The sequence below is a fragment of the Ictalurus furcatus genome, chromosome 3, assembly GCF_023375685.1.
Source record: "Ictalurus furcatus strain D&B chromosome 3, Billie_1.0, whole genome shotgun sequence".
In the NCBI taxonomy this organism is placed as follows: domain Eukaryota; kingdom Metazoa; phylum Chordata; class Actinopteri; order Siluriformes; family Ictaluridae; genus Ictalurus; species Ictalurus furcatus.
In genome coordinates this window covers 30,298,681-30,437,891 of record NC_071257.1, presented here as the reverse complement: position 1 = coordinate 30,437,891, position 139,211 = coordinate 30,298,681, and the positions used below count along the sequence as shown (strand labels likewise).

The 139,211-nt window shown below is 40.4% G+C and overlaps 4 protein-coding genes across 9 annotated transcripts in view; 3 read left to right on the top strand and 1 right to left on the bottom strand.

Annotated features, from left to right (window-relative positions):
* Nucleotides 1-31,018: 31,018 nt before the first annotated feature.
* Nucleotides 31,019-33,021, top strand: LOC128605746 (broad substrate specificity ATP-binding cassette transporter ABCG2-like). The gene is made up of 3 exons (XM_053621460.1): nucleotides 31,019-31,194; nucleotides 32,271-32,422; nucleotides 32,842-33,021. Exons 1-3 carry the CDS (start codon nucleotides 31,019-31,021, stop codon nucleotides 33,015-33,017), a joined length of 504 nt encoding a protein of 167 aa, XP_053477435.1. The 3' UTR covers nucleotides 33,018-33,021.
* A 13,914-nt stretch (nucleotides 33,022-46,935) lies between these two features.
* pkd2 (polycystic kidney disease 2) lies at nucleotides 46,936-62,485 on the bottom strand. Of its 3 annotated transcripts, none has more exons than XM_053621984.1 (15): nucleotides 61,459-62,485; nucleotides 59,871-59,984; nucleotides 57,940-58,073; nucleotides 56,460-56,710; nucleotides 54,651-54,875; nucleotides 54,039-54,267; nucleotides 53,221-53,391; nucleotides 52,946-53,127; nucleotides 52,079-52,199; nucleotides 50,529-50,627; nucleotides 50,275-50,396; nucleotides 50,063-50,180; nucleotides 49,500-49,726; nucleotides 49,082-49,229; nucleotides 46,936-48,846 (listed from the first exon to the last, which is right to left on the bottom strand). In XM_053621984.1, the coding sequence occupies exons 1-15, from the start codon at nucleotides 61,862-61,864 to the stop codon at nucleotides 48,619-48,621; spliced, it is 2,775 nt and encodes a 924-aa protein (XP_053477959.1). In that variant the 5' UTR covers nucleotides 61,865-62,485; the 3' UTR covers nucleotides 46,936-48,618. The 3 variants fall into 3 exon arrangements, with proteins under 3 accessions (XP_053477959.1, XP_053477960.1, XP_053477961.1); XM_053621985.1 differs by having other exon boundaries at nucleotides 49,500-49,663; nucleotides 61,459-62,483; XM_053621986.1 differs by having other exon boundaries at nucleotides 49,500-49,660; nucleotides 61,459-62,483.
* Nucleotides 62,486-62,624: 139 nt separating this feature from the next.
* On the top strand, nucleotides 62,625-100,170 carry papss1 (3'-phosphoadenosine 5'-phosphosulfate synthase 1). 4 transcript variants are annotated; one of them, XM_053621988.1, is made up of 14 exons: nucleotides 62,626-63,552; nucleotides 63,908-64,079; nucleotides 65,928-66,116; nucleotides 70,567-70,681; nucleotides 71,195-71,430; nucleotides 74,120-74,258; nucleotides 75,493-75,611; nucleotides 76,114-76,227; nucleotides 79,633-79,744; nucleotides 83,158-83,363; nucleotides 88,101-88,236; nucleotides 89,075-89,343; nucleotides 90,563-90,792; nucleotides 97,698-100,170. In XM_053621988.1, the coding sequence occupies exons 4-14, from the start codon at nucleotides 70,570-70,572 to the stop codon at nucleotides 97,834-97,836; spliced, it is 1,812 nt and encodes a 603-aa protein (XP_053477963.1). In that variant the 5' UTR covers nucleotides 62,626-63,552; nucleotides 63,908-64,079; nucleotides 65,928-66,116; nucleotides 70,567-70,569; the 3' UTR covers nucleotides 97,837-100,170. The 4 variants fall into 4 exon arrangements, with proteins under 4 accessions (XP_053477965.1, XP_053477963.1, XP_053477964.1 ...); XM_053621990.1 differs by lacking the exon at nucleotides 65,928-66,116 and having other exon boundaries at nucleotides 62,625-63,552; XM_053621989.1 differs by lacking the exons at nucleotides 62,626-63,552; nucleotides 63,908-64,079 and adding an exon at nucleotides 64,664-64,824.
* Nucleotides 100,171-132,920: 32,750 nt separating this feature from the next.
* The window catches only part of dkk2 (dickkopf WNT signaling pathway inhibitor 2), a 13,895-nt gene continuing 7,604 nt past the window's right edge, over nucleotides 132,921-139,211 (top strand). Inside the window, exon 1 of the mRNA XM_053621983.1 lies at nucleotides 132,921-133,900. Coding sequence (XP_053477958.1) covers nucleotides 133,673-133,900 — 228 coding nt within the window. The 5' untranslated portion in view covers nucleotides 132,921-133,672. The remainder of the gene's footprint in view (nucleotides 133,901-139,211) is intronic.

The following is a 139,211-nucleotide window of genomic DNA, read 5'->3' as shown; positions in this document are numbered from 1 at the left end:
AGGCTACACTGTTACTATCCTATAGACTATTGCGTCTTAGCTGCTGAAATAACGTGTATATTGTTTATTTGTTTTTACTTGACTAAGCAGATGCAATTTAGGAGGGTGCATCTTGTACTTGAAAATACAATAATATTCTGTTTAAATATTTTACTACTTGTCCTGATTTGCATTTTGTAATAGCACAACATCTCCTGATGAAGAAGCCTTTCAGTGCAGACCACAGCTTTTTATGATTATTATAGTAACTTTTTTGAATGATTGCCCGTTTGGACTCGCTAGTGGCCATGACTTCATTATCTCATTCCCACGCGCACGTAGTCCGTATCTTAGCCGTCCTCCTCGCACGGGCGGAAGAGCGTCCTTTTATACTCTTCCGCCGTCGCCTGAGTGATGGAATTTCCCAATCGCCGGCCGGTGTAGCGTCGACGGTCCCGCCTCACCGTGACGGTCCTTCCGGCTGATGGTGTGTTTGGCACGAGGCTGTCCGCTTCGTGCCTGCGCGGCAGTCGGGGAAGGAGCGACTTTCTTATTATGCGCGCCGGCTGTCAGTCCGTCGCGACAATATATATATATTTAGGCATACAATAAAAGTTAATAAACAAATTAGGAAGAAATGACTTGTACACTGCTGCTGCGGATATTAAGTCAAACCATTTTGTTCAAACTTCAGCATGACCCATAGAGAAGCAGAAACTTATGGCACCTTATGAATACCATGTGAAGGATTAAGTTGACTCGTCACTTACAGTTACAAGGACATGTCCTTGTGCAGGATCACCTTCGCACCAGCATCGATCCCCTCTTCTCCCATTTCAACGTATAAGAAAAGGCAAAAAGTAATATAAGATATATAAGAATATATTTATAAAATATAACACATTATGAGGAAGAAACATAAAATATTGTTTAACAAGGTCTGCCATTCAGCCCTCTTAACTGTAAGAGCATTATCAGTATTGTACAGCAGTTGGGGACAGTAGTTAGCTTTCAGATGTCAGATATAAAACAACTTTTTGAGTCACAGTGCCAAACTACTGGTATTATATTTTGATCCTTCTTTTTCAGCATGAAGGACTGGCATTTGTTTAATAGACAGATGGTACAGCCATATACTTGGTCAGAGGATTTAGGAATTCCTTTGAGAAAGGTTCATTGTTTTTGTTCTTTTATCATAGCTTCAGTTTGTATACTTACTTTGGTTAGTGACTTAAACTTAAACACCGTCTTTAAAAAAGGTTTTTTCACCCTTAAAATAACCTGGTTAGAAGGTAGGATATGTAATACATATTTTCATTTTCTTCAGACATACTGTCACTTCAGTCTCCACAACGAATAACACCGATGGTTTTGACCTTTCTTTCAGTAAAAGAGAACAACGACATCATACAGCCTTGAAGGACTGTAGAAATGTTTTACACATCACAATGTTTTTCTCAACAACGTAGCCAATAAATAGTTCAATTATTTCACAAACCTCAGTCTGTTCATTTCTTGACAGAAGGATTACACATAGATCATACACATAGGGAGCTACACATGCATAACATGTCCAAAATTCTAATACATCTACCACATTCAGTCACCAGGTCTAGTATTTTCTGATAGATTAGTTACACAAACTGATAATTACCACAGAAGTAATTTGATGTTTAATCCAAAACTGACCAGCTACCTTCTGCCAAAACACAGTCTGAGCTGGACAGACTAACCAACTGATTAGTTACTTTTCAGTTTGCTTATTATGTTACTAAACCGATCAATACATGTTTTAGATTGCTCAAGAAGCACACCAGAAAAGCGCTCAATCTCTTGTTAGGAGATCGTGAGTTGGAATTCAGAATCTGTGGCCAGGTGCCCAAGAGAGTACAGTTGGATGGTGTCAATCAGAAGGGCACTAGTCAGTCAGTCATGGGCATCTGTGAGCTCATGTATGCAGAAGAGGGCGGATAGCGCTTTCCTCCTCCGAATGTGTTGCACTGCCCTGTGACGCAGCAGTTCAGAAGGAAGCTTGGAGGAAGCATGTGTTAGTGTTACACCTTCCCCGGGTTGTAGCTGTTCTATGGTAGAGAAGAGCTGGCTAGTGACTGCGAATTGGACAAGACCAAATTAGGTAGAAAGGACGGGGGGGGGGTGACGACTGATGATGAAGGATCAGTATCAGAACGTTCAAACTTCAAAAGTGTTTCCTTTCTACAAATACATAACAGCCGGCACAGATGGTCTACCAGTGTTTTGGCAACTGGTAACTTTTCAGACCAAGCTTGTTTGTTATATGTCTTCGTGTTTTTCCTCCATTTTACTGTTCCTGCTTCCTCTCAGAGCCCTCGGTACTAAACATACGTCCGCTCTATACATTTAATGCACAGTCTAACTGGTAGAGAGAGTGTTTAATGCAGTGCTCAATCTCAATCCCTTTCGATTTTAACTGATTGTTTTAGATCAGGGGGAAATGTGCAGGAATCAACTCATCGTCCTGTTGTGGATAAAAATGACATGAAATAAACACGAGGGAGACCTAGTATGAGTAATATGTAATTTTATTGAAAATTCACAGGACTGGTGGGTGTGTAATCCTGAGGAGAGCGGTAGGGGTAAGAAAATGGGGTGCGTCCTGGGGACATGGGATAGCTAGCAAGGGTGAAATAAGGAGAATACTGAGAGTATGGCGGACTGACAGGTGAGAAGAGGAAAGAATGGTCAGAGCCCAGATCAGAGAAGGTGACATCATCCTCAGACTGAAAGCTGGAGGGAGGGTCAGGCAGAGGGTCTGTTTGTGTAGAGGTGTTAATACACACATTCGCGGGGTGGATTCTGTGGATTCTGTATCTGAGGGGGGGGGGAACCCCGCATTTCCATTTCCAGAGGGGGTGCTGCGAAGAACGTCAAGTAGCACCATGATGTCAGCAGTGAGATGCGCGAGCTGATAGTGAGAGTTCAGATCCAAATCCAGCCCCTCCAGTAAAGGAGAGAAGGAAAAATGACGACGGGCACCTAGACACACAGAAGCGGTATTAGGCGGATATTTATGAATTGGATTCACACTTTAAGATCTTTAAGAGTAACACACTATGGTTTATTAGTCACAGAGAAATATAAGAGCTGAGGAGTGCAGGCTGAGAAACACACACACTCTCGTACAGTCAAGGGCAGGCGTGCAGACATAACACACACACACACACACACAGAGGCCTGTGCCGCCAGAAGGAAAGCAGAACATTATAACTTTATAAGAATAATAAAAGGATATATAAGAAAATTAATAAAAGAAATAAAATAAATGAACACTATAACTTATAAATAATAAATAATAAAAGGAGTATTAAGATATTATAAGGATAATATAATGATATTATGAAGTATGGAGTAGAGTAAAACACTTGCAAGCAGTATAACCATATATGAAACAGAAAGGTAGAGCAAATAAATTATAAACCAGAAATACAGAAAAATGTGAAAGAAACTTACTCATAATATACTTGGAAGTGGGGAAGAGTCTTGTCTCACAGGAAAAAGTCAGGAGTAATACAGACGAAGGCCTTAATTTTTAAGAGAAAACCGACAGGAGCCATTTATAAGGGTAGCTGCGTCAAGTTGCCCCCCCCCACCCCCCCGCGAGATAATAGTGAGACCAAGGTCTCTCTAAGTTGTTTTCTCTCTCTCCCACTTTCAATCCTCTTACAAAACATAATGGTAAATTTGATAAGCCTCTTTCAAAACATCATGGTAAATTTGATAAGCCTTTTCTTAAACATCATGGTAATGTAGATGAGCTCTTTTTAACCCTATTGGTATTGATATCATAGTCATTCTAAAATATATTGGTTATTTACTGTGTAAATACAGTATAATTAATGGAGCTTGAACTCCAGGTGTCAGATCACTTCTGAGAATTCTCATCGGTGAGGATCTCGTGTGGTGGAACGGAACCAATAAATCTGGAACCTTGCTTCTTCTCACTCACGGCTGGTGTCTTATTTTTCTATCTCCAACTGGGTTTGCAGATGTGAGTATTTGCTTCTATGTTGAATTTTTAAGTGTCTTCAGGTAATAGGCTAAATTTGAGCCAGCAGTCCCTACAAGTGATGTATCACTCTGTCATCGTTATCATCACTCCATGCTCTGTTGAAATAAAATGTGAACATTTGAAGAAAAGTGTAAGACAGTCACTGTGCCTTTTACTGTCTCTGTTTTGTAAGAAACATTAATCATCTGTGTCTAATAAAATGAAATATTCAGTGAAATCTTGCTTCACGTGGTATTAATGACCTCAAAACTCGACGTCAGAGGTTATTTAATCAGTTTCATAGCTTCCTGTGAGAGAGACATGAAAATGAAGATTATGTGGTTCCTTCCTCCTGAACTTTATTTACAGTCCGTTAACTGGTCGTATGTGTACATTAAGCAAGAATGGACCACGCCAATAACTCGCACTCGCATGTCGCAAGTCTTCAGACATTCCAACCCATTCTTAAACTGTCAGCTGTGATGATGATGATGATGATGATGATGACGACGCCAGGATAATGAAGAAGAAACTGTGATTACAGGTTCCAGGTGTGTACAACTTTTTCTCCTGTAACTTGATATTTCTAGATGTCTCTAGATGGAGATTAATTTTTGAGATTTATGAAGGGGGACAAAACTGATATACACACTCAGGATTGCTTTTATTACTGATCATTTGTAGACTTTGACTTTTTTTTTTATTATATTTGTTACATAAGCATAACTTGTGAAATCTGTATAATTAATAATTACTGTATATCTATATGGGTCAAAGACTAAAATATCTATTGTTGTATATAAAATATACATGAAATAAACATGAGGGAGACCTAGTATGAGTAATATGTAATTTTATTCAGAATTCACTGGGCTAGTGGACTATAAGAACAGATGTTCACCTAAGACACAACACACAGATAACCAGGGGGATAACAATACATGTATTTGATTAGTGCGGCAGGCCTCAGAGCGTAGGTGGAGTACGTCTGCACGCAGGCAGAAGGTCAACACACAAGAGACATACACACACACTGGATTGGTGTGTATGCAGAAAACAGAAATTAATCTGTTTCATATTCTGTTTCATATTCTGTTTCATGAAAAACTATTATAGGGTAATGTACATGCAAGCACTATAAAAAAAAAAAAAACGAAAAAAAAAGAAATGTAGAACGAACATAAAACTTACTCATAATGTAGAGATGGTGTGTTTGAAAGTGTCCTTTTTCAAGGAAAATCCAGTCAGGAGGCGACACAAACAAGGTCAGGTTATTTTTAAAGAGTGAAACAAGGCAAAATATATTTTGGAGCCAAGCTGCACCTGTGAGATAAGGGTTAACATACATAATGTTCCAGGACAGGTAACTCTAAACATATTGGTCTCTGGTTCATCCTGACCATAAGAAAACCGTATAAATAGAAGAGCTTCAGCTCTGGTTTTTTTAGATCACCCTTGGGACATCTCAACTGTGTGATCTCATGCAACAATAAACTTGGACCCTTGCCTCTCACTCACGGGCCCGGTGTCTTACTTTCGTCCTTCAACTGGTTAATGTATGTGAGTATCTGTTTCTATGTTAAATATTAATTGTTTGGGTAACAGGCAAATTTTGATACAACACTATTTTTGGTACAAAGATTAATTTTGTACTTTTATTCTGACATCCTTTGGAGAAATAATGTTAGACTGGTAATGCAGATCATTATTCTGATATTATTTTGCTTTGGAGAACTTATTATTTCTACCGTTAATGCAGATTTTACCATATAAATTTTATATTTAATATAGATTTTTTTTCCTTTAATAGCATCTTAATCTTAGGCCAGTGGTGGCTCAGCGATTAAGGCTCTGGGGTTTGAACCCCCAACCTGTTCAAGCCCCAGAGCCTTAATCGTTGAGCCACCACTGCTGGCCACAATTGGGCCCTTGAGCAAGGCCCTTAACCCTATCTGCTCCAGAGGTTCATTATCATGGCTGACCCTGTGCTCATTGTGCTGTAATGTATATGTGACAAATAAAGCCTTCTTAATGAGATGGCAGGAAAACAGGAGCGGCATGATATTTATACACATTAATAGTTTCCTACAAAGTTAACAGATTTAAAAAGTATGTGGAGCCATTTGATCGTTCTTGCTTTTTATTTATTTATTTTTATTTATTTTTTCTCTCTACACTCTACACTCTAAAATGATACAAATAATTTTTTTTTAATTTAAATCATTTTAATAATATGAATAATTTCATTCGGGTACTTTAACACTGTTGAGAGATAGCTAGACAGATTGTGTAATTGGGGTGTAACAATGTGGTCTGTAATGGTAATAATTTTTGACCATTTTCTTTAAAAAAAAAAAACAACTAAAATAAACTTTAAAAAATAAAACAACTGTATTTTCATAATTTTATTGACTTTTTTTCTCACTTAAAAAAGATACAGTTGCAATCAAAATGATTTAACCCCCATTGCAAATCAGGTTTATTGTCAAAATTTACATACTTTCAGCTGTTTGCAATGAACAGATCAAAGAAAAGCAATTGAAATAGTTCAACACAAGTTGCTTGAGCTGTAACACATGAAATACCTGAACTGGCTAGGGGTAGAAAATACATGAAATACCTGGACAGAGCAGAAAATACATGAAATACCTGAACTGGTTAGGGGCAGAAAATTCATCAAATACCTAGATAGAGCTGAAAAAGGAAGCTATTAACGGCTGCAAGCAGATTTCTTAGAAGGCAGGTTGTGAAAAACCTTCGAGTAACTGCAAAAGACCTGCAGCGAGACTTAGTGGCAACAGTACTGAGGTTTCAGTGAGCACAGTAAGGCGTGCATTATACATAATATATTATTATTATTATTATTATTATTATTATTATTATTAAACAAAAATAAAATAGCTGAATAATTAAATATTTTACTTATTTTATACAACATTTATGCAAAGGAATATTAAATAATGAAAAAAAAGGTAATTGCAGTGGTACAAAGTGGGCTTGTGATGGTAACTTGCATATGTCAAAAGCAGAGTACATGCTGCTCACCTCCAAATAGAAGAATGACGTCAATCTCTTCCAATCGTCATTAATACTGATGAGAATCAACATTGTTTAATGTGGAATGCTGTTTGCGGTTTGCAGGAGCGACCTGAGATTAGCTGAAGTGTTCACAGATCATAGCAAGAAACACTAAAGGAAGGTGATTTATTCGATTTATTCTCCTCAATTATAAATTAACTATCATTTGTTAGTCATATGGAAGACATATGACATCAGGAACGACCTTGTCTTTAACCTTTATCTCTCCTCTTTTAATTCAGATGTGTTCTTTTATATCTGTTGGGTCTGTGATTATATTTTTATTCGTTTTAGCATCACTCCACTGGCTATGAAATATTATTTACTAGTTATTACAATCTCTTAATAACATGAAGCCTTCATACGTCTCTGAATGCCTGATCATCTATGTTCCAAATCATGTGCTAATTATCTCTAGTGTTCCATGTAGGAAACATTAAAAAGAGTGATGAAACAGCATTTTGTTTGTGCAGATGTGGAAGATGTGGAACGTTATCATTGAATTGTCAGAACATATTTATTCATTTCAGCTTTTAACTAGTTTTTAGTTTATTTTCCTTACTTTTACTGGCACATTACATTTACCTTTATGTTTATATATTATTTGAATTATTGCACTTGTATTCTTTTTTTTTTTACACATTTTTATAATAATTTTATCATTTATATAATTCGTATAACATATAATTTAGTTTAGTCTTTTTTCTGTGAAATTAATTAATTGATTGATTGAATGATTTCAGTGTTATATTTTATTACTAGTTCTTATAGTTATCAGCCTGTTTGACTGGTCATTTGAATTGAATGAGTTTAATGAAAACCTTGATAACTCAAAAAAACTACAACGTGCACCTATTGTGTTCAGGAATAAAACACGCCATCATTCCAACAAATTACTGTGGCACACATTTGAATAATAATCTTTTTCTGTTGATGATCTCTCTGTGTCTGGACGGTGTCATTAGTCTTGTTTGAATCGTCTTAATATGCACGGCATGGTAGAATTTGAGTTGCTTATGCAAACTGAATGTAGCACGCAATAGGTCAAGAGAGATGCTACATCACGTACTGGTGGACGGTGTTATTTTTAATGATATTGCATCTTTGAAATATTGGCAATGAAATATTTTCAATTCAATTTGTCATAGAAATTTCCACTTCCCATTGGATTACATGTAAAAGATGCCTTGATGGTTGGAAAATTGTGAATAAAGTGTGGAAGCAGCTTAACTAATGTTCTGATAATGTTTGTTGTTAGCTGCGAAAGAAATGTGGCGTGACGACAGTTCAAAACCAAAGGCCGAATTAACAGAAAAATAGGAAGTCAGGAAAAATAGTAATTGAGGCGATCTGAATGATCAGAGGATACAAGACATGTTGGAAGGCATTATGAAGTTAATCAGGGGGTACAAACTTCTAACATCATTTATTTTTTCCCTCTTATTATGGATCTTAAAATCCCACCTCCCTTGTGTGTGGAGTTTGTATGTTCTCCCGGTGTTTCATGGGTTTCCTACCCCAGTCCAAAGACATGCATTGTAGGCTGGTTGGCATTTCCAAATCGTCCATAGTGTTCTTGATTGTGTGTGCGATTGTGCCCTGCGATGGGTTAGCACCCCATCCAGGGTGTCCCCCGCCTTCTGCCCCAACTCCCCAAGGATAGGCTCCATGCACCATTTGACCATTTTTTGTTACCTGTAATAATGAAGAAACCTCCATGAAACCTAACTCTAAATATCTTCTAAAGTAAATTGCTTTAAAGTCTTTTTCAGTTTGTCCTAAGGGTGTGCAAACTTTTGCACTCTGAGGAACTAAGTCTCTATGATCTATTATCATGCTTGATTATCATATCCGTTAACACTACCTTTTTTTAAACTATATATATATATATTTATGCAGAGTGAAAGCCTCATGAGATGGAGGCTCAAGAGAATCATATCCGCATTCACGTGACTGAGGACGTGGGCCATGTGAATGGGACGTCTAGACAAAGAGTCATCACCAAAGATCCGGTCGCACGGCAGCACGGAGCCACTGTGAGCTTCCACAACATCCAGTACAGTGTGACGATAAAGAGTAGCTCCTGTAAGAAGAAGAACGTCACTAAGGACATCTTGGTGGACCTGAAGTGAGTCTAATCTCATGCTCATCTCATTTAGACTGAGTAGTAGTAATAATAATAATAATGCATGTAATAGAAAGTGTGACTGAGCATTCATTACACTACACACAATAATGTAAACACAAAGGTGTGCTGTCACTCCACACCTTAAACAAGCAGGTGAAAAGCCATTGCTGTTCTGCCCTGGTTAGGTAACGTGTTTACACCACAGTACAGAGGAAAACACATGACCTGTCACAGCCGATCTGATCTCTGTGTGATGCTGCACTCTGCCCACATCTGATTAGATCGACTCCAGTTGACATACGATTGGCATTTCTTTAACTATTAAGAGAACATCTTTCATCTGGAAGAAGATACTACAGCAGTACAGCTCCAGTTTTATCCTCACAACTGTATACAGTTCAATCCTGAGCTCAGTTTAATGTCTGTGAGGAGTATCAATTGATTGTTATTCCATGTCAGCATTGGTTTACTCTGGGCTCTTCAATTTCCTCCCACCTTCCTACAGTCAGTAATTGTACACCTACAACATGATTTACATAGTAGGTTTACCTAATAAAGCTGGAATAAACACCACACTATACGGCCAAAAGTTTGTGGACACCTCACTATTACACCCATATGTGCTTGTTGAACATCCCAGTCCAGATTTAGTCTCCACTTTGCCGTTATAATAAGCTCCGCTCTTCTGGGAAGGCTTTCCACTAGATTGTGGAGAGTAGCTGTGGGGATCTGTGTTCATTCAGCTACAAGACCATTAGTGAGGTCAGGTACTGATGTTGGGATGTTGAGGAGGTCTAATGTGCAGTTGGTATTCTAGTTCATGCCAAAGGTGTTGTGGGGTTGAAGGTCAGGGTTCTGTGCAGACCCCTTGAGTTCTTCTACTCCAATCTTGGCAAACTATGTCTTCATGGAGCTCGCTTTGTGCACAGGGGTGTTGTCATGCTGGACAGGTTTGGGCATCTTAGAGATCAGTAAAATGAAATTATAATGCTTCAGCATACAAAGACATTCTACACAATTGGGTGCTTCAAAGTTCGTGGCAACAGTTTGGGGAAGACCCACATATGGGTGTGATGGTCACAAACCTTTAGCCATCATCCAGTCAACTCTTCCTTTCAGTCCCTCGTTCACGTTTTAATATCAAAGGTACTAAGAGCGTAACTTTTAACGAGAGTGACTGGAAAAAGTTGCGAAAATGGTGCAAGGATTTTGACTACATTGTTAGAATGGACTTCTTTTCCCCCGATGCATACAGACATAACCAAAATTGTGTGTTATCAAACACACTCCGTCCCTGGAAAAAATTCAAGGTATCGCTGAAGCCATCGTGTGTGAATGGTGAGACGAGCCTCACATCAAAACCATGCTGAACGAGGTCAAGGAGAAAACCAAAGGCATTTTCAACGAGCAGGTGTACGAAGACATTGTGGACTACTGGACCTTTCACTCATCTCTGGAACCCGCTGACCACCGCATACATGGGAAACTTCAAAACACGCCACGTCTATTCTGACTGAGAGAAAAGCCTGAAGCCAAACAAAAAAAATGCTGAAGACATTCATAAATAACGTGTGTCCTTAACACATTTGTGTGTATCAAGTTTTATCTTACATGTATTGCTCAAACGTTTGAATGTAAAACTAATCATGTGTCTACACTCGCGTTTGATCATTCTTGTCTTGATACTCGAAACGACTGAACGACTGACGAAGAATATATATTATACACCATCAGAACCTTGTTCATATGGTGGCGTTGAGAGTTTGCAAAGAGCTATTGTTGAGAAAATAGGTAATAGGTAAAAGAGCTAACGATAGTGAGATAAAAAACTGGTTAGCAGAGCAGGATGCGTACAGGCTACATAAACCAGTATCTACAAAGTTTAAAAGAAACAAGGTTTTTGTAAAGAACATTGATGAACAATGGCAAGCTGATTTAGTCGATATGAGCAACCTGTCAGAGAGTAATGACAACGCAAAATTTATGATCACGTTTATAGATATTTTAACCAAATATGCTTGGGTACGTGTTTTATGAAACAAGACCAGACTCGAGGTAACTAAAGCCTTTGATTCCATTCTAAAGGAAGGTAGAGTCTGCAAAAAACTACAAACTGACCAAGGGAAGGAGTTTTTTAACAAAAAATTTCAAACATTAATGAAAAAACATGACATTGTTCACTTTTCTATGGGTACAGGGAAAAAAGCATCGGTGTGTGAAAGGTTCAACAGAACGCTAAAGACCAGGATGTGGAGATTACCGCTTTTAACATGAAAAAATACACCGACATAGTCCAGGATTTGATTCAAGCGTACAATCACAATTACCATTCCAGCATCAAAATGAAACCCGCCGAGGTCAACAAAGCCAATTCCTTCAGCGTATTTAAAACCCTCTACGGACTGTTCTCACCTAAATTAAAAAAAACTAAAATTCAAGTTTAAAGTCGGTGATATCGGTAGAATTTCCCGTTTAAAAAGACAGTTTGAAAAAGGATAGAAGCAAAACTTTACAGATGAATATTTTACAATCTCCGAACAGATACAGAGAGATCCCCCGGTATATAAATTACAAGACTATGATGGTGAAAAAATTGAGGGAACATTGTATGAACCCGAGTTACAAAAGATCATTATCGGGAAGGACAAGACATTTAAAACTGAGAAAATCTTGTCTGAAAAGACCCGAAACTGGAAAAAAGTTTGCCTGGTGAAATGTGTGGGGTGACCCGATAAATTTAAATCCTGGGTTCCGGTCGAAGACGTAGTTAAAATAACAAAAGGATCGTCGTGAACAAAGCTGAAATCTATATTCATTAAACCATGGAAGAGTGTGGATTCTTTGTGACCCTTCCAAGCAATGCGTCGTTGGATTTTTACCCTAATAATAAGATCGCGCATTACACTACTAAATTCGTCAAACCAATCGATTTGAACAGAATATGGGAAGTCTCGCTCGCAGAGGTTCAATATATCCAGAGTTGGTACTCATTAACAGAGGAAGACTGTCCGTGTCATATTATCCAGAGGGATGGAAAGAAAACACAAAACAGTTACTGTAATACCACTCAAAGATTTTGTAAAAGTATCGAAGAACTGGTTAGTGAAATCAACAAAAACATGAAGAAATTGGAACTTGGAATAGAGATAACCCTATAACCCTATGAAAAATAAAATACACATCGTGTCCCCAAAACATTCTGTGTTCAAAACTATTGGAAAATTAGCATATATGCTCAGTATGAACCCCGGTGTTCCGATAACGACCCGAGAACCAGACGCGCCTAACCCCGCTGATATAAACACAGGCTTTTACACGATGTATGTATATACAGACGTTATCGAGTATCAACGAGTTGGTGACAGTTTTGCCCCGTTACTGAGATGCGTACATATAATGGGTGAAAACAACAAAGTCGTCACAATTACTTATGATAAGCTGCATTACGTACCTCTCACCAAGAACCACATTACTGATATAGTAATCGAAGTCCAAACGGATCAGAACAAGCCTATACCTTTTAGTTATGGGAAATTTATAGCTAAACTACACTTTAGACCCGCTAAACATTCGTTCCGTATGTAAAATGATGTATAGGGGCTACGTTCATCTGCAGACCTACGTGGATTATTATGTCCACCAGGCTGGAAATGGCCTTCCGGGGTTTCAAGGCGCTCCCCACCATGTATGGGTCGGGGCTAGAAGGTCTGTTCAAGGGTAGAATTTTTAGAATGGCGGTTCCTTTCCTCAAAAGGGGATTTGCTATTGCAAAACCTCATTTAAAAACAGCGACTAAAGGTTTCGTAAGCGACGTAGTGAGCAATATTATGAGCAAGACACAAAATCAAGACGGGTCGGGCCTTGCATTGATTGCACATAAAAAATCTAAAAGGCTCCCAGGGTGTCGACACGTGATTCCAAATAAAAGACGTAAGGTTGTTAAACTCAAGACCAGTGTGAAAAAGACAGAGCAGAGAGGCAACAGGCATCCTTCCATCTCTCACAAGGGAAAGCGGCTGAACATTTTCTAACATCATGGCTTTCTTACACAGTCTATCCTCAGAGTGTACCAAGACAGAATTGGATATTTTCACATTACCTTATGCCCAAACGAATATCGAAAAGTACACTTATGTCGAAATACCTCCACTTTCCGCTCTTACGGACAACAGGCCCCTGGAGTTCTACGTGGCTGGAAACGGGGAGGATTACCTCGACTTGAACAACATTTTTTAAATCTGGCCTGTAAAATCGTGAACCCCGACAGTTCCAATATAGCTAACCATGCAAAGGTTGGGGTCGTTAACTATCCCGTAGCCCCACTTTTTTCACAAGTGGATGTCATGCTCGGGGATCGTCTTAATTCTCAATCTAGCAGTACATACCCATACCGCACTACCTTTGAAAGTCTTGTCAACTATGGAAAAGATAGTTTGGAAACTATATTCTGGAAACACAATTTTGCACCGGGCTATTCTACAAAGACACAGCTGGGCATATGGACGCCACAGACCCAGACGGCCGAAACGAAGGTCTCAAAAAAAGGGCCAGTTTCAGTGCTGAAAGCAACACCTTTGACCTGATTGGACACATTCACTCGGATATATTTTTTCAGGATAAACTTTTACTGAACGGTATCGATTTGAGGATTAAAATGATTTGCAACAAAGCTGAATTCTGCTTGATGAAGGAAGGAAATGCAAATTTCATTCTGAAAATACTCAATGCTTCTCTGTTTGTGAAGAAAGTAGCCGTCTCACCGTCTGTAAAAATCGGTCATGGGCAAGCACTTCTCAGTGCCACAGCCAAGTACCCGATCAAAAGAGTCTGTTTGAAGACCTTCAGTCTAGCTACAGGGAGCCGCATTTGTCCACAAGAGAACCTTTTCTTCGGCCCTTTACCTAAAACCATCAACTTTGGGATGGTAGACAACGATGTCTTCAGCCGGTCGTACAATAAAAACCCTTTTAATTTTAAACATTACGATGCAGAGTTCATCGCGCTCTATGTAGACGGTACTCAATATCCTGCAAAACCGTTTCAGCCTGTTTTTCAGTCCGGTAATGTGGTCCGTGAATTCCATTCTTTAATTTTAGGATCAGGAAAGCAGCTGAAAGATCAGGCTTTGTCAATAAACAGAGAAGAGTACCTGAAAGGCTATACTTTACTCACATTCAACCTGAATCCTGACGACGATTGTGGGCAACATTTGTCATTAATAAAGTCTGGAAATATGTAGAGTTTCGCCTTATCATTATCGTTCAGATCAGTCCTTAATAAAATACCTCATATTGCATTGTCCAAGTTGTTTTCGACAGTCTTTCTTAAGCTTTCCTTCTCTGCTGAGATGTTTCTTAATTTATCGAGCTGATGTTGAGGGACTAAATACATTTTCTCTGTGGTCTCCATGTTAATTGTTGCGGGATGCAATTAAGCTGCTTATAAAAGGAATGGCTACACTGAGCAAAGGCAGAAGAAATCCTCCGGATTGATTAATATCTTTCCATTTTCTTTCTAAGGACACTCTTTTATCCGCAGTTGTCTAGCGATTTGTTCGGTTTCAAAATAATTTTTTTCACGATTCAAAAGTTGGGTAACGGACAAGGCGAAACACATTTTGTCTCTGTTGTGAAAAATGTATAGATGCTTCATTTTCTTCTGTATGGTTTCTGAATTGAATACATGGCCTATTTTCCTTCTAATTCCACCACCCCGAGGTGGCCGGATGATTTGGACGACCATTTCAAGGGTATTATCAGTAAAAATTTCGCATTTACTCTGAACTGCATTTTCGAGCATGGTCAGAAAAGAATGTAAATCGATGACACCATTGTCTAATTGAACGTGTGATGAAACATTGATCGTATCACCTCTGATTTCAACGGTGACGAAATCCTCAGCAGAAATTAAATTGTTAGTGTTACGACACAGCGAAATCGGCGCGGCAGCTCACAAAGTGTAGTGCCGCCCAGGGACGTGGCGGAGGAGGACTACACTTCCCAGTCATACCCGCGCTCGAGTTCGCCGGAGTTCTGATTACGAACACCTGTACACACCTAAGGTTATATAAGGGCCTCCCTAGCATGAGCCGCTTGCGAAATAACCGCTCAGCAGCCTCGTCTCTGTTTGATTACCAAGCCGGTTTCATTATAAGTGTTTTCCCTGGTGCTCGATTTCACGCTCGTCCCTCACTACGCTTTTGCCTACGTCCCTGATATACAGCTTACCTGCTCGGTCCCGAGTCGATTCTCGTCCTGTGTTCAATCACACGCCATCTCTCCGCTCGCCCGCGCTTGTCTCCGTCAGCGCTTCACACGTAGCGGTGTACCGGGATGAGATATCCGCGTTGCGTGCCGAAGTCTCGCGACTGAGCGTTTCCGCATCCACCAACGCCACGCCCCCGGCCCTCGCGTCACCACCGCCGACCGCCCCAGCGCATGTTCAGCCGACACCAGCTGCGCACATTCCAGCGCCGGCTGTTCACACTCCTGCCCCGGCTGTTCATGCTCCTGCGCCGCCGGCACGAGAGATACGCTGGGGAGCCGGAGCGATGCAAGGGCTTCATGTTACAATGTGCGCTGTTCTTCGAGAGTCACCCAGAGATGCCTGAGGTCCGTAAGTTGACCCATTTTATGGAATTACTCTCCGGAACAGCCTTGGCGTGGGCCACGGCTGAGTGGGAGCGACGAGGGAGTGTCAGACCCTCGTTAGATGACTTCCTTGCCCGGTTCCAGCGCGCCTTTGATCATTCTCCTGATGGCTGGGAGACTGGTGATGAGCTCATGCAACTCAAACAGGGCTCTCGTACTGCAAGAGAGTATGCGCTAGAGTTTCGCACTATCTCTGCCCGAAGTGGCTGGAACGAACCAGCCCTTAAGACCGCGTTCCGCCGTGGCCTCGATCCGGAGTTACTGCATGAGTTGGCCTGTCGGGGTGAACAGCTAACTTTTGATGACCTCGTGGATCTGACCATAAGGCTGGACCGTCTGCGCCGTACCAACCGTTCCATATCACACGGTTTACTGCCAGCTGAGCCGGGCGCAGCAAGCGAACCCATGCAGCTCGGAAGGGCACGGTCCCGCGAGGAGGAGAGGGAGAGAAGACACAATGAGTTCCGGTGCTTCTACTGCGGTGAGGACACCCACGCCGTCCGCCAATGCCCGCACAGGAGGCGCCGAGGGAACGGGGGGCGCACTGACAACCCACCTTGTCATGCCCGGGTGAGTCCTAACCAGTCTTGTAGGTCTCACGTATTTTCTGTACCTGTTGTCATAGAACATTCAGGCCGTTCTTTTGTTCTTTCAGCACTCATCGACTCCGGAGCGGCGGAGAACTTCATAGATGAGAAGACGGCGCAGGAGCTCGGCCTTCCCATACGTCCCCTCCTCCATCCTCGTGAGCTCCAATCCATTGATGGGTCGCCTATAGGGGGAGGCGTAATATCTCACAGCACACACCCTGTCTGCCTTCAAGTTAGCGCTCTTCACCACGAAACTCTGGTCCTTTACCTCACGGTCTCCACCAGACACCCCGTTATACTCGGACTCCCCTGGCTGGAACTGCACAACCCCCAAATCTCCTGGACTGACAAGCAACTCACCCAATGGTCCCCGTATTGCTTGCAGAATTGTTTGAGGGGCCCCACGGTCCCTTTGGCCACCACAACTGTGGAGAGTCCCCTGTCGCCTGCCTCAGTTAAAATTCCCCCCAAGTACCACGACCTCCTTGAGGTGTTCAGCAAGGAGAAGGCCAGTTGTCTCCCACCTCACAGGTCCTACGACTGTGCCATTGACCTCCTCCCCGGGGCCAGCCTACCTCGGGGCCGTGTTTACCCGCTCTCCCAAGCGGAGCAGCTGGCCATGGAGGAGTACATTCAGGACTCTCTCCGGCAGGGGTACATCCGACCGTCCACATCCCCTGCGTCTGCCGGGTTCTTCTTTGTGGAGAAGAAAGGAGGGGGCCTCCAACCATGCATTGATTATCGGGCCCTCAACCAAGTGACCGTTAAGTACCAATATCCGCTGCCTCTCATCCCCTCAGCCTTGGAACAGTTACGGTCCGCCACCCTCTTCACTAAGCTGGACCTCCGCAGCACTTATAACTTAATTCGTATTAGGGAGGGGGACGAGTGGAAAACGGCCTTCAGCACCACGTCTGGACATTATGAGTACCTGGTCATGCCGTATGGGCACGCTAATGCCCCCTCCGTGTTCCAGAACTTGATCAACGACGCTCTGAGGGACATGCTAGGAAAGTACGTCATCGCCTACATTGACGACATCCTGATTTATTCGACCTCCCTGGAGGAACATGTCCAGCATGTCCGGCACGTATTGCAACGCCTCCTGCAGTACCAGCTGTATGTAAAGGCCGAGAAGTGCGAATTCCACCAGCACACAATCTCTTTCCTGGGGTATATCATTAGCCCAAGGGGAGTTGCCATGGACCAGCGTAAGATTCGAGCGGTCGTGGTGTGGCCCTTGAAGAGTGGAGACACTGGTTGGAGGGGGCAGTACACCCATTTGTTATCTTCACGGACCATAAGAATTTGGAATATCTACGAACCGCCAAACGGCTCACTCCTCGCCAAGCCCGCCGGTCCTTATTCTTCTCCAGGTTCCAGTTCACCCTGTCTTACCGACCTGGTTCAAAGAATACAAAGGCCGACACCCTGTCTCGCATTTATGCCCCAGAGCGGCCGACAGAGCAAGAAAGTTACATTGTGCCTCCCTCCTGCATAGTGGGCGCCTTGGAGTGGCCCCTAGCACAGAACTTAGCCCGTATTCCCAGCGCAAGAATCCCAGCAGCCTGTCCTCCTGACAAGCAGTTCGTGCCCAAGCGGTACCGTCTTGAACTCATCACCTGGGCCCACACGACTTTGGCCACGGGCCACCCGGGGGCCCGCCGCACTTACCAACTGCTTGCGGAGAAGTACTGGTGGCCCAACATGCCCAGAGAGGTTCAGCGCATCGTATCCTCGTGTTCCTCTTGCGCTCAGTCCAAAGGCCCATGTGCGCGCCCGGCTGGGAAGTTGGTGCCCTTACCCATACCTGAACGTCCGTGGTCCCATCTGGCCCTCGATTTCATAACCGACCTGCCAAAGTCGCAGGGGAACTCCGCGATACTGGTGGTCGTAGATCGGTTCTCGAAGTCCCTGCGCTTAATTCCATTACCAGCCATCCCATCTGCCTTCACCACAGCGGAACTCCTGTTTCAACACGTCTTTCGCTACTTTGGCATCCCCGAGGAGATTGTGACTGATAGGGGGCCACAGTTCACATCGCGGGTTTGGGCCAGCTTTATGAGGAAGATGGGGGTCGCCATTAATCTCACGTCCGGTTACCACCCGCAGGCCAACGGACAGGCAGAATGGGCCAACCAGGAAGTCATACGGTTCCTTCGGACTTACTGCTCTGCCAACCCAGGGGACTGGAGTCAGTACCTTCCATGGGCGGAATACGCCCAGAACTCGCTACGGCATTCCGCCACCCAGCTCACCCCGTTCCAGTGTGTCTTGGGTTACCAACCGCCATTATTCCCCTGGAACGCGTCCCACACGGACTCGCCAGCAGTGGATGAGTGGTTCCGCCGAAGTGAACAGGTCTGGGAACGTGCCCATCAACAGCTGGTGCACGCATCCCACATCGCTAAATGAAAGGCCGACCGGCGCCGGAGGGCTCACCCTAATTATCGACCCGGTGACCGGGTGTGGCTCGCCACAAGAGATCTGAGACCCCTCACAGGCGCAAAACTTCAACCGAAGTATATCGGGCCCTTCCGAATACCGAGGCAAATTAACGAACTCACGTATCGTCTGGACCTTCCGAGACACAGTCGCATCGCCCCGTCTTTCCACGTCTCACTTCTCAAACCGGTGATCTCAGGCCCCTTGGCCACAGCGGTGCCGGAGGATTCCCCACCGGAACCGTTGGAGATAGAAGGCCGCCCAGCCTACCGCATCCGCGACATTCTAGACTCCAGACGGAGGAGAGGGGGACTTCAGTATCTGGTAGACTGGGAGGGGTATGGACCAGAGGAACAGTGCTGGGTCCCAGCCCGAGACATTCTGGACGCAGGCCTGCGTAAGGACTTCCACACGGCTCATCCAGACAAACCGGCCCCCCGGAGGGGGGGAGGCCTCGGAGAACTTCGGCTCCCGGAGTGAGCCCTTTGGGGGGGGCTCTGTTACGACACGGCGAAATCGGCGCGGCAGCTCACAAAGTGTAGTGCCGCCCAGGGACGTGGCGGAGGAGGACTACACTTCCCAGTCATACCCGCGCTCGAGTTCGCCGGAGTTCTGATTACGAACACCTGTACACACCTAAGGTTATATAAGGGCCTCCCTAGCATGAGCCGCTTGCGAAATAACCGCTCAGCAGCCTCGTCTCTGTTTGATTACCAAGCCGGTTTCATTATAAGTGTTTTCCCTGGTGCTCGATTTCACGCTCGTCCCTCACTACGCTTTTGCCTACGTCCCTGATATACAGCTTACCTGCTCGGTCCCGAGTCGATTCTCGTCCTGTGTTCAGTCACACGCCATCTCTCCGCTCGCCCGCGTTTGTCTCCGTCAGCGCTTCGTAACAGTTAGCAATTTCAATCATACTGTTTAAAATCTCTAAAACATAATTATAAAAATCTGCAAAGCTGTCGACATTAGCGATCAAAGAAAAATTCACTCTTCTCCTAATCTCAGTGTTGTTGAATCTTTCACGATTAATTATTCTAATATTAGGATCCAACCCATCCCCATCTTGCGAACCTTGGATATTAGGATCTAGCCCCCCATCATCTTGCTCAACTTGGATATCGGGCGATTGCATGTTTTCCATTTGAGAATCTTGGATATCAGGTGATTGCATGTTTTCCATTGGATGGTTGTACTCATTGTCACGAATCGTGACGGAGCAGAGATAGGACGGATGCAAGTGCTGGATGAACAGTTGTTTATTTGAAAGAGAGACAAGCAGACAAATCCAAAACGTGATCCAAAACGTAATCCGCAAACATGCAAGAGGTCAGGCGATTGGCAAACAGGCATACACGGGGCAAGGCTGGAATCTAGGTCGTGGTCACGGAAAACAGGGTCGATAAACAAAACAAGAAACAAACTATGACAAGGGACTGGAAGCGGATAATCCAGCGCGAACTAACTTTAAACATGGAACGTGACTATGACTATGACTACGATACGAACTAAACTAATACTAAACATGGAACGTGACGATGATTACGATACGAACTAAACTAACTCTATAACATTAATCTTCCGCGTTGTGTGCTGGGAGGCGCGCGGTATATATGCGGACATAATCAGCGTCTAAACTGCTAGCAGCTGAGAGCAATACAGACCCACGTGAAATCCCAGCCAATGACAGAACAGGGAGGAGACATGACAGAAACATAAACAAAACACACGTGTCCAGATGTCATTACGGTCAACAACGGAAAAGCAGGTGCTCGCGCATTCGCGCTTAGAGCACGCTGCTTCAAGGGGGAATCATGACAGAACCCCCCCCCCCAAAGGCACTCCTCCCGGAGTGCCATGAGTCATCCCATTTAATTGGCGGACCCGGCCCCCTGGACTGAATGTCCCAGGCAGAGCCAGGAAACTGCACGGTGTTCTTGGCGGCGCAGGGAAGCGGAGCGACGTCCTCGGCGGAGCATGAAGGCAGAGCGACATCCACAGCCGGGCAGGCAGGCTGAGCGAAGTCCTCGGCGGAGCATGAAAGCGGAGCGACAACCCCAGCTGAACTGGAAGGCAGAGCGAAGTCCCCTGTAAGGCCAGGGAGAGGAGCGTGGGTCTCCGTGCGGCCAGGGAGAGGAGCGTGGGTCTCCGTGCGGCCAGGGAGAGGAGCGTGGGTCTCCTCGAAGCAGTAGGGGGGAACGACGTTTGCCATGGAGCCGGAAGGCTGAGCGACGTCCACAGCTGAACAGGAAGACTGAGCGATGACCTCAGCTGAACAGGAAGACTGAGCGACGACCTCATCTGAACAAGGAGGCTGAGCGACGACCTCAGCTGAACAGGGGGGCCGAGCGACGACCTCAGCTGAACAGGGGGGCCGAGCGATGACCTCAGCTGAACAGGCGGGCCGAGCGACGACCACAGCTGAACAGGGAGGCCGAGTGACGTCCACAGCTGAACAGGGAGGCTGAGGCTCTGAGGTCACCAGGTGAACCTTGGGCATGGGCGGAGCTTGGCTGGCCATGTCAGCAGACTCGGGCGCGGGCGGAGCTTGGCTGGCCGTGTCAGCAGACTGTGGCGTGGGCGGAGCTTGGCTGGCCGTGTCAGCAGACTGTGGCGCAGGCGGAGCTTGGCTGTGCGTGTCAGCAGACTGTGGCGCGAGCGGAACTTGGCTGTGCGTGTCAGCAGACTGGGGCGCGAGCGGAACTTGGCTGTGCGTGTCAGCAGACTGGGGCGCGAGCGGAACTTGGCTGTGCGTGTCAGCAGACTGGGGCGCGAGCGGAACTTGGCTGTGCGTGTCAGCAGACTGGGGCGCGAGCGGAACTTGGCTGTGCGTGTCAGCAGACTGGGGCGCGAGCGGAACTTGGCTGTGCGTGTCAGCAGACTGGGGCGCGAGCCGAACTTGGCTGTGCGTGTCAGCAGACTGGGGCGCGAGCCGAACTTGGCTGTGCGTGTCAGCAGACTGGGGCGTGAGCAGAACTTGGCTGTGCGTGTCAGTAGTCTTGGGCGTGGGCTGAACTTGGGCGACCGGGTCGGTAGACTTGGGCGTGAGCAGCATTTGGTCATTAGGCTGAGATATTAGCAGAGCTTGGTCAACTGGATCAGCAGGCTTGGACATGAGCTCAGGGACGTGAGACTTGGCTTGGACCTCAGGGACGGGAGGCTTGGCTTGGACCTCAGGGACGGGAGGCTTGGCTTGGACCTCAGGGACGGGAGGCTTGGCTCGGACGTCAGAGACTGGAGACTTGGCTCGGACGTCAGGGACTGGAGACTTGGCTCGGACGTCAGGGACTGGAGGCTTGGCTCGGACGTCAGGGACTGGAGGCTTGACTTGGACCTCAGGGACTGGAGGCTTGACTTGGACCTCAGGGACTGGAGGCTTGACTTGGATCTCAGGGACTTGAGACTTGACTTGGATCTCAGGGACTTGAGACTTGACTTGGGCTTCAGAGCCTGGAGGCTTGACTTGGGCTTCAGAGCCTGGAGGCTTGACTTGGGCTTGGACCTTAGGGACTTGAGACTTGACTTCGATTTCAGAGTTGAGCTCTGCATGAAGTTGCCTGTAGTAGTGGGTAAACGGCAGGGCAGGTTCGCCTGCCAGACTTATCCCCCTGAGAAGTTGTTCTAGCTCGTCCTTCGCCTCCGGACTCCCGAATCGCATCATGAATTCCCCCACAAACTGCTCTACACTGTCCAGGTTCCTACAATGCTTATCCAGTTTGAGCTGCACCCATTGACGGGCCGGTCCAAAGAACCGGGACCACATGAATCGGAGCCCGTGCTTCTCCTCTGGCTTAGGGTCTGACAGGCTGGAGAAATAGAATTGACAATCTACCAGGAAATATTCTGGGGCACCAAAAAATCCGTCAAATGGATCAGGAAGCTCCATAAATGTCCATTGTGGGAAGTGGACTGAGTCCATAGCGGGGACGGTTGGCGTCGACTTCCGGGTTCTGCGTCTCCTCCGTTCTCCTGCTGCATCCATGTTTCGGCGGAAGATTCTGTCACGAATCGTGACGGAGCAGAGATAGGACAGATGCAAGTGCTGGATGAACAGTTGTTTATTTGAAAGAGAGACAGGCAGACAAATCCAAAACGTGATCCAAAACGTAATCCGCAAACATGCAAGAGGTCAGGCGATTGGCAAACAGGCATACACGGGGCAAGGCTGGAATCTAGGTCATGGTCACGGAAAACAGGGTCGATAAACAAAACAAGAAACGAACTATGACGAGGGACTGGAAGCGGATAATCCAGCGCAAACTAACTTTAAACATGGAACGTGACTGTGACTATGACTATGACTACGATACGAACTAAACTAATGCTAAACATAGAACGTGACGATGACTACGATACGAACTAAACTAATTCTATAAAATAATCTTCCGCGTTGTGTGCTGGGAGGTGCGCGGTATATATGCGGACATAATCAGCGTCTAAACTGCTAGCAGCTGAGAGCAATACAGACCCACGTGAAATCCCAGCCAATGACAGAACAGGGAGGAGACATGACAGAAACATAAACAAAACACACGTGTCCAGATGTCATTACGGTCAACAACGGAAAAGCAGGTGCTCGCGCATTCGCGCTTAGAGCACGCTGCTTCAAGGGGGAATCATGACACTCATTATCGTTTTCCGAATTTTGTGGAACATTGGCGGGGTTTTTGATTAAGTTAACTAGACTGTCATTTATCCACATAAGACTTTGATTAAGCTCGTATATCATATCATGAGAAGATAACGGTCTAGGTTCCTGAGCGATTTCTGGAGTTGAGCCAAATATTGTGATCGGGAGATAATGCCATATTTTCATTGAGGTGATTCACAGCATCTATTAAACAAGGATTTATCTGCATAGATTGTCTTTGTTCATTTAGGTTATTTTGTAACTCTAACAGACATTGATTTAATTAGAAAAATATGTCGTGTGACGTCACCGGCGTGCTTGATACAGTTTGACTGGAATTTCGGCGGGGATTTTCATTTTGAGTATTGCTCTGGTCTGGCGATCTTAAATTTTCATTCAACTGATTGACTATATCGATTAGATCAGGGTTTAATTGTACTGAATGATCGTGTTCATTTAGGTTATTTTGTAACTCTAGCAGACATTGATTTAATTCAGTAAATATATTGTTTGGCGTCACCGGTGTGTTTGATAAGTTGCAATTTGGACTCTGATTAGGTCTCTCACTAACAACCTGGTGTGACGGAATTAAACTTTCATTCAGTCGGTTGATTGCTTCAGTTAAACATGGGTTCAGGGTTGTGTACGGATCACGATGTAACAGACTATTTGAAGAACGCTGGTTTCCATCATAACAGAAATCATTGGGTACTGGAGTATTTTCGCTTCTCATTTTTTTAGTCTCTGTATCCAAACTGCATTTCGGTCGTTTCTGCGCCATATCTATCATACAATTTTCTAATCAACTTTATGTTCACTGTGAGGCAACTATTCAAATATTCAAATGTGTGTACAGTAAAGGAACAAATTCCATACCTCGACCAGATTCAAATGTATTATCAAGCTGTCCAAAGTTTTCCAATAAAGCAGTCTTTGCTTGGAAGAATTCTCGCCACGCTGTGCAGATTCGAGGTCGTGTTGTATGTCAGCTTCCGAGTTTAATTCCTCTTGATCTTCTATTGCATCACTTGTATCTATAAGTCACAGAACATTTTTTTTTTTTTGGTTTGTTTTTTATTTTTGTGCGGGGTAAATAGAATGTAAAATATATGTCAACTCACCTGAAATATCTCCGTCATAAGCACTGATAGTCATGATGCCCTCAACTTCTGAATATGACACAAACAAAGTTATAATTACGTATGAAAGACTTTACAGCATGAAACATTCATGATTTTATGTTATGACTTACGTGTGGAGCTCAGATTCAAAAGGTCTTGAGCGGTTGTTTCGGGAATCTGATCATCAGAAATATTCAAAACGCTGTTGTCTAAAAACAGTAAAGCAAACAAAATATACTATTAGTAACTTAACAGTCCCCCTTTTAGCTCGCTACACAGATCTAAGAGACAAATTTTAATTACCTACTAGAAATGCATTCGTTTGATACAAACAAAAAAATATATACGTATGAAAGACTTTACAGCATGAAACATTCATAATTTAATGTTAAGACTTAAGAGTAGAGCTCAGATTCAAAAGGCCTCGATCAGATGTCTCGGAAAATTCATCATCAGAAATAATTGCAACACTGTTGTCTAAAAAAGAGTAAAGCAAATAAAACATACTTTTAATAACTTAACAATTCCCTTTTAGCTCACTACACAGATCTAAGAGACAAATTTTAATTACCTATACACTAGAATCAGATGAGCAGTTCGGTCTTGCACTGTAATATAAGTGTATTGAAGAATAAATTTTAGATATAATATCGTACCAGATTACATAATGACCAGATAAGGATGATGATTGTTGTACTCAGAAAGATCAGTTTTAGGGTTATATCAATATCAGATGGATAATTACATAAACATTCTATTTCAATTCATAATTATTTTAATTGTTTAAAATACATCTTCTTACCTGCTGAGAAATCCATGGTGTCTGGAAGTTTTGAAGGATAGAGTCTGGAAATTCTTTCAACTCTTTGCCGATTGTCCAACTAACGGAGTGCTCGCTTTTATATACAGGGTCGTATGTGTGTGTGTGTGTATGTATGTGTGTGTATGTGTATGTTTGCATGTACGTATGTGTATGTATGAACCTGAACTGGATTTAAAGTTTACTACTGATATGTATCTTTAACTTCATCTGTCCAGATAATGACATTGGTGATGACCTTTTTGACCAAGGCTTGTCAAAATCAATGATTAATCTATAGCTAAGAACGTGCAACAATAATTATCTTTAACTTCGTCTGTCCAGATGGGTGATTACCTTTTTGACCTAGGTCTGACTGATGAGTGTTAGCCTAAACAGGAGATATTTGTGGGAATGCAAATTCCTTTTAAATAATGTGAAAAAACTCATGTGGGTCAGTAGCACAGCTCCCAATATTGAATCTTTTCATGCTCTAAAATTTTTTTCTAATCTTCCCAAAAAAAGAGTGAGCTTTTTTTGGGGCATTAGGACAAGCATCAGCCATGTTGTAAGCTCACACACGATGTTCGAAGTACAGAGTATTTTAAACCTAGAGGGTGGGTGAGTCCTTCTTCTTCTTCTTCTTCTTCTATAAACTTATGGTGTTTATACCGACACCTACCGGATGGAGGAAATTTAATTTCGTTTGTTCTGATTGGTCAGGGGTGTGTGTGTGTGTGTGCGTGTGTGTGTGTGTGTGTGTGTGATATTTTTGGTTGGAAGTGTATGGAAATTCATTATTTATTATTTCATCATCCTTATGTGTGTGTGTGTGTGTGTGTGTGTGTGTGTGTGTGTGTGTGTGTGTGTGACCATACTATGTATGAATACATTCTATGTGAAAGAACTTGTGTGTTTGTGTGTGCGGGAATGCATCAGTTTAAAGTTTACTACTGATAATAATCAATTAGCTATGGCCTAAATATTTAAACAGGTGTCTTTTGTTCTGATTAGTTAGGGATATCTTCTGTGTGTGTGTGTGTGTGTGTGTGTGCGCACCGGAACCAGATTTAAAGTTTACAGCTGATATGTATTTTTAACTACGTCTGTCCATTGACGTTGGTGATGACCTTTTTGACCAAAACCTGTCAAAAAAATATGATTAATCTATAGAAACTAATGTGCAACAATAGATATCATTAACTACGTCTGTCAAAAATACGGTTACAATATATACAAACTATCTCTCTCTTCCAGGCTCTGGAATAGTCTCCCTTTTCATATTCGATCTTCCCCCTGTATTGCTATGTTCACTTCTGTTCTATGACCCACTTCTATTCGATATCTTTTAATTCAATCTTAGGGTGTAGAATTTTCATTTGTCCATTGGTATTTGATACTATTAAATATTTGTTTATAAATCTGTTTTGTACTACTTGTACAGCACTTTAGTTTCAACTTCTGTTGTTTTTAAATGTGCTTTATAAATAAATAAACTAACTAAACCATATAGTGTATAAGGCAGTTTTCTCATACTGTATACAGTATGTCATACAAAGTGGCTTCAAGGACAAACTTGACTCCATAAAACTAAAAATGTAACTTCAAATTTGACATGTTCCTGATAAAAATGATCCTGGCACTAGACCAAATTCCTCTAAAATGAGTGAATGACTGTGATCTGTTTCTCCACAGCGGAATTATGAAACCTGGTTTAAATGCCATTTTAGGCCCTACAGGATGTGGCAAATCTTCGTGAGTACCAATATGACTCTCTCTTTCAAGTTCAGCTGAAATTACGTTCTTGAAATGGAAAAATTGTCCCTAGAAGTTTGATTTATTCCAACTAAGATCACAAACTTTAGCTATTTATATGCAATTGAGGGCAAACATTTGCATCCCCATGTTTTTATATTTAGAAAAGGTAATATGTAACTTGAATTCCAGTTATAAAGTTTGGTCATATAGGTTATCAGAAAATATTTATATTACGTTTAGAAAGGGAAATATATATACAAATACATATATATATATATATATATATATATATATATATATATATATATATATATATATATATATAAAAATCCATATCTTGACACACACTATTTGGTCATTTGTCTTTAAATGACATTTACTATAAATGACATTATTTTATCTGTTTTATTTTTCCTTAAATTTATACAAACCTTTGTACTGGACTGTATACTCTATAAAGCCCCTTCATCCTACTCCAGAGCTGATATTGTTCAAAAATGTGTTTTATTTGAAACGTACTGTATGTGGTGATCATTTCTGCCATCTCATTTTCAGGTTTTTGGATGTGCTTGCAGCAAGGAAGGACCCCTCGGGTCTTTCTGGTGAAGTCCTGATCGATGGAGCTCCACAGCCATCCAATTTCAAATGTCTCTCGGGCTATGTTGTAATGGTACAACAACACACATGAGCTTCACTGGAAAAAAGAAAAGAGGAAATAGTTTAAAATGAGTTGAATTTATCGAACATTTCTCATTGTGAGGTTACAATAAAACAAATCTAAGATAATTAAGCCAGTTTTTACTTGCCTAGAAAATTTCACGGTTGAAACGGTCTTAATGTATTTGGTAGTTTATTTAGCTTCTTTCTAAAAAATAAATGAGTTGAAATTAGTCAAAATATCTAGAAATAGTCTAGATAAGTCAAGACAACTTTATTTATAAAGCACATTTAAAACACTACAAGGGCTGCCAAAGTGCTGTACAACAGAATTAATAACTCTACAAATGATTCCATAGGGATAAGACCGAATAACATTAACCAACACAATAAGACAAGATAAAAGTTAATAAACCCACAAAATCAAGAGAATGGTCTAATACTAATACAATCTTATAAAGAAAGGCCCAGTGTGGGTGCAGTTTTTCATTCTAATCAAGCAGAAGCCACACCTGAGTCCATTGAAAGTCAAGCGCTGATTAAACAGGTGGAATCAGGTGTGGCTCCTGCTTGAGTGGAATGAAAACTGAACAGTTTTGCAGTTTGGACACCCCTGGTCTAAAAAAATTAGGTAGCTGTGGATCAGGTGGTAGAGCGGGTTGTTCACTAATCGTAGGGTTGGTGGTTCAACTCCTGGCCCATATGAGTCCACATGCCAAAGTGTCCTTGGGCAAGACAATGAACCCCAAGTTGCTCCCGATGGCAAGTTAGCACCTTGCATGGCAGCTCTGCTACCATTGGTGCGCTTTGGAACTGCTAAGGTTAAAAAAAGTGATATATAAGTGTAGACCATTTACCAAAATAAGATTAAAATAGAATAAAACATTAAAAGAGAATAAAATAATCTTCTGTTAACAGGCTTGGGGGTAACAGAATACATGTAACGGCGTTATGTAATCAGGATACAAAAAACTGGCAAACTGTAATGTGTGAAAGTTATGTCAAAGACAAAGTAATCAGATTACAGGTGCATTTTGTAAAAAATGAGAACACGATCAGGATAAAAAAAAATAATTCATTTAAAACCAAAGAAATGAATCTTTTGACATAACACAATATAGACAGCTGCTTGATTATAGTTCTGGTTCTCTTTTGCCAACCGTGGCTCACGTGAGCAACCTCCCGGAGCAAATGAATTTTACGCAAAGTTAATCTGGTAGAAATGAACACAAATTGTTCTCTGAAATGCTTTTGTTAGGGTGAACTTACGTCCTCTTTTTCCCGGACATGTCTCTTTTCTGACCTTAAAAAAATCGTCCTGCCGGGATTTCTAGATTTGAGAAAATGTCTGAGATTCAGATTTAGTTTCATTATGATGTGCTTATGGTCTAATATTGCATCATGTATGTGCATGTTTGCATTGCTTTAACCCCTCTCTGTAATTCCCGCCTTCTCGCACACCAATCGGTCAATTATAAAAGGCTTACAGCAACATTGCCCAAATTCCTGCCACTCAGCCATTAGCGTAGTCTCAGTGAATGCTCGAAGGTGAAGCGCTGTTGTGTACGGTGTCAAATAGTTCAGCAAACGCCAGCTGTCCTGAGTCGAAACAATGCCCATGGCCATATAAGGTCATTTTTAATTTCATGTTATCACATTGCTTCATATCACATGGTCATTCAAATGTGTAAATGATGGTAGAAGGTACACTCACGGCATCTGATATTTTATTTTATTCCATGGACATTCAAAAGAATGTAGGAAAAAAAGTAATATGTGGGCAGAGTGAAAACTATTTTATATATATATATATATATATATATATATATATATATATATATATATATATATATATATGTGACGCTAACCGTGTGTATTTTTCAGTGTATTAAAGCCTGCATTCATAGTAACACTGTTTTGAACACTAAGACCCCCCCCCCCCCCATGTTTTTAATCTCTAAAGTAAACTCTAAATAAAAGTATTTTAGATCGTATTGCTTTTCTCTTGACTTTATTTAAATATGTGACCTCAAAGTAATCCAAAAATATTCAGATTACATTACTTTCATATTGGATTAAATTACTGATTACATTTTTTATGAAGTAATTTACAACTGTAACGGAATACATTTTTACAGTGACCCTCCCAACCCTATCTGTTAAATAATAAAATAATCAACAATGGCAAATATTTCCATTAACATCACATCCCAAAGCATTTTATTCCTCTTATACAACAGCACCAATATTGTATTCATTTTAAAAGAACGTCATGTTGAATTTTTTTTTTTTTTTATCAGTTTATAGTTGTGTTTAATGTTATGGAATGTCCATGAAACAAGTTAATTCCTGTTATCATTTACGTTCTATCAGTTATAATCAGTCGTTCCATCAACAGCCTCTCTCTTTCTCTCTGCAAACTTGCTGCCGCAAAAATACAACAATCCCTTTGTAAGATGTTACTATAGAAACAACAACTTATTAGAATGAGCGCGTTAATTTTAACCTGTGATTTACCTTACAGCCAGAACGACTGCCACAGTTGCTCTTATAGAAAATTAGTCAATACCTTCTGACCAATCCGATTCAAGAGTTCTGTGGTATAATGAGAAATTCCAGATAGATTAGACTATATTCCAAGGTATTTTCACATGCTAAGGTATATTTTTGCTGTACTTTGAGGATGAGTGTTATTGTTACTGTATGTGACCTTTGTTGATTGTGTGGATAGGATGACGTGGTGATGGGCACTCTGACCGTGCGAGAGAATCTGTGTTTCTCGGCTGCACTTCGTCTTTCATCCACTGTAAAACAGAAAGAAAAGGAAGACAGAGTTAATCGTCTCATTTCTGAGTTAGGCCTCAGTAAAGTGGCAGACAGAAGGGTACTTGCACACATGCAAACAGACACCTGCACTTTACATCTAGCCACGCTCAACAGAACTGTGCAAATAGCATGGAAATGAATCAGGCTAATTGTTTTTTGTTGTTGTTAATCTATACACTAAAACAAGCACATTCTTGTAAAGCTTTAAAAAACTCTTTAAATGTAGAGGTTAGCCTGAAAGTATCTAAAACATATATATAACAAATATATATATATATATAGTATCCTATATATATATATTGCACTGCATGCATTGTGATTTACAATATCATGCTTTTGGTCATTCAGGTGGGCACTGAGCTGATTCGCGGCATCTCTGGTGGTGAACGAAAGAGGACCAGCATTGGCATGGAGATGATCATTGACCCCTCTGTACTGTTCCTGGATGAACCCACTACAGGCCTGGATGCCAGCACCGCCAACTCTGTTCTACTGCTGCTTAAACGGTCAGTGGTCATGCTGCTTCTCCTTGCTGCAAAGAGAAAACAAGGCCACCTGCCAGAAACACAGTAGAATAATAAACATCTTTAGGTTCACTGTAATCCTACGTTCTCTGTTTCGTGATTGATTTGTTAGTGTTTTATACCACAGCACTACTCAATTCTCAATTTTGATTCTATAACTGCAATGCTGACTTTAGTTCAGGCTGCAAGGCAAATCACATAGTATATTAATCCATTCGCTCCAATACATTATCGTTTCTATATTAACAACAGTATCTCAAAACAATGTTGAGGCCTACAGCTTGAAAGGTTCTGCATTTGGTCAAATTGCCACAAGTTGCTTGTAATGATGAAGGAAATTTATTCTAAATGATGTAACGTCACGTAAATAATACCTTGAGGCCAGTTGTCTACACAGTTGGCAGCTAAATTCTCAGTATTTATTTTGAAGTTATGACACAAAGTATTTAGAGTTGTGCTTTTTCTGTGTAGATTCTTAATAATTTTTTATTATTATTATTTTAGTCCAGTTAACATAATCGTAAATAGTGAAAATGATTCAGGTTTTATACTTTGTAGCTGCTATTTTTTTTTATGTTGTAATTCGTGTTGACAATTCTATTTTAAACACATACAGTGTCTCACAAAAGTGAGTACACCCCTCAAATTTTTGTAAATATTTGATTATATCTTTTCATGTGACAACACTGAAGAAATGACACTTTGCTACAATGTAAAGTAGTGAGTGTACAGCTTGTGTAACAGTGTAAATTTGCTGTCCCCTCAAAATAACTCAACACACAGCCATTAATGTTTAAACAGCTGGCAACAAAAGTGAGTACACCCCTAAGTGAAAATGTCCTTAGGTGTATCCTGTATCAATTATACTTTGGATAAAACATTGTTAAATTTGCACAAAAAAATGCCAAATTGCTGTGGTATAAAGATGAATAAAACATTGTTGACATGTTGTTATAGGAAAAAAATCACAATAATGCTGCTAAGTTGGATAATTAACACCTAATTAAGTGTTGTTTGATTAGTTATGCGGGTAGTGTTTAATGTTTTCCTGTCTTCAGAATGGCCAATAATGGACATACCATTATCATGTCCATCCACCAGCCACGCTACTCCATCTACCAGCTCTTTGACAACCTCACACTGCTGGTCAGTGGCAAACAAGTCTACCATGGACCGGCCCACAATGCACTGGACTACTTCGCCAACATTGGTACACTCAGAAATACACATGCCCGCAAAACACATGGAGTATATAAACTAATAAGGGGTCAATCAATTAGCACTAGTAAGGGGGACAATATCATAACTATACGGCAGTCTGGGAAAGCCATTCACATGGTGAAATTTTGCCATTTTCTACTATGAACAGTTCTGAAATATGATAAAATTGCACTTAAAAGTCCATTTGGAAAGATTAGTCCATTTTTTTTTTCAAGATTAGCTCTCTGATGGTTAACACACATATGGTTAACACACACACATACACACAAACCCCACCCATGCTTCCAAATCTCTGCCCCCAAATTATCTACAATCACCTGTAGAGTGTCTATAAAATGAATAATGATACTCTTACAGTATACATGGAGCCTCCCATTTATGATGTTTTCTTTTGATATTGTGTTCCAGGTTATAAATGTGAAACCCATAACAACCCAGCAGATTTCTTCCTGGATGTCATTAATGGAGACTCCATAGCTGTGTCTATGGCCAAGCTGCAGACTACAGAAGGTATTCATTTACATTTCTCAGATGCTTTTCCCCAGTGTGACCTTGCATCTACAGAAAACAACACTATTGGATAGCTTGTTTCGGGGCACAGCACCAATAGCCAGGAGTTTAAATCATATACAAAACCCATGACATCTTGAATTTTAGCCAAATTTGCCTGTGGCCTACCACCACCATTTTCACTTTCACACTCTTCATTGCTTTAATGTCAGGTTCTGGAATCCTTTGGAAGTGATCAAAGACAGAATTAATCCCAAATGCTTGATTTAATTAGATTATTGATTATTGTGAAAGGCTTTTCAATTCCTAGCCATAGCTAAGGCTTGTGTAACTGTCACTATTTTCAAATATGTAGAGTTTTGGAACTATAAGATAGTGTATTGTAATAATCTGACTGTTTGTAATGGTGGGCCAGTGCTTGTACGTGGATTAACCATAGGCCTCTGTGATATCTAGTAATTTGCTTTGCATAAACGTGCAAATTTATGATTAGCATTTATATAACATCATTATTCCAGTGCTGTTCATGTATAGGTATAGTGAGAGGACTATTCTTCATTTTGCATCTTCCATCCAGTGTTGCCAACTTAGTGACTTTGTCATAAATGTGGTGACCATTTAGATCCCTTTAGCATAGTTATTTTGCCTAACAACAAATATGGTGACTTTTGAGCACACTTTAGCTATAGTAAAACCTAACTGACTTGCACTTGTCTGAGCCAATGTTCCCAATGACCAATCACTGATCACCATCGTTCCCAATGACCAATCACTGATCACCATCGTTCCCAATGACCGATCACTAATCACCATCGTTCCCAATGACCAATCACTTATCACGATCGTTCCCAACGACCAATCACTGACCACCATCAAATCCCAATGACCAATCACTCATCTTCCTGGCAATATTTATAAATAAAAGTAATAACCACTGCTTCTTTTTATCTGCAGTCTTGATAGAAATTCTAATATTTTATGAATATATAAATAGTTTCTTGTGCCATGACCAAAGGCTTCTTTTTTGGTATAATCTTTTCATTTCTATTTGGATCATTCTCTACTATATTCTGTTCTGTCCTCAAAGTCTTTTGAAAATCTTCCTCCTTCATATAACACATTTTGATATTTAAATGATCATGACAAAAAAAAAAAAACACGTCATCATCAGGTGACTTCTAGCAACTTTGGAGAATGCCTTGGCTAATTTCCCCTGAAAAGAATTGGCATCTGAAGTTTTGTGAATCTTGATTTCTCACTTCATGTGTAGATATTCCTGAGTAAATATGACCCTCTCAGTGAGTCAGACTGGATTACTTGTACATTTAGTAGCAAATATATCTTCTAAAATCCTGCATGATCCTGTGATGCAGATATAGAACTTGAAGAGCCTGGAAGCACAAGGCAGAGCATTGAAGAGCATCTGGTGGAGGAATACAAGAAAAGCAGCTATGCTCAGGAAACCAAGGCTGAACTGGAGCGTATCATGAGGGGCAAAGAGTACAGCACCAAACCCAAGTCCCGCACAATCACCTACAACTGCGGTTTCTTCCACCAGCTAAACTGGGTCGTGAAGAGAGCTTTCCAGAACCTGATACTGAACCCTCAGTCTTCCATTGCACAGGTTTGGGCATTCATGATGTGGCTAATTGCTAAAAGTAGGTTTATGATGTTGCACACTAGGGGCCATATGTAGAGTTTTTAAATTAAGTCCAAAAGCTACATCAATATTTACATTTACAGAAATGTAGTCTGGGTACTGGGTACATACATATACATGCTTAAGTTGATTTTCTGGGCTCCCCATTCAGATAACCCATGTGTGTCAAGTCAATGTGGTGAGATTTTCAAAAGCATCTAGACCACCACTTTTAAACACAAGCACTAGCCTTTAGGCCTGAGAAAAAAATCAAGCATAGAAGAAGGACTGAAGAAGCACATAATGTTCTATTTTTTTCTCTCTTTGCTGTGGAATATAATTCATGTAGCACAAAATTAAAAATAAAACAAAAAAACCCCAAATAAAATGATATATGAATGAGAAGATTTTAAGCACTGAAATCTAATAGGACTCTAGTATATTGCCAATATATTGCTGCATGAATAGTCTCAGTACAGATTCTTTATGCTTTTTAAATTATTATGTATGATAGATTTTTTTTGCACTTTTATTAAGAAATTTAACAAAATAAATCAGTTCATAAACATCCTGATCAGGTCTTTACAAGAATGGCCTCTTATGTTGCATAAGCACATTTAAAAATTGACCTCAGTTCCTGGTATTGCAATCTCATTTAAATTCAAAGTAACAGATTAATCTGTTTTGGTACAAACATGGAAACTTTATCCATCAGAGATATTTATTACATATTCTCTTTTACCAGCGACATTCCTAGCATCTTAAACCCATTCAGTCCGCATACCCTTTTCTTCCATACAGGGACATTACATGCTCATTAGCTGCCAAATGCACCACTGAAACCTCACTTTAAGAATTATTAACATTTAACCAGCCCCAACTAATTAAGGCTAATACCCCAAGCTAAGGGGCAAGCTAAGCTAAGTGGATTGCCTCGTTCTTGCCTGAAGTGATACGATGAGTGAGAGTGGGAGGAAGAATAGCTGGAGAAAAGCTAGACAGGGCTGGCCCGCTTATCACCTGACTGTGTGGCTCCCACATACAGAGAAGAATGCCTATTTGCTCAATTAGCTTAGCCTTTCACACTGCAAATGCTTTTGTGCCACCAAGTCACCTGTCAGCATCTATACTTATTTAGGAGATTACTGCTCCAAACTCAGGTCTCACAGCCTTATTCTCACACTGTCATATTATATACTAGTCCTAATGTACAGGGATTTACTATTCTCACACTGTGAAACATACCTTATAAGAATAAAAATGTGCATATATATATATATATATATATATATATATATATATATATATATATATATATATATATATATATATATATATGTATATATACACCTCAAACCTATTCTACATACTTGCCTGATTTTCCTGTGAGTTGAATAGTGAAGCTTGACATTGACCCTTGTGCACACCCTACAGTTTGCAGTGACCACCTTCTTGGCATTCACTGTTGGCGCCATTTACTTTGGAGTGAAATACGACCAAAGTGGCATACAGAACAGGTAAGTGAGGTCATGCTGACACCTACAGTGCATCAGGAAAGTATGCACAGCGCCGCACTTTTTCCACATTTTGTTATGTTACAGCCTTATTCCACAATGGATTAAATTAATTATTTTCAGAAACATTTCTGCAGCATTGAAGGTCCCAATGAGCACAGTGGCCTCCATCATCCGTAAATGGAAGAAGTTTGGAACCAGCAGGAGTCTTCCTAGAGCTGGCCGCACGGCCAGATTGAGCGATCGGGGGAGAAGGGCCTTAGTCAGGGATGTGACAAAAAACCCGATGGTCACTCTGTGTCTCTGTGGAGAGAGGAGAACCTTCCAGAAGAACAACCATCTCTGCAGCACTCCAATTATAAGGCCTGTATGGTAGAGTGGCCAGACGGAAGCCACAGCTGAAGGACTGAAGGATCCACCTGAAGGACTCTCAGACCATGAGAAACAAAATTCTCTGGTCTGATGAAACAAAGATTGAACTCTTTGGCCTGAATGGCAAGCGTCATGTCTGAAGGAAACCAGGCACCAGTCATCACCTGGCCAATACCATCCCTACAGTAAAGCATGGTGGTGGAAGCATAAGGCTTTGCGGATGTTTTTCAGTGGCAGGAACTGGGAGACTAGTCAGGATCGAGGGAAAGATGAATGCAGCAATGTACAGAGACATCCTTGATGAAAACCTGCTCCAGAGCGCTCTGGACCTCAGACTGAGGTGAAGGTTCATTCACACACACACTCACACACCAATGGTAGCAGAGCTGCCATGCAAGGCACTAACTTGCCATGGGGAGCAACTTGGGGTTCAGTGTCTTGCCCAAGGACACTTCGGCATGTGTAGTCATGTGGGCTGGGAAATGAACCACCAACCCTATGATTAGTGGACAACCCGTTCTACCAACTGAGCCACAGCCACCAACTTAACCGGTTGTAATGCCAAATACCAAGGAATAATCCATGCATTGTCATCCTTCATGCTGTGGATCCTCTGAAGGTCATCACCCATTCAATGATCTTCTCGTGGTGGGCTGGGTCCAGTTTCAGCCATCGCTTTGAGTCTAACAGTCTCGGGCGAAGATAAAGGAGTGGACCCCCTTCCTCCAGCGTCGTGGAGTGAAAGCACCGGCAGTGTCCCTCCAGAGACCCATTTGAACCCTGCTCTCTGGACTGTCAGATAATCCAGCTGGCACTCGGGCGGCAGTCTGTGTGCTGCCAGCTGGGTTTCTCCCATCAGAAGGGCTTTAATCAGAAGCCCCTTCACTTCTTGGCCAACCACAGGCCGAGGCAGTGGCCTTGAATGTGTCCAGGTATGCATCTGCATCATTTGAGTTTGAGAACTTAACGACAGGCTTGCAGGAAAGGGTGAAGAAACATTTCAGGGCAGTTTAATCTGCAACCTACTTGTTCATTATTTGGGTGAACATGTCTTGATGTTTCCGTTGCAGTTTGACAAGAGCCTGATGTTGCTGCTCCTGCGTTTGGGCCAATGACTGCACTATTTGTGCGAAAACTCTGCTCCATTTCGCATCTGTTGTGGTCTGAGTAGCTTTTGGTTTTCGGAACTAGTATTGCAGTGACTAAGGAATTGCTACTCAGGAATCCAGCAGACTCGGGGTGATTGCACACGTGAGCTTTTATTTGAGTGCATGCTTTGGCACTATACTTCAGAAACAGGAACAAAAAGAAAGCAAAAGAAAGAAGAAAGTAAATGGTGCTTTGGTCCACTGAAACTTGAATCTTATCTGCTTCCAGTGCTATGGAATTACCTCATCATACTCATGAACAAAACTGACAGAGAGAGCGAGAGTGATAAATAGCCTTATGTCGGGTAAATAGCACTGACACCTCACAGCTCTGAGGACCCAGGTTCGATCCTGAGCTTGGTTTTCTCTCTGTGTATTAGCGTGTCATGCTGGAGTGTTCCTGGCATAGGTGTTAAATCAGAATAACAAAACCTGACTTGACTGAACTGCACCTCCAATACTTCCTGCAGTGATTAGCAGACATGTAGCATACATTTTAGACTTTGTTTGTATCTCCATTACGATCTACCTGTACATGAACAGCTGCATGCAAGTTAGGCTGTGCCAGGTACTGTAACTTTAAATTGTACACAAGATAAGCTAAAAGAGACCCACGTGAAGTTCTAGCACCTTATCTAGGTCTTTATCATTGATGATGCTGATGTAACTTATGGAGACTCCAGCCCTTTATGGTTCACATATATTTCATGTACTGTGTTTGAAATAACTACATGACCGACATACACCTGCTGAGCACTTTATTAGGAACACTATACTGATAGTAGGTAGGGCCTCCATTTTGCTCTCAAAACAGCCTCAATTATTCATGGCATGGATTCCACAAGATGTTGGAAACATTCCTTGTTGAGATGTTGAGATGATTGCATCACACAATTTCTGCAGATTTTTCAGGTGCATTTTCATGCTGTGACTCTCCCATTCTACCACATTCCCAAAAGTGTTGTATTGGCTTCAGATCTGGTGAATGGGGAGGCCTCTGAAGAACACTGAACTCATTGTCATGTTCATGAAACCACTTTGAGACTTTTGTTGTATGATACGCAGCACTATCATGCTGGAAGTAGCAATTAGAAGATGGGTAAATTGTGGCCATGAATGGGGTGCACATGGTCAGCAACAATACTCAAATAGGCTGTAGCATTCAAGCGATGATTGATTGCTTGGTATTAACGGGCACAAAGTGTGCCAAGAAAACATTCCCCACACCATTACACCACATCCACCAGTCTGGACTGTTGACACATGGCATGTTGGGTCCAGGGATTCATGCTGGTGGCACTATATCCTGACCCTATCATCTGTGTTCCTCAGAAAAAATCAAGACTCATCAGACCAGGCTACTGTCCAGGTTTGGTGAGCCTGTACCCACTGCAACCTCAGCTTTCTGTTCTTGGTTGACAGTGTAACTAGACATGGTCTTCTGCTGTTGTAGACCATCCGCCTCAAGTTTTTGTGTTGTGCATTCTGAGATGCTTTTCTGCTCACCACAATTGTACAGAGTAGTTATCTGAATTACTGTAGCCTTTCTGTCAGCTCAAACCAGTCTGGCCATTCTCCGTTGACCCTCTCTCATCAACAAGGTGTTTCCGTCCTTTCCGTTTTTTCTTTATTACACCATTCTGAGTAAACTCTAGAGACTCTAGAGATCAGCAGTTATATAAATACTCAAACCAGCCTGTCTGGCACAAACAATCGTGTTGGCCGGTATCTGCATGATTTGATGCACTGAACTGCTGCCACATGATTGGCTGATTAGATAATTGCATGAATGACTAGGTGAACAGGTGTTCCTAATAAAGTGCACATGCATTATATGCCAGTAATAAGATAAACATATCTGTGTAATTATGTGAGGTTTTGCTTTACAGGTTCGGGGCTCTGTTCTTTATCGTGAGAAATCAGTGTTTCAGTACACTGTCAGCTGCTGAGATTTTCAACACTGAAAGGAAGCTCTTCATGTACGTACGACGCTCACCATACTTTCGGGTGCATTTCTGTAACTGTGTTTGCATCTTTCAGCTATCATTTATCTAACCGAGATACAATCCTGCCATTCTTCCATTCCTTCCTTCAGACATGAATACACCAGCGGCTACTACAGCATGTCTGTATACTTCCTGTCTAAGATCCTGTCTGACATAATCACTCTGCGCACGATTCCTGCTGTAGTCTTCACCTGTATCATCTACTTTATGATTGGTGAGAAATAGAGCTGGTGCATAATATCGTTAGATTGTGATGTTGGTCGCTTTTTAAATGCAGAACCCATATTATTGAATGTCTTCTGACAGCGGCATTGTGTGTGTGTGTGTGTGTGTGTGTGTGTGTGTGTGTGTGTGTGTAGGATTCAAGCTCACACCAGCAGCATTCTTCATATTCCTGTTCACAGTGATTCTAGTGGTGTACACAGCCACAGCTATGACCATAGCCGTCTCTGTTCGTCAGTCTGATGTGGCCGTCACAAACATGCTCCAGAACCTGGCCTTTGTCTTTATGATGGTAAGTTGGTCTAGTTTAAGAAGGTTTACAAAGTGTAAAGGTGTGTGCCAGATATTTAATTTTAATACAGACTTATGAAACTGTTTATGCAGAAAAAGTATTACTGAGCCAGAATAATCAAACTTTTTTTACTCACTTGCATAAGCACTTTATTTTATCCGTTTAGTTGGCACGTGGGGCGGGGGGCATGGTGGCTTAGTGGTTAGCACGTTTGCTTCGCAGCTCCAGGGTTGGGCTTCGATTCCTGCCTCTGCCCTGTGCATGCAGAGCTTGCGTGTTCTCCCTGTGCTTCGGGGGTTTCCTCCAGGTACTCCGGTTTCCTTCCCCAGTCCAAAAATATGCGTTGTAGGCCGATTGGCATCTCTAAATTGTCTGCAGTCTGTGAATGTGTGTGCGATTGTGCCCTGCACTGGGTGTCCCCCCCTGCCTTGTTCCCCAAGTCCCCTGGGATAGGCTCCAGGCTCCCCGCGACCCTGTGTAGGATAAGCGGTATAGAAAATGGATGGATGGATAGTTGGCATGTTTGTTACATCTTTTATTTGGCTCTTCCTTCACTAAGAGCTTTTTGCATAGAGCAGTTGTCTAACTGTAAGAAATTGGTTATTTGTAGATCTTCTCAGGTCTGCTGGTGAATCTGGAAACCGTCATGGCCTGGCTCGCCTGGCTTAAGTACTTGAGCATCCTGCATTACGGACTCACGGTAACAATCGCTCACAACCTAACATACAGAGAACATTTATATACAGCAGAAATCAATGCTACATATTTACCTTCACTGCGTCACACTGGTGCTAGTGTCAGCTTCATATGCTCCGCCCCCTGGGGTTCAAAGTAAATTATATCTATTGTACACTTTTCTGGCCACACACTTCAGGATCTTGCAGGCTGCAATCTGATTGGCTGTTCTCACTTGCATGTACAGGATATGCACTTCCATTTCACAATAAAACCCCTATTTCCTACTCAAACAATTTCAAACACTACATTTGTCTATAATCACATATTTGTCATTAGACAGCTTCAGGTCGATCTAAATTCCTACCAAATCTAGACTTTAATAGATGGGACAGCGAGAATGAAACGCGTACAGGTACAAGCAAAAGTCTGTGGGTAGTCATCAACTATGTCAGTCAGATTGCCTCTTCCTGTGAAAGTAGGCGTTTTATGGACACATTTATTGATGAAATGTACCAGACTCTCTAGGAAAGCTACACTTACGATGACAAATGCGTAGTTTAAAAACATCTACTAGCATACCTAACATACTTCAGTCTTTATTTTCTAATCGTCATTTGCCAGAATGTTCTTTCAAAATATATGTTCAAAGACAGAAATGTTGGACCTTTGCATTAAGACGTGCAGCATGATGATTGTGGTGTGTCTCAACAGGCTTTGGAGATTGTCGAGTTTGTGGGACTGAAATTCTGTGGGAATCTCTCTGATGAACTAATATCCAACACCACTCAGGGAATCATGTATATAAACTACACACACACACACACACACACACACACACTTGCTCAGTACTTAAAGCCAGTTTCCATGTGACTGAGTGCTGTAATAGCCTTTGAAATATGAATGTTGCACCACCCACTGGCTGAGATTTGTCAGCTTCGACATGTCCAGACAAACAAAAATTTATTCACATCCACCAGTAGCACCGCCTTATTTTACAGCATCAATAGTTTGTGCACCGAGATGATTGTAACGTTGTGATCATGTCCAAGCAGAACACAACACTGGCACTCCTAGATCCCAGGATAAAAGTATTTTTAATCATATTAATACCTTTAATAATAAGTCATGGGAATACACACGTTTCCCCTTCTCTGATTACAGCCACCCCCTCATGTATGGCTTATGACTGTGACTGTGGCTGTGACTGGACAGTGATTGCATTTCAGTGCAGCACAACTCTGTCATGCTGATTAAACTGAAATGCAATGCAACTGGGAATTACAGTCACTTCTGACTCAGATTTCGTGTTTATTTCTTAAAAAAAAAAAAAAGCAACCCTCTTCTGATTGTATTTCACTTAATGCGAGACATAATGTGACGTAAGGTTTTGTTTTTCAGCGTGACACGAATGTAATATACTGTAATAATGTTAAAACTACTTTCCCCCTAATCAAATAATTGGACATTTATACTGCTTCCATGTTATATACACTACCGGTCAAAATATTGTAGACACTCGATGGAAATGTTTCTCGTGATCATAAAATCCTTTTGATCTGAAGGTGTACGATTAAATGTGTGAAATCGGTGTTGTAGACAAAAATATAATCCTTCTGACGTATTAATTTCTTTCGTTAGAAAACTAACGTTTTATTTGCAAATTTTTTTTTTTAAATGGACGACTCGGAGAGAAATATTCCGAAAAGCAGCCGATAAAAGTCCAGCGTAGGTGGGAACTCCTTTAATACTGTTTAAAAAGCATCTCAGGGAAATTCCTCAAGAAATCGACTGAGAAAATGCTAAAAATACATTTCTGGAAATTCTAGGCAAAAAGGGCATCTACTTTGAAGATGCTAAAATCTAAATTATTTTGATTTATTTTGGATTTTTTTGTCACAACATAATTCCCATAATTCCATTTGGGTTACTCCAGAGTTTTGATGACTTTATTATTATTATAAAATGTGGGGGGAAAAAAATAAAAAATACAGAATGAGTGTGTCTAAACTTTTGACCGCAACTGTACGTTTTTAATGAAATCCTTCTTGAAAATGTAAGCAAAATTATGAACATGGGGAAAAAATTATAATTTTTTCCTCAGCTGCACAGGTGAGCAACATCTCCAGGCCCAAGGAATCGACTACTCTACATGGGGATTATGGCAGAACCACATAGTCCTGATAATTATGACCATCATATTCCTCATCATCACCTACATCAAGCTGAGGTTCATGCGCAAGTTCTGCTGAGTGCTGAGACGCTTGTCCTGTTGACTTGTCTTTCCTGCAGATTCGCTGCATTCTTTTCTTTTCGGCGGGATTTTTGAAGATTTCAGGAGTAACAAGAACACTTGTTCCCATGTTGAGGTCTACAGCTTGAAAGGTTCTGCATTTGGTCAAATTGCCACAAGTTGATTGTAATGATGAAGGATATTTATTGTAAATGATGTAACGACACGTAAATAATACCATGTGGCCAGTTGTCTACACAGTTAGCAGCTAAATTCTCAGTATTTATTTCAAAGTTATGAAACAAAGTACTTAGAGTTGTGCTTTTTCTGTGTAGATTCTTAATAATGTTTTTTTATTATTATTATTTTAGTCCAATTAGCATAATCGTAAATAGTGAAAATGATTCAGGTTTTATACTATGTAGCTTCTATTTTTTTAATGTTGTAATTGGTGTTCACAATTTTATTTTAAACACATACAGTATCTCACAAAAATGAGTACACCCCTCACATTTTTGTAAATATTTGATTATAACTTTTCATGTGACAACACTGAAGAAATGACACTTTGCTACAATGTAAAGCAGTGAGTGTACAGCTTGTGTAACAGTGTAAATTTGCTATCTTGCCACTGGAGTCCTCTTCCACTCCTCCATGACGACATCACGGAGCTGTGGATGTTAGTGACCTTGTGCTCCTCCACCTTCCGTTTGAGGATGCCCCACAGATGCTCAATAGGGCTTAGGTCTGGAGTATAAATAACTCAACACACAGCCATTAATGTCTAAACCGCTGGCAACAAAAGTGAGTATATCCCTAAGTGAAAATGTCCAAATTGGGCCCAATAAGCCATTTTCCCTTCCCGGTGTCATGTGAGTTGTTAGTGTTACAAGGTCTCAGGTGTGAATGGGGAACCGGTGTGTTAAATTTGGTGTCATCGCTCTCACACTCCCTCATACTGGTCACTGGAAGTTCAACATAGCACCTCATGGCAAAGAACTTTCTGAGGATATGAAAAAAAGAATTGTTGCTCTACATTAAGATGGCCGAGGCTATAAGAAGATTGCCAAGACATTGACAATGAGCTGCAGCACGGTGGCCAAGACCATACAGCGGTTTAACAGGACAGGTTCCACTCAGAACAGGCTTCGCCATGGTCGACCAAAGAAGTTGAGTGCACATGCTCAGCGTCATATCCAGAGGTTGTCTTTGGGAAATAGACGTATGAGTGCTGCAAGCATTGCTACAGAGGTTGAAGGGGTGGGGGGTCAGCCTGTCAGTGCTCAGACCATATGCCACACACTGCATCAAATTGGTCTGCATGGCTGTCGTCCCAGAAGGAAGCCTCTTCTAAAGATGATGCACAAGAAAGCCCACAAACAGTTTGCTAATCCCATGGATTACTGGAACCATGTCCTGTGGTCTGATGAGACCAAGATAAACTTATTTGGTTCAGATGGTGTCAAGCGTGTGTGGTGGCAACCAGGTGAGGAGTACAAAGACAAGTGTGTCTTGCCTACAGTCAAGCATGGTGGTGGGAGTGTCATGGTCTGGGGCTGCATGAGTGCTGCTGGCACTGGGGAGCTACAGTTCATTGAGGGAACCTTGAATGCCAACATGTACTATGACATACTGAAGCACAGCATGATCAGTATGCAGTATTTCAGCATGATAATGACCCCAAACACACCTCCAAGACGACCACTGCCTTGCTAAAGAAGCTGAGGGTGAAGGTGATGGACTGGCCAAGCATGTCTCCAGACCTAAACCCTATTGAGCATCTGTGGGGCATCCTCAAACGGAAGGTGGAGGAGCACAAGGTCACTAACATCCACAGCTCTGTGATGTCGTCATGGAGGAGTGGAAGAGGACTCCAGTGGCAAGATAGCAAATTTACACTGTTATACAAGCTGTACATTCACTGCTTTACATTGTAGCAAAGTGTCATTTCTTCAGTGTTGTCACATGAAAAGATATAATCAAATATTTACAAAAATGTTAGGGGTGTACTCACTTTTATGAGATACTGTACATTAAATGAAGCATCGCTCAAGCTGCACACACAATGTTTGGTTGAACCTCAGATTTGTTTTATTCCTGATTTTGTGTTCCTCGATGTTTTGAAAGGAGTGTTACTTCATACTGAACAGGTCTACTTTTAACAGTGTTAAATCAATTTTGATCAATTTCTCTGAATTCCAATCACTAATAACAATCCCTGCTGCATCTCCCTTTAATTTGACATCTTCTAGATTTAAACAGAACATTATTATTAACTATTATTGTAGTTTGAGTTACATCGATACAATCTTTAATGCTTTCATTAACGTGAAACTCATGTAAATAGCTGAACAAAACTAATTATTGTTATTAAACTCTGCTCAAACTCAGGTTCGAACCTGGAGCAGTGCCAGTGAGCCGCCCTTATACATCACACAGCTTAATTATTTGACGTTCTGCACAGATCTTACAGTGACAGTTTCAACAAAACACAATACTCGCAGGACACAAATACTTCACGTGGGATTTGTAAACGTGAGAGCACAGTCCAGACCTAACCTATTTAATCCTGCACTTCAAAGCAGACTAATCTGTTTTAATGTGGCCTAATTCCTCACTACACATCAGTCACACCGGAAATCATCTCAGCCTAACACAGACACACATTTTCACACAAAATCCAGCAATAATAGCTGCCTAAACCTGCTCCTCACTGTGCCTAAGGTACACCAATCAAATCTGCTGAGGTGATCGTTGACCCTTGTTGATCATGGGTATCATTTATGACTTGGCCCTCTATTCCTAGCTCGTCCATTGACTTATTTGACTGCCTGCACTGTTGTGTGTGTGTAATAGGAATATCATAGACTAGTCACCGTTGTGAAGATGTCCACTAGTTTGGGTGGTGGGAAAAACCAGTAAGGCTGACGGTAAAGAAAGCAGGCTAAATGTACACGGAGATGGAAGCCGTGGTGTTATGGTGCGCCGTCTTTATGGATTTCAGTCTTGAAATCCAATTCCACATTCAACTACAAACTGTACAACTTAGTTTTTTTTTAATGTTCTTTTTAGTGTAACCGTTTCATATCACTTTGTATGAAATGTAGAGGTGTGCACTTGACTGCACCTCCCAGTCACTGCTGTAGACATCATATTCTCCATCCACAGAAGGCCAGTCATTGAGATGTACTGTAAGCAGGGCTTGGATAATGGACATCAGCTTCCATGCTGCGCGCTCTCAGTTCCAGAATCAAATATTTGAGCTGAGCTAAGTGCACTTTAAGTTATTGTGTTAAGATTGTGTAACATTTACATTGATGGCACATGGCAGACGCCCTTATCCAGAGCGACTTACATTTATCTCGTTTATACAACTGAGCCATTGAGGGTTAAGGGCATTGCTCAGGGGTTCAGCAGTGAAAGTTTGGTGGTCCTGGGATTTGAACTCATGACCTTCTGATTAGAAGTCCAACATCTTAACTGCTGAGCACTGAAAATAGCACTGAAGTTGGAAATGTCATTTGTAGGCATGTGTGGCTGTTAACTGAAGTATGGTTTGATTTGCTGCATTCTTTGCTTTTTTTGTTTTAACTATAGAAAAGATGACTAGTAACTGATTATCTGCAGCAATGTCTGTCTCTCCCCGTAACTGAGTTTAGCTCCCATTTTCTATCCAGCCGCTGGTTCTATTCAGTTGACACAGCTTTTTTTATTTTATTTATTTTTACCAACGTTATTCTTGGATTGGTGTCTGCCTCCCCCGTTCTTCTAATTCACCTTCCTGATTCATAATCTCACCTGGATACTGTAGACTTCTATCTTACTCTCTCACTATCCAGTGTCATGGTTCATGGTTTTCTATCCCTGTGGAAAAACACCCAGCACTGTGACTATGTGCAAATATTTTATTCTCAAAACAATGCAGATATTAAAACAGTAATACTGATTAAAAACATTCAGAAATACAGAGCCAAATCTCCAGAGCTGTTTGCTGATAGAAGTTCTGCTCTCACTGGAATATGAGCACACATTATACATATACGTTGGCAAATAGAAAAATATAGCGCCATACTGAATATCAGCCTTAATAAAGGAATATAAAATACAAAAAACAAAACAAATGCAGTATCCAAAAGCAGTGTGGAGAAGAGGTGTGTCAAAAAATATGCATCTTGAGATTACAGTTTGAACAAAATTACCGACACACACACAAAAAAAATATTTTAAAATCTTGGTAAAGATAATGAAATTGGTACAGAAATTGTAACATAGGAGTTCAGTATTATAAAAGTACTGACAATGAATTTCTGAATTTCTGGTGAGGCAAAACTAATATCAGTGAAAAACTTTGCAACTTCAGCTATACGAGTCAAATAACACACGATAAGCTTCCTATGAAAGCAGATGCACTCCGAATCGAAGTTTGTTTCAAGTTACATTAGGCATAAAATTGAAGAAAAAAAAAAAACATTAATAAGGAATACATCACCTGGTATAGGTTTACATGACAAAGCATGCTGCTCGTGCAACTATATTAACTGAAAGCAGCTACAAATGTGTGACAAAAATCTATCCAACTGGCATGGTCGAATGCTTGTGCTTTAAATACAAATACAAAAGTACTTTGTGACCTTTATGAGTCCCTATATAAATGAATTCAGATTACTGGTATTGAAAATGAGGGACATTCATTGTATGATGCGTTCATTTAAATTAGTAACTAAATGCAGAAATAACAAGTGTGTGTGTGTGTATAAAATCCTTCATCTTTTTCTCAGACTGTTTGAATGCAGTTTGTGGCTAGTGAACTGTCCATGTATAAGGACACTATGTATGAAAGAATTACATAAAAAAATTCTGAAGATGAGTTAGGATGGCACATTTTCACCCGTATTCTTGGTGGTAATGGAGATGTAACACTAGCAACATTTTACAAACATAGCAAGCATTACTGTAGGTAAAGAAATCCCAAACATTAAAGTTTATGATTGATGATAGTGTGCTCGTGATTTTCTATGTTTAAGAAAGCAACAATGTGATTTCAATATACAGTGTATTTCTGATGCTAATTTTCACTCTGTTTGTGGCAGTATAGACATATAGTCTCATAAATATTCAAATGCATTTGAATATGAAATATTTTAGGTTATTAAAACAATCTCATTCCAATTTAATTGGTATAGAAAACTAAGAGTGTGATTAAATAATTTCATGCTAAAATGGACCTCATGAAAATAATAAGTAAATTACTTATTTAAATATATATACACACACACACGTGTGTGTGTGTGTGAAAAGAAAAAAAAAATCCAATACCTTGCATCATTTTGTCAAAAATGACCTTTATGCATAAACTTAGACCTATTTTGCTTAGTGCCTGGTCTAAAGCTGATTAAAGTTTGTGCCACTGTACCTTAGTTAATGTTCAGAATACACTCCTGCTTAATAATTAATGTACCATTTTATATATATATATTTACATACAGAGTGCATAAAACAAAGGAAAATGCTGACATAAGGTGATCATTTAGTGTTGGAATACTTAATAAGGCCATGGGGGTAGTAGAAGAGGTCTTACACGTGTCCACCTCCATTGCCTCCGATGTCTGGGCCCTCAGTGGACAGTGAGGAGGAGGGGCGGGTGCTGCGTGGGCGGGGCTGAGCTCCTGGACCAACAGGAGTAGCCTGCTGATGGCTGACCTGAGAGATGGCGTCGTCCGACTCCCAACGTTCAAGCTCCTCTCGCACCAGCCGCTCCATCTGCTCCCTGTGAGCCTCCGTATCTCTTCCCATCCTTTCATCCTGAGAGAGAGACAAAATACGAAGGAGTTAAAATGCAAAAATTCTTATGAATGTGCACACAAGAACATTTGGATGCAAGTAGCAAAAATTCTAAACAAAAATATCAAAATTAATCTGGGCTCTCTGGAGCCAACCACATGATTACAGCCCCTCGTTTCTCTGGATTTCGTGAGAACCGATTACTTGTCACTGGTTCGTAGAGAACTTTCAGTTGTCTTTATGGTGAAGGCCTCACCTCCATTACACCATCCAGCAGTCGGCTAAGGACCTCTCTCCTCTTCAGCTTGGCCCGTTCCATGGCCTCCAGCTTCACAATGACAGCATCGATCTTGGACACGATACTGCCAATGGAGTGCTCCATACGGTCTACCCTCCGCACCAGGCTGAGGGGAAGAGAAAGAGAAAAAAAAAAACACTTCTCACTACACATCCACCTCACTTTTGCTAGGTCACAAATCAAAATTTCATATTTGGCTTGTTTCAACTGTGATTCTTAAACACTCAGCGATTTGTAAAGCTAAATAATAGATATTTATTGATTCTGTCTCCGGAACGTTCTCTTATTCAACACGTTACATTTCATATGATTTGATATGATTAAGATATTCTGTTAATATTTTTGTTTCTAGACATGACATAAATGAGAAGCTTACACTTGGAACTCCTCGTAGGACACACCCCCGGAGCTGCTGCCACGGCGACGGGAACTGTGTCCACTGTCCTCGTCGTCGTCCTCCTCCGAGTCGTCCTGGCTACGGGAGAAGCTCCGCCCACTCAGAGGCCTGGGCAGCGAACTGCGTTCCAAATCCAAGTCCTCCTGGCGTGTGTGTGAGAGACACTGAGCATCTGTACAAGTGTGTGTTTGTATGTGTGTGTTCATCTGATTTAATGACAAAGAATATTTCTTAATGCAAAAGTTCAGATAAAAATAGAAATTTTCCCCCAACTCTAAATATAGTTAATCAGCTGTTTGTAAATTTGTAGCTAATAAGTAATAATTAACTAATAAGTCACGCATTTGCCTCAAATAACATTTCTTTTTACATAACAGTTTCACAAAATAGTAGATTAAAACAGCAGTCAGGATTTAACAAAAATTAAAATAATCCGAATTACCTCGAACGTACAATTTATCATTACACTTTTCTTGCTCTTGTAAACGATTTACAAATAAATTCATAAATCAGGCCTATTAACTTTCCATTTATTTACTCACTCTCTCTTTCTCCAGGTCGTCCCTCATCTGCTGGTGCTCGTGCTCAGTGAGCTCCTGGTCTCCGTCCAGATCGTACTTGGCAAAAATGGCTTCAATCTCAGCGTCCGAGTGTCCCTTTCTGCAAATGCACCAGTGCATATTCACTCAGCACGCACATCAATCTTGTGCTTTCATCATCGTTAAGAATTTTAGTAAGGCAAAGTTTTGGTCACCCTCGCAGGTCCTGCCGGAGCTCGTCGAAGTTGAGTTTCCCTCCTGCCTGACGAAGGCTATCAGAGATATCATCCACCGCCGTCTTCCTCAGCCTGAGTTTCACCATGGCCTTGTGGTAGCCCTGATAAAGCACACCACTTTCTATGCATTTCTCCATTCTTTTATTTTTATTTTTTAGCATTTCTCTAGATTTAGATCCTGAGATTTGTTTTCTCAAAGCAAATGAGGTGCAAAGGCCATGTGCTTAAAATACCTTTTTAATGAGGTCAGTAATCTCCATTTCGGATCTCTGCTGTGCCATATCAGCCTTCACCTCTGCGTACGTGTCATTGATGATGGCTAAGAACATGTTCTGAAGAGAGAAAGGGAATAATTAACAAAAAGGTCATCATTACAGAAACCAGTTGGCTCTATAGAACTACTGTATATATACTCATACTATATGGCCGAAAGTTTGTGGACACCTGACCATCACACCCACATGTGATTCTTCCCCAAACTGTTGCTACAATGTTGGAAGCACACAACTGTATAGAATGTCTCTGTATGCTGTAGCATTATAATTTCCCCTTCACTGGATCTAAGCTGCCCAAACCTGTTGCCCCTGTGCACAAAGCGAGCTACATGAAGACATGGTTCACCAAGGTTGGAGTAGAAGTACTCGAGTGTCCTGCACAGAGCCCTGACCTCAAAATCACTGATCTCATTTGGGACGAACTGGAACGCCGACTGCACCACAGACCTCCTCAACATCCCAACACCAGTGTCTGATCTCACTAACGCTCTTGTAGCTGAATGATCACAAATCCCCACAGCCATGCTCCAAATCTAGTGGAAAGCCTTCCCAGAAGAGTGGAGCTTATAACAGAAAAAGGGGACTAAATCTGGAATGGGAAGTTCAACAAGCACATATAGGTGAGAAATTTTTGGCCATATAATGGATTCAAGAATAGTTTTTTCCCAAAAGCTATAACCATTCTAAACACATACATGTACTGATTTCACAGAATAGGTATATAGTGTCTCAGAACTGTGCATTTTATAGTACCCCCCCACCCCCCCTCCTCCCTGGGCACTATTTATTTATTTATTTATTTATTTATTTATTATTTACTTACTTTGTGTTGTTATATTTATTTATTTTATTTTATTTTATCTTGTTTAAGTTTTTGTACATGTTGGCACGGAACAAAAAGGAGTGGCTCTTAATTTCATTGTACATGTGTATAGTGACAATAAAAGGCATTCATTCATTCAACTAATAGAGTTTTGGCCACAATTCAACTATTGAGTTTACATGCACATAAATCATCTGATAATGGGAAGACTATGTCTACATGAGCTGCAGAATAATTGTATTATTTCCTAAAGGCATAATATTTCAGCCTCTACGTTTGATTTGCAAGCTGCCTATAAACCCTCTGTAAAAGCGCAACACAATAAAGTTCTACCTGAATGCAAAAACTTTATTTTAGCATCATTTAAAAAATAATAATAATAATAATAATGTTGCTTTAGATCGTGTTAAATTAACGTGTGGGCGCTCTTCTCTATTTATTTACGTTTGTACACATGTAAAGATGTAGTAAAGGGAAAGAAACACTAAAATACAGACTGCTGAATTTCCTGAAATCCCGTGGCTTTGATCCGATTTAAGTTATCGTTGTATGTTGTTTAAACCAAATAACGACCGTTATATTGTAAACATACTCCTACTTTAATCAGCAACAGATCCAAGTCTGATTTTCTTTTCACTCATGAAGCCCAATGGACTCCAGTTCCTTAACAACTGAAGTTCCTCACCAACAGAATCATGAACATGAAGAAAACAAAGGTGGTAAAGTAAATCGGCCCCAGGACTCTGTCGGACTCTTCGATCTCCGAGAAGTCGAAGTCTCCTAGAATGATCCGGAACTGTGTGAAACTGCACATGGAGACGGTGAGAGAAAGTAAGTATGAGAAGACACTTTAAGAATTGTTTTTTTTTTCCTCTTAATGTAAACGCTATATTACAATTGCTTAAAAACAAACACACAGGGCAATGGCAAACTTTGAATCATTTGAGGATTACTGATCCATTTTCAATTACTTAACCAAGTTATTGCAAAGAGGTTATGCAACACTTAAACTTGCTGGACAACAACAACAACAACAACAATAATAATAATAATAATAATAATGTTATTTCAGATAGTGACTCTCTCAATCCAAGGTCGCCTTTCTCTACCACAAGTTATGCAACATAAATTGAGGCATTACAGATTCTGATTGGTCAGATGATGTTGACTGGGTGGATTAAGTTGAGTTTGTGGTTTCTCAGGTTTTACAGAGAGGAAGCTATAAACAACTATCTGCTATAATGAAAGTGATGACAGGAACTTACCTTAGATAACATGGACCTTCCTCGACATTAAATGCAACAACAAATGAATAAAATGTATGGTGCGTCCTTCTTTAATAAATAAAAACACTTTGGTATGCGCTGTTATAGGAAAAGTATCAGTTGTTGTTGTAGAACAGTAACTCTGCTTTGTGTAGAACTGCATTTTTCTATGAATGGTTGCCACTAAGTGTTTTATTCCTCACTTTAATGTGTTGTATTCTGCGATAAAATGCTTAAAGAAACAGATAGACAGGCAGACATCAGAGTTAAGGGGCTCCTGGACTCACATGCAGGCTTGGAAGGTACTGAAGTCGTTGAGTTGTGTCCCGAACACCAGGTACGCCAGCTGCGCGTAGGCCAGGAACACGATGAAGAACATGATGGCGAATCCCAGCAGGTCTTTAGCGCACCGGGACACGGTGCTGGACAGCTGGCTCATGGTCTTATTAAAATTGATGAACTTGAATAGCTGCAGAAAGAGTGACCGAGTTTGCTGCTGAACATGTGAACTGGACAGAGGATAAACAGTGAACGGATATAGAGGCTAAGATAAGAGGCTCACTTTGACCCAGGCGAGAAAGACGATGACGGCGGCCAGATTGTTGAACTGAACCTGCAGACGAGCGAGCGGACTGAAGTTCGGGTAGGTGCTGTGGTTCTCCAGCAGAAACTTCAGCCCGTTGCTGACTGCTGATGTCCTGTAGATGTTCATAATGATGGCTGGCACGCTGAGCTAAGAGAGATATGCAGAGAAACAGGGCTGAGTATTATGAGATATGCAGTATTATGATGCAACGTTGGAACGTTTCACTTTCTCAAACATGTCGGCGCTAATTTTCCACGTAATCCTACGGGGAGTGACGGAACGTGGCTGCTTTTAAGGTTGTTCATCTTTTCAGAAATGGGCAGTTATGTCAAGTGTTGTTTTTTGTTTTTTTACCTCCTTACCGATCGGGTCGCAAGTTGGGAGGCAAGTGAGAAAAACAACATGGGGGAAACATTTGTCTTGTTAGGAAGGAAATCTAACGAATGTAAAATATTTCATCGCCAATTCTCCCAACTTTCAGTGTAACTAAAAATAACAATGTCTCTGTTGACGAGGCATGACTGTCCCAAGAATAGAGTTAAACCAGTCTTTGTAGCTCAGTACTTTCTAATCCTACTCCTGGTCTTCCTGCGCTACATATTTCAGCGTTATTTGCTCCAACACACTCATTTCAAATTCTGGAAGTTCTCAATAATGAAGCTGATAATTAGAGCAAGCAAACACAGCGAAATATCCATCAGGACCCACACTGGATTAAAAAAAAAAAAAAAAAACTCTCCGCTATATCTTAACTGCTTGGGCAGGGTGCGAGTTAAGTCAGTATGCTGCAGTACCATTACTATGAGCACATCCAGGCAGTTCCACAAGCTTTTGAAGTAGCGCAGGCGGTGCAGCCGGATCTCCAGCACCTCCTCCACCATGTAGTACAGCACGAAGAAGCAGAAGATGACCTCACACATCCCCACAAAGTGGTCCCAGCTGGACACGTAGCGCACCAAGCGCACAGTCTGGAACTGCCATGAAGTCACAGCGCCCCCTGTGGCTGGAAACTCCACCAGCAATCTGTAAATGACGTAATCTGTGAGGCGAACGTGCTAACCACTAAGCCACCGTGCACCCTATTGTGATTTATTTTTTTTAATTACTTTATAATTTTACTATTTAAATTTTACTTTAATCAATGGAATTGAAATTAGGGTACACTAATAAACGCCACCGCTATAGAAATGTGTACATCTTTATTTTGATATCCGTTCGGTGCCATTTAGGTCAGTAGTTATTTCTGTTGTAAATTAAATTGGAAATAGTTTCTTGTAATAAAGTTGTTGTAAGTAAATATCCTTTTCTCAATAACCAGCAGATATTTTCCTCACTCTGATTCAGCTGATTGATTGATCAGTCAACTATCGCTTGCAGTGAGTTCTCCTGTGGATCTGTGTGTGTACCTGATGATGCAGAAGAGGTTGATGTTGCCATTGTAGACCGAGAAGTCGAGGAACACGGCTCTGGTGCCTCGATCCAGCCACAGGTTGGCCTTCAGCTCCTGCAGCTGCCTGCCGGACTCGTCTCTGGTGCGGGACAGATCCTGATAGAAACCTCCTCCTCTATATGTGGCCACTTCACCGGAGTAGCTGCTTTCCCCGAGGCTGCTCTCCTCCGAGTACACCCACCTGAGACACACACACACACACACACAGGGTTTCAGACTGTTTCGTAGAAGCCTAATGTAGCCGAGTGTGAATGTGCCACTATGTTTGTGATTACAAACTACTAAAAGTGTAACCAGTTACACCTAGAGGTCGAAAGATTGATCGGTTTTGCCGATTAATTGGCACCGATAACCGATCGCTGGAACTATGGGTTATCGGCAAAAAACTACACGGATAGTTTTTCCCGGTTGTGTCCGTTGCAGAAGTGGCTGAGAAGGGTCCGCAGTCCTTATACGGTACTTCTAGCGGCCTCTAGAGGAGAAATAAAAACTATCACTGAAATTTTGTTGTTTTATTTGAAGTGTTTTTTGATTCATTTTGGATGTCTCTGTTTTTATTTGTTATTTGGGGTGTTACTTTTTGGTTCAGTTTGGATGTATATTTTTTATTTACTTTAATATTTATTAATAGTTCATATATTAATATTTATTTCATTTTTTTTTAAATACAGTACATGTTCATGGTACAGTAAGTACGTTTTGTTTTTGTAATAAAGTTCGGCAATATTTTACTTTGAGTGCTGCATTTTCATTCAGCATCAAAGCAAAAAATCAATCAATGGTGGATTAATCGGTTATCGGCAGGTAGATACCGTCCAACTTACTTATCGGTAAAAATCGGTCGACCTCTAGTTACATTGAGTATATTAGCTGGTGTATCGAATTTAAACATTAGTACAGCAGTTCTCAACATTTTTGGAACCAGAGACCCTTTTACATTTACAATAAGTTTCATAGACCCCCCGCCCAGCACAAATTTACTCTGGAAAATCTTCCAGAAAATGAAATCCACTGTCATTTTGTGTTTTATGTGTTCTGTGACAGACTACACCCTTTTGATCATTCATTTCATGGTGACTTGCATTCATGCTTCCATTTTTATTGTGGAAGTACACAAGATCGCAGGACAAATTTTTAAACCAGCGCAATGGATGATTTAATTACACACTTTATGCCCGGACTTATGATCTTTAGTTCAACACATTAAAATGTGCAATGTTGCTGAGGCCCAGGATTGGGAAACACTTATACAATATACTCTATATAAAGAATCTATAGTTATTAAGAAAATTATAAATTAAAAATAAACCCTCCTCATTTGCAGAAGAAAAATAATTCTGTTGTAAAATTCTTTGCGCTGGTTTGGTTTTTGTAGATATTAAAGTGTTAAACATCAAGGTAAGTCCCCACTGTCAATCAGTATGTGATGTGACACGCCCACAGTTCTGTTCAGATAGAAAATAAGAGTTTTTACAGCTTTCAGTTATAATTAAACAATTGTTAGGGATATATACTTCTTGAATTCTTACTACTCGTAAAAGCTTTTTAAATTACAAATCACAAAAAATGTTTTTTGTTTTTTTTTTTACAATTGAAACCATGTTGCTAGGAGTTTGCTATGTTAGATAATCTATACAATAAAAAGTACCTTTACTACATAACATACAATCTTAATTACAAAATACAGCATAATACACATCACTTCATGATAAACGCATAAAACACTGAGTTTTACATACTAAGTGAATTGATTTTTTTGTCTTACGCAGTGCCGTTTTTCAGTCCAAATGATTTCTTGTCCTCGTAGGCAGCTGCATAGACTCCGTAGCAGTCGTACACTTCGTCCTTCAACTCCTCGTGAACAGGACAGGACTCGTTGAGAACTTTGACCTGACGCAGACGTGGGACTCCCAACAGCAAGTTCTCATAATAGATGAGGCTCTGGTTCTCCGGCAGGCTCTTGTTGTTGTACCACACTTCCCAGTACATCCCATTTAGGAAAGGCCCCTCTGTGTACTGAAATGAAGGGCTTACTTCATTTAATGATCACATGTTAAAACAGATGTAGAAAAAAAAAAATGTATACACACAAAAAAAATGTATATCTTGGTAAAGTTAGGTTTTTCCGTAATTTAATTCAAAAAGTGGAACTTTCATATATTCTAGATTCATTACATAAAGTGAACTATTAAAAGCCTTTTTTTGGTTTAATCTTGATGATTATGGCTTACAGCTCATGGAAGTCAAAAATCCAGTATCTCAAAATATTAGAATAAAGAATTTATAATACAGAAATCTCGACCTTCTGAAAAGTATGTTAATTTATGCACTCAATACTCGGTCAGGGCTTTAATCCTTTTGCAGGAATTACTGCATAAATGCGGCGTGGCATAGAGGCAATCAGCCTGTGGCACTGCTGAGGTGTTCTGGAAGCCCAGGTTGCTTTGATAGCGGCCTTCAGCTCGTCTGTATTGTTGGGTCTGGTGTCTCTTATAGATTCTCTATGGGGTTCAGATCAGGTGAGTCGGCTGGACATTCAAGCACAGTAATACCATGGTCAGCAAACCAGTTACTAGTAGTTTTGGCACGGTGGGCAGGTGCCAAGTCCTGCTGGAAAAGGAAATCAGCATCTCCATAAAGCTGGTCAACAGATGGAAGCATGGAGTTCTCTAAAATCTCCTGGTAGCTGCTGCATCGATTCTCGACTTAAGAAAACACAGTGGACCAACACCAGCAGATGACATCGCTCCTCAAATCCTCACTGACTGTGGAAACTTCACACTGGACTTCAAGCAACTTGGATTCTGTTCCTCTCCACTCTTCCTCCAGACTCTGGCACCTTGATTTCCAAATGAAATGCAACATTTACTTCCATCTTCCCCATGATTGTGGTTGTGTGTACTGAACCAGACTGAGAGATTAAAGGCTCAGGCTGCAGGTGTTTTGAGTTTATTAGCTGATTAGAGATCTTCTCAGTTCGACATTTCTGTCTTATAAATTCTTTATCCTAATATTTTGAGATACTGGATTTTTGAAGCCATAATCAAGATTAAAACAAAAAGAGGCTTGAAATATTTCACTTTATGTGTAATGAATCTAGAGCATATGAAAGTTCCACTTTTTGAATTAAATTACAGAAAAAAAATAAATAAATTTCCCATGATATTCAAATTTTTTGAGATGCACCTGTATAAAAAGAACATGAGCAACGTTATTTAATTGAAATACAATACAAAGGTCTTTACTTTCCAGAAGTCCTCCATGGTGGACAGACTCCTGAAGGTGGTGGCATCTCTACTCGACAGCGGCGTGTCCAGGAAGAGCTGAGACATGACTTTGGTGTAGTAGTACATGTTAGTGCTCACCATCCCGTATGTTACTGAAACGCATTCAGACAAAAAAAATGATTTTTTTTTTTTTAAAATCTTCCCATAAATTCGTTTCTTGCGTCTTTTTATTTTTTATATATATAGAACTGGAGTGCTATAAAATTTGCAGTTCCTTCACAGGCCTGCTTTTCTTCTAAGACGGCTTTAGGAGTATTTCCCCTCTTTCCATTTTTGCTCCCTCAAAGCTAGCCTCATGTGCTAAAATGGTTCTGCCAGGAAACTGTATAACGATCCAGCCAAAGCCAGACTTTCAAACCAGTAGGGAAAAAAACAGGACCATATGTTTTTCCTTATTACTGAACCTGGAATGCTCAAATCTCCATATTATGTTTCTGATTGCAGGTAATCAACTGGAAAAACGCGACTGTAAGTCATCTTGTTGCTCTTTAATTGTTCGTCCAGTTCCAGTCTTCTTCAGACAGGAGACTACTTTTGTGCTGTCATCACTGGCACAGTTTGAGAAGTTCCATAAAGTAATGATGAAGTAGAGTCCAGTTACAATCGCACACAAATACAAACACTAAGCCAATGACTACAGCATTAAAATCAAGTGACATTAACAGAGAATTGTACTACGGTACTGTTGAATTCTTGAATCTGATTGGTCAGAAGGTGTTGATTCATTTTGTTTAATCGCGGCTCTGAAAGTTGCTCAAGCTGCAAGGCAAGTCACAGATTTATATACTGTATACAGTACTGTGCAAAAGTCTCAGGCATGTGCAAAGTTATGCTGTAGAGCAAAGTTCCCTTCACTAATAATCAAATTAAATGTTTCTATATTTTTAAAAATACTAAAAAGAGCAATAAACAGCAATAAATGAAACAAAGTCAATATTTGGAATGATGACCCTTTGCTTAAAAATAAATAAATAAATAAATAAATAAATAAATAAAAGTAGTCTCAGGTACTACTAGTTAGTACAGTTATATAATGAAATGAGCTGTACGTTTTACTGAGCATCTTGCAGAACCAGGCACGGTTCTTGACTGTCACACTTACTTCTTATTTTTGCAGCAGAACCCAGCAGCCTTCATTATGTTTGTTTGTTTTGTTTTTTTTCTGAAAAGTGGTCTCTTACATAAGATGCTGCTTTCTTTAATAACATACAAAAAAAAAATAAAAATTCTGTAACATTTAATTTTGTGCTGGAAAACTAATGTTAAGAAATCTAAAATGTGTTTGTACTGACTCAAAAATGTAGAAGTCATAAAATAAAAGTCTATAACAAAGTTTGCACTTAAACAAAATCAGGTGCCTAAGACTTTTGCACATCACTGTATATAATAGTGTGTTATCGTTTCTATAGTAAAACTTACAAAAGGCCTTGTATGGTAGCCACTCCGCATAAACAGATTTTAAGAAAACGTGTAATTAATTTCTGTAATAAAGTTTTCTATAACAAAGATGTCTTCGAGACAGAGGGCTTTTCGTTTTCTGTGGAACGTAATGCTGCTGTATTTTTTAAAAAAAAAAAACTTATTAATGTCAAAAAAAAAAAAAAAGAGGCTGATGAGGAAACGACTGTTTGCAGTTGCTATAGCATGCTGTAAATTATACCAGGAACTAACTTAACATGAAATGTAACTATAAATGGATAAAAAAAAAAAAAAAAATTTCACTGCGACGACTATACCAAAAATATTTAGTTCCTAGTTATAATTTGCAAAATGCATCAATATTGCATGTTATATTTTGGAAAACACCTAGTACTATGGTGGCAGTAGTAATTCTTTCAAGTGCAAACCTGTTAGGAGAAGTTTATTACGCATCAGTGTGCTTCACTTACAGATGCATAAGGTGACGAGGAAAAGGACATAGGTGATCATCTCTCGGAGTACGTTCTTCAGGTACATCTCTCTGCTGCTGTCCCTCTCCTCCAGGAGACGTGTACCCCACAGAACTGAAATCATCGAGCAGACTTCAACATCAAACTGCAATATTACAATTACACAATATTACCAAATGTAATGTCTCATAAACGTTCAAAAACAAGGTAACACCGTGTCTGGAATGGTGCCTTACTTCCTAAAAACTTTCAGGTATTCTGTACCTGTTAGTGTATCTCATTTGTACATTAAGTAGTTGAAGTGCATTCTGGGATATTACTGTACGAGTTTACAGAATCAGGATTCATTTGCAAGGATTGGAACTTCATTCCCCATTCACACATGGTATTAAAATTCATCACAGACGATCAAAGTGTAAGGTCTGGAGCATGAGGCATCCCTCAACCACTTCTATAGGCAGTATATTTGGACCCAAATAGAACACCATGTAACGTTTCCACTGCTTGAACATGAAGGCATCTATGCAACATACGATCAACTGCCTATTTAAACAGCACCATGGGCAAAACTGGAAAATCCCATCACAAGTGGTCACTGAGCTACTCATGTTCTCCACGTGGGTTTGCACCAGGTTCTCCCATGTTCTCCCACCTCTCAGAAACATGCACATAGGTGGACTGGCTACTGTTAATTGACCATAGGTGCGAACATGTGTCTGCATGGTGTCCTGCTGTGGATGGATGGATGGATGGATGGGATCGTGTCCCATCCTAGGTGTGCTCCTGACTCACGCCTGAACAGGATAAAGCACTTAAGATGAAGAAAAAGTGGTCACGTGAGATATGAAGTGGAAACAGAAATCCGCCTAGGATGGCCACTTGTAATCGGATCGCTCAAGATGTATTTTAATACCAGATGTGTACATGATATTAGGTACAGTTACATTTATATAGCACTTTTCTAGACACTCAAAGCGCTTTACATTGTATAGAGGGGATCTCCTCAACCACCACTAGTGTGTAGCATCCACCTGGATGATGCAACGGCAGCCATAGTGCTCCAGAACACCCACCACACACCAGCTATTAGTGGAGATGGGGATTATTAAGGGACCATGATAGAGAAGGGCCAATGGGGTTACACCCCTACTCTTTTACCATAAGTATCCTGGGATTTTGACCACAGAGAGTCAGGACCTCGGTTTTTTAACGTCTCATTCGAAAGACAGTGCTGTTTTTACAGTATAGTGTCACTACACAGACCACAGGGTGAGCGCCCCCTACTGGCCTCACTAATACCACTTCCAGCAGCAACCTTAATTTTCCCCATGAGGTCTTGCATCCAGGTACTGGTCAGGCTCAACCCTGCTTAGCCTCAGTAGGAAACCAGTCAAGAACTGTAGGGAGATATGGCTCTGGTGATTAATTAATGACAACAAAAAACCCATACTTTTCTGGGAATAAGTGACTTTACTTTTGCAGTACACCCCTGAAAATGGTCAAACTTTTGAAATATTGCACTATATAATGAACAGTTAAGCTCAAAAGTTAGTAAGCAATGATGAGGAGCTCAGAAGGCATGCATTACGTCTGATTTTCTCCAGAATCCTCGCTCCCAAGCTTGGCGGCTTATGTTGAAGTCCATCAGCGGGAGGAGTCGGGTAAAGTCCACGGTGGATGCGCGCGTTGCTCCCGCCGGTGAAACTCCCGAGTCCGCTGCTGCCGCTGCTCGAAGTGTCGGATAAGGACCTCCGCCCGGGGCTCCAGTTCGCCTCCATGCCGTCTTCAGGCTCGAATCCCGGGTTGTCCCGGCTCCACGCCTGTCTGGAGCTGGAGTTAGAAGACGGAGAGGACTGATCCTCGGGGACCCCGAGCCCCACTTCTCCCTGCGGCTCCATCCTCTCCATCTCCAGTCCTTCAGCCGGCGGCGGCTTGTGCGCATGCGCAGAGCTCGGAGCTCTGGCTGTTTGACAACGGGCTCGACTAGAGCTCATTTTTTGTTTGGTTTTTCTTCTCTCTCTCTCGTTTAATTTATATTGCTTTTTTTAATATAAGTGGGAGCTTCAGAAAAACATAGTTTGTGATATAAAGCCAGGTATTAACAGTATGAACAGTTTCAAAAACGCTAAGTGGAGAAAAACAAAAGTAACCCTACATCTCAAGCAAAACAATTTTCAGCGTCCGCAAAGTTAACAAAGTATGCTATGCTAACTTTATATATATATATATATATATTGTTTTAAACTGGTTTGTAAACTGTTAAAATACTTAACAATATTATAAAATATTACAAAATAGCATTATTTACTGACTAAACAGAAATACGTAAAGGGAACACTTCGTCCAAAAAAAAAAAACAACAAACTTCACCCTGGTATGAAGTTAACGGTTTAGTGAGGAAAAAATACCAAAGTTACAAACAAACAAACAAAAAAACACTTAACTACACGCCTACTGCTTAAATGATAAATTCCACAGTATTTTCAGATGCCCAAGTCCTCGGTTATTTTGTCAAAAAGAGGCGAAACATTCTTCTTGTCCTGTATCAGCCATCTTGTTCCCACTAGTCTTCCCCCCCAAATTCTCCACGGCTGTGTCCCAAATATCATACCGCCTCACTAAATAGTATTCACGCGCGAACGTGATGACCATGAGAGGTGACGTTGTGTTTCCATGACTACTTAGTAGAATACAACGGGTTTGGGACGCGTCCCGGGTCTCATTAGTTTAGGAATCCGATTCGACCGCGTATGGCGTCTGCTTGTGAACATCTGGAGAGATCTTGTGCTCTCTTGATTATAAAAGAGGCAAAAATTCCAATTTAAAATACATAATTCATTTACTTTTTTGTTTGTTTGTTTAATCTGTTTGGGTTTTTTTGTGGGGGGAAAAAAGGTTAATTCTTAGGTATATTGCAACAACACTTTCATAGCAAATTAGCAAACAACAAAAATATCTGTTCTACCAAATGGCGCCTTCGTACTTAAAAGCTATAGTGCACTACATGGGTTGAAAAACATTATTTCATACCATATAAAGTACACTTTTACTGGAATTTCACATTTAAAAAGATTGCATAACCTTCGTTTGTTATGCTTCTCCTGTTGTTAGGCAACAGTCATTATTGCACCCGCCCCCATTTCCTTGATTGGACAGAAACTATGAGGGACATTTTCAACAGCCAATAGGACTTTATGATCTCTAAAATACCTTAATTATGCTTTTAATTACACGACCTATGTTACTAAGTTCAGTCATAGAGAACCCTGGTGATATTTCTTGTGTTTTTATTTTTAAAATACAAAAAAAAAGGTTTTATATTTATACACGACATGGCCAAAAGTATGCGGACACCTGACCACCACACACCCATATGTGATTCTTCTCCAAACGGTTGCTACATTGTTGAAGCATACAACTGTCTAGAATGTCTTTGTATGCTGTAGCAATACAATTTCTCTTCTTCATTGGAACTAAGGGGCACAAACCTGTGCATCCAGTATGACAATGTTCCTGTGCTCAGAGCGATGGTTTTTCAAGGTTGGAGTTGAAGAACTTTAGTGTCCTGCACAGAGCCCTGACCTCAACCCCACTGAACACCTCTCGGATGAATTGGGATGCCAGTTGCACCCTAGACCATCTCACCCAACATCAGTGCCTGACCTCACTAATGCTTTTGAAGGTAAATGAGCACAAATCCCCACAGCCACGCTCTGAATTCTAGTGAAAAGCCTTCCCAGATGAGTGGAGCTTATTATAATACCTACAAGATGCCTGCTGCGAAATGTATTGTAAATGGTTTTTACTGGCTGTGTAAATTTTTGTCTTCTGAGAAACGTAAACGTCTTACGTTCCCTAATTTCTCCATCTGTGGATTAATAAAGTATTATCTTAGTATTAACTTACGTAGCTTCTGAAGAGCAGTACTAAATGGAAAAAAATAAGATCTTTAAACAAAATAATAACAATTTACACCGATCATCCTGTTCAAATCACTGATGTTGAGCATCACTGAATGTTTGCACTGTTTGTAATAGTCATGTACGAGTCCCTCAGTCGTCTTCAGTGTGAAAAGATGGATCTCAACATCATATAGTCGCTGATGGAAAGGGATCAGATATACAGAATGCTGGAAGAGCAAAGAATGTACAGGACCTGGAGGATTTTTCTGAAGAACAGTGGGCAGTTTAACTGCTCAGGACAAACAAGGTACGTAAACTTTTGAACTTGCTCATTTATTTAAAATCAGTTACTATTGTGTCTTGTGGATTATACGTAAACATCTGTTATGTGAAATAACTTATTCAGGACAGAACTAAATAAAAAACACAATGCAATTTTCATTATATATATATATATATATATATATATATATATATATATATATATAATTAACATTTTGCAAATTCTGCAGAGCATATGTAAACTTCATTCATTAACAAATGTGAAACCTGTATTCACTGGCATATTGCTATAGCAGGCTATAAGTATTAATGCAATACTTCAGGACGTGCTGTTTTAGGAAAACAATCAAGTCCAAGGTGTTATGTTTATTCCTTACATAACAACAGTTTGTTTAATTAATATTTAGGCAATATTTAGGTGTGGTGGAGGAGGGGATAAACCCTCACGACAGGGTTTGGTTAAAATTTGGTTAAAAACTTCAGGCTAAAAAGCGTAATTTGAAAAAAAAAATAATAAGCACACCAGCGCAGAAAGATTTCCGCTCACTAGGTGGCACTAAGACACAGTTCCAGGTTTAAACACGTCACTTCCGGTATCGTGGCGTCGTGACGTGTAACGCCTCCTTGCTACTGGAGCTGGTGTTGGCCGTCCATTACCAAGCCGGCTCGGAGAGACATTTTATTTTCGTGTAAGGTGATAAATGGCAGACATGGAGACTTCTGCAACCTCGCACAAGAAACAGAAATTGAGTAACGCAGTTAAAAACTGGGTGAGTAAAGCTTCTGAGCTGTTATCTGTGCCCCATGTACTGGTGTAGCTTCCAGTGTAGTTACAGTGTTACTGTAACACTGATACATGTAACTAACACTGAGTGTGTTTGTTTACACAGACTAAATGGATACACTGGTCAGAGTGGGCATTTCTATATCTATTTCTATGGTCTGTTTATAAACACAGGCTCTTATTAGTAACTAGTTAATTTCCAGTTTTCATTTCAAACTCCTATAATGAATAAAAGTGGGCTTTACAATCCTAGCAGGAAGAAAGGGGCTTTGAAAATGAATTTTGGTACTGTACTGTAGTCTTGTACTAGTAAAGTACTATCTGTAATGCATTACTACTGGATTTTTACCTCTTAGGGAGTAACAAAAGAAAAAAAAAGTGTTTGTGGCAAATATACTTTCTTGTTTAGATGCTTTGTAAATATATACACACTACCGGTCGAAAGTTTAGACACACTTATTCTTTATCATTATCCCCCCCCCCTCCCACACATTTTAGAAGAATAATAAAGTCGTCAAAACACCGGGAGTGACACACATGGAACTATGGGAATTATGTTGTGATAAAAAAAAAAATCCAAAATAATTTAGTATTTTAGCATCTTCAAAGTAGACACGCTTTTTGCCTTGAATTTCCAGAAATGTATTCTTAGCATTTTCTCAACCGATTTCTTGAGGAATTTCCCTAAGATGCTTTTTAAACAGTATTAAAGGAGTTCACTGGACTCTTATCGGCTGATTTTCGGAATATTTCGCTTCGTTTAAAATAAGATTTTTATGTAAATAAAATGTTAGTTTTCCAATGAAAGAAATGAATACATTGATGCAATTATATTTTTGTCTACAACACTGATTTCACACATTTAATCACACACCTTCAGATCAAAAGGTTTTTAACATCATGAGAAACATTTTAGTCAAGCGTCCACAAACTTTTGACCGGTACTGTGTGTATATGCATATTTATTATATATATATTACATATTACCTGGCCTGTTATGTTATACGGCCAGCAGTTTGTGAACACATGACCATCACACTCATGCTCTATTCTTATTTTCCATATAATAACCTCCACTCTTCTGGGAAGGCTTTCCACTAGATTTTGCAGCATGGCTGTAGTGAGTTATGCTCATTCGTCCACAAGAGCATTAGTGAGGTCTGACGTTCCAGTTCATCCCAAAGGAGTTCAGTGCGGTTGAGGTCAGGATTCTTCTACTCTCCAACCTTGGCGTACCATGTCTTCATCGTGTACAGCAACATTGTCATACTGGAACAGGTTTGGGCCGCTTAGTTCCAGTTAAGGGAAATTGAAATGCTACAGCAAGCAAACACATTGTATACAGTTGTGTGCTGCCAACTTTGTGCTATGAGTTTGAAGAAGGCCCTCGTATGGGTGTGATGGTCAGGTGTCCACATACTTTTCGCCGTATAGTGTACTATCTCTAGTGTGTTCTAATGCTAATTATGTTAATTTGTTCACTGTTCTAGCTGTGTAGGAAAGGTCTGGGGGATTTACATTGCTGAACTGAAATATCTTTATTATTAAATAGAAAATGCAAGAACCCTTTAGTTACCACACAAATTCACATTTTAAATCAGAAGTGAATAGAGAACTTTAAAGAAAGAAGAAAAACTACACTGAACAACTTTATACTTATGTTCAATGGCCAGTAAAGATTGAATGAAATTCTGAGTTGGTTCACTTTCACTAAACTACCCATAGTGCTGTTTGACTGCCTGTTCATTGGTGTTGCTGTGCAATGGGATTTATCCCTTGCTTCATCTGTACCTAAAGAAAAAAAAAATTGTATCAGACATCACGATTAATGTACCGTGTGAATGTCAAGAATCATTGTGTATTTTTTCTAGATTTTGTTTTAAAAAATATCATTTTTCTGTGAATGCTAAAAATTTTTGTTTACAACAAAAACATTGGTTGATGGTTTTTTTGGTCTTTAACAATCTGACAAACGTAAAGCGTCCATCCATTTTCCATACCGCTTATCGTACACTTATCCTCCTGTTTTAAAAAAGTAGTGGAATGACTCATCATGATAGCAGCACAAATAGTTCAACACCCTGCATTAAGTTTGTGAGAGCTATAATTGCATACTCTGTGCAGTTGTTTATTATTAAAATTCTTCAGATTTAATGCAGATTTCTTGGTTGTTGTGTAAACCCATCGGGCAATGGAGAGGTTCACCCAGATTATCTGCTTCATACCAGATCATTGTTAAAGCAGTTATTTAAATAAATAAATAACCACTTCCAGGAAACGAGTATGATGTTGCTGACCTAGAAAATGTGCTCATTAGAGCCACATAATGATGCTTTTCATTCTGAATCCACACTGCTTACCATCACTATTTAATTCATAATAAATCTATAAGAATTACAAATCATAATAACGCAGCGTCGTTGAATGCTCGAATCCGATTGGACAGAAGGTGCGCGTTGTTTTCATATCAGCACAGGTAGTTCGGCTGTAACTTTAATGCGATAATATTAATGTTCATACACAGAGACGTTCCTCATTATCTAAAACTAACAATAAACAGATCCTTTAACAAAGTAATTCTTATAATCGTGTTGTGATGATGTTTTTGTTGTTGTTGTTGTTGTTGTGGCTTGCATTCTTTTTGTACAGTAGCGTGGTTTGTTGTTTTGTTCCTTAATTTAAAATCTATATTTAACTTTATAAATGATGTAAGAACCGTGACTTGGGTTTAGTTTAGTTTTAATACAGCTGTTAGAGAAACATCTTCCACTGGTTAAAAAAAAAATAATAATAAAAATAAAAAATTCAGTCCCTAGGCTTAACAGTAGACCTGCCTTATCTTAGTGAAGTGATTGGGATGGGCTATACTGCTTCAAGAGTTCAGCGATACACACCAGAGCTGAGCTATTCAGAGCTTTAAACGTTATAGGCAGGACTTTGTAGTCGATCTTGCCAGTCCTTAGATTTCGTCTATCCACTTTTGGTGGGAGATCCTTCAGTGTAGTTTCACCTAAACTGTGGAACTTTCTTCCTCAGAGCCTCCATGACATCTCCTCTATTTCTGTCTTTAAATCTCAGTTTAAACCATGCTTTCTCAGCGCGTTAGCTGTCTATTACTGATTGATCTTTAATTTCCCCTTTTGTAATTGAGATTGTAATTTCTGTTGAAATGTATATTAATGTACTTTGTTCTGTTAAACATATATCGAGTGTATATGTATATGGTGCTTGAAGAGATGGAGAGTAAATACTAAAGTTGTGTCCCAAATGACGTACTATACACTTGCACTATGTACTGTGTACTCTACCATCTAGTGTATGAATTTTAGAAGGGTTATATTGTCTCAAATAGAACACTAGCAGATTTTTTACGAACCGGAAGTATAAGCTGTTTCCTAGTCGTTGGCGCATGACGTCATACGCACATAATGTGATGCTGCTAGTTTTAGCAGATTCCCAGAGTCACTGGTAATGACTTTCTTCAGTTTACTGTTTGTCAACATTACCTTTTGTTCCCAACATGACCTCAGCCTCCATCAGATGGAGCCGTAATCGTCAGGTGTCTGAGGAAGAAAGTGTGTGACCTCCAAGTCCTCTAAAGCAGGGGAGGATTTTATATTAAATACCGTGGAGAAGATCAAACAAGCGGATCTTGTGTAGCACTGAAGCACGACAGTGCTGCACGAGCACAAACTTATGTTTGTATCCACTGGGTGTAAGGGGTTGGGGAAACTGGTGCGAGTTGCTTAAAAGGTTTAGTTTAATTTAAGTTTCTTGTCATTATATGCTGTATTTGCGCGCTTGCAGTGTAAATTATGTAGTTTTAGAATAAAATGGGGCCTAAAACAGAACCTTGTTGGATGCCATATTGCGCTTTTTAGGCTCATTGGGCCTCATTTAACAAGCTGGATCCGAACAGATTTATGCGCAAATCTTTCATAAGCGCTTTTACACAGGAAATGAGGTATTCATGAAAATCCCGCAAATTCAGAAAAACGTTTGTATACTACTTGTGCTCCTGAGTGTGAGTAAATTTACAGGTAATGTAGACCTTGACTTGATCGACTTCAAATCATATCGTTTGCTGTAAGTTACTGCACTTTTATATCTGGAAAATACTGTCGAATTTACATTCCTTATTTTACTTCATTACGTTTACAGCATTTAGCAGATGCTCTTATCCAGACCCTTTATAGAAGAGCTTTGGAATCTCTATCAAAAACATATCCTCATGCTAGTTCACTAGGTCAGTAACTAAGAATACCATTGAGAACATTTTGTGATCCAGTTGTTTTATTTTATTTTATCGGCATCATTTAAACAATATTTTAAAAAAAATTAAGAAAGTGAGCCAGCACAATCCCATAAATTAAGAGAAATAAAACTAATCATTCAATTATGACAAAAGACATGGTGCTGTATAAATGAAGGATGGGCCAGTCTGTCTGTGTAAGCCATAAGCAAACATCTGATGGAAGAGTTAGTCCTTATTATTATTATTATTATTATTATTATTATTATGTAGTATTAAAATATTTTTTGGCATAGTAGTGAGTCAAAATAACTTCCACTTCTGTTTGTTTTTTTCTGGTGATCGGCATTCATCAGCGTACACGCGCAAGTACAAACAAAGTTGTTTCCTAAACCTTTGTAAATCCTTTAATTAAAAGATTGATAAAATGTTGCTAAAACCCTAGTGGCAGTCTGTCCGGTAATATCTAAATGGGAAATAACTTGTTTATCTAAACTGTCCACGTTTTCTCGTCTGTCTATTGAAACATCATGTTCAGGTGAAACCTGACCACATAGAGTGCTGTGAAAAAGTGATTGCTTCTGTTTTCTTCTGGATTTCTTCTGTTTTTTGGGCTGTGTCCCAAACCGCGTACTTGCCTAAATACATGTATACCTCCTACTATATAGTAGGTAAGTACGCGGTTTCGGACGCAGCCGTGCTCTCTTGTTTGCCGTCAAACGGTTGAGCGTTGCCGTGTGTGTACGTGTCCTGTCGCAAAATGCGGTGAAAACTCCCATACGATGTTAATAGTGTGATTAAGGTGTGTACATGTCTGTAATGCACGTCGATAATGCGACTAAAGCAGGAATACTCCACACGTCTTAATTCCATTTGTGTTTACTTCGAGTATGACTTTAGCTGGATTAAGGTCATCAGTAATCACTGTTTACATGCTAGTTTCTTAATCAGAGTATTGTCTTAATCAGGTTAATATCAGATTAATGTTGTCCATGTAAACGTACTGTATGATCCAAAGCACAGGAGTAAGTCCTAGTCCTAGAAGTAAGTGAAAGACTGATCAACAGTTATCAGAAGAGCTTGGTTGCAGTTATTACTGCTAAAAGTGGCACAACCAGATTTTAAGTTTAAGGGGGCAAATAGTTTTTCACATTGGAGATGGGTGTTAAATAACTTTTTTTTTTGCTTCAATAAAAAAAAAACTGTATTGTGTGTTTACTCAGGTTGCCTTTGTTTTATGTTGTATTTCGTTTGAAGATCTAAAACTATTTAGTATGAGATATACACAAAAACAAAAGAAATCTATGTGAAATACTTTTTCACACCACTGTACATGTTTTGATAATGTAGTAATTGTAAATTCTGATTGCATGTCACATGCAGTATGTTCTTCCTACACGTTTTATGTCTAAGCTAGCTTGATCACCATTATACATGCATTGTCTCGTGGAGTAAATGGGATTGCGTCTCTTTCAGGGGATGCAACGGGCTACTAATGTCACCTACCAAGCTCACCACGTGAGCCGAAACAAACGCGGACAAGCCGTCGGGACGCGAGGAGGCTTCCGGGGATGCACTGTCTGGCTCTCAGGTATTACAAGCAATGAAATGCTTTGATTTGTTCAACTGTAGCACATCAGCTAGGAAGGAATATGCGTCTATAACCAAAATGAAACGTTTTCAGGCTTTTGGGTCAATTTAATTAGGGTGTGTCGAAGCACTAAGGTTCGGCAACTTGCGTTGTGGTATAATCTTGAAAACCACAAAGTTTCACCACTGAAAAGGCCTTCATTACTTCTACAGAAGTATAAAGAAAAAATCAGGCACACCCTGTACAGACAGGTCTAGTTGTTGGTACTACCAGATGTTTTAAGGATGTGATGAGTAGCTTATGAGATGCATAATTTCTGGAAATAGACTGCACAATGAGCAATATGAGTTGTCCAAATTATTGCCTCCAGTTGCCCTCCTGATGTCCAACTGAGCTGCAGGACAGTGTGCAGTCCAACAGATGATTCAAGACCAAGAGTACATGATTGTATTCCTTTGGGTATCCAGAAATTATTCAGGGTATGTAGTAAATATTCTCTCTGTCTGTCCAAAGGCCTGTCTGGAGCAGGCAAGACGACGGTCAGCATGGCTCTGGAGGAGCACCTGGTGTGCCATGGTATCCCCTGCTACACTCTGGATGGCGACAACATCAGACAGGGCCTGAACAAAAACCTGGGCTTCAGCCCCGAAGACCGAGAGGAGAACATCCGCCGTATAGCCGAGGTGGCCAAGCTGTTCGCCGATGCCGGTCTCGTGTGCATTGCCAGCTTCATCTCCCCATACAGCAGGGTGAGAGATTGTAGGAGTTGTGTGTGTTTGCATATATGAGTGAGATGAATTTCTAAACGAGTTGTCGATAAAACAGGGTGTCTGAAAAAACAGGAATCAATGGGAGTAAAGTTGCATATACTTTAGGCTTGGGACTATTGGCGATAGTATCGCGAGTCGCCAATGGATTCCAACTATCACGATGGCTATCAAGTAGGGCTGCAACTAACGATTATTTTGATAATCGATTAATCTGCCGATTATTTCTTCGATTAATCGATTAGTCAGGTTAAAAAAGGCCAATTTTTATTTTCTGTATTTTTTCGAAAAAACACGTTATTTCACATTCTGCGAGATGTTGTCCTTCAAACATTGTGCAAATTGAAGGCTATGATAAAGGTATTAAATATATATATGCGGGCTATGCTACATTGTGCAAAGGATTTAAAAAATATATATTAACATTATATTTTGAAAACAAATAAACAACTGATTGTTTATAAGCTTTAAAGCAGAAGTTAAATCACTGTCATATATCAAGGAGGTAACTCTGGTAACTTCAGTTCCCATCAGCCACTGCACTGTACTACAATATGTCACATGACCACCTGCACCTGAATCACGTTTCTGTTAACGAGCACGCTTATATATATAGCCATTGTGTGCTTCTCTCTTATGTTTGTCTTAGATTACCGTTGTCCATGTTACCGTGTATTGGTCCTGTTAGTGTATGTTTAGTCCTTGCCACAGTGTATTGCATTAGTCATAGTATCTTTTGTGTTTTGTTGGTTTATTTAATAAAAACGTTTAAAATCTGCGATTCCTTCCGCAACCGTCTTTGAGACATGACAATGTTAAAAATGCTATAAAAAAAAAAAGAAAAACTAAGTGTTAACTGGTAAGAGGTTGAATGTTCTGCAGTAACGCACACATTCACTCATTTGAACACAGTAACATGTTACTTTATTCTGTAAATGTATGACACTTTTATATACAATGGCATGTTCTAACCCCATTATTACAGTTACCGCTCTCATAAACAACACCATTACTTTAGTTTCTAAATATAGCATCAAACAACATATTTGATCAAAATGAATATTTCAGAGTTATTGAGCTTCCTTTCTATCACGCGCTGTTTGATTGACGCGCCCGTTCGGTGAAGATTAACGGAGACTCGCTCGCTGTCAGGACAAGGCTTTATGTAAAATGGAAATACTGGCGTGAATTTCGGACGTTTACAGATAAGGATATAAATTTAAATACGTCATTTCTGTGCTGAAAAAAACACGTCTGGAACACATTAAACAGCAAACGCGTCTGTCGCAGGATCTGACACGACGAGCCACGTTAATACACTCACAAGTTTATTTGAAGCGCTTAATATAAAACATTCTCACACTTTGGACGGTCTGGATCATGCACTTGATTGTCACTCACTCATCCCATTGATTGAAAACAGCAGACTCTAATTTCACCTTCAAATTAACTGCTAATTCTAGAAGCTGACGTTTTTGCCACTCACTCACTCAGATATGTAATGTTGGATCATTTTCCTCAATAAATAAATGACCAAGTATAATATTTTTGTCTCATTTGCTTAATAGGGCTCCCTTTATCTATTTTGAGGACTTGTATGAAAATCTGATGATGTTTTCGGTCATATTGATGCAGAAACATGGAAAATTCGAAAGGGTTCACAAACTTTTCAAGCAACACTGCATGCTCTACATATTCACCCTCATGATCTAAGCGTTTTCTCAGCCAGTATATCATGTTTTTGCTGATTTTGTTCAGATCGACATATTTACTCAACACATTCCCGTTAGTTCCTGACTTTTCGGACATCCTGTGTTGCAGATATAATCTTAAAAACCACAAATTTGTTATCTGTTCAGTCTGGAATAAACAAAGTGCATTGTTAAATTTGCAGCTGTGTGTGAAGCCCATGAAGGACTGTTTCACCTTTCCTAGGATCTTGGAGATAAAGGGGAAGTTTGATATTGGACAGCCAGGGCCGAGGTCAGGTTTTTTTTAATCAGGGCTTTGATAACCGCTATTAAAAAAGATTTAGGTACATAGCCAGTGCTCAGGGAAGAATAGTTTTGAAAGATGAAAGTATGTCATCTCCCAAAACCACACCTATAACTGATAAGTTGTATATCTGTATTATGTAACATGAACACGTTAATACGTTGCTATATAGCGTGACATGCTGCATTCTCAACTAGACAAAGCTCATTTAGAGAGCAGTACAGCCAGGAACATATCAGGAATAGGCTAATCTTTAGTTTCTCATTTCTTATCTTATTTAAATATCCAAAAATAGACCTTCATCGAGGGTTACACCAAGGTCTTCCAGCATAGCTATTCAGCACTAGGCTGAAATCATAATTCAGGAGACAGGTTCTGCAAGCTTTTGTGTATTTGATCCAGTCTTCCATTTTGTGTAGCTGAACTACATTGCAGGGCCATGTGCTGTGTATAATAAGAGAATAAAATAGGGTGTAAAACACATCCTTGTTGGAGAACATGTGTCACATTTAAAGACTCGTTTCTTTCTCCCAGAAAGCTTGTCCAGGCTTATAAAGCTTGTATGGTACCGTCAGTACAAGTTTAAATGTCCCTTCCATAATGCCGGATTATCCTGTTATGTTTACGTCTTATTCCTTTTGAGTTCGCATTGTATTTTTGTGCTCTTCCCGTGCAGGACCGCCTGAACGCGAGAAAGATTCACGAGGCAGCGGGCCTCCCATTCTTCGAAGTATTTGTGGATGCACCGCTGGATGTGTGCGAGCAAAGAGACGTGAAAGGCCTTTACAAGAGAGCCCGAGCTGGAGAGATCAGAGGTGAAGGACAGCTCGTTATGATCATCTGGAATGTGTTAATGCGTCAAATCAAAAATGTGAAAACGTACAGGGAACTCTTATATCACTGGTATCACGTTTATTTTTGGTCTTTCTGGCGCATTGCCATCCTAGTGCCCCAGATTTGATGTCTGTCTTGAGCTTAGTTTTTGTGACTACTAATAATCTCCTGGCACACTTAGATGATTACAATGCTGTCATGGCGAACACGTTGAGGCGAAATTTACACCCCCTCCTTTCTTATCCAGTGTGTGAAAATGAAAAGTGAGATTTCCAGTGTAGTGTGGTAACACTTAGAGAACGGGAAGTGAAGTATAGATTGCTATCATTGCAACCTTAGGGGAAGTATCTTGTTTTTTGTTTTTAAATTTGTTCATTTGCAGAGGTTTGAATCTCCGCCATTGCTGCCACATGTTTTTAATTGAAAGGTGCTTTTATTCCAGCTGTCCTTAACATGTCCTTTCAATCCATTTTAATGAGACCTGAACTTGTTCTGATAAGTCCTGCGTCAAAGGAAATGTTTTTCTTTGTAATTTCATTTGCAAAGTTGATGTGCTTTGAACTTCGTCACTGACTGATTCATATCTGTAGCTGATTGATCCATATCTATTGCTGATTCCTAGCCATTACTGATTGCTTGGCAGGCATCAGTGTTTGATTCATAGCCTTCACAGATTGATTCCTAGTCATCACCCACATGGTTCACAGCCATCACCGATGGTTATGAATCAATCAATGATGGGTTACGAATCACCGATTGATTCATAACGGTCACTGATTGTTTAGTTCATAGCCATTACTGATTGGTGACTCAGATGATATGCGTTTGTTGTCATTGTAGGGTTCACAGGAATTAACCCTGTGTATGAGAATCCTGACACTCGTGAGTTGGTGCTAAAGAGACAGACAGTTTGGTTTGTAACCATCCAACCAACTGATTTGTACCAGTCACTGATTGGATCATAGCTGTTGCTGATTGATTCATTTGCTTGAGTCATATCAATCACAGAGTGATTCATTACAGTCACCAATGAATTCTAATCCGTCATCAGCTGATTCATACCCCTCACTAATTGCTTTTATATCAGTCATTGACCGATCAGTAGCTGTCACCAACTGATTTATACCAGTTACTGACTGATTCATATCAGTCAAAGACTGATTCATTTTTTTAAATAACTGACCGAGCTTACATGCGTTTATGTTGTCGTTGTAGGGTTCACAGGAATCGACTCAGAGTACGAGAAGCCCGAGGCTCCTGAGCTGGTGCTGAAGACTGATTCCTGCAGTGTGAACGAGTGTATCCAGCAGCTGCTTGATCTTCTGCAGGAGAGAGTGAGCTCACACAGCATGCTGATACACTATATAGTGCTACATATTACTGCATTTGATAAGAACAGTAAGATTTCAGTCATTCTTAGTATCTGCCTCATATAAATCAACTTTGCTGCATGTCAGGCCCCATCACACCACCCCATCATTGATTAGTTTCCCATAACACATGCTGTTTTACTTTATTTATTTATTTTAATCAAATATCAGAAGTAACACATGCTATTGTAGTACAACAGTAAATGTAACACAATGTAAACAGATCAGTAAACATGTCAGTTAATTATGAGAGTCATACATGGTAGAGTTTACCCTCTGTGGATGAGATAATTATGAGTAATGTTGGTTTTGCGATACAGAAATGCAGTAGAATGTTAATCCTGGGTGTAATGAGCTGATTGAAGCTGATGCCAAGTATTTTGTCATCGTGGTTAGACACGTTAGTATTTCTACATGAAAAGAAAATGCATGCCAACCTTTTCTGGTAACTATTGTCTTCTTTAAGGACATTGTACCCGTTGACGCTTCCTATGAGGTGAAGGAGCTCTACGTGCCTGAGAACAAACTGGACTTGGCTAAGGCCGATGCAGAGACTCTGCCCGCTATTGAGATTGGAAAGGTCACACACACACACACACACACACACACACACACACACACACACACACACACACACACAGACTACACACTACACCATCCACACACTTTCTTTGTACACAAGTGCCTTTTAATGCTAAATTGTAAATTCATGGCTGTGAATACAACCCATCAGTTTGTAGTGGTTTTGTTTTGCTTCTGATCTGCGCCTCACGTTACCAGTTTTGACAGATTTGAACCAATCGTCTTTAAACATTCGGTTTACGTTGTCGGTTTGTGCGTGTGATCGGATAAGGCGCAACAGAGGATCTGCTACAGTATTTCTTATTTTTATTGGTTGAGTAGTGTTTGATCCACTGCAGTACTTTGCTGAGTCCCCCAGTGGACGACGTCTGATCTATAGAGGGTACGCACGTGACGTCACGGTAGCCGGAACTCACAGCGGTCACGCCCACTGAGTGGCAAAAAGACTGACAGGCAGTATTAGTGTACGGCGTGAATTCGACGAAAACAAAATTTGTGATATTTTTGATGGTTACCATATCACAGCTTCTCACGCTTGCTCATCTGAAATGGTTGGTTTGGTGAAAAATCAAATGTGGTGTTTGCCGTATGCTCTCTCTTTTTTGCACTGGAAGAACGAGTCTAATGTAGTTAAGAAATAACAAACGAAATAAAAAAAGAGCAAGGGTGCGTCTCAGTCAGCTCCCTAGTTCAGTAGTCAGGACATTGATCAGGGAGTCGGCCGTTTTAAGGGCTGTCTCAATAGCAGAATCCTTCCCGTTCACTGGAACATTCGTGCCCTAAAAACTCCCACAATGCACCGCAAAAACCAGGAAGCTTTCTATGTCCCCTTACTAGAAATGACGTCATATTTTCTGAAGCCTCTCAGCTCGGAAAAGATCATCAGCCTCATCAGTGTCCCAATGTGTAGCGAGCCAGGGTTCTTACCAGTGCCCGAACACGTGTACACGATATACTGATTCATCACCTAGGGGGCTAGGGAGCTGATTGAGAAAAAGTCTTTTCTACAAATACAGTTGTGCTCATAAATTTACACACCCCTTTCGGAATCTGTAAAATGTTAATAATTAAAATTGCATGTTGTTTTTTATTTAGTTCTGTCCTGAGTAAGTTATTTTACATAACAGATGTTTATGTATAATCCACAAGACACAATAATAATTGAATTTACACAAATGAACCAGCTCAAAAGTTTACATACGCTCGATTATTAATACCGTGTGTCGTTATCTGGATGATCATCGACTGTGTTTGTTTTGTGAGAGTTCTTCATGAGTCCCTTGTTTGTCCTGAGTAGTTAAACTGCCCACTGCTCTTCAGAAAAATCCTCCAGCTCCTGCACATTCTTAGCTTTTCCAGCATCTTCTGCATATTTGAGCCCTTTCCATCAGCGGCTATATGATGTTGAGATCCATCTTTTCACACTGAGGACAACTGAGGGACTCGTACACGACTATTACAAAAGGTGCAAACATTCACTGATGAGAAAGATTATTTTGTTTAAAGATCTTTTTTTAAATTTTTATTTAGTACTGCCCTTCAGAAGCTACATGAGATATTTACATGTTTCCCAGAAGACAAAATTACAACAATTTACACCGATCATCCTGCTCAAAAGTTTACACCCCCCTGGCTCTTCATGTATCGTGTTGCCTTCTTGAGCATCAGTGAATGTTTGCACCCTTTGTAATAGTTGTGTACGAGTCCCTCAGTCGTCCTCAGTTTGAAAAGACGGATCTTGTGAAATATTTTTCCTTATTTTCCATGATTATGATTCAATCATTTGAGATCAGTTCAATGTGATTTTTGCTTACTCATAGTGTCATGATGTCTTTGGGTTTCTGTCCTTGGATTATGTTTTTGTCAAGGTGTTTTTGTGTTTTGTCTTTTGTTTTATGTTTTCTTTAACTAGCCTTGGGTATGTTGCTTGCATGTACATATTAGTATAAAAGCCAACTGTATCCAATTTATGTTTAGACTAAGATTAAGAGATTATGACTATGAAATGCTGTAGTGCCCAGGGTGTCTTTGTGTGCAAAATAAACCATCTCTTTGAGTATACCCTGGTTCTTCGTCTCCTGATTCTTCAAGCATCTTGCTTCTGGTGAAGCTGAAGCATTTTGATCATCCAGAAAAGATTTACATCACTTACATCATATAGCCGCTGTTGGAAAGGGCTCAAATATGCAGAAGATGCTGGAAAAGCTAAGAATGTGCAGGAGCTGGAGGATTTTTCTGAAGAACAGTGGGCAGTTTAACTGCTCAGGACAAACAAGGGACTCATGAAGAACTCTCACAAAACATAAACACAGTCGATGATCATCCAGGTAACGACACACAGTATTAATAATCGAGCGTGTGTAAACTTTTGAGCTGGTTCATTTGTGTAAATTCAGTTAGTATTGTGTCTTGTGGATTATATGTAAACATCTGTTATGTGAAAAAACATATTCAGGGCAGAACTAAATAAAAAACAACATGCAATTTTAATGACTCCTCTTGTTTTTTCAATTATTAAAATTTCACAGATTCCGCAAGGGGTATGCAAACTTATGAGCACCACTGTAGCATCCAAATCTTCATATCTTTGCTTCAATCAACATCATTAATCTATGTAATCATATTTTTAGGCAAATGTTCAAAATAGGGGAAATCTCTTGGGTAAGTTAAAAGCGGAACACTAACGTGTATTATCATACGCTTAACTTCCTGTTCTGTTCCTCTTCAGCCCTTGGGAAGTGAGCTTGCCAAATCACGCTAAGAAAAAAAAGTTCTTCTGGTTGTCTGAATTAGCTGTCCACATAATGTTACAGCGTTATGATACAGAATAAAGGTTTGTTCATGTTTATAGACGCTTTATAGAATTATGTATCTGTTAGTTTGATGACTTCTAAATTGGAGAAATATTTACAGTTTACAAATTTGGGTGACTTTCATAGCTACTTTCTAGCTACATTTGTCTTGTAGGTATAGTGAAGCTCATTTCCAGTGAGGGAAGCGAACATCAGACATGAAAAATCTCTCAAGTTTGAGGTTATATTAGGATAATGATAATGAGTCTTTATTAGTCATATGTACATTAGAGCACAGTGAAATTGTTTTCTTCGCATACTTCAGCATGTCAGGAAGTTGGGGTCAGAGCGCAGGGTCAGCCATGACACAGCGCCCCCTGGAGCAGAGAGGGTTAAGGGCCTTGCTCAAGGGTCCAACACTGGCAGCTTGGCAGTGCTGGGGCTTGAACCCCCGACCTCCCGATCAGTAACCCAGAGCCTTAACCACCAAGCCTGATGGGGAAATCTGTTCAAATTTCCTGAGAGGTGTTTTAATGTTTTAATGTGATGTTTGAGATGTAGAGAATTCTGCTATGCTGCTGCTTTGCTCATTTATGCTGTCCTGCTTTTAGGTGGACATGCAGTGGGTTCAGGTGCTGGCTGAGGGCTGGGCCACTCCACTCAACGGCTTCATGCGAGAGAGGGAGTACCTCCAGTGCCTGCACTTTGACTGCCTGCTCGATGGTAAGCCGTTTGTCTGAACTCCTGTTTAGCCACATCTGATTTTGGTTCAGGCCGTAGTGGCAGCCGTGAGCATCTGCTTTAAGTAAGGATTAAAACAGTGGAGCGTGCTGTTATTGTTGTTGTGATATGGCCTGCCATGGAGTGGGAGTTCCTTTTATGATGTCGAAGTTGATTATTTTTCAACAACCGCACTGTGTTCTTTTTGTACCCCAGCAATTTTTTCAACAATGACAATTTTTTATTCATTAAATCATTAAAGAATGACATGTCGTGCTTTTAAAAGTATATAGAAGCTCTAATCATTCGATCCCTCAACAGCCTGTCTTTTTCTCTCTCTTAAAGCCAATAAGAAAAAAAAAACAATACACAACTTGTCATGTTACTTAGAAATCGCAACGCACAAAGTCCTCTGTCCCAACACTTTTTGACCAATCAAATGTGAGAATTCAACAGCGCTGGGGTATAATCCTGTTTAGACAACGTTTGGTTCTGGTCCACGATTCAGTCCCTACAGGATTTTGCGATCGCAGAAATGAACGCAAACTCAAGCAAACTTTGCGATATTCGGAGGAGCTTGCGGTTTTTCACTTTATGGACGGATTTCCTCAGATTCGGGCCGAGACGCTTTGTGCGCCGTCTTCACGACAGGCTTTCAGCTAAAGCCTTCTTCGATTCACGTGCGTCGAACATGAATACAGCCAAATGGTAAATGGTGAACTTATATAGCGCTTTTATTCAAAGCGCTTTACACTGTGTCTCATTCACCCATTCACACACACACTCACACACCAATGATAGCAAAGCTGTTATGCAAGGCGCTACCTTGCCATCAGGAGCAACTTGGGGTTCAATTTCTTGCCCCAGGACACTTCGGTATGTGGGCCGGTAATTGAACCACCAACCCTATGATTAGTGGACAACCCGCACTACCACCTGAACCACAGCTGCCCGAGGTCTCGTTTACCCCCAAACATCACAAAACAACATCACAAAAAGGCGCAGCAAAAGCAAAACCTCCACGAAATCCTGTACGGACTGATTCATTTTATTGAACGAGCAGCGTTTTAAGAGTGCCTATAATTCCTATAACCACACTAGTGTATTCCACTGTATCACTTCAATCGTCTGTGTTCGCAACGTGAAATTCCACTTCCTAGTTCGAAACTGTTACTACGGTAGTATTAGCAACATCATCTCAAGCGATAATTTTCAGGAATATAACTTTTGGCTTAAAATACGAAAGCTCGTCAGATGAAGATGAAAAGGAAGAAGAGATGCCAGTTTCGCCATAAGCACCTTTAATGAGAACTAGTGAGCTAGCTGACGTGCTATAAAAGTGAGTAGCTTTGACCATATTGTGTCGGAAATAATTGATATTCCTTTTTTGTTTCTAGAATTGTAGTATAAAAGCAGCATCACACTCGGAGTTGTGCGGGTATACTGAATATCCAATATCTGAATTTCAGCACAAGCGTACTTTCTCAGACTCTGATGAAATGAATAAATCTTTCCACAAGTGCACTGTGACTAAAGCGTAGCACTAGAGGGTGCTGTTGATAAGCTGTATACACACACACACACACACACACTCTTTAGAATGGTCTTCACTCAGTGGTTATGTGAGGTGGTCAGAGCGGAGGGAAGTGAGCAACTTGAAGCAAATTGCATTAAACGCAGTATAAAAGTGAATTAGGACTGGAAACTCAAGTCTCACATTCTTTCCCTTCAGGCCTGAGTCACATTGTTCTTTTGCATCCGGAGCTTTGTGAGTTCTTGAAACGTATTCGAGGCGAAATAAAAAGGAACGTTGTGTTCTTTTTTTTTTTCTTTTTTTTTTTCTTCTTCTTCTTTTTCTTTTTCATTATGGGAACTGCAGATATGCTGAGGGGCTTTAGGCGGTAATCTGCTTCTTTCATTTATAAAGCTGTGTAATTACAACAATTCATCACGTCCAGTTTGAGTTTCCAAAAAAGAGTCAATTTAATTTTATTGCTCCAAAAACGTTGATCCTTTTGCTGTGCATCGGGTTGCCAAGTGTTCCAGCATTCACCACTAATACACACACACACACATGCACAGTTACCTTTGGATATAAATTTCTTTTAGGATTGTTTTTTTGGTCATCTGTATATTTCTGAGTGGGAAATATGGCCAAGCTATCACATCACAATAGTTACTGATGTTTCGACTACACGTTATATTTGACGATGTTTAGTTTTGCTGAAATTAAATCTAGAGCACTTACCACCTACAGAACCACAGTATGAAACAACAGCGAGCAAGTTTTAACATCCTACTGAGTGCTTCTTAGTTGTGTAACAGTGCAGTTTAGTGAACAGTGGATAACTGCATGCGAGGACTATAACCAGGAAGCTCATTATACAGTTACGCACTTTTTGACTGTATAGTATACAGTTCTAGAATGGAAATCCGGTGTCCTTTTGAGTCTGGTTCCTCTCAAGGCTTCTCAGGGAGTTCTTCCCTTGCCACCATTACCTCTGGCTTTCTCATTAGGGGTAAATTTATCCATTTAAAATATATATCTTGAATTGATATATTTCTGAAAAGCTGCTTTGTGACCATTTCCATAATAATAAAATAAAATCGAATTGAATTGAGTGTAGGTGTTGATGTAGAAGTACTAATAATATTCATGATACTCTTAGAAAAGGGTTTTGTAATTATTTATTGTGATAATGTTGTCTTCTCGTATTGACCATCCCACCATATCGTTCCCAGGCACCGTTATTTCATATCACTGTTGCACAATAGCTCAGCGAAAACTTTGGCTTTCTCCTCCTACTTTTTCATCGCTCATTTTTTATCAACAACTGACATCTTTATTTTTCAACTTATTTTTTTTTTATTGCTTTTCCTGCTTTGTAAAACCTCCAGCTTCATATGATTGATCGTCCTTTGCTCGGTATTTATGATTTCAGCCTGCTCCTTGAGTGAGCTTTTGGAAAAGCCAGGATGAGTGGAGAGGTGTGTGTGTGTGTGTGTGTGTGTGTGTGCTGCTTGGCCAGTGCCGGGATGCTCAGAGGTTTTTGTCTTATAGGAACCAGCTGCTTTAGCTACTTTGTGAAGGCAGAGGGCAGCTCTACTGAGGATCTTGAGGGCCATTTTATTTAATTTTTTTTCCCCCACTTTTAAAAAGGTCCCCACCTCATGTTGATTCATTCAAGGTATAGAGGTCAATGAATCAGCCAAAATATTAGCATCCCAGCCCTTCATATAAGCTACCCTAGCCTTCACGTTCAATCCTCAAATAAAGGTATCCCCCCCCCAACCGCCCTCCTGCTTATCCGTAACCGTACCTACCTTTACCTCTTGGGGCTTTTTCACAGCACCGGATCTTACTGTGTGCTGCTGATGTACGAGGCGAGCGCTTGACCTTCACCCTCTTTCCACAGGCGGAGTTATTAACTTGTCCGTGCCGGTGGTCCTGCCCGTCTCCGGCGCAGACAAGGAGCGTCTAGACGGCTGCACGGCGGTGGCGCTGGTCTACAGTGGCCGGCGCGTGGCCATCCTGCGCAACCCCGAGTTCTACGAGCACCGCAAGGAGGAGCGCTGTGCCCGCCAGTGGGGCACCACCTGCAAGGACCACCCCTACATCAAGGTCAGGACGGTTCACACGGCATCGACTGCAGCACTTGCGTTTACAGACAAGACCGCACATATCCGATAACAACAGGTCAATCTGGCATAGCGTTGTGTAGAGTAATTGGATCTTATCTAATGAAAATTACACATCAGAATCAGCATCAATGTACAAGACATAAGGGCTAAGGGAGTAAACTGATACACAGATGCAGTGGTAAATTGTTGTACAGATACAGTACACTGTAGTGTGTATTTGTAAAATATACATTTCAGGTATACACTCGCAGGCCACTGTAATAGTGATACGTGCACCCCTGCTCATTCCTGCAATTATGCAATCCGTCAGTCATGTGGCAGCAGTGCAGCGTATGCAATTATGCAGATGCAGGTCAAGAGCTTCAGCCAATGTTCACATAAAAACCTCAGAATGCGTAAGAAATGCGATCTCTGTGACTTTTACTGTGGCGTAGATGTCGGTTCCAGATGGGCTGGTTTGAGTATTTCCTGGAGATTTCGTGATGGATTTTCACCCACAATAGTCTCTGGAGTTTACACAGAATGGCGCACAAAAAAAAAACCCTCCCATGAGAAGCAGGTCTGCAGGTTAGAGAGGTCAGAGGAGAATGGCCATAATTAACTTAACATATAGTTACTTAATAAACATTAACGGATAAGTTGCTACTCTTTACAACCATGGTGAGCAGAAAATCCTCTCAGAACGCACTGAAAGCTTGAAGGAGAAGGCTCTAACAGCAGAAGAACACGTCAGGATCCAGTCCTATCAGCCGAGAACAGGAATCTGAGGCTGCAGTGAGCCCAGGCTCATCAAAACTGGACAGCTGAAGACTGGTAAAAGACCAGGCCGTGTTTAAAACTTTCCAGTATGTTACACTAAGGAGTATTAGGAGAGTGTGCATCTATTCTTCCATAGATTCTTCTATTCTTCAGTGATAGAGGAGCCATCTTTTCTTTCTCTTTTTCATCTGGAACCGCTGTCAAAAATGTAAAGTTACTGAAGAAAGGAAATTTCCTTTGGTCAACGCTACGCGTTCCGCTGCACACCTTTGGCTTTGACCGAATTAAAGGGCAGGTCTTATCTCAGCATTTTACCACGGTGATGTTGAATTCTCCATTCTGGTTGGTTAGAACGTGTCGGTTAGTTTTCTGTAGCAGAAACTCGGGCAGTAGTGATGGCTGGAATTCAAATGACGGGTAAAGATTAATGCACTAATAGTAGTAACAGTTTGCAAAGAGACTTGTATGGCAGACCCTCCACATAAGCAGATTTAAAAACATGTTTAGGTGGTGAAGTATTCTGTGAGGAAACATTTATACAGCATTTATGGAAGGAGTCTCCGTTGCCAGCACTTTGTAGCAGTCAGAAGAAACGTTTTCGGTCGTGAGAAAATCTTCAAGATTCGCTGACTTATTGTGTGTCCCTGTTTCGCGGTAACATGACGAGCTCGCTGTTGTTTCATGGCTGTTCCACAACATTAAATGTAAATATAAATGGATAAAAGTACAATGTATTGTTCTTTAATGATACGAAGCTGTAGTAATTGGGTAGTCGCAGTGGTTTAAGAGGAATAAAAGACTTCAGCATGTATTGTTATTGGATTGAATGTTTTTCTAAAAACAGCACATTATCAAGATATTGATTTAGACACTTTGGGAGACTCATGGTGGGCAGCAGGTGGTTAGTACGTTTACCTGACACCTCTGGGGTGGTGGGTTCGATTCACGCCCCCGCCCAGTGTATGCGTTTGCATGTTCTCCCCATTCTTCAGGGTTCCAAGTTCTCTGGTTTCCTCACCCTGTCCAAAGACATGCGTTGTAGGCTAATTGGCATCTCTAAACTGTCTGTAGATAGTGCCCTGTGATGGGTTGGCACCCCGTGCAGGGTGTCCCCCGAGTCCCCGGGATGGACTCCAGGCTCCCGTGAGACCTTGTGTAGGATAAGCGGTACAGAAACTGGATGGATGGGAGACTCGTTTTGATGCTGTGTTAATGGTCCGGATGTGATTTTTTTTTCTCCATGTTCTAAGGTCACTGTGAGAGTCGTTCTCTCAACCCTACTCAACGTTGTCATATTTACAGTAAACTTTTGCTGTAGCCAGTAATGACATCTTTTTCATTCTGATAGGAGGCATACCTACTGTGCCCTCATTCTGCGCTCATACACTCGTAATCCTCTTATCCCCTACCTTCCTCCATTTCACACATCTGTTTTGCTTGGAAATCTCACTCAGCATTCTATTTACATAGCACTAAGCCAGATCCCTCACTCCTCCGCTTTCACCCGTCTCACCTTCCTCCTCTAAATATATCTGGGTAAATACTGAACAATTATTTCCATCTGGGAGCGAGGACAAGGGGCTCAGGTAGATTCGAATGCTTCTCAAGCAAAAAAAAAAAAAAAAAGGTGGCACCAGTGGAGAAGATCAGTGACCCATCTGCCTCAGACCTCAGTAGCGAGATTCACAAGACCGGTGAGGCTTGTATTAATGGCAGTATCAAACTAGTGAAAATATAATGATTTTTCAGTCCCAGAGCTTTGCTTTGGCACTGTGCGACTGCGCTGGAATGTGCATAGAGGTGATTTTAGGTGCCGTAACGGAGAGAATGTGGCTCTGCTGAATTTCACTGGCACTGAGAGGGCAGGCCTGGCACCAGCTCGCTCTCCTCCTGTTTAAACGAAAGTGATTGTTTGTTAATATCTCAAAATTAAATTAGTGCAAATTGTAGTTATAACGTTTGGCCTGGTGTTTAATAATCCGCGGTTGAACTGTATCACGGTTCTGAGGTCTGGCAGAAGAATGTGTCCACGCCTTACTGTTAGACATTCCTCAGATCTGTTTGACATTGCTGCATGACTGTACTGACGGTTATTGGACCGTGTGTGTGTGTGTATACACGGGTTGAATTCCCGTGGCTGAAGCATGTCTGTCATCAGGCCCAGGGTTGGATAACCTGGGTTCAATTGCTTGTGGTAAATCCACTTTTCCTGTTTATTCCCATTGCCTGTGTGACTGACAGGGAATTTGTGATCTTCACAGGGAAAGCAGCAGCGTGCCAAAGGTTCCACCGAACTGTGCCTGAGAAGTCCAGGCACACAGATATATGATAACACGCAGAAGCTCTACCAGCTTTAAAATGCGCAAAAGCATGGGAGACTTCAGCTGGTCACGTGCAGTAGAGGCGTATTGTACATAGTATTTATGACGACAGATGCAAATAAGAACAGATTTATGGCCGTTATTAGTTACATTCTTGAGTTATGCAACCAATGTTTAAAAATAGGCTCTAGGGTTGTAAGGATTCATTGTCTGCCGCTCGACTAGAGGAAAATTTTAAAACTGTAAAGAGGGCCAAGCAGATTGAGCCTTGTGATTGGAGAAGCGAAAGCTTGTTCAGTTACCTAATTAGACCAATTATGTATTTAGCTTCCTTGTCGTTTTAATACGATTCCTGCTCTACAGGTGCGCATGTCGGCAGCAGCCGTGACGCATGTTGTTTATACAAGTTTCTATTTAGTAGAGTGAATTATGTAGAGTGAATATAATAATAATAATAATAACAATAATAATTATTATTAGGGCTGCAACTAACAATTATTTTCATAATAGATTAGTTGGCCGATTATTTTTCGGATTAATGGGGGGGGGGGGCAAACAATCAGTACCATTTTTTTTTTACTTTATTTAAAATAAAATCCACAAACTGAGTGTTACAAATATATACGTAAGACACTAGACGGTAGAGTACATAGTGCATAGTGTATAGTGTAAGTGTATAGTACGTCGTTTGGGGCGCAACTTTAGTATTTGCTCTTCGATGCGTGTTTTCGGAACAGAAGTAACGTAGTGAGTAAATGTGCCCCGTGCAGACTGACTAATCGATAATGAAATTCGTTGACAACAATTTTCATAATTGATTATTATCAATTTTATTGATTAGTTGTTGCAGCTCTAATATATATTACAAGTAGCGGTAGGACTTGTTACGCAGTTGGTGTTGCAGCTCTAATTATTATTATTATTATTATTATTATGTAGAGTTATGTAATACATTTCACTTAGTATTAACGTAAACTTTTACAGCTTACATTTACAGCATTTGGCAGATGCCCTTATCCAGAACGACTTGCATTTATCTTATTTATGCAGCTGAGCAGTTGAGGGTTAAGGGCCTTGTTCAAGGGCCCAACAGTGGCAGTTTGGCGGTGCTGGGATTTGAACTCACGACCTTCTGATCAGAAGTCCAACATCTTTGCGAGAGCACAGAGTTCGATTTTACTCAGGGCTTTGAAAATCATATGTTGGATGTACAAAAACAAATTGGATTATAGTAACTCAGTTCAGTGAAGTGGAACTAATGCATCATTTGAATTGAGTAAATTCAATAAGGTTTTTTTTCAGCGTACACACTATATAAAGCCTGTGGTTTTGATGTTTAGGAGTTTGCTTGGCCCTTAAATGAGCCGCGAGTGGGAATCGTATCTCTTCGTCTTACACCTAAATCTAACAAGTTTCAAAGGTCTTCACACTGGCCTCCTATAGGCAAAATGTTGCAATATTGAATCTGTATTGTTCTAAGTTTGATCTGGAGTTTTCTCATGTGATGCAATTTGCATTTTCAATCAAATGTCCCCTCCTGTCATCTTCTATTAAATCTGGGCATTTGTGTGCAAGTCATTCAAAAAGGTCATGGTTCTAGACAGTTCTGATTCGGAAGTGTGTTTGTGTTGGTTCAGATGGTGATGGAGAGTGGCGACTGGCTGGTGGGAGGAGATCTGCAGGTACTGGACCGAATCTACTGGAACGATGGCCTGGACACCTACCGCTTCACTCCCAATGAACTCAAGCAGAAGTTTAAAGAACTGAATGCAGGTAACAATTTGAGACATCGACTAGTAATATTATCTACTATACTATACTAGTAATATTATCTACTATACTAGTAATATCTACTATGTTAGTAATATTATATATTATACTAGTAATATTATCTACTGTACTATACTAGTAATATCTACTATGCTAGTAATATTATATACTATACTAGTAATATTATCTACTGTACTATACTAGTAATATTATATACTATACTATACTAATAATATTATCTACTATACTATATTAGTTTCTATAGAAAAATTTCTGGTTACAACATGTAATTATATAGCTTTGTCTGGTTTTGCTAATTTAAGGGCTTGTGCACTTGTATTGGTTACATCTGGCAATGCTGTGATGTCATTTTTGCTTAAATCGAATCTGATTGCAGCTTAATTATTAGGGAAAAGCCTCTACAGAAAAAAAACATTTCTAATTATTGTTTGAGATGGAAAAAAGGTTTGTATCATTTAATGCTTTTTAGACGGATCCGTTTGTCACTTGCAACATCCTAATTACAACGTCCCTGCATTTATGTGCACTGCTAATTTTAGCTAGTTAGCTAGCAAGATCTTTTTTGGTATTTTTCTAATTTGGAAAAAAAAAAAACGAAACCGTGTCACGAAACTGACTTCCAACAGTAAACTGTATGTAGAAGAAGAATGACTTATTCTTGATCACTGAAAGTCTTTTTCCATACCATCATGGCTGGTTGAAGATCGAAATTATTTCCAAATCACCCACATCGAATGACTAATTTAAAACATTTAGCAAACTTAGAAACATGTAGCACATGAACGTAACAGCGTTTGCAACGCCTCTCTTCCCGCAACAGATGCCGTATTTGCGTTCCAGCTGAGGAACCCAGTCCATAACGGGCACGCGTTGCTGATGCAGGATACACGCAGACGCCTGATGGACCGCGGCTATCGGCGTCCTGTGCTGCTGCTGCATCCTCTGGGCGGCTGGACCAAAGACGACGATGTGCCGCTGCCGTGGCGCATGAGGCAGCATGCCGCTGTGCTCGAGGAGGGCCTGCTCGACCCCGCCTCCACCGTGGTGGCCATCTTCCCCTCACCCATGATGTACGCCGGACCCACTGAGGTGAGAAACATGACGCACCAACATTTACTGATTTCTAGTGCTGTTTTGCTTCAGTAATAAACATTAGCATTTACGGGTGAAGTGTTCCTTTCAGAACTAAATACATTCTTTCCCATGCACTGCGCTGCTGTTCCCCCCGCCTCCAACATCATCTTGAAGTGCATAGCCTCCGAGCGGAGCCTGGATCATCACACATGATCAGTGGCATTTGATGTATGCCTCTGTGCACCACTTCTAAACACAACCAGCTTTCCCAGACCCGATTCCTCAGTGGCCCCCACACACACTTCAGTCAGCAAGAGAGAGAGAGAGAGAAAGCAAGAAACTCCCCCTGACACAAATCGTCACTGATCAAATGAACATAGTCTATCTGTTTTTAAGTGCGCTGTCCTTTAATCATTTGGCTGGGGACGTTAAGGCTTTATTAGGAGCAGACATGGATCTGGAGCTCTAAAACAGCCCACAGGAAGCGGCCATTACACTCGGCATGAGCTACGAGTCACGAGTGAGGGATCCGCCCGCTCACACAACAGCATATCTCGTCTGATACAGAGCAGTCCTGATCATTTGTCTCGGTTCAGTCTGGCAGGTGCCTCACAAGTTTGCAGTTTGTATTTCTGGCAGTGCTTCTTGCCTTCACTGTTCTTTCTCAAAGTGACTTCTGTCTTGTTTTTTGTTTTTTCTTAAAATGGAGGACACCGGATCATTTAATCAGGAATATAAAAGTGCCAACATTTACAGTTTAGTCGTAGCGTTTATGATTTTTGATTTATTTATTTTTTTCGGATAAAATTCACCTAGCATACAAGCTGGTTTTACTGAAAGGAAAAGCCCATGGGACGTGAAAGGCCCACATTTCCGTCTAGTAGTGGTTCTTTTGACTTCAGACCAAATTTTTCTGCCATTTCACAAACCTTAGTCTTGTGAGCCAACATAAACCAAGTGGGTAGAAGTGTAGTCTCTCTGGTTAAAAAAAAAAGTGGAGGAGAATTTGTTTCGCGGTTTCCTTACTGTTGCTTGTCAGACACCTTTAAAAAAAAAAATAGCTGTCTAATCCACCACAAGGGATTTTGTGGTAAAATAAATGGGTTTTTTTTCCCCCTCTCTACCTGTTAGGATTTTCTTCTTCATAATGTTGCCACCGCTACATAATGAGACCGTTTCTAAATTGTTTATAAAATGTTTATTGATGACATTTTTCTGGACCTTCTCTCCTCAGGTGCAGTGGCACTGCAGAGCCCGAATGGTAGCCGGTGCCAACTTCTATATCGTAGGCCGAGACCCAGCTGGCATGCCTCACCCAGACACAGGCAAGGACCTGTACGACCCTACTCATGGCGCCAAGGTCCTTACAATGGCACCCGGGCTCATCTCTCTGGAAATTGTGCCCTTCAGAGTGGCAGCCTACAACAAAGTCAAGAAGGCCATGGACTTTTATGAGCCCAAAAAGTAAGATTGTTCATCCTGTTTTCCTTCTTACATTCCCATTACTTTATTAAGTTTGTTTTCAGAAAACTCACCTAAAAACGTAGAGGTCATAAGTTTCCATACACCTTGCAGGATCTGCAAAATGTTAATAATAAATAAATAAGAATGTTCATAGAAATTGCATGTTGTTGTTTATTTAGTTATTAATCCCTGAATAAGTTATTTCACATAACAGATGTTTACATCTAGTCCACAAGACACAATAATAACTGCTTTTACACAGATGAACCAGTTCAAAAGTTTACACACGCTCGATTCTTAATACCGTGTGTCGTTACCTGGATGATCATCGACTGTGTTTATGTTTTGTGAGAGTTGTTCATGAGTCCCGTGTTTGTCCTGAGCAGTTAAACTGCCCACTGTTCTTCAGAAAAATCCTCCAGCTCCTGCACATTCTTTAGCTTTCTAGCATCTTCTGCATATTTAACCCCTTTCGACATCGGCTATATGATATTAAGATCCATCTTTTCACACTGAGGACAACTGAGGGACTTGTACACGACTATTACAAAAGGTGCAAACATTCACTGATGCTCAAGAAGGTAACACGATACATTTAGAGCTGGGGGGTGTAAACTTTTGAACAGGATGAAATTGGTAATATTTTGTTTAAAGTATTGTTTGCCCTTCATAAGCTACATACTTCCCAGAAGACAAAATAATAACAGCTTACACCGATAGTCACGTTTACACGTATGTAAACTTATGAGCGCAGCTGTTTCTGGAGAGTTGAGAGGTCAAAAGCCTGAAAGTTTTTGGTTCAAATGAATGAATTCTTCAAATGTACCCGTATTCCAGCTTTACCAATATTTTGTAATGAATATAGTAATCAGTCAGTCCTGATTGACATATCATGCAGTCCCGACATAAAATTAGACACCGTAAAGTGTAACACATGCTATATCTTCGGGAGATAAGGTAAGATGTACCATTATTGATCCCCCCCTGTAGGGGAAATTCAAATTGACACAGCAGCACAAGTAGGATGAGTCACATCAAAGAAAGAAAGAAAGAAGCCTGGAGATTGGTGAGGACGGTGCAGCTTGAAGTACCATGGAAATGGTTTTGGACCTCATTTCCACATGGACATTCTCACTGTGTTTGCTGGGACTACGTTTGCTACAATGGCCTTGGGACTGCAATCACCACATTCAGTTTTGCACTCCGGTCTCCTTTAGTGAACAGTGGACTTGTTCAACAAAACAGACTTCATGTAAAAACCATAATGAATTTTCTTTTACTTTCACACTATCCGTTGTTCCCCAATGAGGACGGATTCCCTTCTGAGTCTGGTTCCTCTCAAGGTTTCTTCCTCATATCATCTTAGGGAGTTTTTCCTCAACGCAGTCGCCACCGGCTCGCTCAATAGGGATAAATTCACACGCTTAAAAACTTTATCCTGTGTTTATATGTTTCTGTAAAGCTGCTTTGAGACAATGACCATTGTTAAAAGTGCTACACAAATTGAATTGAATTGAAAGAAAGACAATAATTTCCATAGATAGTATACCTATACAATAGCAATAATAGAAATGCTAAAACACATGCGTGTGTATGTACGTATGCTAGAGTTCTGTTTGTATATGTATATGTGCAATATCCTCAGTATTTATATACATGTGCAAGATCTGTGAAATTGTAATTAACTGTTGAGAGTGTGTTTCTGTGAGACTCAGTCAGTGGAGTAGGAGGTACTGGCTATTGCTGCATTGTGGAGTCTGATGGCTGATGGTACGAAAGAGCCTCCCAATCTGTTCAGGAGGCAACGAGAGCATAACTGGACGTGCTTTCTGGGTGGGGTAGATGTTTACATTGCAACTGCAGACACGAAACAAAAGAGGGCTTTAATATGACACCTTGCTCCTTTAAGTCTCTTCATCATGCCACATGGATGTAATTGTCCACTTTATGTATTTACTCCATAGGGGATATCATAAGCCGTTTCTAAAACTCTGATCTTCAACAAACCGAATTAAAAGGGATCCGTGTGCTTTCCTTTGCTGCTCGAAACTGGATCTCGCTTTTAATTCCCAGCGTAACTACCATGTGCGTTTGGCCTCTTCGTTTATGTACGGCCAGTTGTAGCGCCAAGAATAACAGGAAACTTTTCTCCGGTACTTTGAAGTCGTCTAAGAATCAGAGCTGCCACTAATTACGGTGCTCTGTAAGGGTGCTGCGGACGATGACTAACGGAAATTGTGCCGTGTAATTAATAGCGTTCTTCGCTGTTAAGCGAGCTGCCGTCTCGTGCCAGAAACCACGCTGACTGAATCGTGTCGAGGAGGATGTGTGAGAATGACGGCATGAGCACGACGATGGCGCATTATTTACCGATCAAAGTGTGCCGAAAGATGTTTCTGGCCATAATTAGTTTGATTTCGTATTGGCACAACTGTAAGAAATTAGGCGCAGCTCTAATCGTCTGTCCCGTCTGATCGTTTTGGAAACACAACAGTCGCATGTTTCGGTCTGCTCCAAGCGCTCGGGCTTTGATGCTCGATGTGCGCTGTTTGGGAATGCTAGGTCATCCTTCTCAAATGAACATGTTCTGACAAGCCATCACATGATGTTGTCCATCACAGGCTAGCATAAATACACATTTTCTCGGTCTTTCAATTACAGAACTAAAAAACCTCAGAAATGTTTGATTGGTTGTGTTTAGAAAGGCAGAGACAAGTATCTTAACAAGTACAGGGGTGCCAATTTTTACGCTTTAGCCGCAGCATTTACAGACCAGCCAACCTTCACGCATATTACGAAGGAGTTACTAGAGTGTGCAAGTACAAGTTATCACTTAGAAAATATACCCATAGAACAGTCAAACCAACCCCCACCATGGCCACAACCACGCCGTCCCTCAACCAAAAATAAGATGCGTCAGATTAGCCATTTTCTCAGGTGTTTTGAACTTTCTGATTGTAACTCACCCATGGAAGCCCCTCCCCCTCCCTCCTATCTCACGTCAGTAATGTTTTGGCCCGTGCCGTCATCTTGACCCGGTTTTCCTGCTTGAATGAGGCAGGCATGGGAGCCTCACTTTCTGTCAAGGGAAATGGCAAAGGTTTTGAGTTCATTCATGTGAATTAAAATGCATCGCTGTACCATATATAAGGCCAAAAGTTTATGGACACCTGACCATCACAATCATGTTCTCCAAACGGTTGGGTGTTTCTAAAAGTTAGAAACACACTATTGTTTAGAATGTCTTTGTATACTTTTGGCCATATAGTTTGTTTGACTTGGCTAATCTTCTGCTCTGGCATTTGGTGTATGATCCTAATGTTTTCTTTCTGTCCCCTTCTCCCCTCTGTCTGTGATTGTTTTGATGGTTAATATGTATGGTGGTGGTGTGTTTGTTTTTCTATGCACCCACGGTGGAAACGTATGTCTTTGAGGACAAATAAATTATCTATCTATCGATACATCAGTTATCTATCTAGAACAAAACTAATCAGAAAGGCCACTTCACTGAAGCGGCAAGAAGTGAAAGTTAGAAGTTGCTTGCTCCAACTTCATCAAGGTGACCTTTTCCCTGTCAACTCATGCGCCTTGGTGAGAATGCCAGGAATGCAGTCTCTTTGTCTGGTTAAAAAAATAAAAAAGTAATATTAAAGAAAATTTTTGGCACATCAGCAGCAGACTATTTTCCCTACCTCTTACTCTCTGTTTCTTTTCTGCATTTAACACACTTCTGTTAAAAGATGTGTGTGCTTTTTTTCTTCTTCTTCTTCTTTTTTAAGTAACCAAGCAGTCTAATCTTCTAAAGTGTGTACAGATTGTGAGGGATGGATCGTGAGTTTTACGCCGACACCAGATCTATCATACACTGGATGCTGCTTGACATTCCCTTCTCCCTCCTTTTCTCCCTTCCTCCATCCTCCCTCTCCTCCTTTGCTCTGTCTTCCATCCTGCACTGAGTGAGTGATTGGGGAGGGGAGCCACGAGAGCAGCGCACCATCTGAATTTCAAAGGGCCCCGCTTGGCGCCTTTGCAAATTTATGGCGTTCTGTCTGTCCCTGAAGCACAGCGACGCTGGGCCAGCCCAAATCCGAGACCAATACGGACGCTCTGCTTAATTGCCTGCGATCTCCCTTAAAGACTCCCTCAGGCCAAGCTGTTTCTCATTTTACTTTATGTTAAGTTTCTCGTCGGAGTTCGAGTTTGTTGCCTGCTACGCCGCCTCCCCCTTGTTGGTTCCGTTACTAGCAATTTTGAGTCTGCAGTTTTGATTCGAGTTCCCTTTAGCTTGTCGGTTCGAGTCCGAATCCATAAATCAGTGTATTTCACGCTCGTCGTATCATTTTGAGCAGCGTCGTTACAGATTCTGCTAAACTACCTGTGCTGCTTTGTTCCTTTTCTATTCGTTATGGCTTTGTTCTTGGTAAAGTAACTCTTTTACGCTCTGAATGAAGTAGATAGCTCTTAGCAGTTCCCTCATTCAGATGACCAAGAGCTATGCAAGTGTATCAGCTTAAGTATTTTGGAAGACTTATTCGGAAATATCCAACATGGCCTGCAGGTCGACCCTATCTCCTGCGTAATTAATTCTCAATGCGTGTGAATCTGAATGTTCATAAACATGGACGAAATGAAATAAACCCATGACCTTGTTGGACGTTTCGGAGCCAAAAAAAAAAAGCTAATTAAATAAATCTGTGACTGTCGGAGTTTACACAAGGCTGGTTCAGGTCCCAGGTTTGTGGTGGTGTGTTTTGTTTCCACTGCTTGGTGGCTCTGAAAGTTTTTGACATTTTTCAGAGCTCCTGACGACGAAGCCATGTGAAACGCTTCACTCGCGTGGACGAACGACATCCGAGCAGAGCCGCAGCAAAACGAAACCACATTTTTACAAAATTATGTGATTAGGGAGGTTGAAAAAGTACACATAAGTCCAGTACAGAAGGAGCGCACGGCACAGTCTATTTGTGTTCCTAACATGGTTTTGTAAATATAAGAATCTCTAATCTGTCGCATGCATCTTATTCACTTCCTCGGTTCAGCGCAGATGCCACAGGAGATTCTATTTACACTGGGTTCGGGTTATTTATCAGATATCCGAACCTCTGTTTATTTCTTTGTAGCATTTGTTTAAATGGAGAAAGTGTGTTTAAATAGTGTTTGCATATCTAGCTCTGTTCTTTGCTGATTTATTTATTTATTTATTTTATTTTTATTAAAGCAGTTTTAAGTCTGGTATGATTTGGTTCCAGGTGAACTTTGAGTACTTTAAATGTTATAAGTGGTATAAAGTTCCTTTTGTAGGAATCTGATGCGGTGTATTGGGGTCAGGGCTGATTCTAGGATCAGGATCAGAACAGATTTGACACTTTCCAACCTGACCTATTTTATTCCATGAATCCAGGTTCATTGCCACAGCACAGATGCTGTACAGGGCACAAACTGTGACTCTGTGACCTGATGCTTCATATATTTTTGCAGCTGAATGTTGTAAAGATGAAGCTTGATTAATAAGTGGATGCGAGTGCTATATTAGTATCAGCAAATTCCTTCACGTAAAATAGAAGTATGGAAAAAGTGTGATTAGTGCGTCCTTAATTATAATGTTCATTACTCACTGGTGTTGGAAATATTATATAGTGCAAAATTCAGTATACCAAGAGGATCGGGTAGCGTTTTACGTTAACGTGTAATGAATTTGGTGTAGTGGTGGCTTGGCGGTTAAGGCTCTGGGTTACTGATCAGAAGGTCGGGGGTTCAAGCCCCAGCACTGCCAAGCTGCCACTGTTGGGCCCTTGAGCAAGGCCCTTAACACTCTCTGCTCCAGGGGGCGCTGTATCATGGCTGACCCTGCGCTCTGACCCCAGCTTCCTAACATGCTGGGTTATGCGAAGAAAACAATTTCACTGTGCTGTAATGTATATGTGACCAATAAAGACTCGTTATTAATACAGCCATGAACGTCAGCATTAATACACCATAAGTAGCATTTAACATTAATAATAATTGTATTGTATTATATTGTATTGTTACATAAGGTGAATTCATTATGTTAATGAATATTTTTGCAGGTGTAAATTGGTAGAGTAACCACTGAAGCGGGTTTTAAGATTTACACCTGGAAAGTTTAGTATGTTATCACCATTTGAGAACATGCTGTAATTTAGTTTTTGCTTATTTTTGTGGATTAGGAACAACAACAACAAACAACATAATTGTGAGGTTTTCTGTGAGAACTTTTACAAACAATATAATTGTGAGGTTTTCTGTGAGAACTTTTATTTAGGAAAAATTTTTTAAAAAGGAAGTAGTTTCCAGTGTCATGTCAGCTCTTTGTCAGTCGGAGGTAAAGTGGTAAAATTTCCAACACAGTAAAGTCCTCATAATTGATTGTTTATTGGTAAAACCTGCATTTTTGTCTTTTTATAATTTCAAGAAAGGAAAAAACAAGAGGTCGAAGAGGCAGCCGATAACACGAGCAAACTTATTTCCTGGACGTAACTATAAATGGATAAAAAGTTATTTAATGTTAATAAATGTAACCTGCGACATGCTGTTATAGGAAAATAATCAACTTTGACGTAGGAATAGTAACTCCACTTCATGTTGAGCAGCGTCATTCCACCCCATCGTCGATTATTTTCCATGAACAGCATGACCTGTCATGTTTTATTCCTTTTTAAACGCAGGAAATCATGTTCGTTAAGGGAACCGTAACGTAAAAGCATTACCGTGGCTGATTAAGCTACAGTAGAAAGATTTAATCAGGGACCGGGACAGTTATTAATCTGTTCAATAATGAATTCATTTCCTTGTTGTCTCGTTCAGTTATCATCATCATCGCAGCCGTGCCGTTTCGTTTCTCCTCTGTGTTTCTAAATCTACTCTTCTGCTCTTGTTTCCTGCAGCCACCAGGACTACGACTTCATTTCAGGCACGCGCATGAGGAAGATGGCACGCGAGGGCGAGAACCCACCGGACGGCTTCATGGCCCCGAAAGCCTGGACTGTGCTCAAGGAGTACTATAAATCCCTGGAGAAGGCGTAAGTCATCACCTGGGTGGAGAGATGAAGGCTGACGATGGTTCTGTTACAGTCAAAAGAAAGGAAAAGATGTTGCAAGTGGGGGTTGGAAGGGGGGGGGGTTGGAAGGGTTATGTTGAAACATGGTCACGCACGGGGACCACTCAAACCTGTCCAGCTTTGCATAGGGAAGTGGTGTATTGAATATTACCTTATTGCTTACAATACACATTACTGGTTCTTTAAGTTACTGTCTGCTTTTGCTTTAGTTTTTTTTTTTTTTAGTTATTTTAATGTTCTTGGATGGATTCATGTCTTTTTACGCCTAAATTATTGACTCCAGAGTGAAAAATGTCGCATTTCAAAAGCATTATTAAACGGTTTCATGTGAAGAGCTTTGTCAAAGGAAGGAAAAAAAAAAAAAAAAATGGTTCACTAATATTAAGCTGTTATACAGTTGAAGAATTGATCATCGAAGTATAAATGTTTTGCTACAGATGATCTGAATCATCCTGATTTTCACAACTACTTTCACTTCAACATCTTACTGTAACAAAACACATTTTGTAATAATGGTGTCACGATTTAAGGCTGAATCGCAGATTTCCCCTGTCTGAGCCTGTCAAGATGTAAAGATGAAAAACTAAAGAATGATACGGTACGTCTTAGACTTAATCAGCCATTTTGCCTTAATATAATACTGTTTATCTGAGGTAGGGATGCATCGATTCCAAGGCGTAGACCCTCATCTCAGTGCTCAGCGTTCACAGAAATGATGTGCTGTCGAGCATTTTTCTACATGCTTGCTTCAGTGGTTCCACACTCGCGAATACTTCTGCATGCGCGCAAAAAAAAAGTTCATGGCACCCATTTTGAATGACCGTACTCACTAATACTGCTCTGTGCGATCAGCCATCTTTGCACTCTGTATTAAAGATACTGTTTAAACACTGTAAGATGATTTATCTTCCCTGTTCCAAGTTAGGTGTATTGTTGGAAGCTGCTACAGATGTATAGTTCTTCCTCTTGCTATTTTCACATCACACAGTTTGCAGTCTGCTTTGCTTTGATTGCCGTAATTAATCCAGAAATACCGTTCCTGTCATCTGTTCATTAGCGTGACAACATACACTAGGATTACGTCACGTAGTATCAGTGTCAGATGTTGGCATCAGAGAATTTAAAAGTAAACGAGAACAGTATCAGGTAGATGGAGAGTTATCCAATAGCAGTATCGGTAACGATGCATCCCTAATCAGAGGTAGTTGAACAAATGAGGTCAAAACGGTTTCCCGAACAGGTCCTCTGCCAGTGTTACTTTCTTTAGGTTGTTTGTCACATGACCTCATCAGAGTGCAGATGTGGTTTGGTCATCTGCAGCCTAACTGGATGTTCTTTAGCGATTATGCAGTATATAGCTAAAAGTTTGTGGACACCTGACCAGATGTGCTTGTTGAACATCCCACTCCAGATTTGATGTAATAACCTCCACTTTTCTTGGAAGGCTTTCCACTAGATTTCGGAACGTTGCCGTGGGGATTTGTGCTCATTCCAGAGCATTAGTGAAGTCATGCGAGAAGGTTCCAGGTCATCCTAAAGGTGTTCAGTGAGGTTGAGGGTTCAAATCAGGGCTCTGTGCAGGCCACTCAAGTTCTTCCACTCCAACTTTGGCAAACCATGTCTTCATGGAGATCAATTTGTCTACAGCAACATCTGGAAGAGGCCCAAACCTGTTCCCATGACAAAGACATTTCATACAATTGTGTGCTTCTAACTTTGTAGCAACAGTTTGGCGAAGAACCACATATGGGTGTGTGGCCGTCAGGTGTCCACATACTTTTGGCCATATAGTGTATCTCTGATATATTTATATACTTATGATATTGAAAATAAGTAGTTTTTCTATGTGGTCCAAACTTAATATGGTCAAGCTATGGAATAATGTATTTTAATGATGTAAGGTTGATTATGTGATTGAAATGCCTTTAACAAAATCTAGGTCATTCATGGTTTCTTTTAGCTTGTTCAAAGCCTATTAATATGTGCACAGACACTCCACACACACACACACACACACACACACACACACACACACACACACACACACACACACACACACACACACCCTAGTTGTTTTACCTGACTAAGATGGGTGGTTTCTATAAATGTTTCTGATTGTCATTGTTTTAGCCTGTAGTTGGAACTTTGTATTGTTTTTATTATTATTGTTGTTTTTATTAGTCACTCCATTATGTATGTGGATTACTCATTAGTTTCTAATCTGTTGTTTTGACCTTTCTTACTTCTTCAGCACTGTCTTTTATTACTACATCATCTCCAATAAACCATTCCAAGCAAACCGACCAAGTCAGACGTAATAATTGCTATTCTATGAGCGGTCTTAATTTTATTCCTGCCAAGACACCCAAGCCAAAAAGGATGTGATTGTCAAGTGAAAATGATTTATTTTTTTCTCTCTCCCTCATTCAAACAGTGATTTATTATTGTAAACGTGCTCCTATTCGGTTTGAGTGACGGTTAACGTGTGCACCGCTGTGAAAACCGCTTCGCCCATGTGACGATTTTTTTTTCTTTTTCTCTTTCCAATCTTGTGTTCGACAGCCGTCGAAGCGCAGCTCTGGCACTTTATATTGGACAGAGACGACTTTGCTGCACATCCACACACACACACATTTTGAAGCAGATGGTTCCCAGATGCACTCGGCACCCTTGTGAAAGTGAAAGGCATTGAGATCATTCCCTGCCCTTTCGCGAGTCGCCTCGCCTTTCTTTTGAATATCGCTCTGCGATGTAATGTCCAAACCCAGCAGCAGTGCCCCCCCCCCCCTTTCCTCAATTAGATCTCTTTCAGTCCTAAATTGCAATCAAACATTTGCCCTGGAATCACTTCCAAAAACACAGCAGGAATATAAAGAAATGCTTAGAAGTTTATATTATCTAGTACTAAACCTAGGATTTGTTTTTTCCTCTTCTTTATGGATTCATACCTTGGATCTTGGATGAAAAACATTCACGGGACATCAAGTTCAGTACCAGTGTCTGTCTTTGATCAGGTCTTCTGTATCTCTAGGCATTTAAATAAGGCAGTAAATTTTTAAGTGACTGCGTCTACAGGGAGTCTTGAAATGAAGCGGGACAAGCTTATGCTGAAGCAATTCACTATAAAGCAAATCCATCTAGTGCTTGTCATGCTTGATCATTCCTGATGCGGTGCACATTTTCGAAGTCTTATGCTTGCCTGGTTAATAGTCACAGCTTTATTGACCCTGAAATGCATTCAGATTTATTTGTATGATCTGTTTTGTTCTATTCCACTCCTTTCGTGTCAGGCTTAGTCATATCATTCTGTTCTCATCTCATCTCTGCTCTGAAAATAAAAATAAAAATAACCGTTAGGTGGCGTCGACATGGTAGTGTTGATATTTCCTGTTCTGATATTGATTGTCAGATGTTTTTTGTTTTTTTTAATGATAGCGATGATTTAATGGCTGTGCAAATAGTTGGATTGAAGATAACAGACATATATTTCGGTGCTGTAGGTCATATTCAAAGCACCAGGTCTTTTGGAATGAAATTTTGTTATTTGCTGAGATGTTAGAGGAACTCTGATCAGAACAATGCTTCTTATTCAAATGAACCGTTATCTTGCATTCTCATCAACATTAACTTATGGAGACAGTGGCAGCTGTAACTTGTACGGGTCCCTATATGAAAGTTTAGATTTACTGAATGAATCCAGTGCAACTTACAGTTGAGCTGCACAGATGAAGGTGATAAGCTTAAAACAGTAGCAGCTTAGTGGTCCTGGGTTTTGAACTCATCCTTCTGCTTAGTAGGCCAAGGTCTTAACCACTGAGCCACCATCGATTTTACTGTTAGCATGCCTGTGCCAGCCTAGACGGTTGCCACATGTTCATCCGTAACTGTATTAGTCGGATCTATTCTAGTTGAGTATAGGACAAATGATCACCATTTGGAAGCGGATTCCTGGGCAAAGTGTTGGATCGAACTTTGGTACTGAAGTTAGTCATCTTGATCTAACTCCAGGACAATAGCATCAGAAATGGAGGAGAAGATTTGAGGATGATGTCTTGCACCCAACCCCCCAACAACATCTTTATGCAGAGTTTGTGTTTTTTTTTTTTTTTTTGCTTCTTCTGCCTGTCTGTACATGAAAGGGATTACACTGATTCACTTGAGACTTGGGATTTTGAAGTGTGTTCACCCTTATGGGGCAAAAAGGCCAATTCTGTACACAAGAAGTGAGAAGTGAGATGCCCTCCACTTTAAAAATGTCACATTGTGTAGGTGTTCTCCATGTTAAATAAGAATTGTCAGCATGTCTCCATTATGCAGCCACGACATGGACCATAAACCCTGTGTGGTATATTGAATGACCTCATCTGCCTCTGCGATGGGTTGAGTTTGAAAGTGCATGACCTGCTTGATCTGCTTTTAACTCCTAGTCCCCCCATCTGGTTTCACTTTTATTCAAAGCCTTCCATTAAAATACAGCTCTTGTCTGTAAAAAGACAATACAGCAGTGTCCATCAGATTATATGCAGAGCAGAGTCAAAGCTTTGAAAGAAGACAGAGTGACCTGTCATCCTTTCTCGGGTCGTAAATGAAGCCCATACTGCTTTGGCGACTTGGTTATTGCAAAGTGCTGTGTAAGCTGGGATATTGTGATTCCCTGGTTCAATGGTTGCTCGACTGTTCCATGCAGTGTTTTTTTTTTTTTTTCTTTTCTTTTCATCTTTTTCTCTTTTTGTAAGGATTTGCCCCATTGCATCTGCACCAAAACAAGCGACACTTGAGACCGACCTCCCAAATTGTCATAATCCCCAACAAGTACAGTCCTTGTCTTTAATCTGTCACTTTTGTAGGTGTTGCATATCAGACAGAGATGCGACTCCAGTGAGAGAGACAGGGGCCTGATATAAAGGGATCACACGGATATAAGGGTATCATACATCAAATACAGCAGCTAGGCCTGCTCACATCAAAGAGTCACATCTGGTTTGTGACAAGCCTGGGACCCAAGACGCCAGGTTCTTCTTGCGCCCGAGGGTTGGAGGAACTGACAGTTACCCTTTTCTCCCCCTCCTGGTTTGGTCCTTAAGGGTGTAGTTGCTCACCTTCTGAGCTGCATCACATGGTGCCAGTATTCCTGCACAATGCCACCTACCTGGATGATACAAGGGCCCTTTTGTTGATGGGTGCTAAGTTTGTGTGAGGTTCCAGCCTCACACAAATGTGTGATGCTTCTGGGGATGTTCTACCCTGTAGAGTTGAGTTGCAATCTTTACTTCTGTCACTTTTGACAGTCTTAATGGCCTTGATTAACTGGATCAGGTGTATGTTAGGCCTGAAAGTTGGCATGGTGGTAAAACTCCAGAAGCACAATTAGGTGATTGTGTGCTAGACTCGCCAAGTCTTGGTCACAGAATCTTACATAATCATTGCTGGAGGGATGTGTCTTGCCTTTTTATGCATCACCTCATGGATTGTTTTTGCTTCGATGGCACAGGTAGTGTTTCACTTGCAGGTTTGAACACATCATCTGAGGGTACGTTAATTAATTCATCGTTAATGTATTGTTAATAATCAGGAGTAGTTATACTTGAGCTTTTCAAGCAGCTCAAATCTGTTATGTTTATGCCATCAGACTGCAAAGGACCATTGTGTTTCAGTGATTAAGATTCTCTGACAGTTGCATTGAAGTTTTAGCGCCTCAAGGTCCTGACTTCAAATTTACCGACTGCCAGGGAAATACTATTGAGCAACACCCTTAACGGTTCAGCTCAGAGGATTGGATTCAATCAGTTGTAAGGTCATTTTAGATTAAAGTCAACTAAGTCATAAGTCAATTAATGTCAACTAAGTCATAAGCTCCACCTTTCTAAACAACAACTGATCAAACCATAGGCTGTAGCATTTATGACAGACGAGTGTGTGGGTGGCATGGAGAGCGTCATGAGGGACGATGATGGGTAGCGATTAACTGTCGAGCCCCATCTATATGATGTCATGATTTGGTGTGTTAAGGCACTATGATGCAGCCCAGGAGTTCTTGGTTCCTAAAAGGCTTCTAATTGGACCCTTATGTAAAAGGGACATTTCTGCTGCAGAGTTCCACATAGAACCTTTCAGATCAACAAGCCAAAAAATACAATATTTTTTTTAGATATAATATTTCAATTAGTTTATGATGCACACAGTTTGTACATAGCCTGTGTGTGAAAAAGACACAGCAGGTGCACAGGAGGTATTTGAAGATATCAAGATGCATTGGGGCAACACAGTGGTGCAGCGGGTAGTGGTGGACTCTGGTTCAAATCTGAGCTCGGGTTACTGTCTGTCCCAATTGTCCCATATTCTGCATGGGTTTTCTCCAGGTTATTGAGCTCCGAGAAACATGTTAGTGGGTGGAATGGCTATAAATGTATACACGATGCCCTGCGATGGACTGATGTCCCATCCCGGGTGTATCCTGCCTCACTCTCAATGTCCCTGCGACAGGCTCTGGATCCACTGTAATCCTGACCAGAATAAAATGGTTACTGGCGACAGGAAGCCTAATGTCCTCATTTGCAGCTTGCTAGCGAATGACTCTTGGTCTGTTACCAGTCTATGTTGGATAAATATGAATAAATGTCAATGTAAAGCCTGTATGAAAAGGTACACATAAGGTACTGCTATACGTACATTACAATGCAGTAGCCAAAATAACGTAGGAAGGAATGCTTCTCTTATAAGAGGCCACCAGCTGATTTCTTATGTATACACGTCACATGATGAAAGCTGTCAGCACTCTCTGAGATAAATATCAACACATGTCAAGACAAATGTGTTCTAGCACTGACGCTATAAGCCGGTTTGAAAGATGAAGCACACTGACCCATTGACGTATTCAAATTTGGCAACTCGCACGCTGTGAATCGTACGTCAGGGTTGGCAAACACACCTTTTATCTTGTTATCCCGGAAATGGGAAAGAGCGATGCTATCTGCAGGCCTGTGGAGAAGCAATACGCACTAATCTCGTAGTTTATTTGCTTTCGGCCAACGAATGTAGACCACCCTCGAGGAGAGGCTCTCAACATAAACACCCAGACACACACAGGCTTAGAATGACCATATCATGCTGTGGTGAACGCATAAACACTAATGCACAATTAGCTGGTTAGTAAGTGTGCTATTGGCAGACCTGGTGTTTATATAGTGCAGAAGCCAAAGGAAATATTCCGTAAGGCGTTCTTCGGATATATCGTTACCTATTAAATGGGTATAACGAGTCTGTCAGCACTGAAACCCAAAGCCTTGCTTTAAACGTTTTTATTGGGCTTCATTTTTGCAAGTCAATGTTGCCTCTTAATCTGCCTGGTAAGTTTACAAGCCCTTTGCTATGGTGAACTTCTGAAGAAATTGAGATTCCTGTGATGTTCTCCACATGCCGGGGTTCGCACTTTATTTTGTGTTCGTTTGTTTGTTTGTTTTAAATAGCATTCTAGTCTATCTAGCCTAGCTAAAGTAAAGTAGCTTGCCAAGCGGTTTGGTTTAAAGAAATATTCTTTTTTGTTTAAACCTAATCTCTGTTTATAGTGTCTGTATACACTCACCATCCACTTTAAAAGGAACACCTGCTTATTTACTGTATGCAGTTATCCAATCAGCCAATCATCTGACAGCAGCACAATCCATAACATCAGTTCGTGTTCACATCGGACATCAGAACGGGGAAAAAGTGTGATCTCTCTGACTTTGATCATGGCATGGTTGTTGGTAGCAGATGGGCTGGTTTGAGTTTACACAAAATGGTGCGAAAAACAAACCACAACAACACTGAGTGAGTGACAATTCTGTAGGTTGTAATGTCTTGTTGATGGGAAAGATCAAAGGAGAATGACCAGACTGTGGTGAGCAGAAAAGCATCTCAGAATGAATAACACATCGGTCTTTAAGGTGGATTAGCTACAACAGCAAAATACCACATCGGGTTTCACTCCTATCAGCCCAAAACAGGAATCTGAGGCTATCATGGGCACGGACTCACCAAAACTGGACAGTTGAAGGCTGCAAAACCAAGATTTTTTTTTTTGTTCTCACCATTTGTTCTCAACTGTCCAGTTTTGATGAACCTGTCTGCTAGTAAATGTTTTAGGATGACAACAGCATGAAGGAATTTAACCCATACTGTTCATATGTTGTTTTATCCAGCCTATATATACACAACCCCGGAGCAATACCCAGCTGTCCCACCGTGCCACACAGTATAAAAATTATGCGTGTATATATACTCAGTATAAAAAGAAATGTCCCTTTTTCAGGAGACCGTATTTAAAAGATAATTGTGTAAAATCCAAACGAGCTTTACAGAGTTTTATTGGAAAGGGTTCAAGCAATGTTTTCCATGCTTGTTCAGTGAACTATAAACAATTATTGCACATGCACCTGTGGAACAGTCCTTAAGACACGAACAGTTTACAGGCGGCAGGCAATTAAGGTCACAGTTACAATAACTTAGGACACTAAAGAGACCTTTCTACTGACTCTGAAAAACACCAGAAGAAAGATATCTAGGGTTCCTGCTCACCTGCGTGAACATGCCATAGACCTGCTGCAGGGACGCATGAGGACTGCAGATGTGTTCAGAGCAATAAACTGCAATGTCTGTAATGTAAGACAGCTAAGACAGTGCTACAGGGTGACAGGAAGGACAGCTGATCGTCCTTGCAGTGAAAAATGACATGTAGCCATGTGTCCCCCTGGACGTGATCGAGAACTTGGTGGAAGAGTGGAGTAACATCTGCCAACAAGATCTGACCAATCTGGTGCAGTCCATGAGGATGAGATGCACTGTAGTACTTAAAGCAGCTGGAGGCCACCAGATACTCACTGTTACTTTTAATATTGACCCCCTTTATTCAGGGACTCATTATTCCATTTCTGTTCGTCAAATGTCTGTGAAACTTGTTCAGTTTATGTCTCAGTTGATGAATAGTTTTATATTAATGCAAAAATGTACACATGGTAAGAAATTTGCTGGAAATAAAAGCAGTTGAATGTGAGAGGACGCTTCTTTTTCTGCTGATTATACTTTATATTGAGTATGTTGAGCTTCAATCGAGTAAACAGTAAAACTGCTAGTAAGAAACTAAAACAAATCATAACTTGCTTTTGTGTTTAAAACCACATAAACTCACTTGAGTACACTGTCGTGTCAGTTTGGCTGGAATTGGCGTGTTTTCCTGGCGTCTTAGAGAACCTGCTACATGTCTGTCTCTGCAGGTAAAATCCCAGAGTTCATTTTTTTCCCCTCCAAATCAGAAATGTGGTCCATTACTTTTTTTTTTTGATCATAGAATTTTTATTGGAAATTTGCATTTTACACATTTTAACACCACACCCAACAACCCCAACAAAACAACCACAGCCAAAACCAAAAGAAAGGGGGAAACAAAAGACGATAACAAACAAACATTCAAAGAAAAACACACACAAAAAAAGAGGTAAGATGATTAGTGTTTACCGTCTACCTCTCCTCAATCCACCTCCAGGGTGCGTACATCATTGGAGTAGGTAATAAATTGTTGCTATTTTCCAAAAAATGAGTCACCCCCGCCTCTGATGTTGTACTTGATTTTTTCAAATTTTAAAAAGAACATTAAGTCTTTAAGCCAGACTGATATAGAGGGGGTTGTGGAGAGGTCCAAGACAACAATATTCTGCGTTGAGCAAGTAACGATGCAAAGGCCACAACACTAGCTTGTTTTTGGTTCAGAGGCTGACGCTGAGATGAAACACCAAAGATGGCAATTAAAGGACAGACATCCAATTTGATTTTAAGAAAGTCGGACATAGTTTCAAAGAAAGAGTTCCAAAAGTTCTGCCGTTTGGGACTGAGTGCAAACATATGACTGAGGTTACAGGGCGAAAGTTTGCATTTTTCACACATGTCGGGAACATTGGGATATATTTTAGACAGTTTACTCCTAGAGAGAGGTGAGCTCTATGGACCACTTTAAATTGTATGAAACTAAGTCTAGCACAGGACGTGGTGGTACGTATGTTATCTAACGCTCTGCCCCAGTAATCATCCTCAAGCTCCAGGCCCAATTCCTCTTCCCAAGCACTAATGGTTTTGATATTGTAAGAATCGTCCTGTGACCAGATCGTTGCATATATCAGTGAGATAATGCCACCCTTATAAGGATTCAGCTTGAACACCTCTTCCCATGTAGACTTTGTAGGTAAGGAGGGAAAACCAGCGAATAGGGAGGAGACACGTTGCCTAATTTGAAAGAAACGGAATAGGTGAGACTATGAGGACAACTCAGAAAAGTTTGCAAACACATTATTAATGAAAAGATCCTCAAAGCATTTCAGACCCTTCTTTTCCCACAAAGAGAATGTGGAATCTGTAAAGGAGGGGGGGGGAAGAGGTGGTTATTACATATTGGTGCCATGGTTGAGGCCGAGATAGATTTAAAATGACTTTGAAACTGATAGAAAATTTTTAGAGAGGTACATACTGAAATATGGTCTATTACTTAACATGGTCCATTAATTAACAAAATACAAAGATTACTCTTTAACATTGAATTTTTTTTTTGAGGGGGGAATTATACACAGTGGTGCTTGAAAGTTTGTGAACCCTTTAGAATTTTCTATATATCCTCATAAATATTAGCTCAAACATCATAACATTTTCACACAAGTCCTGAAAGTAGATAGAGAGAATCCAGTTAAACAAATGAGATACAAATAATATACTTTATTCATTTATTTATCCTTTATTCATTCATTCATTTATTGAGGATCCAATATTACAAATCTGTCATGGGCAAAAGTATATTTTTTATTTATTAAAAAAATATATTTTCTTCTGACACATTAATGCAGCAGGCATAAAATTGCCAAGACAAAATTTATATTAAAATGTAGGATGCCTAAGACATTTGTACAGTGTACAGGTTATGGATAAATACATATTCTACCCTCTGAGAAGCAATCTCAAATCTGTCCAATCTCAGAAATTTACATACTTAGAGCTTTTAATTAGCAAATACATTTAAGTTAACAGTTTATAAAGTCATTTCAAAAAAGTTTTGCATCGTATAAATGTTAACTGCTGGATTCCATAAAGGCTTTTGATTTTTTTCTTTCATAAAGACTATCACAAATTCTTCCTGGTTCCTAGCTTGACAAGTGCTTCTTTCATATCATGTGCTTTTGTTTACAGTGGCATGTGCTGACACGTCTTGAGTGTTTCTTTTTTTGATACTGTCTCTGCCCCTATCCTGTCAGTGACCTGTTGTCCTATTGTGTTCACCTGTTCTGTGTTTAGTTCTTGATTAGTCTATTTATAAAATATTGTGTCAGTGTGTCTTTACAAAGGCTTGTGGTGCATTTCTAGTCTTTAGACTAAGACATTCCATTATCACAATAAGAAAAGCAAGCGAGTGTCAAAACGAGAAAACACCAAACTAGAAAATAAGGCTTGGAGTTAATGTTGTCTGCCTTTGTTTTGACCCCCACGTTAGATACTTTTTAGGATTATGATTCTAAAAAATATAAGACTGGCTCAAATAAAACACTTGCATCATGCCTTATCTCATCGCACGATAAAAAGGGGGTTTCAATATTGGGATCCATGTTGAAATTCTTTGCAGATAGAGATTGCACTGGGAAATGATCGAGTATCCCATGTAGCTGACATCCAGAGAATTAAAATGGTGAATTTTATTCAAACTGGCTTCTTAGGTCAAACGTTAGAAATAGAGAAAGAGGGAAAAGCACAACACATAAACACTGACAAGTAACTCATTTTGGTTATTAAGTTTCAGCTCACTTTAAGTTACATACTCTACATTTGGATGTTGTATTAATTGTACGGTGTATATGACAATTGTGAGAATGCAACAGTTTGCACCAAAAAGACAAATTCGTGTCATTCTGAAGTGCAACTTTGTTCTCACGTCCACAAACGATCCGAACGGGTCGTGAATGTATTCTCAACAATTTCCATTGTAGTTCAAATCTAGAAGCCCTGAAGCCGCATGCTGACGTTCTGTCTTTGGGTATCTGCTCACAAACATATACACGTAATATAGCTATAGTATCTCCGTTTAGCCCCTAGCATTTTGTTATTCATAGTAATATTTACTGATGTTTTTTTTTAACCCTGGTTCTTGGCAGAGCACCTGGCTGGCACCTGGCTGGTGATCTCGAATTCCCATACATCATCAGACACAGTGCTATTTGATGCCTTGATTGTATTTGTCTTGGACATTGTTCTGGCTTTGATGGTGAATTGAGGTAATTATTTGAGCCTGTACACTGCACAGGAGACAACCAGTGCAACAAGAGAAGCTTGTTTGTGAGCATGTGTGTGTGTGTGTGTGTGTGTGTGTGTGTGTGTGTGTGTGTGTGTGTGTATGTGTGTGTGAAACACACTCCCCAAACAAGAGAGGGCACAGCACAGGAGCTAAGCGCAGGATAAATAGCCCAATTAAATGCCTCCTTTATGGTTTTCATCAACAATGCACTTTGCAGGCATTGTACTTCCCTCTTTCAGCTTGGTGAATGAGGCCGGATGTGTAAATGAATCGGGTGAAATAGAAGCAGGGTGCTTTTATTTTTCTCTCTCCATCCTTTCATCCTGAAATCACAAAATAAAAATAAACAGACAGAGAACACCTGAGAGGTGAATGAGAAGGATTTGTTCATTTATAAACTCCAGGGGAAAACGGAAGCAATTAGGGATTTAAAACAAGTATGATTCATTTAGCTTTGTTAAATCATGCTTAACTCTTCCCTGTTCATGCTTAACTCTTCCCTGTTACTGAATGAATGGGGGTTTTGTAGTGAATGCTTTGTTTATGCTTCTGTGTATTTCGGTTGTACTTTGTTTATTTCAGTTGAATGAACTGTCACGGTTAATTAACACATGAGCAATAACAGTTTGGATAAGAGAACTAGTCAAATAAAGCCTCTCCTTTTTTTTAATTATTAAATAATAAGGCCATTCTGCATTTGACCTCAAATCTTTATTAAAACCAAACATATGCCCCACACATCAATGACTTTTTGATTTTTGAAAGGTAGACTAGATCTTCTCCAGGTTCCTCTGAAAGATTTTCCTGCCATGAGAATTACATTAGGAATACTCTTTATGCTTTGCCCATAAAGCCACCCTGGAGCTCAGGCAATCCAGGATTTAACCAAGTGAGCTCTCTGGGATAAAAGAGATATGTGGCTTTACTGTCACTTTCCCTCTTATTATTATCCCACAGCTAAATGCTTTCTCGCAAGCTTCAGGGCCAAACTGAGTACCAGTTCTATAGGCGAGAAATCCATACCAGCGTGACAAGTAAGGAAATGTATGGAGTGTTTTATTCCTCTAATACCTCACGGGTTTGTCAAGGATTGCAGTTTTGAATTGATTAATGAACGACGCTTCATGCTTTTTAACCGTTTATAGTTACATTTAATGTTGTTCAACGTCCCTGAGAGGACTTCCATCCAGCTGCATAATAACAGCTATAATATAAACAGTTGTTTCCTCACCAGCCTCTGTTTTTCCTCATGACAGAGGTTTTATCATGAAAGAAGACCGAATGATACAGCTTGTCATTTTGTAGAGGAACCAGAAAACGTGAACTAGGCTGTCCTGGAGACTTTCCCGTGCACGTGGATGTAGAAATACGTGGAAAACCTTACTGGCTGTTCTATAAATGTTAAATAAATGTTTCCTTATAGAAAACTTCACTATATACATGAGTCTTCTTTTACTTTTAAACAAGAAGTTTATAGCCGACACTACTTTCAGAGCTGCTTTTGTAGAAAATGAACCAGAATCGAGAATTCAGCAGCACTGTTGGAAAAAGGAGAGATGTAAACACAATCAGCATTCTCATTTCTCAGGTTAAAGCCAAGGCAATTTTTTTTTTGAGGTTTTACGCAACGCAAACACGCAAACGGAGGTCCGTATTTCTGGGTTTTAATTACTCCCTATGAGAAACCAATAAAATACACACATTTGCTCTCGCATGGTCCAGCCAAGACAGGAGAAACTCCAGATGTGTTCATTATGACCACTCCTAGTGAAGGTCTAATGATCAAGCGTGCAAGTGCCTGCGCTGTGGATTTGTTATTGCTCAAATGACCAAAGATGTGCCAAGAATATTTTTCCATTTATTGGAAAGTGCACACTTTCTTTTGACTGGGGTTTTAACCTTTTCTTTTAATTCCTGCCCTCATTCTCAATTCTCATTCTCGTTGTGTTTATGTCATATAATAAGATTTAGAGTGCAGGAACCGCATAGACACTACACATCAGTTTTGAATGGAACAGTCAAACAATCAGATATGAATAATTCATTTTTTTTTTTTTTTTAACAGAATCATTTCCTGTAATTGAAAACGTATATATACTGAAGGCCAACAGCTGGCCTCTTCAAAAGCACCCTCTTCTCACGCACTTTGTGTGCTTTTCGACACACATCCTGTTCTGAGTCTATCACTAATGCACATGTACGTGAAGTGTGATGCCTCATGAACTTATAGTTTGATTACATAATTCATTCAAGGCCATGCTCTACATGCATTTAAATGAGTTTTGTCATTTCCGGTTGCTTTCGTAAGCAAGTTGTAACAGTGAGGTGTTTTTTTTTGTGTGTTTTTTTTTAAAACTCAGATTCTTAGTCAAGGTGTCATAGTGGTGAACTCTAAGAAATAAGAAGTGGTACCAGCAACAAGAAAAAGGCCAGTTTGGTATCTTTATTTCTGAGAATGCAGTGTAGCAGCCACACAGCTCCAGAGTCCCCAGTGCGGTCCTGAATTTGGGTTTGTATGGTTTTAATCTGGGTTCTCCATTTTCCTCCTCCGTCCCAAATACAAGCAGGGAAGTAGACTGGTGACTCTAAATTGCCCCTAGGTGTGAATGAGTGTGTGAATTTGTGTGTATGGTGCCCTAAAATGGACTGGCATCCCATCCAGGGTGTATTTCCATTGGCAAATGAATGAATGAATGAATGAATGAAAAGGATCTAAGTCTTGAATTTTTCTAATGTAATTTATTCTTCATCTTCAGTGTATCCAGTCACCAAAGAAGTCTATTACTGAATCAGTTGCGCCCAGGAATAAAATTTCCCATCAATAGACTGATCTACCTTGATCTGCTCCATAAATATTCCGTACATCCTTTTTCGTTTGACGTCTCGTGTATGACCAAAACGTGTAAGACATCTTTTCTACATTCTCAAAAGTCCTTTTAAAACTGTCATTATTATAAACGATTACATCTTTTTCACATCTTTTATATATCGCTGGGCTCACTGGCTAAACCCTGGGATTTAAATGGCTAAACATGCTGGGAATTAAAAACAAGAGTTCCAGAAGTTATCTTGTTGGCTTTCCGCTTATATTAAACTCTGCAATCTGGCTTTTCCATCAGTACTTCCATGCAATACAATAGGATTGGAAATACAGAAGGATTGGGGAAAACACCAGTTCCTTGAGTTAAAATAGGATTGCATTCATAGAGATATTCCCAGTGGGAGCATTGATCAGGGATTTAGCTTTAGCCTAAATGCTGACTTTGGTTCATTTGAATGGAACCCAACCTTCAGGGAAACTATTTGTATTGAATCTGGTAATGCGCTTTGTGTAGAGTCAGTGTCGACAAACAGATTTTAGTGTTAATTCATGATATATTAATGAAAGGTTAAGCACTCACACATCTGTCCACAGTGCACATTGTTTCAGAGGAGTGTAACCAGTGTTAAAAGGGAGTGTTGAGTGTGGGACAGTGAGAAAAGCTCCGTCCTTTGCTAACAAAGGCACACTGTCCAGACACTGGGTATCATTCAGCGTCTGGTCTGCGGTTGAGTTCGACTGTCATATGCATTATGTACTGTGCTACCTTGACTGCTTTTAGAAACAGACAGAAATGCTGGTAATTGGTCATGAACAGAGCAACTGTAAAGCATATGGAGAACGTATGCCACTGGGAGAAAGTCAAAACCAAAGTTTGTTATCTATATGATTCAAAAGTACACCCCTTGCTGTTCTTGTTTTGTGTTACATGGCTTGGAGCATACTGTACCTGCTTTGATTTTTCTTTCTGGTAAACTTTTCTCGACCACAAAGATTATAATGAAGTGTTTCATTTCTGGAAAATTATTTAAAAAAAAAAAGTTCTGAGACTGATGCCCCTAGGGAATCTCTGTCTTTTTCTTCCTGATTTTCACCCTGTCTTTTTGTTTCTTGTCTCCTCTCTGTCTTTCTCTCCCTTTTATGAAGCTGGGAATGTTGGACTTCCCTGCTTAACCACCGACACTTGGTCCGTTTTCTGCTGGCGAAATTCCTGTCGAGGCCTCCCAACAGGGTGTGTGTAGCAGGAACATCGTCCCTGTGCTTCATCTGTCCCCTCTAACGGCTCCCCTGGGACGTGCAGTCGCTGTGACATCCGAGACATTTCCAAGACTTTCGCTATGTGTCTGGGATGTAAACCACCAGAACAAATGTCGCCGTGCATCAGAACCAGGCCTCTGAAAGAAGAAAGCGGATGAAGATAAATGGCCTTTGCTGACTTATTCACATCTCCTACTGCTGTGTGGTATTCATTATCTAAACCTTCGCTCCAGTCCAGAGCTGTTGTTTGGGTAATGCTGCTTTGTTTGTGGGTGGGGTCGATACCGCAATTAAACGATCTCCTGAAGATGCTTTCGGACCTCCGCGAAGTGGAACATCTGCTGTGCAAATCTGTCCATTCTACTTTCGCTCATCACGTCCCATCGTCTTTGCAAATCCTTGCGTAGGCTTTTTATTCCTCCAGAAGCTTGTGGTTCTGGCATTAATGAGATCTAAGTCCTGGTGTATGCAGCTCCAGCATCGTGTTTGAGATCGCCGCACGTGTGTGTTTGTGGCAGTCTCTAGATCTACCTGTGTCCGTTTATACCTAATCAGTCTTCAATGTGAAGAATCAGCCGAGATGCGGCTCCAGATGGATTGTATTAGAGTGAATATAAACCCTGTGTGGCTTGCTAACTCTTGTCAGTGTGATAGTGCGCATTCTAGGTGCATATGGGTTGAATTTTGTGAAGCTATTGTAAAGCTTGCCTGTCTTTCATGTCATTTTGTGCCGTCATTTTCTTTTCGATTTCTTGCCACAGCTAGGTTGGAGGTGTTGATTGTTTAGATGTGGTGGTAGATGAGGTAGAAAATAAAAGTGTGTCTATTTGAGAATCGTATGAAAACCCATACCATTAGACCAGGGGATCTCAACCTCTATTGGTCGGTGAGCTTATTTATAAGGGTTCAAGCTTATTAATAGAAATTATAGGCTACAAAATATTACTATTTTATTGCAAATAAGTAGACGATCTGATCTTAAGTCATTTTCAGATCACAATCATTGTTAACAGTTGGTAACAATGTCCTGCAACCCCATCTTACATTTCAAGTGACCCATCCTGGTTGAGAACCTATGCCTTAGTCATAGATTTATTTACAAGAAACCAAGGAAGGAGGGGTTTATACCAGTTTATCACACGTTCTGCCAAGTTGTGGAAGCTTTCAGATCTACCTCTATCAGTCTATTCCTAATACCTTATTGTTGTTTAGTTGCTTGTAGCAGAAGGCCAACCTCAAAGAAACAAATGATCATGTAAAAGCAAAATTGAAACTCAAACTTATGTTAAATTTACCCAGCAGGGGTGGGCAAATCAGTACCCCAAGCACAAGGGACAAGCAGATTACATATCCAGGCTATAAGTGGTTTGGAGGCTCAGAGCTAGAGGTATCTCGTTCAGCAATCAGAGAAAGAAAAAAAACCTACTCACTAATACTGACTTTCATGAACTACATTTTTTCAGTTGGTATGTATATTTAAACATTTTATATTTAAGCACTTTATAGCAGGTGACGTACCTCGACACTTTATCTATAGCGCATGCTTCTCATTCTGAATCCACTGTACGTATCAGCCGAGGTGTGATCTGGCTAGTTTACTAGCTAGCTTTTACTGGACGGATTAATTAGCATGCACAGATCAGAAGCAGAAACTACTGTACAAAAACACTGACAAAAGCGCAAAAAGTAAAGCAAGCAAATTGTAAATCTGTCATATACAGTAGCTCTCCTGCTAGCAAAACATGCCAAAAATAAAGATGCTAGTCAGACTCGAATAACATCTTTAGTGTGTGATTCAAGAAGAGAGCACAACAGCTCATAAACAAAAATTTGGGCAACAGTTTAGATTTTTTGTCTGACCTTTTGTACAACCCCAATTCTGGAAATTGTTGGGACAGTCTGGAAAATGCAAAAAAAAACAAACAAAAAGAGTCATTTGAAAATTCAATTCATCCTGTGCTACATTGAAAACACATTATTGACACATTATTTGATTATTGTTTTACTTTGTGAATTTAAGTTGTAATTTGACACCAGATGGTTACGTTTAGCAAGTGGAATTTTCCCCCATTCATCCATTATGCATTTCTCCAGTTTCGCAACTGTACGGTGCCTTCGTTGCATCATTTTGCGCTTCATAATGCACCACACATTCTCAATCGGAGACAGGTCAGGACTGCAGGCAGGCCATGCTAGCACACGCACTCTCAGATTACGCAACCATGTGCTTGTAATCCGGGCAGAATGTGGTTTGGCGTGGTTGTTGTTCCAAAGTGTGTACACATCGTTCTGCTTTAATGCTGCCCTCACAGTTTACTCATGTCATGTGCACTGACACACCCACATACCATGACAGATGCTGGTTTTTGGACCTGACGCTGATAACAGCTTGGATGGTCCTTTTCCTCTTTGGCACGGAGGACACGACGGCTGTTTTGTCCAAAAACTATTTGAAACGTCGACTCGTCAGACCACAAAACACGATTCCACTGTGCTACTGTCCATCTCAGATGAGACCAAGTCCAGAGAAGTCTGCGGCACTTCTGGACAGTGTTGATGTATGGCTTCCGCTTTGCATAGTAAAGCCTTAACTTGTATCTGTGGATGCAGCGGCGAATGGTGTCGACTTACAAAGGTTTATCAAAGTATTCCCGAGCCAATGTCAGGATATCCATTACAGACTCATGACGGTTTTTAAGACAGTGGCGTCTAAGGGAGATCACGCGCATTCGGAAGTGGTTTTTGCTTTGCCCTTTACGCATCGAGATTTGACCGGATTCCTTGAATCTTTTAATTATATAGTGCACTGTAGAAGGTGAAATGCCCAAAATCCTACCAATTTGTCTTTGGGGAATGTTCTTCTCAAAGTGTTGCATTATTCACCGACACATCTGTTGGCAGATTGCCGAGCCTCGACCCATCCTTGCTCTTGAAGGACTAGATCTTTTTTGGAGGCTCCTTATGTACTATGATTAGAGAATTGACTCACCTGGTTCACATCGCCTTCTTATTTCAACGAGTCCCATCGCTATTAATTATTTAGTTGTTAGTTTTTTGGAACGTATTGCATGCATGAATTTCAAAATAAGCGTTTATCTTCAAAAAACTATGCAGTTGATTAAGTAAAATATCAAATAACTTTATTTTTTTATATGTTTTTGTTTAAATACAACTCAAATTACCTTTAGAAATCACCCCTCTTTGATTTTATTAGCGTTTTCCATAATGTCCCAACTTCTTCTGAACTGGGGTTGTATACCTCCGGCACATTCTTAAAAAAGGATCATGTCTATGTCCGAGTCATTCACTATGCAGGAATCTATATATTTGTTTGTGTCTGTATTAATGCATTTAGCTTGCCATGCGTTAATACATTATGTTAACTTCCAATTTTTAGCCTAGTCAATTAGCAGCACTGTAGAGTTTCTTTTGTGTGCCCAGTGGGATAGTTGATGGATTTGTCCACACCTGACCACGGTATTCTACAGGTACAAACAGAATAAAGGTACCCTGAAAGGTGCCTTCCATGATTTTTTTAAGGTACTCCACATGTTTTAGGTTTTAGCAAAGGTACAAAAGATTTTCCCTTCAGGGTACCAGCACCCCACTGACAAGTGTTGTACTGTGTAATACTGACAAGTGTTGCACTGACACATTAGTACTCTCCCAGAACGATGTAATCACTGTCATTCTGTAAAACACACCATGTAAAACACCCCACACCACCCCACCATGCCCCCTCTCCCAGCCAAAAAAATAATGGACTGCCTAAATGCTCTACTTGACCACATTTGGTCTGTGTGTGACTTATCAAGTACAAACTGCTCAGTGTGAAATATCAGGTCTCTGAAAGATCAAGGTTACACACCACTCTGCCATATTTCGACTGAAACAAAGTGAACAGCTGAAAAGCAGCATGGGATCTGTGGTCTCTTTTATTTCTTCAGAGAACTGAGGTTACAAACCAAAACAGCCGATTTGTATCCTTCACATGCCACACAATAACCAGACTGAACTCTAACATTTTTAGTAAATGGATTATTATGGGTAATTTATAATGTAAATGAATAATGCTGACAATATGAACTGGAGCTGTATAGGACAACTTTGTAACCATGCCATGACATCATGCAGTTTTCTTTTTGAGCCTGGACAAAATAGCTGCTTTATCCACTTATGATTTATGCTGCACTCTGGATCAACTTTTGCCACCAAAGAGCACCCTGACGCCTGTTAAACCTTAAAGGAAGAAATAGTTCCCTTAGAAAACATCCATAATCGGGCCTTCTGATCTTCATCGTCACTGTTCTGATGGACAAATTGCTTAGGTTTTTACTCATCTGTGGCAAAATTGAAAACATATCTGGGCCTGTTCAGTCTTTGGTTTGAAAGTCCTTTAAAGTCGGCTCTCTGAGTGAACGGAGACAAATCAGAGTTTTTTTTTTATGGTTTAACTAAACACCTCAAACCTTATGGAGTCACAATAACAAAGGAATGGAAATGTCAAAACACGGCTGTTTTTGCAATAATTTCTATTGCGCCACTTTCTTGCCTTTCACCGGGATTTCAGATGGAATATGTGATACTACATTTCCAATGTGCTCTGGTGTTCTTGCAACAAACGCAGATGTTTCTAAGGTATTGATACTTTCATTATAACTGTGTGGAGTCCAAATAATTATATTATTTCCAAGGTGTTCTATTAGCTTATGCAACATTTAGCTACAGGTGCTTCAAGTATGTGGTTGTTAATCACATCTGAATCTACAGAGCAGAGTTTTCCTGGACAAAGCCTAGTCCCACACTTTCATAGACTTTCCAAAGAAAATTCTAATGGAGCATTGAATCTACGTCGGGCCAGACCCGTTTCTGGAAAAGTTGCCTTTGATGTCTGTGTAGATGCTTTCAAAACGGTGTCACTTTTACTTCAGTTCCCGTGTGTGTTATTTAAATGTAAAAAAAAAAAAAAAAAAATTGGTTTATTATCTTTAAGCAATTATCCAGTACATGCAAAACCAGATTGTCTATTCTTTGAGTAGGTATATAATTGTTTTACTGTCTGTTTTACTGATTTGTGTCCTCATGAATGCATGCTTACTCATCGAGACGTTAGAGTCTAGGCGTGTGATTGATGCTGTTGGGAGAGGTTACTGTACAGCAGGTTGGAATATATTTCTAGTCATTCAAACCTCAAGTATTCTGAGCTTTACCAAGCAGTCCTACAGAGACTCGTGCCTGACCCGATTAAAGAAGCTCTGTTGCAGGATGGTTCTTGCTAACACCTAATGCCTATAGTGCATTGAAATATGGTACATATGAAATTCATTCCCAGTTCATCCTGTAACACCCAGAGGTCTTTTTGGAATCAGCTATCGCCTCAACAGCATGTCAGCACCTTGCAGAAGCTGGCTGTAGCTTACACTTCTTTCTCCATTCCCGAACAACATGTAGCCCGAGGCATCTGCTAATGGCTCTCATCACAGAGAACACAATCCGTGAACTTCTGACCCAGTGTCTGAGATGGGTCATCTCTCTTTGCAATGTGCTTGGAGACACACAAGGTGTTTTTACCTTGAAAACTGCTTTTCTTTGCACTTTCTGCTTTATACATTTGATCTGTGAAGTGCTTCCATTGTCTTGAGGTTTCAAGTAGGCAAAGGGACGGTGATTGAAACTGACACTGGAAATCAGTATACGGGGCTCTCACCCGCGCTTTTCCCACTGTGTCTACATCACAGCTTTGGGGACAATGGGGCATTGTGTGGTAGCCATTCAATCCAGTGTGGTGCACTAGCTTTGACAGTGAGTGATCACATAAAAATAATGATGTCACTGCAACCGCTTAGCCAGGATTGAACAAAGGAGTACCTGATCTGGGCCTGGATTGAGTAAGATCTGCAAAGACTTTAGGGGGAGATGAGAAAAGATTAAAAAAGACATTGCTTTTGCTGAATTTAGATGTTCTGTCTAATTAATGGGTAGTATATATTCGGATTAATTAACGCTTTCGTAATGATGAATTAATACAGGTACTAATCCTTAGCACATCAGGAAATAAAGAAATGCATACATTAAAAACTTCTGACTCATATAGGAATATCCATTAATATTAAGTAATACAATACTTATTTAATATCAGTGGTTTTCACCAGAGGTATGCACGGGGGGGGGGGGGGGGGGCTATGCATTGGAGTATGCTGGAAAATATGCCAAATACACCAAACAACTTGTTTCTTCATAATAAAAATGGCAGATGAAGCACTCAACATTTGTAATACTGGTCAGTGTTTGTGGTGCTTGGAGAGAAAAAAAAGGGCAAATTCTCAAAGAAGCAAAAACAAACTTGGAACAAGGGCATCGTGTGGAACTCATTTACATTATGAAGGTTAAATGGCGCACTTATATAGCGCTTTTATCCAAGCGCTTTACACAGTGTCTCATTCACCTACTCACACACACACACCACTGGTAGCAGAGCTGCCATGCAAGGCGCTAACTTGCCATCGGGAGCAACTTGGGGTTCAGTGTCTTGCCCAAGGACACTTCAGGATGTGGAGTCATGTGGGCCAGGAATCGAACCACCAACCCTACGATTAGTGAACAACCCACTCTACCACCTGAGCCACACTTGCCCCAGGTTCTGTTTGGTTAATAAAATAATAAATTATGGATAAAATTTAATATATATGTTGAGGGGGCATGGTGGCTTAGAGGTTAGCATGTTTACCTCACACCTCCAGGGTTGGGGGTTCGATTCCCACCCCTGCCCTGCATGCGCAGGGCTTGCATGTTCTCCCTGTGTTTCAGGGGGTTCCTTTGGGTACTCTGGTTTCTTCCCCTAGTCCAAAAACATGCATTGTAGGCTTATTGGCATTTCCAAATTGTCTGTAACATGTGAATGTGTGTGTGATTGTGCCCTGCGATGGACTGGCACCTTGTCCAGGGTATCCCGTGCCCCAAGTCTCCTGGGATAGGCTCCAGGCTCCCCGCGACCCTGTGTAGGATAAACGGTACAGTAAATGGATGGATGTATATACGGTACATATTGATAAATATAAATACATATAAATGGTGTAAATCAGTTTGTAAAACAGTGTTCTAATCTGTCCACATGATGTAAAACAAAAGCAGACTCATTGGACCAGGTGACCTTCTTCCACTGCTCCAAGGTCCAGTTCCAACACTCTCATGCCCATTGTAGGCACTCTCTCCGTATAGGCACTCTGACCAGTCTTCATCTACACAGCTCCGTACACAGCAGGGTGTACTGTATTGTGACACATTCCTCCCAAAACCCTCATTAAAATGGTCTGTAACTTGTGTAACTTGTGCCACAGTAACCATTCTGTTGATTCGGACCAGATGGGATAGCCTTCATTGCCCTAGCACATGATGGGCCTTTGGTGCCCAACACCCTTGCATTTAGAGTTCTGTATGTGTCCCTGCCGTTATCACTTCAAGCTTCTCAAGCTTCCCCAAATAATACTGTTAATGGGAATATATCTCCATTAAACCAAATGATGAAGTATTTTTGTCTAAATCATCCATCCATCCTCTATACCGCTTATCCTTTTCAGGGTCACGGGGAACCTGGAGCCTATCGCAGGGAGCATCGGGCACAAGGCGGGGTACACCCTGGACAGGGTGCCAATCCATCGCAGGGCACAATCACATACACACTCACACACCCATTCATACACTACAGACACTTTGGACATGCCAGTCAGCCTACCATGCATGTCTTTGGACTGGGGGAGGAAACGGGAGTACCCAGAGGAAACCCCCGCAGCACAGGGAGAACATGCAAACTCCGCACACACAGGGCAGTGGGAATCGAACCCCCGACCTTGGAGGCGTGAGGCGGACATGCTAACCACTAAGCCACCATGCACCCCCCTTGTCTAAATCATTGCTTGGCTATTCATGAAATAACAACCAATTTCATCATATGTTCATTTTCAATAACTAGTTTATCTTTTTCAGGATCATAGTAGATCTGGAGCCTACAGCGGGAACACTGAGCATGTGGCAGGAATATATCCTGGATGGGATACCTAAGGGTAATTTAGAGTAACCAATCCACACTCTTAATAAGAAAGGTTGTCCCTCTGGGGCTAGCCATGATGTTTCTATGTGGAACCCTACAACTGAGTATGATGAAGAGATGGTACCATGTAGAACATCTTTAAGAAGCCAAGAACCCTTAACTATCCCAAGAGGCCTTGAAGAGCCATTTTATTTCTTAAGAGAAGAGTGCAGAGTCTGTTTTTGGTTTTAATCCCTCTGAGCTTGACTGATACACAACTGGAACAGTTTAAACTGTGTCTTGTCATCAAGTAGAGAGTAGCAGCGTGAGCGATTGCAAACAAAACCACTGATGCTCTTCTCCATTCCTCATGACATAAAACAAAATTAGTGACCAGATACCAAGGCCAAGTGTTTAATAAATGGGAGGCATCATTCAAGTGCGAACATCTGGAGAGGCACAGTGTTCTATAAATGGATGTGAATGCTGATATGTGAACATTAATTTGTTCAAAACTTCATCTGTCCTATATTCCTGTCTCGCATTAAAACGTCATGACTGTCAAACCCTATCAACAATTTTAAATGATACCCACCCCCTCAGCTAAAAAAATTACACTTGCACTTTCCCTCTTGGCATGCTGTTACATTTCAAACATGCCATTATCATACCACAGGGGATGCATTATCATGCTTTATCGCTGACTATATGTGGATTCAGGGGAGCTATTACGAGAAGCTCAGCCTAAATCAAACAAGCTGTCAGACCAGGACATATTACAATGCTGTACATGTTGAGATGCATATAGAGGTTTTCTGGGTAGTGGTGTTTTGGTGGTTAAGGTTTTGTGCTGCTAATCTGAAGGATTTGATTTCCAATCCAAGCACCACCAAGCTCAACTGCTCAATTGCAATTTTGAGCAGATGAAAAATTTGAGCAAATGTAAATCTTTGTAAACTAAATGATTTTCAATATAAAACCTTACAGTAGGAATGTAGCTGAATGTGAATACATTATTCCGAATGAAGCGATAATATGCGTTAAACACGTACCAATAGGAGGCGCTCAATTTGGGATTTTTTGTCAGAATTAGATTGCAGGCATGAGCGATTGGTCCGATTTGAAGCTTGAGGTACAAAGAGCGTATGCGAAGAATGTGCAGTGCTGTACGATGCATTTACAGGCATCTTTTATAACTGCCTGGTCATGGTGGTTAAAATTAGACTACTAGTTATCTACAAATTTTGGGAAACTGAAATAAATTTGTTAGAAAATATCCCAGTTACAAAATATCACTGTTTTGAAAAACAGTCCCAAGCACATCTCTAATTGAACTTGAATGATGTAGCTGAGGTTGAGGAACTGCAAAGCCAGAGTTCACACTGACAAAGCTGGCATTTCTACCTCTGCATTTCCCCCAATGTTTCCATGGGCATAGTGGTAGGGTTCATAGTAATTCTAGGTTAAATTGCAGGTTCAGGCCAAATCCAGTTCATGTTTATATCGGAATATAAGTACAGGTATGGATATTTGCATCAATGAAAGGATACAGATAGTGTCATTGTGTTACCCCTCTACCTTACAAATATACCCTTCCAAAAAAGTCACATTGAAATTGACTGCAGGGCAATATCATGCCCCAGGCAATGGAAAAATGTTGGCCATTATTCTTCTAAAGAAATCTAAATTTAGCTTCATTTAAAGCGTCATGTGACCTTTTGCATGTAATCCCATTAATATTCTCAAATGATGATGGCATGATGTGTGTAATGAAACAGCAACAACATATCACGCATAACTGACTTTCAAGTATGACTGTTGTGGAAAAACCGCACCTTGTGGATAAGTGACCTCACAAAGCTGCTTGAACTATGATGAATAGATGTCCAACACCCACCCCAGTGTCTTAGTCCTGAGTGAATGGGAAGTGCAGTCACAAAGCCTAGATCCATCCGACAGTATGAGTCTGGGTCGAGACAAGGCCTTCAGGGATATTTGCTGGCCCCAAACCTCCTTTCATGTGGTTACTGCTTGTCTCGAGAGTCAGTCGAGGTCAGTGTTATCACTTGGATGATCTGAGTCATTCAGAAGGTTTGTCACTTGGGGCATTCATGTCTCGACCGCAGCTTGACTGGTACGGGATCCATCTTTCAAGGAAATGAGAGGTCAAGACCAATTAAAGGCCACGAGGTGCTAGTCCTTTCTCAAAGCATCCTCTCCTTCCAGTCCGGTCTCTGAGCTACAGTGAATAGGGAATAGACAGACCTCATAAGCCAGCTGGCATATTAAAATTAAAGCATTAACAATGGAAGACCACAATGGCTGCGCCCCAGATCGGATAGACACATATGTAGTTTCTGACATGTCAAAAGAACAATGGTCTTTTCATTCACACTTCCTATGTCCAAAGGCATACCAAAGGGATAGTTAATATAAGCCGAGAGTCGCACGCTGTCCTTGTGCGGTAGAACGTGACTTCAGGTTATGGTCTTCTACTTAGTCTGTAATTTGTGGCTGTTTTGGTGTGTTTTTGTGTTCCACTTTAACTTCAAATCACTCTCAGAATTCATTACAATTGCCTGGTATTAGAATTCCATTGTAACTTAGGAGAAATAAACAAAGAGAAAATATTTCATGGAGGAAATGGCTTAGGAGGAGATGTTAATAATACAAACCTTCTCTTTGAAACGTGTATGCTTTTGTTTATGAATCGCAAACAACTCCCTGAATTTCAGCTATTATTTTATGCTTGGCAAGAGTTAAAACAATGCTCTTTTGCATTTGCCCATATCTAAATGCCATTGATTCTTATCACAACTTTTATGGAAAATGAGTTACTGAAGTCAAGCAACTCTTTTACCCACAAGTCTGTTTTCTCTCATTTGTGGAAAATAAATTTAGGGACTGGTCATCAACGTTGGAAATGAACCAGTTTGTTTAATCAGAACCACAACCTGATTTCAAACGAAGTACTGTGAATGCAGCAGATGCCTCAGCCAGTTTCCTGAGTCTTCTTGCCTTGGTCTCGTGGGCCTGTTGTGATACACGTGTCAAATCACCTGCTTCATATGGCTGGAAATGGATCACACATGTCGGCCCACAAAAATCGGGGGGGGGAGTTGTATTTTGAGCAGCGTGTGCTCTTCGAGTCACATCAAAGTCAGCAACGGGTGTGTTCACAGCGATGGACCACCAAGCATACGTTATTGGAAATAACTGGAAGTCAGCCCGTGACTAAAACTGACTTCAGAGATGAAGAGATTGTGTGTGTGTGTGTGTGTGTGTGTGTGTGTGTAAGAAGGAAAGAAGGATGGGGAGGGTGACATAGGGATGAGAACAAGAGCTTTATTGAAGTCACTTTCTGAATCATTTCCTCACCTTGACCTACAATCATTTTTTCAGTAACAAAGCTGTGATTTGAATGACTTATATAAAAAGTTCTGAAAGTACTGAATTATGGGTGGGGTTAGTGGGCCTAGCTTGTCGTACTACTTCATTCCTTTGAAATGGTGAGAAGTGAGACTAAAAATGCCTGAGATGTTTGCATGAGACATGCATTGTAAACCTGGGCTGTCGGTATACTTAGATGTTGTGAATCAAATAACTTGTATGAAAAGTTCTGAAAGTACTGAATTATGGGTGGGGTTCGTGGGCCCATCTTGTCGTACTACTTCATTCCTTTGAAATGGCAAGAAGTTATTCCTGAAAAAATTTCTGAGATGTTTGCATGAGACATGCATTATAAATATGGGCTGTTGGTATACTTCGATGTTGGAAGAAAGGATGCATCAATACCATTTTTTAACCGAGTACATGTTTTTGGTACTGTGTGATACCAATACTGATACAGAAATGAGCAACCTAAAGTACTTAGTATTACTCATTCAGGGGGATCACAATACATTTTATGTATGTATGTATGTATATATGTATGTATGTATGTATGTATTTATATATGTATATGTATGTATGTATGTATGTATGTATATATGTATGTATGTATGTATGTATGTATGTATGTATGTATGTATTTATATATGTATGTATATATATATGTATGTATGTGTGTATGTATGTATATATGTATGTATGTATTTATATATGCATGTATGTATCTATGTATCTATGTATGTTTCCCTGGTTTAAATAGAGTCCATAAATATGTCAATGTTCATGCACTTAGGCTACTAAGTTTGCTCTTTATAGTGGTAGCTAGATGATTCTAAATGAAGCATTAGCTAGTTATATTAGTTACCTTGCGCTGGAGAAAGGTTTAACTTTGGGTTTTTGTTTGTTTTTTTCAGTGGGGGGGATAAAACCTTCTCTATAGCTATAAGAAAAGTATATTTTTGTTTTCACTGCACCAGAATCCCTCGTTGTGAATGATTGATATTGGCTGATCGGCAAGAACAATTTACTGAATACGATCTATTTTCACTCACTTAGCATTTATGCATGTTATTTTCACTCACTTAGCATTTATGCATGTTATTTTCACTCACTTGGTATTTATACACGTTATTTTCACTTGCCTCGTACTGCGTTTTACGTTGAAGAAGATTTATTAGATTACTTGCATTGTAGGTAGATATTTTCACCTGGTTTTGACTCATAGTATCAGAGCATTTTTACGAGTATGTGTTAATAAGCATAGTATCAGATGGATACCCAATTCCAGTACTGGTATTGATGCATCCCCAGTGTACAAGAAGTGGATGTACATGAGTGCTTATCCCTGTGCTTGTATCTCATGGGGTCTATTTGTACTCAGTCAGGCTACAATGACTGTAGCGTACTGCAGAATCCATTGTGCGTCCTTACCATCCTCCGGACACGCAGATCGATGCTGACTGTATGTGTGCAACTCGTTTGGAAAAAGCTGTCGTCAAAACTGTGTGATCCATTAACAAGAACCAGTTCAGTCCACTGGAGTGAGAAGACTTGCGACACCACGGATTACATCAAAGACGAACACCACCATCACATTATTACCGAGTTCTCAGCCTTAGAATCTGCAAAAGAGGCTTTGAAAAGGCTTGAAAGCATGCGTAATCTTGCCTCGCAGGCGTCCGTGTGTGTAAGTCCACGGCGTCTCACTTTCCATCACACGTTGTTTGCTTGTTTAGTGCTTCACACCGCCGGCTGCTGCACTGGCACCGTGTAATAGTTTTTCTTAAACATAGCAGGAAATATGCAAATACTGACCTATGGCAATGTTTGTATTACGATGGATTGCGTCATTGTTTTGACGCAAAAAATGTCATGAGAGAATTTGACGGATGACTGTAATCAAAGTCATTAGGTTAAACGCGTTACCTCCTCGACCAAGAAGAGCATTGTTATTTGAGCTGTGCGTATCAGTTAGATAAGATAAACTTGATGTGGGAATACCGCTTCAACACCCGGCAATTGCTGGCATTTTTATTATTTTTTTTACACAGACTATTGTTTACCCTGGAATCAGCTTCAGAGCAAAAGGAGGTGATCTTTGATGTCAATATGTCTCTCGTTATTGTTTTATAGTCGGCCTGAATCAACAACTCGCCTGGGCTTTACTGTTTATACGCGATAGTGTAAACATTGCATAATGCCGATCAAAACTCAATCATTTTATGAACGCCGGGACGATGAGTGAATCTCACGGAGCTTGCAGCCCACTTCCAAACTTCACTGCTAGACAAATAAACAGGCCACAGAAACAATCACCATGCAGGGCTCGGCCAAATTCTACCGAGCAGCCCTTCGTTCGTGTGCTTTATCCCAGACCTAGTTCCCAAAGTTTTTCAGTGAGCCTTGTTACAAATTCTCACATCTCTAACTCACCATCATAACAGAAGAGTCATCCAAAAACTATTTACAGCACACGTTTTTTCCAAAGGACATTCTCCTGAGTTTCAGATTTAAAAACCAGGACAAACAATTGTGATGTTCATTTTCATTGATTCAGTAATAAAGTCTCAACTGGTTCTTGTTTCTAAACCCCGGACTGCTCTGAAGTTGATTTGACATGGCAGTCGTTTGTAATGAAAATCTGCAATGCCTTTCTTTCCTCAACACTGTGTGTCATTTTCCGCCTCTCCCCAGGAGCTTTTCCACTGTTTCCTTCGGTAATTCGGACTTTAAACAACAGCTGGTCGCCGTCTACAAATATATGAGGCAAATTGCATTCATATTACACAGTCATATTTGAGGGTTTATTGTTTGCTGTTTGACTGTAATGTGCTTTTCATCGAAACCACACAAATGTCATAATGAAATTGTCACTAGGGTAGCGTTTCATTTGGAAAAATGTTTGGGTCCCTTTGGCCCTATTAAGTTGTGTCCTTTTCTGATTGGATGTCTGATTGTTATTCCATGTTAAGGAAGAATTAAGGTCACTTTTTACTTTTATACGCCAAATCCTGATTACACTTTGGAAAGCTGACTTATTCTCCAAAATCATCTCATCAACCTACTAAGCTTTTTTTTTCATACAGCAGGAAATTCATGTGCCTGTCCTGTAGCTCATCCCAGGATTCACAATGTGCTCGTAATGAACACATTTTCAATACATGTAGTACTGTTTGTCTTTACTCTTCTACATCTGTACATTGGAATGATCTGCGCTATCCGATGTCACCCAGAAGAGGACAGGTTCCATTTTCAGTCTGGTTCCTCTCAAGGTTTCTTGTCTTGTCAGGAAGTTTTTCTTTACCACTGTCGCCTCTGGCTACCTCATTAAGGATTGACATCTATAATCTGATTTCTGTAAATCTGTGCTTTATGACAGTGCCAGTTGTTAAACATGTTATAAAATTGAACACAAGAAAGCTTATTATATTTAATTACATGATGAGTCTACACAGGTGAAATCCATACTGATAAAATAACCACAGTATAGTGTAAAAGTTTTAGGCACTCTATTTGTTTTTAGTACAAACGTTGTTATAGTTTTTTTTAATGTTTGTTATAATTTTCTTATTTTATGACTTCTACATTATTGAGTGAGTACAAAAACTTTTTAGATTCCCAAACATTAGTTTTCCATCACAAAATTAAATGTTAGAGAAAAATGTTTGTATGTAAGTAAAGAAAGCATTGTATTAAGCAGTAAGAGACACTTTTCAGACAAAAAACATAATGAAGGCTGCTGGATTTTGCTGCAAAAATAAGAAGCGAGTGCGACAGTAAAAGTCTCCAGAAGAACCGTGTCTGGTTCTGCAAGATGCTCAATAAAACTTACAGCTCATTTCCTTATAAAAATGTAGAAAGTGTACCTGAGACTACTTTTATTTTATTTTTATTTTTTAAACCAAAGGATCTTCAAACAGTCACTAAATAGTGACTTTGTTTCATTTATTACCGTTTATTACTGTACTTTATAGTATTTTTTTTAATGTAGAAACATTTAATTTCTTATTCATTAATAATCTAATTTGATGTATTTACATTGTACTGTACAGAATAGATACACAGGTCTGTTAAATCAACTGATTCAGCCAATTATGTACTTATGAGACTGTAATTGTGTCTTCATGCCTCTTTCATTGGCAGCTTTATTACTAGTTTGAATCGAATTGAAACTGTGGGCGAGTAGTAGCACTACTCTTGAATAGTGTGTTTGACAATAGTACATAAAGGCGCGATCAAAAAACACACGCTATGTTACCAAGCAAGTTGAATAGACATTCTAACACGTGCTCCTCCAACACATGTACAATCATGCCCATAAGTATTTGGACAGCGATACAAATTTTTTAATATAAGTTTGCGTCTGTACGCCACCACAAACAGATTTGAAATGAAGCAATTCAAGGTGTGATTGAAGTGTTTATTTGAAACTTTATTTGAAGGGGTTTTCACAAAAATATTGCATTCACCGTTTAGGAGTTACAGCCATTTTTTACATCGTCCCTCCATTTTGGTGGTGTACAGCTTTGACATCTGGGCAGTTAAAGCTCTTACATATTGTACATAAAGCCATAGACCTTTCCTTCATTTCATCTCATTCTTACTAATTTATTGTAATCCACCCAACTTATTTCATATGAAAGGTTACAAAGGTTAAGGTTAGGGTTTAGGGTGGGGGCTAGTTTCTGTTTGTATATTTTCTGTTTGTATGAAGTTGAAATTCTAACCACATTGCGTTTGCTTTTTTGAATTCATCCACATTTGTCATTTTCCACAAATGATCGATGGCTATGCCAAAATAGTATCACCTTCATTTTATGTATTTTTCCCTAAACTAAAACCAAATTCCACTATGCTGGCAACATAATTTGATACAAAAAAAAAAAAAAAAATCCAGCTAGTCTTTTCTACAGTTATCAAAAAAACAAACAAACCAACAAACAAACAAAAAAAACAATTATGCAGCTAGAATACCTTCGTACAGCATTTATTTTTGGCCCAACCTAAAATTTAACACACCAAAAATATGCTAACGATGTATATAGGTGTATGCAATTGTGTTAGTTCTAATCCCAATTGTTTTAAGGAGGGAGTTTTGGAAGTTACATCATCATGACTGTACAGTTACAATTTAGTCATCATGACTGTACAGTATATATATATATATATATATATATATATATATATATATATATATATATATATATATAAAGGAATGTCTGACAGTTTTGACCTTATGGAGAAATTTGGCTGGACTCCATATGGAAAAGTGCTTCCTTACAAAAACTGCACATTTAAACGTTTCTTGTGGTTAGTGAAGTTAACCATGCTTCATTAATGATAGTGATGATAATGATAATGAGTCTTTATTAATCACATATACATTACAGCACAGTGAAATTCTTTTCTTCGCATACCCCAGCCTGTCAGGAAGCTGGGGTCAGAGCGCAGGGTCAGCCATGATACAGCACCCCCTGGAGCAGAGAGGGTTAAGGGCCTTGCTCAAGGGCCCAACAGTGGCAGCTTGGCAGTGCTGGGGCTTGAACCCCCGACCTTCTGATCAGTAACCCAGAGCCAAGCCACCACTGCCCCAAATCATTAGGGTTAGATTTCGGTGTAGGCAGAGCATTAATTAGCTGCATTAACAATTATACAAGCAGAAGGTCCTCACTAGTATTGTAACACAAAAGAGTGTCTGTTCGCTTGTGCGGCTTTATGTATAAATAATTCAGATCTTTTGGGTAGAGATTAAACTAATTTCACATGAAGGTGTATATGTGGTTGTGTACGTCAATGAAACCAATACCGGAACTTATAGGCTACAAACAGCAATGTACTGTATGTGCATTTATATAGAAGAGTCATGACTTATAATCACACTATCCAGTGTCATCCATGAGGATGAGGATGGGTTCCTCTTAAGGTTTCTTCATCTTGTTGTCTCAGGGGGTTTTTCCTTGCCACCATCGCTTCTGGCTTGCTCATTAGGGATAAATGTCAATTTAAATTGAACTTTTCAATGTCCATTGTTAAAAGCACTAACTAAATAAAATTTCATTGAATAGATATCAAATCAAAGGCCCTAAAGGTCAGTTTTTGTCACCCATCATTCATTGTGCATTGCTAAAGGAGCCGTATACTGTCTCTCCTGTCCGCTTTACAAGTATTTACATGTTTTTTTTTGTTTTTCGCACCATTCTGTGTAGACTGTTGTGCATGAAAATCTCAGGATATCAGCAGTTTTGTGAAATACTCAAACCAGCCAGTCTGGCACCAACAATCATGCCACAAAGTCAAAGTCACTGCGATGACTTGTTTTTTTTTTTTTTATCTATTTGTTTATTTATTTATTTTTATACCTCATTCTGATGACTGAGCTGTATCTGTATGATTTTATGCATTGCACTGCTGCCACATGATTAGCTTCTACACTCTTCTACAAATGTTTCCAATCTAGGTATCATTTTTGATAATACACTTTTGACTGAACCCCATATTAGGTCATTCACAAACAATCGCTTTTAATGAACTCCGCAACATTTCCCCGACGTTGACCATTACTTAGTTGGAAAGACGACGAAACCCTGATTGATTCTTTCACAACCTCACATGGCGATTACTTCCATCTTCTTCTTTGTAATTCCATCTTCTTTAACATTTCTCGTAAAACTCTAACTAAACACCCACTTATTCAGGATTTAGCTGCTGGAATCGTTATTCATACCAAACAGATTACACGTGTACTCCAACACCAACACCGTCTCTTAGTTTCACGGTGTATCAAGTGCAAACTTCTCGCTTAGAAAGTGCTACGTGGCTTCACCCCGCCTTATCTGAGAGCCGTTGCAGCCCTACACCCCTGCTCGGACTCTCAGGTCCACCAAAACTGGTCTGCCGGTGGTGCACAAGACCAGCCTTACATCACAGTTTGGGGCAGATCAGATCTCTCCACCAGGACCCAACATGTTTCTCCCAACATGTTTAATATAAAATGTACCTTTTATCCCAAAACTTTTCACTTTCTTCTTCCTACCAGTCATCTTCCTGCACAAATATGTCTGTGTACAGAACATGAGTGTTAGAAAGATGCTATAAAAGGAGAATGCGTTGTTATTATTGTGTTTCCTTTTGTCATGAACTTGTATTTCTCTTTAGTGATGGGTCCAACATGCGGACTTAAAGCTGTGAAGAGTTATGATGTGAGCAGTGCCTGAGCTTACTTACCAACAACTTAACCCCATTGCTCCAACCATTATGCAGACTGTTGTTCCTTTGGTCTGCCGATCTCAATTTCCAGGTCCTTATACTTGGAAAGTTTCTCAATACAATGGACAGAAATTCTCTCTTATGGAATAGACACATTCGGAAGGCAGCGTACCTTGTCTCTTGTGTGTTGGAGGTTGTTGTTGTATCTCAGGCTTTTTGGTGGTGAATTCTCATGGGCAGATCTCAGAGTATCCCATGTTGTTAGTTAAAATTCGGTCACAGTGGTTGGCTGGTACCATGCATGAGATGTTTATAGTTTGTATTATTATTATTATTATTATTATTATTATTATCCACAGGCTCCAAACAGCACATGCATGAGTATGTGTATGTGTATGTGTCTCATGCACATCCTCCTCCTGCACCATCCGCCCTTCAGTGCTTTAATGGGGGCGGAGGGACAGAAATCTATAAAAGCGCGCGGGCCTCATCACAGAGCCGCAACGGTGTACACCGGTACACGCGCACGGATTAACCGAGAGAGAGAGAGAGAGAGAGAGACTGACTCCTGATAACTAACTCATCAGCTCCCTCCGCGTTTGGGTCATACTACACTATGCTGACCGCGTAAAACCTTTTTTTTTTTTTAAACAGTATTAAATCACAAATTTATCTTTTTTTTCCCTCCCGGACATTACTGCACGGAATTTTATTTATGCGTTTTTAATTAATTCCTCCAAACCCGCAAGCTCCCCGCAAAGAAAAGAGAGTTAAAGAAAAGCCCCGCGCGCTCCGGGAGGATGCTCGCGCTGACGCGGAGCTCGTGCTGCTGCTGCTGCTGGCTGCTCGCGCTACTGCTGAGCCACGCGGGAGTCAAAGCGGCCAACCACAACAAGAACATCAACTCCATCAAAACGGCGCCGCTTGGAGAGGCACCCACCGCCACCGCCGCCGCCGCCGCCGCAGCGTCCACGCACCCGGGCAGCGCGGCTCACGCGCTGGCGAAGAAATCCAACGTTCCCGTGCAGGTAGGCTACGCGCGCGCGCTAGCGACAGGTGTCCGGGCTTTATTTCTGTATAATTCTCTAAAGCAGATGAAGATTACTTCTTAGGGCTGATTCAACTAACTAACTAACTAACTATTACCTGCACGTACACTTTGGGCACGAGCACTGTACAATCTCAGAAAAAAAGGGTAGGCTACTAAAATCTACCTTTCCTTGTCACTCACTCTAATGGTACAATGGGACATCTTTTGTACCTTAAGTAGTCTAAGGATTATAATTAAGGTCCAATACGTCCAGTTTCTAAATGTACACTATTCCCATTCCCATTCCCACTAAAAGTACTAAAGGTACAGTTTAGTAGGCTACTTTTGTTCTGAATGTAGTCATGCACGGGGTCAGATCTTAAAATGTCTATTTAAAACAAGTGCCATTCAAACTATGCGCGCGCGCGCGCATACAATTACACACAGTGTTACAGAAGTAACACAGCATACCATACATTTACAGGTTCACATGCAACTATTGAACGTCTAACCAGCAGTTAAACGGGGATTTAGGTGTGTGTGTGTGTGTGTGTGTGTGTGTGTGTTTGTGTGTTGGGGGCAGTGTGGAAAAAAGCAGCAGTCAATGATAATATGGAAATGAGAAATGTGATTTAAAATCAGATTTCATTTTCTCCCACTCCTCATGTTATCTCCAATTAAGTTTTCGATTTTCCTTTTTTGGTCATTTTTGTCTAATATTAAAATTTCTCTTCATTCTCAACATAGATACATAATGCTGTAGTGACTTTAAACAAGCAGAATAAAAAAAAGGGGGAAAAAGGGGGGGGGGGGTATGTTCTAGTGAACTGACTAGACTCAAGTTACTATTGTAAAAAGAAAATTATTCAAATTCTACGTTAATTTACTAAATTCTCCATCTCACGTCGAAAAAAACCCCCCAAAAAACCTCACGCTAGTACAAATAGATCAGTGTCAAAGCAAATCATAAAACTAAAATTAGTTAAATTAGGAGTGCAAGAATTAGAACAGCAAAGAGAACAGTACATTTATATATATATATATATATATATATATATATATATATATATATATATATATATATATATATATATTTATAATATTCTTAAAATATTCAAAAGTGTTTATTGTGAGTATGCGTGTCCCCACTCACATCAGAAACATTTTTACATTACCAGACAAGCATGATTTAATTCTTTATGTTCTTCTACACAGAAAATTAAGTCGTTGAATCACTTCAGCCGTCCTCGATGTTGTCAGCAATGCGCTCACTTCACTCCCCGGACTAAACAGCCTTGTGCGATGCACTGACATACATGCGGTAACACTGACTGACCAAAAATCTCTACACTTCTTTGACGAAACTGTTTGTGCTCCACGTTTCGTAACATTTCCAAACAGCTGTTTACATGGAAAACAATGCAAAATGTAATATTGAGCAAGTATTACGTTAGAAGAGTAACGACTGAAATGGTGGAAGTTTATGAGATGAATTTGAGGATTTTTCCGGACCAACAATGAATAAGCAACACGTGTAGACAGTGACGGCAGGTCCAATAGGGTTGTATGCACGTAAATTGTGATAATTGTCATATTATGCCGTGAGGGCTATAGAAATGGAAAACTTATCCTGAAATTTTTTATTTTTTTTTTTAATTATATGAGAACACTTAGTGAAACGCTCATATGGAGGTCACAGCATAAAAAAGATGCATACTGTAGCTACTTTTTTTGTGTGTTGCAAAAATAACCATCAACCAATATAGTGTGCAGCCTAAACAAGGTGTGTTGTCATGTGAAAATGGCCTGCTGAGTAAACTATATTTACAACAGCCTTATAAAATAAATATATATATATATATTTATATATAAATATAATATATATAAACATTGCATGTTTGATCGTGGTCATGATCGTGTGTGCTGCGAATTCAGAAATCCAAATAAATGAATAATTTCTCAAATCTGGCACCTTGTTAAAGACTGAGAACACAATATTAATAATCAATATTTATGGTGTCTTTATAGTGAAGACTCGAATGTTGAATATTTTTGCACGGCTTTTCCTGCCGTGTCATAAAACCTGGTGTGGAGAGAGAAAAAAAAAACGCAGAGGTCAGTGCAGTCACACATCATAAATCATGCTGTGCTGTCACGGCAAGAGAGAAAGAAAAAAAAAGCACTGGTGGTGAATGTATGGTTATTGGGGTCTCTCAGGTAAATTTTTTTTTTTTTTTTTAAGTCCTGGCACTGATCAAGTTGATAAAGTAAGGTCTCGGACTTTCTGTCTGTGTGTGGCGCTCTACAAATGTCTAGATCTCTTCCAAGCCGTTCAACGGATACCACTGATCCGTTCGGCTGATCTGACCACAGTGTACACAGAGCGCGACTACTTGTTGCAGAACTGAAAGGCCATGCTACGTGTATCCAGTCAGGCAAATGAAGAGGATTAACAGCGGTGCTGGTGTTTTCTGTAAAGCAGCATGGATTCAATTCCAGCCACAAATGGTGGCTGTCTTCCAACATGCCTGAGGCGCTTACCGCTGACCCTCTCAGCCCATCTGAAGTGCTTGTTTATGAGCTGGGTAAATAAAAGATAGCAGTGTCGATGTTGGCGAGAGAAAGTGTGGCCTTGTGGTTTGCACCAGCTTCATGGCCGGTTCTTTTTTCTTAATTTTTTTTTCTTCGAGGAACCTGAGTAAGGCGTATTTATATACTGCGTAAAACTGAAACTGGAGGAAGGTTCAGCCAAATGAAATTCATACAGCAGGATGGATTTATTCTGCGGCTTTTCACTTTGTCACTCTCACCCCGGTGTGATATAGCGAATCTTATTAAGTATCTGCTGGTCATGCCAGGAATCAGAAGTGTTAGACTGATGGAAAGCTGGCCTAAATATCACAATCGCAAAGTAGAGCACATAAGGCATATTGGAACTTCAAGCGAGCCTAGAATGTATGACAGATGAGGTGCTGAGTGTGGCTTTTATCGCTCTCTGAACAGAGGTGACTCACTGAAGTGTTGGACGAGTTTTAGAAGGAAACTCACCATCTCGGGGGTTTGCTAGGCTGTGTGATAAACGTGTAGTGTTTGTATCCGTCTTTAGGAAGCCACTCATCCCCTCAAGGGCTCCAGCTCACTATCATTAAAGGATAAGTGGAGGATCTAAACATAAGCTTGCAATAAATAAGTCCCATTTGTTTACGCTAATACACTGCGAATTAGAAGTGTAAGGGAAACAGGCCACCCAGCGCTGCACACTAATGCCAAAAGAGAAGCAGTTCGTTTGTGTTTGTGTCACATTCTCAGAGTGGGCCAGCAGCTCGAAGACATGTTGTACTCGTATCTTTTGGCACTCTGTTGATGAAGACTTCCTCAATGTAAATAATAATGGTATCGCGTATTTCCATCTGCCCTCCTCGATGACTCATAAAATGAAAAAAAACATCAGTTGAAACTCGGAAGTCGCAGAGTGTTTCGGTTAAAAGAAACCCCCAGTGGAAATTTTGAGAATCTGTACGTGGGTGGGCAGCAGCTTTTGCCAAAAACGGAGGTACTGGCATGGGCATGGCATGCTTCACTCCTGTAACTGAGTGCAGCAGGGATATGGATTCAGTATCAACCCTGCATGAACATAGGACCTGTTTCTCATCAGCAGCTCAGTTTTCTTTTTTTTTTTTGTTGAAAAAAACAGTCCCCTTATTTAATTTGACACAGTGGTTCAGTTAACGAGAGGGGGGACCAGATTGTTTGGATCTGGCTTGTAAAGAGAGGAAACAGGTCTCTGCTGCCCCCTCTGGGGTTAAGTGGCTGTTTAGTGATGCTAACGAGCTGAGAGAGTGAACTAAACCAGCCCGAGGTGTGATGGCTCGTTAGCGCTAGAAGGGCTAATCACACCTCGCTCACTCCTGCGAGCCTGCGAGACGCCACGACCGCTACCACCTGGCTTAAAGCATCTCATAGCTGTTATGATCTCCAGAGCTTGCGAGATTGAGTGTCCAATTATCCGTGCTCATTAAAACTGTTCATTTCCTCACTCGTGCTAGCTAGCGCTCTTCCTTCCGCGGCCGTTTCTCATAGGCTGCCCGTTGTTTATGTAAATCGTGTTAAATGAGTGACAGGCCCGCATTGAAAAGTGGCCCTTCAGGGGTTAGTGCACACATGTTTTGTGGTGGAGAGATTAACCTTAAACTTGGTCTTCAAACAGCGAGAGAAAGCACAGGCCGCCTCCGTGATCTGGTCCTCATGGCCTTTGAGGCTGGATAGCGTTTGTTTGCTCTGTGACATCGTTTATTTTACTCCGGGAAACCCTCTCTGCTCACTAACACCATTCATGGTGTCAGGTGTCCATTCTGATTCCTCAAGGTCAGATCCAGAGAGGCCCAGAGGCCCGGGAGTTCACAAACCTTACGAGTGAAACGGCAAACCATTCACAATTACACGTTCCGCTTCAGCGTTCCTTCCAAACCAAAGCTTGTGTCTAGGCTTTGAAAAGCGGCCTCATTTGAATTACCTTATTTACTAATCTTTCTTGGGAGCGTATTATGGAATTATTTAGTCATCAGGATTGCTTAGAGATGGTGATTTAGACAGCGCTGAAAGACAACTCAAAGCTGTAAAGCCAAAAGCTTAGTGGGGTTTTCTTTTTCTTTTTTTTGCGCTGGAGAAGTAACAAAATGCACCAGGGTTGGGTATTATTATACAGCAATCCAACACTGATATCAAATCCTGGGAGTGACGGGTTTGTGGAAAAGATTAGGGAAAATATCGACTGAGAAACAGATTATAAAGCCAAAGACCAAAAAAGGGTTGGTCTTCAGAATCCAATCGTCTCACCAGATGCTTTCTTCATCTACTATACACTTTCTATAAGCTTATCACCTCCATATTTACTAATTCTCCCATCCTTTTAACCCCCAAAACTCCTTATATTCTTCACCCTCATAGCCACTTACCTTTCCTATTAATTCCATAAGAGTTAGAGAAGAATATGCTTTAAGACCAATAAATGAATAGTAATGTCACCTTCTATTCGCAAGAAGATAGTCTTTAAGAAAAAAAAGCATATATATATATATATATATATATATATATATATATATATATATATATATATATATAAAGTGGGCTGAGATAAGTTGATTAGTTTCCTGTAACAGCATGTTCTGGAGTGTTTGATTCCTCTATTTAATAAAGAATAACTCATCATACTTTAAAAAAAATAAAAATAAATAAAAAAGATTAATAGTTACATTTAATGTTGTGGAATGTCCACAAAACAAGTATCTGGTATCACTTTCGTTAAACAC

What these genes read in the sequence shown, in the direction of transcription:
- LOC128605746 (XM_053621460.1), top strand. Translation starts at nt 31,019, where the DNA reads ATGCTTTTGGTCATTCAGGTGGGCACTGAGCTGATTCGCGGCATCTCT. An exon ending in GTTCTACTGCTGCTTAAACG is followed by an intron (nt 31,195 to 32,270) that starts GTCAGTGGTCAT and finishes TCCTGTCTTCAG; the next exon opens with AATGGCCAATAATGGACATA. An exon ending in GGACTACTTCGCCAACATTG is followed by an intron (nt 32,423 to 32,841) that starts GTACACTCAGAA and finishes ATTGTGTTCCAG; the next exon opens with GTTATAAATGTGAAACCCAT.
- pkd2 (XM_053621984.1), bottom strand. Translation starts at nt 61,864, where the DNA reads ATGAGCTCTAGTCGAGCCCGTTGTCAAACAGCCAGAGCTCCGAGCTCT. An exon ending in CCTCGTCACCTTATGCATCT is followed by an intron (nt 58,074 to 59,870) that starts GTAAGTGAAGCA and finishes AATGCGTTTCAG; the next exon opens with TAACATACGGGATGGTGAGC. An exon ending in TCCTACGAGGAGTTCCAAGT is followed by an intron (nt 49,230 to 49,499) that starts GTAAGCTTCTCA and finishes TCTTCCCCTCAG; the next exon opens with CCTGGTGCGGAGGGTAGACC.
- papss1 (XM_053621987.1), top strand. Translation starts at nt 64,756, where the DNA reads ATGGCAGACATGGAGACTTCTGCAACCTCGCACAAGAAACAGAAATTG. An exon ending in TCATCTCCCCATACAGCAGG is followed by an intron (nt 71,431 to 74,119) that starts GTGAGAGATTGT and finishes CTTCCCGTGCAG; the next exon opens with GACCGCCTGAACGCGAGAAA. An exon ending in TGTACGCCGGACCCACTGAG is followed by an intron (nt 89,344 to 90,562) that starts GTGAGAAACATG and finishes TTCTCTCCTCAG; the next exon opens with GTGCAGTGGCACTGCAGAGC.